This window comes from Pholcus phalangioides, unplaced genomic scaffold (assembly GCF_987345545.1).
Source record: "Pholcus phalangioides strain wild (caught in Gottingen) unplaced genomic scaffold, Ppha-v1.0 ptg000172l_1, whole genome shotgun sequence".
In the NCBI taxonomy this organism is placed as follows: domain Eukaryota; kingdom Metazoa; phylum Arthropoda; class Arachnida; order Araneae; family Pholcidae; genus Pholcus; species Pholcus phalangioides.
Window position 1 is genome coordinate 8972017 of NW_028301637.1, and position 144179 is coordinate 9116195.

Here is a 144179-nt window from a genome sequence, read left to right on the forward strand (position 1 = left end):
CAAAATTTTATCTAATAACAATAACAGATGAGTTTGAATTATAATAAATTATTATACAAATAATTATTTCAAATATTAAAAATAACATTAAATATTTTGAACTGGCACACTTACTTTTTGTAGCAGTACGTTCTATTTTTTACGTTCAGAACACATAAGTGTTTCGTATAGTAGTATAGAAACTGAATTCTGAATGTAACTAGAACTTATGCATCAGAGTTTTTCAACTAGTGTGCTACGTGAGAATTGTAGTTATGCCATAAACATTTTTTAAGGAAATTATCAGATTAATTTTTAAAAGAAGTCTGAAGCCGCAGATATTGATTATACAATATCTGAGTACTATACACCCATCCTCCGGGAACACTTCGATATATCTATGAGATGGGAAGCGGGGTGTGTCCGGTCTTCAAAGGTCAAAGTATCTGAGTACTTAAGTGCGAGGAATTTAATTCTTTTTTTCAAATTAGATGTATGTGTAAGAGGGGAAACTGAGCAATTTTGAGAGAAAAAAAGCAATAGTTTTTTTTTAAAATATTGGCCATGGTTCATTTCTGTTATTACTTAATGGAAGAATTTTCAAGAATTGCACAAAAAAAAAGGCATATAGAAATACCTCTGTTCTTGTTATCATACGTTATCATATTTATGGAAAGCAACCTTTTTTGCATTTCATTTGATACTATGGAACGCAGAAATCTATTACAAATAATAAGTCTTACAAGAAGATATTTAAACCTATCCCTGCTCAAAATTCAACCTAGAAAAAGCAGACATTGTAAACTGTATTAACTTGGATTTAACATTAAATTAACGGCAGATTGAGTTTTTGAATTTGAATTTATTTTTTGTGACCGATTATAGTAAATAGTTATTTAAAACATATTTTGTGACAATCATAACAAAAAATTATTTTTCTATTTTATTTGAATTTAAGTGTGCCACAGGATGAAGAAAGGGCCGACTTCTCGAAATAGAAATGTGGCGACATGTTTTATAGTAATAACAAATCATAGCTAACGTAATCGTAAACGTCAAACTACGTCGACAAATGCATGACATTTTTATATCGACGTCGGATTCGCTACATCGAACTGTACAGACAAATATATGCCATTTTTACGTAGAACGACATCGGTAAACGACGTCGAACGTTCTCGGGAGAGATGTAGCTCGACGTCGGAATCGCTACGTCGAACTATACAGACAAATATATGCCATTTTTACGTAGAACGACATCGGTAAACGACGTCGAACGGTATCGAAATCTCTACGTCGTTCTATATTGATGTGCTACTGGGGAACGTTTGACGACACCAATCATGCGTTCCCACCATCCTCCCCACCAAGCCGCTCGAGGGGCTATGAATTCCCAAGTGATTCCGTAGGAGGCGTAGTATTGGTGAGCAGAAGGTGAAGTCATGGCACCCCAAAGGACGGAAAGCTCACGATTTGCGGCGTGAAAAGTCTGAGCATTATCCGAATATACAGTGTTGGGAACACCTCGACGAGCAACAAAACGTGAAAATGTCAGCAAAAACTTATCTGTAGATCAATCCGTGACAAGCTCGAGATGAATCGCTCGAGTGACAGCACATGTAAACAACAAGATATACGCTTTCACTGAGATAGAGCTTCTACGAACGTATAGTGGGCCAGCGAAGTCTATCCCCACGACACTGAATGGTTTCGACTGTGTGACTCTATCCGAAGGAAGTGGTGCTTCAATTTGAGCCGGTGGCGTGTTTCTAAAAATTTTACAGGGAAGACACTGGCGTAGGACACTTTTAATAATCTGTCGACCTCGAAGAATCCAGTAATCATTTCGCAGTTACCACTCTCGTGCTCAGATGATGGAGACGAATATGTACGTGGCGAATGAGCAATTTCACAAATGGGTGTGAACCATCGAGTACCAAAGGATGTTTTGAAGCAACTGGAAGTGATGCAAACTGCAAGCGACCACCAACTCGTATCAGATTGTCACTAAGAAATGGATGGAATTGTGCAATTTTCGAGTCTTTCGGAAGTTGTTTACCATGTCGAAGAGCATCATAGTCAGACGGAAAACAATCTATTTGAACTTGACGAATCCAATAACATTTCGCTTTTTCGAGTTCTTTTGCTGTTAATTCGCCATGAAGTTTGCAAGACGTGCGACAGTTGTATATGAATCGTTGCATCCACGAGGTAACCCGAATAAGTTTCGCGTAAGAACTGAAACGAGAAATGTCAATCACTGGGAGAGACGTAGATACCAACATTGAACTTTTCACAGTTTGACGAATTTCTGTCGAAGGTAGATTTGGACAGTCTCAAGAGCATCATTCGCAGATGGGTGTTCGTTGACATGAAACGATGAATCAAATACGTTACGACACTTTTCCGACTCAAGAGTGGTCTTCTTCACTGCGTGGTGAGGGAGATAATAAATTGTAGGACTTGATGATTCTGGCGCGATTTCGACGTGGCCGTTCTGGATATAACGTTCCATTTGCTGAATGTACATTTCCCGAAAAGGGCGATCCTTATCCAGACGTCTACGAAGAATGTCAAAGCGGCGTGAGGCAATAGGTCGATTGTCCGACGTGAGGCATACGTTTTCTTTCCACGGCAGTGAAACAACACGACGATGGTTTGGCAGGCTGTAAGATTCGTGGAAATCTTGCAATATTTTTGTTTCACCAGTCGAGAGTGATTTTTCATTTACATCGGTGATTCCCATGGCTTCGAGTTCCCAGAAGCGTTTTAACGAGTCATTTATTTCTTCAGCACAAGTAGTAGCCATGCAATGAACAGTAGTGTCGTTCGAAGCAGGAGTGTGTTGGACAAGCACGTTGGAACGGGTACCGCTCAAGATATGTCCGAGATGAGACGGAACAAGAACGAAAGTGTCTGACAACTTGACCGGTGAATCAGTTTTCACTATTTTCCAGTAATAATCGCTACCGATGAGAATTTGAATCGGGATGTCGTCAGAAGAGTGAGGGTCCGCAAGCTGAATTCTGCGTGATGTAGCAAATGCACCAATGTCTACCGGAGCCGTGGGATGTGAGGCGTAGGAATTATTGCTTTCGAAAGCAGCTATCGGAATCGATCTGTTATCCCAAATGCTAGATAAGAAAAATTGCACTTGACGTCGATACATCGATTGTTTTGGCACAGCTTCGAATGCACTAATAGACAAATTGACCGATTGCAGCACATGCAATTGCAGTTCATTCACTAAACTGCTGTGAATGAAGGAGGTTTGACTTCCGGCGTCTAACACGCATCGAGACAATTTGCAATTTCCGTTGGGACCGAATACCCAAATACGCGCAGTTTGCAAATACGTAAAACGGGGCGATACATCAATTTTAACAACAGCACAGCAGTAGAGGCAGGAAGTGAAGGACAAATGGATACGTGATGCTTCCTTTTACAGTTAGAACAGAAAGCTCTAGCACGGCGTGGGCAAGTTTTAGCATTATGCGAACGGTTAGTACACAAAAAACAACGACGAGTTTCTTTTAGCTTCTGCACTCGTAATTGAACATCACCGAGCAATTTTGAGGCCAATGATCATACGATTCACAAAATGGGCAGAAGGGTGACGGATTTTTCTCGTTACGTCGAGTGCGAACATGAAATGCTTCCGTAGTCGGGCGGAAATTCGAAGGTGGCAAAGGAAACTCACCTTGCACTTTGCTTGAAAATCGAAATCCGTCGATTTCTTCACCGAGGAACTGCATCAGCTTTGATATGTCCATATCCGATATATCTTGCCGTTTAGAGTGGATAATCCACCGTTGACGAATGTCCGTAGGAAATGTGCGAAGAATCTTCGGTGTCAAAATCCGACTGTAGTTATCGACATCTACGCCGAGTGATCGGAGAGCTTGAATATGGGCGTTAATTTCCAAGTAGGTGTCGTCGAGAAATTCGGGCGATGAAGCTGTCGCTGGGCGTAGGCTGTCGAAGAAATCGATGTGGGTCTGTATGATGGTATCCTTGTTGCCGTACCTGTCGATCAGCATCTTCTTTACCGTCTCGTAGGCTTCCGATGTGACACCGATTCCCTCGACGAGCTTCTTGGGTTCGTTTTGGAGATACCCCCGTAGAAAAACGTGTTTGTCGATGGTTGACAGTTGAGGATTCTCGTCGATCGAAGAGCTGAATTGTTGCCAGAATGTCGGCCAGTCTTCAACACAACCACGGAAGGGCTCTAGGCGTATTGTAGGCAGCTTGAGAGCACATGGTGATGAAGTCGATGTAGGTTGAGCTGAAGCGGGAATCGAAGTAGCAACCAGAGGAGTCACCGTCGTTGGAGACTTGTTGCGTTTCCGTAGCACGAGGGAAGCATTGAACAAGGCACGTTTCGCTTTCTCAGTGTATTCCTCGCATTTTTCGATATCGATAGCGTAGTCCTCGTCCGATAGTAGAGCGTGAATACCGTCGTCCAATTCCTCCGTCAAACGAGAAACCATGAAGTCGATTTCCGAGTCGGTTTCCTTCCCGGCACTGTCCAACGTTGAAACGAATCTAGTCACCTTGGCGCGCAACGTTGTCCGTTTCCGATGGAGCGTCGTTATTTTCTCCTGATCCATATTAAGACGAGTTTCGTTGGTCAAAATGTTCATCCGACGGGTTTCATTCGTCAAAATATTCGTTCCGGCACCAAAATATGTCGGGGCCGAAATAGCTTACATTGGGAGAGCAAATGCGTAGAAGAAACGATTTTATTTTTACGTAATACAAGACGAGACATGCGTACACGTAGGCGTCGAACGAACATATACATACTAGGGGAAAAAGATACAAGGGAAAAGAAGACACAAGCGAAAAGTCACGTAACGGATCAGTTTCGCCATCTGGAGGTGACCAGAGGGATTACAAACGTAAGCTCGTACTATTTCCAACAGTCTAGGTCAATTCGGCGCGCTCAACTTGTCGCGTGAAAATTTGTCGCTGCGTCCATTCGTCGTGCTACAAACTCGTCGCGGAACAAATTTTTCGCCGACTCATTTCGCCGCTGTACAAAGTTGTAGCGAAGCCATTTCGTAGCGACAAATTTGAATTGCTTCAAATTCAAATGTTTGTTGTGATCTCATAAATAGGATAGTTGCTTCAGGCGTAAAAAATGGAACTAATTTTTTTCCTCGTTTACTGGAAATGCCCCCCCCCCCTTCCCTATCTCCATTATAATTTTTAACAAATGAAGGAAAGTATTCATTGAAGTCATCGAGGGACAATGAAACGTACACCAAGATAAATTGGGAACAAATAAATTTTAAAATTTAATTTCCACAGTATAAGCCGCATTTCCCGCTTCCTGTAGGGATTTCCATTTCTTGCAGCGAGGGGCGTCGGGGGTGCACATCGAGATAATAAATTGCGATGAATATGCCTTCCCTCCGGCACAATTTCCATAATTCACTATTAAATGTATCCATGCAGAGAATATATATATTCTTATCGCACAGAAGTAATATTCAAACACTTCGACTATAGGCGCCAGAAACTGGGGCTGATGCCATTTGAGCCCCTCCCACTCCAATAACTCGTGTATATACAATGCAGCGCACCATTCCGCCTCCTGAGTACGGGTTTGAGTCCCTTATAAACGTAATGAATGGCGATTTTCAGCCCCCTCCTCCCTCAATGTCTCCTTCAGGTCGGCACCTTTGACTGGCCAAGGGTGCCGGAAGTGTTTGGAACTTGTGGGTTCTTGTCTTCACCTTCAAGTAAGAAATTTTGATTTCTGAATCATTTCTCTGGGTGCTCATACCCATTCCATAAAGTATCGTGGACACTCACAGCATCCGTCTCTGACACCACTGCAAATGTCAATCGATTTTTGATTGTTTTTTTTTTTTAAATCTAAAGTAAAAAGAATTAAATCAGACTTTTAATTAGTTAATTAGCCCATTGTATGTAACTTCATGTACATGACACTCATACGGCTCCAGTCAACGATTAGTAAAAATTTCTCCTTACAACACAAGTGAATTAACATTAACAGACAATAAACGATTATATTCAGAGGTATTTAATGGGTGGGGAGGGGGGGTATGGGGGCTTTATCCCAAGATGACAAGTTTAAGTGAAAGGACGTAACCAAAATTGAGTAACTGGTGATCAAGAACATGAATTAGAAAGGGAGAAGGGAGTCAAGGTTTGAATAGCCCACAGGTGGCAAAGCTATAAATGATTATAGCCTCTGATTATAGCCTATATTCATCACAATAATTTAAATTTAAAAAAAAAATTCATATCTTACATATAAACACTTCACAATATCTAAACCTTTATTTATTTTCAGAGCCTTTGAGTAATATTTTATTTAAATACTTATCTAAAGGCGCGTATACACTAGCGCGCGGATCATGCAATGAAAGCATTCGCAACTGGTTGTTCAGTAATTTGTACGGTGTTGCGAACGATTCTTGAGCTGTTTTCAACTGGACCCACCTGGAATCGGTTTTTTCAACGAACACAAAGGAAAGAAAGGAACACGAAGGAAGTTTGTGTACCCACGAGCGGATTAGAACCGCTGTAGGGGGTCGTGCGTTGCAAGATCGGAGCGCTAGTGTATACGCGCCTTAACGTGAATATCGCAATAAAAAGTGTGAATGATGATTAATAGAATAACAAGTGATGCTATTGTAAACTATTATAATTTTTTTTTCTTTTTGTAACGATACGTAGGAGATTTCAGTTTATTGCAATTTAAATTGATATAAAATACAATTAAATTGTACATCATTATTTTTTGTCATCCGTATAATATGGAATTTCTACTTTATGATAAAACAAAAAACTCAAATAAAGAAAATTAATTATAGGCTAATTCAATTCAATTGCATTAAAATTTTTTATAATTTCGGAACATGAATTATGGGGGAAAAACTTTTAAACACACACGCAAAACAACATATCATTTCCACGTTCGGTTTTGCAATATTCCATGTTTTTGCCAGCAGAAAAATGTAGACCAAACACACCAACCTTGTACCAAAAACTTAGACGCTAATGAAAACTATGTGAAAATATTCAAACAAGCCAGCCAAAGATATGCGACTGACCATAAACACAAGATCAATGGTTATATTATATCTATGCGACTGACCCATATTGGTGATAATATAGCCTTTTCGGTGCTCATCTTGGGGGCATTATGAAAGCTTCATCGAATCGTCATTCATAAGCACTGTACATTTCTACTCTTGATCTGCGCCGAACTCCCTTCGCTGCAAGAAATAGAAATCCTGACAGGAAGCGGGAAGTGCGGCTTATACGGTGAAAATTAGATATTAATTTAATTGAATTATTAATTAAATATTTCTGGTTCTTATGGAGATACTGTAATGGTAAATGTTGGTGACTCTCGGAGGGGAGGGGGAAAAACTCTCGAGCCTATGGGGTAGATAGAAGTTTACCGTTAAAGAGAGGCTAACTGTAATTTGGGAAATATACAAACCGAAATTTTTCCGCATGATATTGAAATTTTATCACATCAAAAATCAATTATTTAACATTTCAAATTTTTATAACAGAATTTTTAAATGTAATTGATATTGTAATTTTAATTTCGATGACCTTTCCGCAATGACAAAAAATAATTATTTTCAGTGTCTGTAAAAACTGCGTAGGTGTGTAAAAAGTGCCTATACACTTTTGTTCATGTTTCTTATTTCACGTGTAAGACAAAAACCTACATACAAGCTCGCGACGAACATGTACAGTGAAGAATCGACGTTTGACGAATTGATTCTGCGATAAATTGACGTCACGACTAATTGACACTCGTACAGCTACGAATTGGAGCTGCGACCAGTGCGACAAATTGACCTGCTACGCACGCAGGTGTACTCCTTTCTCAGTCGTCCAATTTCCTAACCCTAGCCACGAACAGAAAAAAATAGGCCTGATGCTGCTATCTATTATTTCAAAAGCGAACGAATAACCATCAACCAGTACTATAGTAGAGTTTGGAATATAAGAAGTGGCTCCAGCGCCATAAGCGGAGATTGACTTGGAAGTCTGGGGCCACGATGATGATGTCAATTCATATATATCAGTGGAATCCACCTTTGACGCTGGAGGGAAATGCGAAAAAGTGGAATCAAAGCATACAATGGTTCAGGGATAGCGCGAAGACGATGCTCCGGCCCCTCTGTGTGACGTCATCGAAACGCACAAGCAGGCCCGGTTGGATAGAGACGGAGGACGGTGTCACCCTCTCCCCAAAGTGATCAAAAGTTTAAAAAAAATTATTATTTTTTTAAAGACTCAAAATATATTGGGAGAAAACATCTTTACATGCGATCTAAATGAATTTCAATTGATTTAAAATTTAGTTTTCAAAGGTTCAAAAATTTCTAGAAGCAATTCCAAAGGTTTTAAAATATCTAGAAGCAATTCCAAAGGTTCAAAAATTTCTAGAAGCAATTCCAAAGGTTTTAAAATTTCTAGAAGCAATTCCAAAGGTTCAAAAATTTCTAGAAGCAATTCCAAAGGTCAATTCTGAGTACTGAATTGGATTGCTGCTGTCACTGGATGCTAAATTTGAAGATTCGTGTCTATTCTAACCAAGAGAATGAACAGGACAGGTGGTATATATTATGATATGTGTAACTGTGTGTGTGTGTGTGGAGTAGGAATTAGTCTGAACTAGTGTGAACTGAAAGAAAAAATTTCTATTCGAATTTCGATCCTCAGAGTTCGGACGTTTAGCTTGGAATGGCGCTGCGTGGACTCAGGGAAGATTGTGCGTGCGCATTCCAATAGGTAGTGGAGGGGGTAAAGAACTAAAGAACGATAGTTCAGTAAAACGAAGACCGCTACAAATTCGAATCCCGACAGGTCACCATAAAAAGTTGTTTTTCTAAATAAATAGAATTGGTCGGTACCAACCGGCATTTTGAAAATATATCGATAAGACGCCCATTTCCCAGGCGACAGCAAGTCTGGCTCGAAAGGTGCGAAAAAGTCACTGAACTGTAAAGTTTATTTATATATAGCTCAGTGGAAAAAGCGCGGGAAGAGAAGTATATCTCATTTCTGGTGGCACCATCTAGAGGTGGAACTGTGAACTATCCCGGTGAAGTGGGTGGGTGGGGGGGGGGGAACACACTACTGATGCCTATTTCAAGAATACGCAGTTTAATTGATGTTTCGCGATGTTTTTAAATGGAACAGAAACTCTCGGTTCAGCCAGAGCTGTCAACAAATGGGTCATACCGATGACGGCCTCGAGAACATCTTTTCCACAATACTGTATATATACGGGGTGGTAATAAAAAAACTATCCCGACATATGGGCCCCTAACTATCATACCATTCACAGAAACTGAATGAAATTTTGGCATAAAGTATTTTGAGGTATGCGCTCAAGAATGATATGGAAAACAACAGTGTCACTCTAACAGTTACAGTGAGAAAATTTCGAAAATATCAAATGGCAACACCAAGTTTTTTGTATTGGAATGCGATCTTCATACTGAAAAACACTAAATAGCGGTGGAATGGCACATGTAGCACGAAAATCCCCGGAGCTAGGCAAGGAAAAAGTAAAAAGGACTTTGCCGTGTACCAGAGCATTAATGTTCGTTTCATTCGTCACACCGTTTCTTCGGTGAGATCCCAGCCTGATTAGTCCTCCACAAGGTCATGCGGACAATTTGTGAAACACAATCAAATGCTTTATTTTATGCTGCTTCTCTGTCCTTATTGGTTGTCCTCACTTTTAGCCTATCTACCGCCGGTGATTTTCATGCTACAGTTGCCGTTCGAACGCTATTTAGGGTTTTTCACAATGGAGATCACATTCCAATACGAAAAACTTGGTGTTGCCATTTGATATTTTCTCACTGTAACCGTAACTGTTAGAGTGACACTGTTGTTTTCCATATCATTCTTGAGCGCATACCTCAAAATACTTTATGCCAAAATTTCATTCAGTTTCTGTGAATGGTATGATAGTTAGGGGCCCGTATGTCGGGATAGTTTTTTTATAATCACCCTGTATATTTCCTTTCACTCTCTCCCTTTTTCTTTCTAATATGTATTTCAAAAGAAAAAGTTGCACTTTATTGTTGTTGATTCCTTTTTTATTTTTCTCACTATTATTTATGCACTCCTAGTGTGTGTTCTCAAACGAATAAATTATATATACTGTATACGTGTCATTTTAATTTGCTTTATTTTAATATTTTATTACTTATTGCAGTGGTTCCCAAACTCTTTTTGAAGCAGTAGCTCCCACTTTTCAAGAAGAATTAAATTGAACACCCTCTCCTTGCTCCACCTTGCCGCAATCATCTTCATTCAAAATAAAACAGTGATTGCACTACAATCTGCTATCAAATAGTTTTTCAACTTATTGATTAATTATGAATATATATGATTACTATAGATATAGAACTTTAATATATTATATGATACGAATGTGAGAAAAGTCCGGTAAAATCATTAAATTGGTTTGATAATAACTCCTCTTTTGAGGTCACTAGCGAGCAAAAAACTCGTCCGTAATATAGGGGTGACTGTAAAAAAGGGGAATTTTTACTAAAGCTCTTAAAGTAAAATTCAATAATTTGGCCATATAAGAGGGGTGACCGTTGGAAGGGGTTTCGCTGCCTTTTTATTTACATCACGAAAGGTGAACTTGAAATCCTTATCAAGACGTTTATATCTCGCGAACCCCTTGTGGGGGACGACCTATGCTTTGGGAACCATTTATAGTATTGAAGAAATAAACTCTTTCCAGACATTCACATAATGAGGGTAGCAAAATATTGTTTGCCTGAGGCGGTAAAATTTTTAGGACTGGTCCTGCCTGTTCAATCACTTATTACCAGTTTCCTCCTGTACCAATTGTAACCGCCCCCCCCCCTTCTCTTCAATGCAGTCTTAATGCATGGGCCCACCTGAGCTTGGACCAGGACCTCAAGAGAAAAGGGGGCTCCTCACAAACGAGATTTGATTGGAATTTTCGAAAGTAGGCATGTAAATTTGCCAGATAGGGCCTCAGAAAAATCACATGGCCCTGATGGATGGGGGCTATGATGTTCTTCAGATGGCCCTGCCTCCACAAGGTCGGGGCTGATAGGGCACGGAACGATTCTCATCATTTTTTGGCTTTTTCACGCTATAAATTAACTATAGAAGAGCCCATGGAAAGTCTAACTGGGGGGGGGGGGACGCAAAAGATCCCAGCCTAGGGGTTTTGCTCTACGATGTGGGAGGCCATTCCAGCCCCTCTTGAGCCTAGATTATGGTATATTTTTACTGTAAAGAACATGACCAGGGACGCTGGTAGTCAAAAATGATTGGTTTTTTACCTAATGCCTTTTTTTCACCTAATTAACTGCGTTCACCTAATATTATTTTGGTTTCGATGTTCGGCGTGACCATTTTCTCATGTGGGAATCACGCTCTTAGTTCCATGGTCTCAAAATAATCAGGAATCATATGATAATCGCAAAGCTTGTAGGTCAACCATTTCTCAGTAAGAAAGTAATAAATAACGCCCCCTCCTGAGTATGCTACTGTATATACATAAAAATTACGTTATGTCCTAAAAAAGTTCATGGAATCTTGTTTTTTTGGTATAACTTTTGTGGGACATGGTGTAATGTGAAACACAATTTTTTCACCGAAAAGGAAAAGCATTTTTTCAATAATATAAAGAGCATTTTTCGCAAAATAATAAAAACTGTATTTAATAATCGTTAATTTATTAAAATCACGTGTCTCAAAAGTTTGTGGAACAATCAAATCCATTATAATTTATCATAAACACGAATTAATTAAGAACTGATAATTTTTCTATATTATTTTGAGTGACATCAAATAAGTGATCTTCCATTGAAAGAACTAAAGTTTCAATTCTTATATTTTTAACATTACATGTTCACAAGAAAGAGTTTGAAGTTTTCATTTTTAATAAGAGTCTCATCTGATCATTTTTTTAGAAAAATAATTTAAACAAAGACTCACCTACGTCCTATCACCCAGCTTATGTTTGTTTGGAATCCCAGCGCTGCCGGTCGTGACGTCCCACTAATGCGCCCTATAGCAACACCAGCTAAGCAGAGCACCAGCTAAAACTCCGCTTTAGCTGGTGTTGCCTATAGCCTGCCATTGAGATGCGGACCAGAGAGTAAAATTATTCCAAGGGATCACAAAAGGCTGGAATCATATCCTGCTATATGCTTTCTAGGAGAGTATATATACCACACTCTTTCTGCTTAACCCTTTCGCGTACAAGCTGTTAGAAAAAGTTTGAATGATCTGTATTAGACGCATAGGCGATAAATGTGGTAGCCTTGTTCCACGTTAAAAAAAAGGAAGAAAAAAAAATAAATGTGGGGGAGGAACAATACAGAGATACACTACAACCTGTCTAAGACGGGCAGTATGACCCGGAAACCTGTCTTCAACAGAACAAATAGTCTTGCGAATAATTAATGCTTTTTCAATCATAGGAATCCTCTTGAAGATGGAAACTGTCTAATGCGGAAATGGAAGGCATATTTAGTCTAGATACAAAACTTGCTAAAACAGAAAGAATTTTGGCCAAGTGCAAGCTTTTGTCCTTTAGATGGGAGGAAATTTGTTCTGATCCCTCTTTTGTTAAGCAAACTCTTTCACTTCTTGGAAAAACGATGAATGCTTATTATCTATCTGAACTGGTTCGGGCTTGAGAGGAAGGATATTTACGGCCATGAATTTGAACACAAAAATGGAGTTTGTAGAGGTGGAGAAAAAGCAAAATTTAAATGTTACAAATATTTAGAATCTTTCTTTCACAAGAGCGATTGGTTCTTGATCTCATTGTCACTGTTTTTTCAAAAAGGTATGCAATTTCTCAATTTTTATTAAATACAGTGAAACTTCACTACAACGGTACTTGATATAATGGTATCCTTAACTACAACAAATCCCTCTGTAATGATAACTTCAGGAAATTTTTGAAACCGCTATAAAAAAGTTTTTTTTAATATTTTGCTTAAAATCGTTTTCAATTTAATTTTAACTTCATTTGTTTTCCTTCTTACGGCATCTGATAACATCAATATTTTGTGCCAAGGAAAACCACCATCGTTTTCTCAGTTGCTCGCTATCTCATTGAGATATCACAATGGTGGTAGGAGAAGGGGGGGGGGGGTATGCACAACTTTTTGTTTCGCAGGGTTACAATTAACCTTCATGATGAGGGAAAAAAGTTGAAGAAAAACAGTCAGCTGGATTGAATTTATTCCACTGGCATTAAGTTGCAATATTACATCCCTGATCGTAAAGACGGGTTCTTTTCAGCTGTTATCTCTTGTGTTCATCTGTCCTGTTTCCCAAACAGGGTCATAAAACTACAGTGGTACCTCGACTAACGAAGATGATTTGATCCAAAATTATGTTCGTTAGCTGAAACATAATTTCCCACAGGTTTTATGTAAAAGAGTTTAATTCGTTCCAAATTCAGCCCAAAATTTGAAGATAATGTTTATAAAATAGTAAAAAAAATGCTATAAAAATATATAAACTTACCAAAGGCTGTGCCTGACAGCTTCACACCTCAATGAAGAAAGATTTAAAAAAGGATAAAAAAACTGAAAGTAGTTTTTTGCACTATTTACACAACTTCTATTATCCAACTATTCATACTTCTTCCAGAACGTCGAAGTCTATTCAGGATAAGCTTTTCATTTTTTCTTTTTCGCTGCTTTCTTCCTCTAAACACTCATCTCTTTAATGCTCCTTTCTTGATCTCTCCCTTCTTAATTCTTCAGCATCTTCATCATTCACCTCCAAATGTAAAGCTTTGAACAAGGGGACTACCTTATCTACAATGCCAAGGCTTTCAGCAAAACAAGTTCCGAGAAATATCTTAAAACCAGAGTGATATCATTCAATTTGTCTTAATGAGATCTATCCGTAGACATCAAAACACTAAAATATTCTGAATAGTTCTTGAGATACAAGTGTTCAAAGCATTTCCGTACAAAATTTTTTGAAGATGCATCCAGTATTGTCAGATGATTTAAAAGACATAGTATTCATGCATGTGAAAATATAGGTACTTTTTATAATGATTTTCAGTTAGACATAAATTAATGAGACATGAGGGACATCGAAGAAATCGACAAAAAATTTCTGGTCACGCTTCTCCACTGAAATGAATCTGAAAATTCAGTGAGAAACATCTTTGTTAGCCAAATCCATATTGATTAGCCAAGGCGATAAGAAACCCGACAAAATCCTCGTTAGCCAAGGTGTCACTGCAGTTTCATAAAAGGAGGAAAGATAAACTTTTTTTGCTTCCGGCTCTTCATATAGTTCTCTCAGTATTAGAATTTTATAGTAGGCAAGGCTGCTTGTGCAGTTTTCAGAATTGTGAACTGGAAGCTTCCTCCCTTACACCTTTCTTTCCCCTATTTTTTTCCCAAGCAACGCTAGAGAAAAAGAATTTTTCCCATTGATTTAAAAAAAAAATTGTTTTCCATTGTAACTATTGTGTGCAACAATATTTCCCCAATTTTCTGGGATTAACAAAGGTTTTCTAGGAATGGAAAATCATGAGAAATTCTCGACAATGAGCAGGCGGCAATTCCCACCCAGACACTCTAGCCTAGAGTCTCACTCTCAACTTACGAGGGGTCTGCAACTTTAAACATGTCTGACAGCCCAGGTTCGTAAAATGAATTACTACTCTTTAATCGCACATATGCATCTCATACACATTCCCCAGCGGAATTACTAACGAAGTGGTACATGCCAGAACGTGTGTTGTATGTGTTACCCAAACATATTTATGTTGTCCAATTTGCATGAGTTTTGGTGCTGTCATCTGTCGTCCTTATTTTGAAGTGAAAATGGCATGGCCCTGAAATTTCATGTTATGTAAGTATCATGTTGAAGGTCTGTCTACCTGCTCTTCGAGGAAAGATTTTTCCAAATGGGAGAACGGCTTGCAGTTGTGTCTCAAAGCTGGAAAATTTCAGAAAACCAACCATCACTGTGCTGCCAAACGGGTTCAAACGTGGCTCCTCACAATGAGAGTTCAACATGATGCCCACACAGACGATCGTTAAGTAAATTGGAATTGGATGTGTTGTATATCCCGCCAAGCTGCAGATGCTTGGCAAGATTTGATCTTGCTTGACGAGAAAAACACACTTCCGCTGGTAGTAATCACGGAATGATAATTTGCAATGATAACCGTCCTGAATTTGTTAAGTTTATAAATTATATAGTAATAAATATTATATTTTAACTAGCATAACCATGATTTTTTTCAACTCCTGCATCACTCACCAGCAGGATATTGGTGACCCAGACGTGATTTGAACACGCAACCGGCTGATTTGAAAAATGCTTACACTTACTTGGACATTAGCCTTTTCTGTTATGATGGGTGAGCATTCATGATCCAACGAGTGGGCAGAGTTTATAACATGGAAGGACACTGAACATAACCCTCTGTAGCGACCTCTACTTGAACTTTCACAGATGACGGAAAATGAAGATGTCGCGCTTCGCAATTTTCTGGTGCGAATGATTGTTACCTAGCAACGCAAGTTGCGATAAAAAATCGAATGTGTTTCTTCGCAGTCGGCAAGTAGCCATTGTTATGTGATGTCCTATATTTTTATGTGTCCGTGCCAAATTAAACATGTATTTATTTAAAACCTTCTGATTGTTATCATCATTAATGATGGAGCTCAACAATCGGTCCTACAGATAGGCACCTACACACTGTAACGTTACCAATTGGGCACCCGTGGAAATCGTCTTCATTCTAGTCATTGTTTTACCTTTGTCTCCGGGATCGACTGGTAGGATCGTGTGTCCACCGATCGGCCGCCAATTTGTTATGTTTGGTTGCCAGATTCAATATTATAATGTTTACAATATTTCCTTTCCTCATGAAATTATGTAAATCAGATACAAGCTAATGCCGCACCTTCAATGTTGTGATTGGTTCTTCCGTGAGGCATTATGGGAATGCTGCTATATAAAAGCCAGCTAGAGATGTGCTGATTTAAGACTTCCTTGCTTACGACTTACGACCGACTCAACGATTTAATCAGTAAGGCGTCATGCCCTGTCATGGTGTGAGCTAGATCGTCTCATAAATACAATGAAGTTACAATAGTAGAAGTGTGCCTTGGCACTTATCCCGTCTCATCGCACGTAAGGTTTCAACGTTGTCGTGATCCAGTGATCGGTTAGTGGCCAGACCGGCCACCCGTGGACCTTCATCTCCAGTTCCATGTGCAGTGGCTGAGCTTTCATCTCAACGTGTGTGTTTACACCAAAACCGTCTGAAGCTGGTGCAGACGAGTCTTTGGCTGTGCGGCAGACACCTGGGAGTATCTACCGGACAATGTGATAACACGTGAAAACCTGGACACGGCGGTGAGATAGATTCATATTTCTGTTTCATAGTGACAATGAGAGAAAAGCCTAACTGTGATAATTGTGATGAAACGTTAATTAATAGTTTAACATATAAAAAGCCTGTGATAATTGTGATGACGTTGATTTAATGGTTTAACAATATAATTGAATAAATGTTATAGTTCTATCTAAACTTTGTCTATTTCATTGTTGTCATCCACTCAATGGTTACTGGGGGGGAAAAATATTAAAGAACCGGGAGGTAACGACAACGATACGTTACAACACCAGTGCCCTAGATTGGTGCACTACACTGGTCTCCAAACCCTCCTCTGGAAGGACACTGAATCCTTTGTTAGAATTTTTTAATTTTGGTTTGTACAGAGCACGTGGATTTTGAGCAGAAATGACACACACAAAAAAAAAGATCTTAAATATAATAAAAAATGGAAATTTTATTTACAAGTGAATCAATATTTTATTGCTACAAGCCGAAGAACTATGTTTGATTGTATATTAGCTAAAGAAATACACAGAATTCAGCACGTTTTCTAAGTCGAAAGAACCTAGGACAACAGAATGAAAAGTTAGTTGGTGAAAGACAACAATGCACTCAATTTGATTAGTACAACAAAATAATATAACATTTTGCTCAAGCATTCAGCAACTTGGAAAATTTATTGTTACATCTTAATGGTAAACTAATTAATGTAGCAATGTGATTAGTAAGCATGGTGGTCAATGGGCTTCACTGAAAGTTTTTCACTGTGAAAGATTAAGCATCTGGAGGCCAATTTCATTATGACCTGCTGCTGAGTTAGGAGGCGGTCTATTGTGCAGTCCTGTTCACCCCAAAAGAACACAGTATTCTTATGAAAGAAAATGTCTATCCTCTGAAGTTTAATGGTAGAACACGGGCCCAGAAAGTGCAATGTTGGTGGTTCGATTCCCAACAGATGAATGTGACTTTTCTTCCCAATTATTTTCTATTGGCATCCAGTCATCTGTACTTCGTACCTTGCATATTTTCAGAAATGTACAGGATTTTATGCTCCTATGATGTCAAGCAAGTTCTATAGCTTTGAACACCTTAATGCTTTTTTTGTAAGTGATTTGCAAGTAATAAAAAAATTTTCCTCTTTCAACTCTTACATGTTAATCTTTTGGTTTTGTCCTACATCTAAACTTAGAATATGAATACAGCATTTCCCAACCATTTATTGTCATACCTCATTCTGTGCTTTACCTTTCTATAACCAACCCCTATCAAAAGTTTTTGAACACATGGTTGAAACATGCTGTATAAAGGATGAAGTGGAAAGTTTAAGTTCCCAGCCCCTTAAAAATGCCCCACAAAAATGTTAATAAGTAACTTAAGAATGCTTGTACAAATACCTTTCTGAGGGACCCTGCTCAGAACTGCACACAACTTTGCGACTTGCTTTTCATTCTTCTTATCATTTTCTAAGCTGAAATGAAAAAGAGCACATCAAGTAATATTTCTTCAAGTGCACAGTATAGTACTGTGAATAAATGCTTTGGTGATGCAAGTTCACTTCCTCTGCCAGGAAGTATTTACCACATACCCAAGGAAAATTTGGTGACTTTTCTAGGTTACTCGAAACAGCAACTCCAAAATGAGAATGCACATTTGTGTCCCCTTAGTAACAACTTTACTATCTATGTTAATAACAGGTGGCACCACCATACATAAATGAAAACTAAACAGTTTCTCAACCAAACACAACTGTTATTTTTCAATTTTTTCAACCTTTGACCAGTTACCAGATTTCAAAACTTATACAAACACATACTTACAAACTCTTGACAATGTCACTTATATATTGTTACAGCAGATGGCCCCCTCTAATGAAAGAAAAACAATTGTTTTCTAACCAAAACACTGAGAAGCTTTTGGTATGTATACAGTACTTTTTTCTTTTCGTAAGAGGGCAGGACGAGGGGGTACTTTTAATGGAGGATATTTATTGAAAAATCTGTCACAGTGTTTTTCATACATTTTGTTTGCTTATGAATGGAAGAAAGAAGATATAATCCTAGGACAGTTCTAATGCATGGAGCCCACTTGGACATATCTAGGGGCGCATGGGTCCACAGGAAAGATCATGATACGGGACCGTTCAAGTATTAAGTCAGCAAATTTTTAGCCATTTTTGACCCCTCTTGTCAGCAAAAGTCAGTAAAACTCTGACCCCCCCTCCCGCCCTTGACAGTAAAATTTCGTCAGCACTGCCCCTACCTCCTAACGCATATTGGTGGGATCAGAAACGTAGGCGGGAGAGGGCTCATGTGCCTCCTCCCCAGACGAAAAAAAAAATGTTAATGTAAAAAACATTTAAAAAAAATTAAAATTTTGAAAGAAAATTCTTTTATATGTTATTATAATCGATTTCTGTTAATTTCAATACTATTTAAAGGGTAACATCTCAAAATTTCTCTTCAAGAAATTCATTTCGACCCACCCTTTAAGCCATATATGGTAAACCCTTGACCCGCGGACCAAATGTGGCCCTGAAAGTTATTTGATGTGGCTTGCTCTCTCAAAGCCTATTTTGTAAAAATGGACTAAGCAGCACATTTACAGATCGCTTAAATGACCCGTGGCACAATTCCAGAGCATTTAAGTGGCATATTTCAGATCACTGAAGTAGGCCCCATGGCACATTCAAAAATCACCTACGTAACCCACGACACAGTTCCAGAACACTTCAGCATCTCTAGCACATTTAGAGATCCCTTGAGTGATATGTGGCACAATTTCAGAGCACTTAAGCAGCCTCCCAGTGCGATTCTTCATCACTCGAGTTACTCGCAGAACATTCCCAGATTACTTAAGTGATCCGTGGCACAATTACAGATCATTTGAGTGATATGTTGCACAGTTTCAGAGCACTAAAGAGGCCCAGAAACATTTCCATAGCACTTAAGCAGCCCAGACACATTTCCTGACACTTGAAGGATCCCTGAAACATTTAGAGATTGCTGAAGTGGCTCTGTAAGGGATTTATCATTAGGGAGAATGTTACTTCAAATGCCCACAAACTAGCGAAAAAATTTTTCTTGTTTTTGGCGCACAGAGTAAGATGTCAATAAAAATATTTCATATTTTCATAAAGGGTGGTTGATGACGTAAGCATCATACAAACCCCTCTCCCCCCTTTGTCATCAAAAGTCAGCAAATTGGGAACCCCCCCCCCCTCTCCCATCGATGCTGACATAATACTTGAATGACCCCTAATGAGATCTGGTGCTATGATTCTGAAATATGTAAATTTTTAGGTTCACATTTCCAACCAAGTAGAAGGCGCTCATGATACTGTTGAGACAGCAATGGGTTTCCCTAAAAAGTGTAAATATGTTGAAAGGAAAAAATTTTTGAAAATAAGGACAAAAGGGAGAAATTTGAAAACATAAGGACACTTAAAATGGCATAAAATATGAGGATTTGGTAACCTTAGACTTTTTTCACCTTATTTGCATTGGCAATCGAACACCCAGTATTTGGCAGTTTGACAATTTAATACTCATTATTTGGCAATATTAAGAATTAAATAGTCCTTATTTGGTAAATTTGATGATTCAACACTCATTATTTGGCAGGATAGCTCTTTTTGCTTGCAAAATGAAACATTTCATTGAGACTTGGCACATTGGCGACTTTCATTTTAAAATGGAAAGACTTGCATTTGTGTTTAAAGTTAAAAAATCAGATAAAAATAACCTCAGCCGACCTCAACTGCACAATCACAGGTATTGCACAGGTATGCATTGTTTAACAATTTGATACCCGATAAGAGGCCATGATTTTTTGGAAATAAAACGCACAACCAGAACTTGCCAGGGTAAAATCTGAAAATTTTTTGGTAAAATAATACATGACCTATTTTTATTTCATGACCTTTTCTCATTTTGTGACTTTTCAACAGACTTTTCCATGATGTTACACACCCTGTTTAAATACAAATAAATATAACATGTAGTCGATGCAATTCTATAAGCAAGTCGAAAATGTGAGCTGCTTCCCTCAACCCCCACTTTGAAAAAATCCTGCCAAAGCAAAAAACAGACATTGCAGTATTTAGAGTTTTGGGATTCGTGGCACCCTCAGTGAAAGAAGAAGACTTCTAACCATCTCACGGTATCACTAGCCTTTTCATGACACTCCATTTGATAACTTTCAATACAATTTTATCCTCGAGGAATACCCCATAGCCCAATATTCATGAAACCATTGGCATATATACTTACTTCAAGTCACAGTTCGCATACTTTTGGAGGAAGAATTCTGACAAGTTTTCTAAAATAGGTTGGCTGTGAAGGGAAACAAACTGCTCTCGACAGATCTGCAATGGAAACAAATATCCCTTATTAATGTGAGACATATGAAAAAGATACACAGTGTCAAAGAATTTTTAAAACTGGTGCTAGATCTCAGCCTACAGTGGCGCCATCAGTGGAATTGCACATGCGTGATTAATCTTGACCATCTGCTGGTGCAATGTCAAAAGTTCTGTGCATTGTTAAACTAATTCAAATGATACTGATGGTCATTAGAAAAGTAAAATTTTTTCATGTTGAACTATTATGATGGAACAAAGAACTACAGTAAATTTAATGCAAGACTTGGTAAATGTGCTTTGGGAACACACCAACTGATGAAACAAATTCACAGCGAGTTTGTTTTGGAAACCATGCCGGAAAGGAATAAGTAGATCAAAATGTTTTTCTGTGATATAAACGTTTTTTGGACAGAAGAGATATGCTAGAAGATAAGCATACCGGAAGACCAAGTTCACCTAGGATACCTGAAATTCTTTAAAAAATGTATGATGTCATGGCAAACAATCACTGTGTATCACTAAGAATGATGGAAGAATAACAGTCATTAAACAAAGAAACAATTTGAATCATCCTTCCTGCATGAAGATTAGGGCAAAACAAAAGTCTGCACTAAATTTGCTCCACAAACTTCAACCAACGAACAAAATTCCATGAGAAGTGCACATTGCAGAGACATCATTTCAGTTGCTGAAAATTATCCAAATTTCTTGAAATCAATTGTTACTGGTGATGAAATATGGTTTTTTCAGTATGATCCTAAAACAAAGTTACAAAGTGTAGAATGGGAGTCGAAAAACTCCCCAACAAGTAAAAAAAACAAGCTTCAGCTGTTGAGCCACAAAGTGAACTGAGACAGGCATTTGAATTTCTCTAACAAGTGTATTGAAGCCGGAGGGGCTTATTTTGGATAAAAAAATCAAACAATAATGTTTTGTTTTTATTTATATAATTTTACAGACCCAGTCTTGAAAATTCTTTGACACACTGTGTATACAGTCAAACCTCATGAATGGGTCATTATCAGAACCAAAATATGACACTCTAAGTGGAGTGACCCGTTAAACAGAGTAAGTTATGTGAGGACTGGCATACACATAACATATATTTATTAAAGATTTTAGCACACATTTTTAACCAAGATACAAATATAAAGACAAAACCGTCAAATTAAACATGTTTCTATGTGTGGTGTGGGAGTCACAGCGAGTGTAATACAGTATGAGAAATTTCTTCCCCAAGAGTTGTGGGGGGGGGGGGGAGGAGAGTTTAGTTTCAGCTTGAGTTTCAGACCAAAACAGAAGATGTCCTCCTTTTGTAGTTTAATGTGTCTACCTCCAACACAGTCTTAAAAATTCTTTGGCACACTGTGTATTGCATACAGTCAAACCTAATGAATGGGTCACTCTTGGGAGAACAAAACTATGACCCTGTAAGCAGAGTTATTCGACGAACAGAGTAAGCTATGCCTTGCTACTTCCCACACATATACTATTGATATATTCATTCAAATAAAAGCACCTTTTTGTCATTTAAATATGTTCAGTCTTGGAAGTTTATTAATCAAGTTTAATATATTCATTTATAATATTTGTTTTAATTTTCTCTTCTACCCCAAGATCACGAAATTTTGCACAATCCCAAAATAGTCATTTTGACTGCAGTAGACATTTTATAGATTTTATGACAAAAACTACCCCAACATTAATAAGAAAAAATAGTTCATGCCCATCAAAATATATTGAAAAGAATAAAAGTCACATTTATTTGATCAGTAATTACTGATTAAAATTTAAACAATTATCTACATTAACTAAGAAACCGAGTTTATAAAAACTAATTTGCATTAATTTTTCAAAGGTTTTGAACAAATATGATTTAGTAATACATTTTTATGGATAAAATGGTTATACATGGTGAACTGCTGCGAATAATTGGCCAAACAAAAATAGGTGATAGACAAGCCCAAGTGAAACATGGAACATCCTATCAACCCTTTTCGAATTATGGAAATTTGTGGAAAATGGATTATGGGAGCAAAATGTGTCATCTGAAAAAAACACAAGTTTGTACATTTTCTGAAAGACCCACACATGAACTGAGCACATATTTGAAAAGAGCAGAAAAATCCCATAAGGTGTCACTATTTTTAATTAAAATATCTGGATCTAATGGTGAGCTACTAGCACTGAAAGATTAGAAAAGTTCAAAATCAAATTACAGTATCACCAAAATTTTTGATCACCTATGCTGCAAACTAGCTTCTAGCTATAATCAGACAAATTTACCAAAAACTTGTCCATTGCATCAGTTTTTGAAAGAGCCTAAAACAGTTCAGGAGAAATTTATGTTTCCAATACATCACTGAAATTGATGTTTATCAAAGTAGATATTGACAAAAGTTTGGAATTGGCTGTTACAGATTTTGGTGACAATTTGATTTTGAAGAAAAAATCCTATATGAGGTAATCCCACCTCCATCAGGATATCTGGATTTTCCAGTGGAAAAGCTGAGATTGAATTGAAAAAATTGGGGAAAAACAGCATAAATGTAAAACGCATTTATGCTGTTTTTTCCTCAACTTTCTCCAATTTTTGAATTCATATATTGCACTGGGAAACATAGAATTTTTTTTGGCCTCATGAGAGACAGGGCAAAAACTTTCTCTACTTCGGTTTTGTCCATATAAAAAGTTTTTTTTTTAATTTTAATAACTATACAACCCCCCATGATTTATCTGATGTCCCACATTATTTTCATACTTTTCTAATTGGAAGTATGCCTCTAAGATCAATGGTTTGCCAGTAATTTGCGGTGCATGCTGTTCGCTATGCATCCTGCTTATGGTAGTTCAGTGATGTCTGAAACATTGGAGACTATTTAGATAACGTCCCAACTAAGAATCATGATTGAAAGTAGTGAGAGAGAGAGGGGAAAAACTTTGACTCACTCTATTCATGATCTCCACTGTCGCTGGATGAGTCCAATAGCAGTCATGCACAGATACAAATGATATTCCTTTCCTGTGCAAGAACATTAAAACATTTTTATTTCTCTTTGTATTATACAGATAACATTGTTCCTGCAATTATGTAATTCATTTTGGTTATTAGCGCTGGTCAAAAACTCAGAATTAAAAATCAGATGTTTTGTTTGCAGCTAAAATCTTTAGTTGGTGGTAAATCAACAGAAATACAGTAGAATTCTTTTATAACGACAACTCACAATTACTGAAATCACTGCCGTAATAACAAACTTTGTTACCCTCATTTTTTCCCCCTGTGCATAAGGTAATCAATTACAGAAAATTCTTTCTTTACCTGCATTATAATTGTCTTTTAGATCATTTTGTTCTATTGTTAACGAATAAACAGGACTTTAGTTGTGAAATTGATTCTTTGGCTCACTGAAGTTCATTCTGTAGAAAATTTTTGCATAGAATTTAGTATCCCCAAAACCATTTAGCCAACTGACCAAACAATTAAACTTTCACTGCTCAATTATATGGCTGCACAGAATCAACATTTTCCTGCCAATCAGAAGGATTTCCAAAGCATGATTTGTTCAACCGTTTGGAAATTGCTTTAAACAGTAAATTTTGGTCAAATAAACCCTTGATGTGAAAGATGACATGTCTGTCAGTCATTGGAAGTGAAAAAAAGTTGAATGTACCATAGTTTAATTCTTGAACAGATAGAAAAGGAAAAACTGGAGTTATCAAGAGTTTTGTTACACAAAGACAAATAAAAAGGCCACAACAAGCAAAAAAGCCGAACGAGGTGGCTGAAAAAATATGCCAATAAAAAATATGGCTGTCTGGATATAAAAATATAGGATGCTATAGTAAATGCTTTCTGATTTTCAACTCATTGTAAACTTGTCTCTTTAAAACTTTGACAATGATCTGCAAATTACTTAGAGCAGCAAAGGATTTTTGTTGCAAACTGTGATTGTTATATAAGAATTTTACTGCAGTCAAGAATATTTTTTTCCTTTTTTAATTGAAATGAAGATTTTTTGCTGCAGCAGCAAAGGAAGCATCTGATTTAAATCGGAGATCTTGACAATAGCTTAACAACCGCGACTATAAGTGACGGATAATGTTATTGGTACCTTTTATTTCTTCTGTCCTTAAAAAAAAAAAAACAAAAACATTAGTGCAGAGTTAAAGTAATTGTCTAAAAACAGATGATTAATTACCTCTGGCAAAACAAAGAAGTCAGCATCATGTGACTGGAATCTAAAGAATGGATGAAATTTGGAGCAAAAGCATTCTTCTGTTTTCGCACATTAGGTGACCTATCGGAAGAAAAGATTGAAATTCATTGAACTGAAATAACAGAAAGACACCATGACTAATTTCTCTGCAAACACTGTCTTGTAAGTGCAATGAAACACCGTGTAAGACAACTATTACTATACAAATACAACCCAAAGGTCACAACAAGCAAACTGCCCAATGAGGTGGCTGAAGAAAGATGCTCATAAAAAATATGGATGTCAGATATAACTAAAATATAGCAATACAATGGTTAAATAATAACAGCATATATCCTGAAAAAAAAAAACCATATATATATATATACATGCCCATAAAAATATTGTGGCTGTCTCGTCTAAGGGTGGGTAGTTTCTCGATTTATTCCAATATGCTTTATATTTTTTAAATATTTCAATTGTGTTAAAATTCATGCCCCCATCCCACTTATTGACAACCCTGTAAGAGAAAAAACTCCCTGCAACCCCACAACCTAGAGTTATCCCTTAATAAACAATACTGGTGTCCCCTTGTCTAAGAAGTTGACTGACGGTGTATTAACTGATGGCCCATCCTATCCATCCAGTTGAAAATTTTAAACACTTCGTTCATATCCCCCCCCCCCCAACACTGGTATTCCTCCAACATGAACATATTCAAGAAATCAAGTCTCTCTTAATAGTTCAAGCTTTTTGTACCAACAAGAGCATGCGTAGCTTTTCTCTGCACCCCCTGAACCAAGGTCCCTCTGTAGGTATGGTCTCCAAAAACTCATGGCATACTTCAGTCCAGGACGAACTAAGCCTCAGAAAAGCGGAAGAACAACTTAAAAAGGTCTTGTTGCATTCTTTTAAAAGATGAAACTGAGCATTCTATTTTCTTTTTGATGGATGATTACTTAAATAAAAACTCTCTATACAGTGAGTTCTATTCATTGTAAATGCAATAAAGTCTTGAAAGTTCTTATAATTCAGAAAAATTAAAATTTTCAAATTATCTTTTCTTCTTTCCCAATCGCAACAATTTTACATTTTTTAGGTGACCCAGGTCCCAATAAATTTCACAATTAAATTAAGAACAAAACTGATAAGATTAAATATAAAGGTCCAAAGAAAACTCTGAACAATTGTTTTCATCAAATAAGGTACTTTTTATATCAAATTTCCCAGTATACGAGCATTTTAATTTTTTTTCTGATTGTCTTTTCATGAAACATCTTGTAATTCTCATAGTAAAACTAATATCTTGCATATTTATCCATTCATTTTTTTCTTCTTCTTTGAATAATCAGAGTTTTCAATTACATTCCTGGAGTTGCAGCTGGAGATATATGGAGTGCTGCAGAATTTTTTAAAATATTTCTTCAGCATTTGGGCTAAATTTAAGTTTTCTTCCTCTGTGGGCACTTTTTCGTCGATACATTGTCTTAAAAGCATCATCATCCTATACTCTCTCATAATCCTACACCATCATTATAACTATCCAATGCAGGTCCTCAATATGACCAAGTGCAATGATTCCATTCAAGCATGTGGTTCTGAGTTATAACAATCCATTTTCTTCCTTTGCCATTTCCACTGAAAAAGGGGCCAGATTAGACTCAATCCAGCTGTATGGTGATTTGATTTCTGTATTTTGAGCTTTCCTATATCAAGTATTTCATTGTACATCTGCTGAAAAAAATATTTGTTTTCCATAACATATGCAGTATTTCAGAATTAAACTAGGACTCGTATTACTTCTATGGCGAATGCATTTTCCCCCCCATGAATGAACATGACACATAGTAGATAACTTACTGGTAAATTTCGTGTGTGCTAACATATCCAGAATCCCCTCCAGGTGCACAGAAAACACGCCTTCCCTATAAATAATTAAAAAAAAACAAAAAACAAAGTAAGAAATATTCATACTACATGGAATTTGGAAGCAAACAACTCAGCAGTTTATTTTTTGACTGTTTGTATTATTCTAGAATTTTAAATTTTTGTAGATTGCTCTCTGCGTACAGACAGCTTAAAGCTGCAAGCTACTGAGTGCTTATGATTATAGAGAGATGAAAGGGCCTCCTGAAAAAGATGATTTAGGGCCTCCAAAAAATGGCTCGGGGTTCCATGATGTTCTTAAGTCAGCCACCTCGTTGGGCAATTTGCCTGTTGTGGCGTTGTATTTGTATTTGTATGTCCTAGCTGCTTTCTTGAGTCTCAAAATTTTCATGATCTATGTACTTACTCTTACTGATCTGTGTACTTATGAGACAAGAACAAATAAAAATTTATTTCTGAATCAGATAGTTCTTCAACTGAAATAAACCTACCTTAGCAATGAAATCACTGAGTGTTCTGACAGTTGCTTTTCTGTGATATGGCTGGATCACTGGAAGACCTAACGGTGTCACCCACTCCACAGGCTTGCCAGATATTCTTGTGATGAGCTCAGCACAATCTGTGAACCAGTTCTGTAATATTTGATATGATCAGTTAAATTTAAAATGGGTAATGTCTGATGCATATATATATATATATATGAACCATATAATAACTATAGACTAAATATATAACTATTATGGACCTTCCCACAAATATGACATGCAATTACAATGATACCTTGGATAACCAATGCCTCTGCTTATAAATTTTTGTGCTTTACCTCAGCTAACAAAGATTTCTGTTAATATGGACACACATATGGATGTAACACACCCATGTAATGAGTGGAATCACTTTTCAGACAGACATACACACTTCTGTTTTTCTCTGAGAAAATCTTTGAGCCATTCCATGTAAGCAAATTTCAGATTCATGGATAAAAGTTTTTCATCTTTTTTTTCTCAGCACAACACTAGCACGATATTGCTATCCTAAGGACAAGATCATTCTTGATCTTAGGCACACACTTATCGCTTTTGCTTTCTTTCATCAATTTAAATTAGACAGAAGAAGAGAAAGGAAAAAAAAAAAGATTCCAACACTCTTTTCTTTTCCTCTATTTTTAAAATGTAGCAGAGGATTTCACAATCAGCCAGAAAGCTAAAGAACAAGTTTTAAATTCCAATCAGATGAGGTTGGACTGAGATCTCAGTCGCTTGATTGTAATGTGTTAAACTAAGAGAAAATACATTAATAAAGAGACATAGATGAATGTTTTTAGTGAGTTTCTTAGTATTAAACTAAACAGCTCAGGCATTTTAAGAGCTTATCTTTTTCATCTGACAGAAATAAGTTGACCACACCACATAGAGAAACACCTATACATCTGCTGGGTGTAAACATGTAGAAAAAAAAAGAAAGATATGAGTAACATATACAATCAGTAAAAAATATCTTTCGTTTTTCATCTTCCTTTAAATTCACCTTCATCTAACTAAAGTTGTCCATTTCAGCCTTCAATCAGTTTTTGTCTTTTTACAGTGCTTTTAGTGTTTTATAAAAAAAATTATAAAATTTTAGGCTGTTACTAGGAACGAATTAAACAACTTCCCATAGAAATCTTTGGTAAATTGCATTTGGCCTAACAAAGGAGATTCTGGATAGCATTATACTTTTAAAAACAATAATGTGATCTCCACATATTCCCAAGAGATCCATATGATCTGTACAAGAAATTTTTCAGTATTAGTAGATATTTATGCCCGAACCAGTATTCGATCCCAGACCTGAACAACCAGTCAGAGGCTAGCTTCCTAATTACTCAACTGCTAGGCCAGTGGTTCCCAATGCAGTGCATACTCTCTTAGGAGTGGGTGAGAGTAATTTTGGGGGTGCAAGATAGAAAAAATATTATAACATGATGTTGTTTCAGAAAAATGATAAAAACTGAATTTTTCAAAAAAAATGGATCATACCAATATTGTGACGCCTCATCTTCTGACATCTGCTCACAGAAATGTGTCATAAATTTTGTGTTATTAAAGTTTCTTTTTCAATTAGCGATCGTAGCTGTTTTTCATTTCAGTAGAGAAAAAAACATTATTTATTTAAACCAGGAGTTCTCAAACTTTTTCCATTTGTGGTGCCACTTACCCTAATCAATGCTTATTCGCGGTCATGCCGCCACTCCATGACACCCCTGAAAAAGACTGATGGCGCACTGTTTCAGAAATCCTGACTTAAACTATTTTGTAGTTTGTTTACAATGGTACCTCATGCTATTAGTATGCTGTACTTAGATTTGATACTGTCGTGAACACGCAACACAGGAAAAACATTAAAAAATTCACTCCAGTGTCAAAGAAACATTAATTTATGTATAGAAATGTCCTCTCTACTTGTCAATACAAGATTAATCGAAAGACTGGTTATTTGTGAAGATGATTACAAGGAAGAAAATTCTTCATCACTGCCCCCACAGGAACCCGAACCCGGTCTCTCGCTTGCCGGATGAGTGCTCTACCATCTAAGCTATGGAAGCAGATAGAATATTTCAACCTTGGAGCTATATGTTGATTGTTGACGCCGTCCATGTACGGTGTCTTGCCACATATACATACACGCTCCAAGGTTGAAATGTTCTATCTGCTTCCATAGCTTAGATGGTAGAGCACTAATCCGGCAAGCAGAGTTCACGTCCCGGGGGGGGGGGGGGAGAGCAGTGATGAATTTTCTTCCTTGTAATCTTCATCTCCACAAATAGCCAGTCTTTCGATGAATCTTGTATTAATTTATAGTTGTTGCGGCTCAAAAGTGAAGAAATATTTAATAAATATTTTCTTCCAAATCTCAAAACAGGTTTAAAAAAATAGTAAGTTTTTTAGTTTCGTTTTTGAATCAAGTTTCAAAAATAAAGCCAAAATTTAATTATTGAATAATTAATGTAATCAATTACAGAAAAAAAACCTGAATTTCCAAATAGATAAAAAAGTATTAATATCCAAGTGGATGCGGAAACATAAGTCACATTGCTCTGGGAGTGCGGGAAGGATAAAAGGTTAGGAACCACACACTGTGCTAGGCGATTAAGCTTCATTAACCAAGGTATCACTGTATTCTGAACATTACACAGTGCCAGGCCCATACGTAGCATGGGGAAGGGGGATCTGGTGAGGTGAGGGAATGATGATTAGGTTTACTGTACAGTTGGCCATCAGTATTTGCTGATTTCATATTGAGGATCTTTTCCATTTTTTTGAGAACACTGTTGCTATGTCATTTCCAGTATAGAAACATATATAAACTGTATAATATTTCCCCCAAACATTTTTTTTTGGTGTTTCTGAAAATGTTTTTGAAGACAAAATTTCTAAAAGTGAGAACTTTGCAAGAACTTGACATAATGACCATGCATAGCAAAAATTATGCAACTCGGATGTTTAATGTTAAAACTGCCCTCTTACAAAATACATTACAGCAAAGAAAACTTGGGCGCAGATCTAGAGAAATGTATCGGGGAGGGGGGGTGTTGTAAAAAATAAATAAGTGACAGTTCATTACAAGAGAAACACAAAATTTGAATAGACAACCAAGGGGATTTGAGTCCTGTAATGATTGTTACAATAAAAATGTTTGTACAGCCGAATCGTGCTTTAATGAATACTATTATAGCAAAAATCTCTTTGAAAAAATCTTTTCTAATTCCCACAGATAAGTTTACATAGGAACAGTGCAAAAACATAGAACTTAACTTCTTTACAATGAAGCAATTTGTCCGGTCTCTTGAAGTACGTTATAATGGGATTGGCTGTATATATTAAAATTGTTTAAAAAAATTTACAATTCGTAACAAAAAATAAAATACAATAACTAATGGCAGAGAAGCATAATAACTTTATTTATTTTTAGGACAAGAGAAAAATAAAAGAAAGAGAGCAAAAGAAAAAAAAAACAGACAGGAAAAGGTAAATGAATTAGTATAATAGTAAGTGGTAGAGCAAGATATGTGCAATTAATGCGAATAATAAACATGCTGCAACGAGGATGAAGGTGCTGTAATGTTTATTAAATGTAAGAACATGAATCAATATATTCATAATATAATACATATATCCATGTCACTGCAGTACACATAAAATTTTCTGAACTTTATGTAAAAAAAAGTCATACATTATTGAGAACATTTTTTTCCCTATTTATTTTATAAATGGAGTTAATAATACGGAGCAAAAAATGCAAGTTTTGTTCAAAGTCTGAGGATGAAATAAAAAATAAATTTCCATATCTGGAATTTGAAATAGATTGAGCTTAAGATACCTTTTTAAATTTGAGGATGTAGTTGTTTTAGTAGTAGGTTCGCTGGATCCTCCTGTATTTCATGGGACAGACTAATTTTCCCTTATGTTGTTTGGCTTTTGGGATCCGCACCAGAGAAAACTTATTCCTCAAGAAAAAAGCACACCCATGGCTTTAAGATAAGTAAAGGATAGATTAAGTTGTTTTAATAATTACTATGGGTACATGATAAACCTACTGTCCTTCTGAAATCTGCATACCCACAAGCAACTGAAAGGAATGGTTACAGTTCCCAGTATTTTGAATGAATAATTTAAAAAAAACCTCGCAAAGTTGCTTTGCCCACTATAATGGAAAACTTGATAATGATACCCAAAGCGAAGTTATTTCAGATAAAGAGGTTTAACTCTACTTCAGGGGAAGAAATTACATAATACTCAGCAATAGTTTGTATAGAATTGTCTTTGATATCATAAATAATGAAACAAACCTGAATTTCTCGAGTGGCAGTGAACATTCTCTGAAGACTCAAAAATGTCAGTTTCATCAGATAGTGAGCAGCTTGATTTCTATATTGCTCTGGAAATTCTGGAATGTCCTGGAGCTGACGCAATATTTGTAGCTTAGCACCATATTCTGTGACACCATACACCACTGTCATTACAGTCTGCTTGACGACCTTTAAATTTAATCATCCCATTGGAATACGATTTCAACGTATAGGAACGAAAAAGAAAAAGCAAAATAAATTATTTTAGCAAAGAAAAATTATATACAATGACCAGCCGGGCTCAATAAATCTCAGTTGCCAGGTTGCACATGGCAACTAAAACATTGGTGACTAAAATTTTCTATGAAGATAAGGACGATACAAAGGTTCCAGAAGTCATGTCAGAGCATCTACTAATATTGAAAGTGGTCACTGGTCACAGAGTCCCCCCCAAAAAAGTACAAAAACAGACATTATTTAAAACCATTTTTCACAGAAAAAAAGATGATTGTTCCTAAGAAAATTTTTTTTTTGCATTTCTCAAGCTCTGATATTCTACAAAACCTCTTTACCAATAACTCTTCAAATAACAACTATCATAATAAAAAACACACCTTTCTCTTAACAAAACCCTCGAGTACTTTGGCAACTTCTATTCCTTCCGCAGCATCCTTCTTCCTCTCTTCTTCAACCTTAAAAAATATATATATGTATTCATAAGATAAGGTAGCAATAAAAAAACCAATGTCAAATTTAATAGCCACCTAACAGATAAGTTAGTGGCTCTAACTTTTGCCACTTACAGCTTCCCTGCACTAGCTATCATGTATTCCACACTCCACAGAACAGTCTTGAACATAACAACTTCAAAACACTGGATAGGCACACTTCAATATCTACAGCTCAACACAATGCCCCTGAAACAGAGTTTGTCGACACAGCTCAGAAGCAATGACAACCACTTTCAGAAGCACTAAGCTATGTGACAGTGCACTATCCTCTAATCTATACTCAACCATACTTCAAGTGGCATAAATGGATACAGTGTTATGATATGCAGTTGAGTCACACCAGTTGATATTCAGAATAATGGTTTTGCCCAGACTGCACAACTTTGAGGCATAAATTTTTTTCCAAATTTGAAGTGTGCATGCAAGCTGATTGCTGATTTAAAAAGTCTATCCATTGAGAGCAATTAGGCTAACAACATTTAGCAACATATATGGGGACAATGAATCAAAAGAGATTACCTTTTGCCAATCAAAAGAGGTTCGATTTTGATACTGCCATGTAAACCGAAACTGTTTCTGCCAGATTAATTTTGTTACCATGATTGCGGTGATAATTTTTTGACATTAATACACACCAAGGTTTACTATTTGTTTTAAACAGAAATTAGGTAGATTCCTAGGTCATTTAGACACTGAATTGTCAACTGCAGGGCATTATTTGGCTGCTTATGCATGTTTGCATCAGAAATTTGTCTCTCACATCAATGGCAGTTGGTGCTCAGCCTTTTCCACTTCAATTATTTATAAGTGTAACAATATGTTTAGCTATGGTCATGCCCCTCAAGGGCGGGGCCCCTGCTCCAGGATGGGAGGCCCCCACGGCTATGGTACACTTCAACAACAGTAGCATGCAAACCATAGCCTTCACAAGGATGGGGCTAACAGAGCTACAGTCCTAGGACCCGGGATAATTATCATTATTTTTCATTTTTTCATGCTACCAATTGACTTTAGAAGGAGCTCTTATAAAAAGTATGGTTTGGCGCCTGCCAAAGATCCCAGCCCTTGAAGATCCCTTTCCCCCTACAGGATGTGGAAACCATGCTATAAACATTTACTAACTACCCGGTATCAAAAATAATGATACTTAGCTAGAAAGCCAACAATAATCTCTTATAAAAAAATTTGGTAAACTGTTTGTTCAACTGGTGACAATAACGTGCATTGTCATAAAACTTCAGATTATGAAGTACCTATGTTTACAAGAAGTATCACTGTACATGTTTGAAAAATGCTCATGTCTCACTACATTTGCGAAAGTCTGCTTATGTCACATGCTTTGTTTCATCAGAAACACACAGTTGGCATCAAAAAAGACAGGTAGTCTCAGTAATGCAACTCGACTATGTATCATGTAATGAAGATCCCAACAAGGAAAAAATGTCTTGTGCTATCATGTCATCATAAAAATTTATAGATTTTCAAACACATAGAATGATAATTTTTAGCTAAAACTTTTATTTGTACATACCAATGCAGCGACACCGCTGTAAACATCTTGAGGTCGATCAGCTGGAAATAAATTGACTTCCCTGGCACCAAAATCATCTCTTCCCAAAGCTGCGTAATGTTGTAGGCCATTACAAGAACCATCTTGATGAATAGGAAAATGACTAATAAATTCTTCCGGGTTTGGAGATCTCACAGCTTTGGCTACCTCTTTGCAGCAAGCAAGAGTTTGCCAGGGTTCATCTGAAGACTTCCACCATTGGTTGCCCTATGAAAAAAGATATGTTTCTCTTTATCAAGATGAACACCACAAATTTGAAATCCTGAAATAAGGGGCCGTTCAAGTATTACATCAGCAAATTTTTAGCCATTTTTGACCTCCTCCTTGTCAGCACTGCCCCCTATCTCCTAACGAAAATTGGTGGGATCTGAAATGTACGCAGGAGGGAGGGGATAGAGGGCTCTTGCACCTCCTCCCTCCAGACGAAAAAAATTTTTTTTAATGCAAAAAATATTTTTAAAAAAATTAAAATTTTGAAAGAAAATACCTTTATATGTTATTATTAGAGCTCGGAAGTTTAGGAGAAATAGGCAGGCAAAAAGGCACTAAAAATGCCTAAAACGGGCCCTAAAAAAGGCATTTATAATTTCTGGAAGGAAGAAAATATAACTAAAAACAAAGGTATCAAGGGTCCACAAACTAGCTGAAAACTTGATTACATTTGAGCCATCTATTGTTTTAATTATAGTTTATGATAACTGCATTAATATCCAAGTTAAATTGATTTCACGTCCAAAATAAAATGTTAGTAGACCCACAGGATTAGGATAATTCCAAGACCACCATTACCAGATGTGGAGCCAGTAGAAAAAATTATTTGTAGGGCTTTGAGTTGCGAATAATTATTGTTTATTTGTTGTATTATTTGGGATAACCATTATCATTTCTATAGGTGAAACATGACTGCCTTGTTCTACTTTTGTAAAAAAAATTAACTTTTTTTATATTACTACATATGCGGGACTCTTTCAAATGCAGGGCCTTGTGTAGCCGCATCTGTCACACACTGCTTCAATTGAATACTAAATATGTATATTTAACAAATAGCCATGGTTATTTGCAGTGCTTTTATGGTGCAAAAAATAAAATCAAAACAACATGGGGGCCCACACAAGAGCCCTGTCTGCTCCTACCCCACCTTGTAGGAGCCATGATGTCAATTCAAGACCTCTTGGGAATATTATCGGTCTGATATACACATACAATGCTGTCCAATGCCTGAGCGAGACATAATATGTGAAAAATGTTGCAAACAAAAATTTCTAATTTTCTTCTGCTTTTCTTACATGGTCTGCGTTCATCTGAAACAAAATCATTCACGTCTAACACCATCTGGCTGAAGCAAAGTTAATGCATGGCAACATCAATCTCTCAGATCACATGTTTGCATTTAAATGGGGCTGGAAGGGGGGGGGGGTCAGGCTTTCTGATGGTAACTAATACTGAGAGTTGAAAAATTTTAAAAAGAGCAATTCTTTTGAAGTTTTCAATGAACAAAATATTAAAACTTTACAGATTATGGCCTCTGAAATTCACTAATAAACTTGAAACTATGTTAAAATGGGCATTTATGGCATGAAAATGTCTAAAAAGGAATTTTTACCAAAAAAAGTTTGAAAATAGGCAAAAAAGGCATTTTTACCAAAAAAAGTTTGAAAATAGGCAAAAAAAGGCATTTTTACCAAAAAAAAGTTTGAAAATAGGCAAAAAAGGCATTTATGACATTTTGCCTGAACTTCTGGGCTCTAGTTATTATGATCAATTTCTGTTAATTTCAATGATATTTGAAGGGTAAGAACTTAAAAAATTTCTCTTTAAGAAATTTATTGCAACCTACGCTTTAAGCCATATATGGTAAACCCTTGACCCACATACCAATTGTGGCCTTGAAGGTTATCTGATGTGGCTTCCCCACAAACCTAATTTTGTAAAAATGAACTAAGCGGCACATTCACAAATCGCTTAAATGACTCATGGCACAATTCCAGAGCATTTAAGTGGCCTGTGGCACATTTTTAGATCATTAAGTAGGCCTCAAAGATCACCTTCACATTCAAAGATCACTTAAGTAACCCGTGACACACTTCCAGAACACAAACGATCCATGGCACATTCAGAGATACCTTGAGTGGCATGTGGCACAGTTTTAGAGCATGTAAGCAGCCCTCAGTGCAGTTCTAAATTACTCAAGTTACCCGCAGAACACTCCCAGATTACTTTACTGATCTGTGGCATAAATATTGATCACCTGATTGATGCATGCCACAGTTCCAGAGCACTTAAGTGGCCCAGACACATTTCCAGAGCAATTAAGCGGCCGGAAACATTTCCATAGCACTTAATACAAATACAAATACAAATACAACGCCACAACAGGCAAAATGCCCAACGAGGTGGCTGATAAAAAGATGCCCATAAAAATATGGATGTCATATGTTTCAAAAATACAGCAACCCAATTAAAAATGCAATTAACACAAATTACAAACAATATATACACATGAAAAAATATTATACAATGCCCATAAAGAATACTTATGGTTGTCTTATTCTAAGAATGGATAGCTTCTCGATTTACCCCAACATGTTTATCGTATTTCTTTTTTAAACGTGTCAATTGTGTTACAATTTACTACCTCCGGGGGTAAGCTATTCCATTTATTAACAACCCTATTGGAGAAAAATTCCCTGCGACACCATAACCTTGCATTGTCCCTCACCAATCGATACTGGTGTCCCATTGTAAAAGGACGCAGTTCCATAGCACTAAAGCAGCCTGGATGCATTTCCTGAGCACTTGAAGGATCCATGAAACATTTAGAGATCACTAAAGTGACTCTGTAGGGGACTTATCAACAGGGAGAATGTTAGTTCCCAATAACTATCGAAAGGTTTTTTCCATTTTTGAACACAGAATAAGATACCTTTTTTTTAAGATACATTTTTGAATACAGAATAGGAATATTTCATACCTTCATAAAGGGTGGTTGATGCCATAAGCATTATCCAAACCCCACCTCCTCCCTTACAATCAAAAGTCAGCAAATTGGGAACTCCTTCCCCCCATCGATGCTGATATAATACTTGAATGACCCCTAAGTGGCACTGATGAGTGGGTTAGTTACATATACAACAGAAAAGGGGAAAAAAATCACCAAAAGTAAATGGCTGCATACGCCATATTACTTGATGCAAGGCAATTCTATTCTAAATCAATTAAAGAAACCAGTTTTCAACACATCTATGCAGTTCGATTCTCATTCGGCATCTTTCACACTAGTTTGGTAAGCTATCTTTTTTGTTCACTTACTTATGAACATAAAAGAAGTCACAACACGAGTTTTACTATTATAAATATTTCTTTTTAAAAGCAATACAGAAAACTTTCTGCCGAAAATGTTACCTTAACACTGGGTTTACAGAGTGCGTCATTTTGACCCATTTCAATATGATAAGAGATAGGTTATAAGAAATGTCGGTAAACCAAGTGTTAACAACATTATATAGGATCATTCAATTAAAATATTATAGTGACTTGTACAGTGTACACTATACAGACTTGTATAGTGTCTGCATAATATTACAGACTTTGGTACTATATGAGTAGTATCTCCTGATGTGGAACAGTTTTTTTTCCTGCATGTGTTCCATACAATAGTGAAATAGCTATTGCACTGAACATATTTGATATCAAAAATATGAAAAATTGGCATCCATAAATGAGAAATGCACAGTAGGATATCACTGATTTTCGCCAAAAAAAAAGCCAACTGATAAAAATTCCTAATTTATTGTAAAAAATTGCCAATGGGTGGGCTCAATCTGCACCCCAGATATGAAGATGGTTACAGCTCTTGCATTACATACTGCTATGCTTATCGTGTTTGAATCAATATTTTTTGAAAGAAAAATTTTCACGAGCCAGAGAGGACCACTTAGGGTGGGGGTTTATTTGGTCTACAGAATTCAGAGGTTGTGCATTCATGGTTAATGCAATTGGAGTATTGATACTAATTCTTGAAATTGAAAAAAAAAATATTTGTGAAACATACTTACAGTGAAAGGATTATCAGCTGAATCGAGTATTTCTGACAAAATTTCATTTGCATACCTCAAACGCTCGTGACTAGGTTCTCTGTAATTGAAAAAAAATGGAGTAAGTTGCACATAGTGCAAGGAGATTCTCAAGACGAAATATCTTAACATTCATTCTATTAATTAGCACATTGTTGAAAGTAAACAGGGAAATAAATTGATGCTCTAATACATATAGATCATAACTTTTGGTATATGGCAGAATCTTGACTATACAGAATAAATTGGATATATTGTGCATCATTCATCATGTCCTCTCATTAAATTTATGAAACAAATATTTTTTATTTACTTCTTGCTCTCACCTTCCAATTACAGGCAGCAGGGATGAAACACCATATGGATTCTGCTATTATTAAGGGGTCTCGTACCTTTTAACACTGTGAAAAACTATGCTCTAATAGAAATATAATTAAAAATACTATTTATAACCATTGATTTATTTCAAATTTTTTTACACAAGTTCTTGAATGTATGGGGCTGTCCTATGCCAGGATAAAGTTTCACACATCTCTGATACTTAATTTTTCGTAAATTTAAAAAAAAAAACAAACGTTAAAAGCGGCTCTTTCGCACATGATAATATAACAGACATCACTGTAATAGAATTGAAATATAAATTCAAAATAAAAGAAACTTCAGTTCATGAAATGAAGTTTGGACTCATTCATTGACTCAATCTTATTTAAATTTTAAATCAAAAAATTTTTAATTGAAACTTAATTTTTAAAATTAAAATTTAAATAAGATTTAGCCAATGAAATCTCAATCTTTTGCTTCATTTCATGAACTGAACAGTTTTCTGTATTTTGAATTGATTTTTATTAAATAACATTGATGTCATGGTATATTATCATGTGCGCAAGGGGAGTTTTTAATGCATTTTTTTGAAAATTTACAAAAAATTAAGAATCAGAGATGAGTGAAATTTTATATTTGGCATAAAATAGCACATGCAACCAAAACGATGAGTAAAATATTTGAAATAATGGTTAAATAGTATTTTTATTCATATTTCTATGAAGCATAGCTTAAAGTTAAAAAGTTAAAAGTTATGAGACCCCTTAAACCAGTGGTTCGCAAAGTGTGGGTTACGTCAATGAATTTGGGGGGAAGGGGGGTGTCGTGTAAGAGTTTCTCCAAAATAAAAACGCCTTAATAAGAAATTCATTTTTATTTTAAAAATATTTAGAAACTAAAAAATGCCTTTACTCAGCTGAGCTAATCACTATGTATCATATAATGCAATTAATTTTTTATAATTATACTTGTACAATAATCAATATATCAAGTTAATACTTATACAGGGTGAGTCAGAGAGAATCACCCGATTTCAAAATTACATATTTCTTAAAAATTAGAAACACAGAATGATAAGTAATATATGCTAATATGGGGGGAAGGCCTGCATTTAGATGAACATTTTTTGTTAATGGTCAATTTCAAGTGTAGAATCATTTTGAAACTGGATGATTTGTTCTTAATCACCCTGTATACAAAAACCAATACATCTCACTAAACTTCCATCTTGCATAAGAAACACTAAGTAGGCCAAAAAACAAAATAAATATTTATATAATATTAAAAAAAAAATCACATTATCTTTAAAAGTCAATATTGCCTGATTAAAGCCAAAAAAAAAAAAAAAAAAACACTTCGAAAAGTGTTTCCAGGACAGCACATTTACAAGCAAACAATTGAAATGTCCCAATTTTCTGGGACAGATGGTCAGCCTATATAGAGGGTTGCAGACAAATTTCTTTGATCCAAAAAAAAGGAGGGGTAACACTAAAACAAATTTGGGAACCATTGCCTTAAACCATTCATATAAATCATAAAAACATTACTCTGTGGAATTCCTAACAAAATGATGCATGTATGCATGGAAGTGTCCTGTGCGTCCCCAACTTATTTATGACGTCTCAGGCATGTTATGTGTTTGAAAAGCACTGTCATTTGTCTTCCAAACTGGAAGTGCAAGTGACAGGTGTTCTGGTTTTTGTGATTGTTACGTTGCAGATCTGCCTAATCTCTGTAAAGAGACTTCTTTCAAAATAGAAGAAAGTTCACATTTACACGTTTAGGACTAAAAACACACTTCTGCCTACACCACCTGCAGATACAGTCTTACTGAATCGCACATGTACCTTATAAATATTCCTCTGAGGAAATTCCAATGAATAGGTGCATGTTGGAATGTGCCACAAATGTACCTAATGTTACGTTTGTTTCTGAGGAATGACTGTTATGTGTTTTCCAGAAATGCTGCCATCTAACTTCCAAAATCACACACATGTGCAGTTTATTTTGCCTGCTTATATTATGGTCCATGATATTTAATGTGATCACCTCATGAAGAAATTCAACTGTGGAGTTCCTGATAACAATAACTGAATAATAACCATATTCGAAAAGTCCCATTCAAAAGTATAGTGACCATAGATTCTTTGGTTGAATGGGATGTAAGGTAAATGGGTAATTGATAAAATGGGACAACAGTGAATAACTAAAATTTGGTTTTTCTGCATGAATGCATCAATAGGGAGACAAGAATAAATGCGGCCATGACTTGTTTTAACGAGTCACTCCACTTATGAGGTATATATTTTTTTGGTCTTCCAAGAGTGACTTATTAACGAGGTTTGACTGTACAAGTCTGAAAGGGTTCAGCCATTATAATACAGTGAAACAACTACATAACAATACTCAAGGGACCACCACCAGGGCAGTTTCTCACTTTAAGTTCTGCCCTGGATTTTAACTTGAATGAAAAAAACACTGTGTTTCAAAACAGTATGATAAGATACCAAAATTGAGCTGAATATTTTGGATCATTTGAATTCGGACATTCTGTAACCAGTTTCATGTAAACAAACAGAGCTGTATCTCATTTTAACACCAGCAGATGAATGATCATCTTATTTACATCTGACAGTTTTTTGGATATAGTTATCAATTGGTTATTTGTCATCAAAAACCCAGAGTTCCAATGTGATTACATTAAGTGTAATGCATTGTATTAATCCTCTTAGCGGTATATAATGATGAGATATTTCGCCTCCTTAAAAGCTTCTTATATTAACATTAAGAAGCCCAGATATTTTGTAAAAATGATTTCTCAATGGAAACCTTTTCCCTGTGCCCCTTTTTTGCACCCACTAAAAACTGGAAAAAACCTACTTCATTAAAAAAGACATGACACTTTTATAGGGGAGTGTAGGGACTCTGTCAAAGCCAACCACAGAGTCAAGGTTGCCAGCAATATGGAGCTGGTTTTCAAATGCGCTTAGGAATGGTCGCAATTGTTGTTGCCAGAAGAACATTTTTATAGTTTTTTATTTTACAGTATAATATTTTGATAAATATATTTTATGAAAGCTATGTTACTCCTTCCTTCAACTTACCCATAGGGGTTTAGTGATTTTCACTACGTAGCAGAAAGGGCTAATAAATATTTGCAATGACTTATCTATATTAATTACAATCCTACCTTTTTTTTAAGCCAGTCAGGTTAATCAGATGCATTTTCAGCCAGTCCAAACCATTCTTTCCCAATGGCTTTCCTTCAGCAAAATATAATATACTTCTGACCATATCACTTCCTGAAAAATAGATTTTGAAATTCCTAAAAAGGCTTTAATTTAGACATTTCATTGTTTTTCTCAATGAAATGAGAAAATGTTTAAATTTTCATATTCAGTGGTCTTATACAAATACAATGCCACAACAGGCAAAATTCCCAACGAGGTGGCTGAGAAAAAGATGCCCATAACAAATATGGTTGTCATATATTTCAAAAAAACAGCAACCCAATTAAAAACACAATCACAAAAATTATAAACGATATATACACATGATAAAATATTATATAATGCCCATAAAGAATATTATGGTTGTCTTATTTTAAGTATGGATAGCTTCTCCATTTACCCCACCATATCTATTGTATTTCTTTTTAAACATGTCAATTGTGTTACAATTTACTACCTCCGGGGGTAAGCTATTCCATTTATTAACAACCCAATTAGAGAAAAATTCCCTGCGACACTATAACCTCGCATTGTCCCTTGTTAAACGATACTGGTGTCCCCTTGTAAAAGCAGACAATTGGCGGTGTACTAAAAGTTCAAAAGACAATAAACAAATTCAATAAAACAAGTATCTTCTTACCTAAGTGATTGAAATGAGGAGGCGTTGGATAAACTCGACCTCTGAAGTCAAGATTATGAGGAAACCAGAAAACTTCATTACGAAACTAAAAAGGGGATAAACAAAAAACAAAAAAAAAGATCATGTCAGAAAGTCTGCTTGAAGATAATTTTGTCTGCTTATTTTTGAAAAAAAAACAGAGAAGATTAGGTTCCAGATGGAATATAAAATGGAAATACTTTTTGAGCACATTGTAAATGAAATCTAGCAGTATTTGCTCAAAAGACAAAAACTACAACAGACAGCTGTTTTTCAAGGTGTATATAACTCCTTCCCCAGTGGTGAATGGCCTGTTATAGTGCAGACTGCTCGGCAAAATAAAAGCATGTGGTCGGATCGAAAGCCGACGTGCAATAGTGATGATCACTGGTGTTTTATTTTTTGTATTTTGAATGACTATTGGTGAAATTCATCTTTCTATAACATTTATACCTTTGCCTGAATTTATTTATTTAACCAGGATCGCATTATTCACAATAAGCATAAATGTATTTTAAAGTTGAAGACTTACATGATTAGCAATACTGAGCTTATAAAGGCAGTCAAACCAAAGACTTGCAGTTTCTAACTTTTTTTTCTTAAGTATGGCTTTCTGACGTCGAATTTTTCTTTTTTCTTCATCTGACATGAATCTGAAAAAAAAAAGTATTTTACAACAAAGGGAAAAACCACAGAATATTTCAATCCGAGCTACAGTATTTCAATAATTATTTACCACAAAATATGACTTACAATATTTGAACTTAACAGCATATGTGTATACAATTCAATTTTAAAAAAGTTTATAAATCAGCAAAAATTTTGCAAAAGATTAGAAAGAATGAAAAACCAAACTCACGATTTCAGTTTTGGTGGATCAGGAAAAGTTTCAGGATTAAGAGGAACATCTAACTCCTCACAGCCATTATTTTTGAAAACATCAATAACAAGATCTAACATCTAAATAAAGATCGAAACTCACATTAATTCAAAATTTCATAGTTTTCGAAGCTTGCTTCATCCATAAATATTCACAGGAAATCAATAAAAAAAGCGAAAAAAAAAATTCATTTCATTTGCTTTTTTTGTGGATTTCCTTCTGTGATTATATCAGGCAAAGGATTATTTACTCTTCCATATAATAAATATACAGAAAACCTCTCTTCTCACTACCCCATATATTAAAGACTTAAAAAAACCTTACAAATTCAATCACGCTATAGATTACATTTGTAATAAACTAGTGTTTGTGTACACATGCACTTTATTGGGTGTTATAAATATGACTAAGCCTGTTTTCAAGTAAATAAAAGACATTTGTGTGTTTTAAAATGAAAGAAAGATTTTTTTAAAGTATTTTCAACAAGAAACTGAAACATCCATTCATCTGTCAGATAACAGATTCCATGAAAAAAAGAAGTCAGTTTTTTTTTGTTTTTTTTTACAATCCATTCATCAAGAAATATTTTGATATTGACTCTTCTTGGTGCAGACTCTTCCTTGATCTAGTATTGATCTACAAAATACAGAGAGGACTAACATTCTCTTAGAGGTCAATATCATTGCTTACACCAACTCAACAGCACAAGAGCCCATAAATTTACTATCAGAATTCCATTCTGCCGAAATAATACAAGATACCTCAGTTTTTGTATACGCACAGCCTGTACATGGAACTCATTTCTAAGTGAGATTGTGACGAAGCCTGCAATCCATCAGTTCAAGCCTGCCTTAAAAAAATCACAATCTGTCTCCAGATCTATGATGCTTTTTAATTTTCTTTTTCTATGAAGAATTTTCACTTTTTTCATCATTTCTGAGCAAGCTACTGCTATGTTGTTATGGTTGTAAAGCATTTTTGCCTCTGGTGTTTTAGTGGTTGAAAGAGATGGTACTGAGCTATATACAAAACCACAAGAACATTAATTTCGATTTTTTTTGGACTGAAACCGTTTTCCCCCACCTTTCATATGGTCCCCCCCCCCTGCACTATACTCGTCCTTTCATATGAGACTTAATTTCATAGCTTTTGGAACCAATACCACTGTATATAGACATTAAGAAATGCTTGGTTGGGTAACATTTAATGCAGTAGCAAATTCTGATTGTGTTTGAAAATGATCTTCATTCAGTGGAGCTTTTGTAATGGTTATAATCCTAATCGTTCCATGTGATATTATTTTTCTTCTCATTTATGAGAAGCTGTATGGCAATACTTTGATGTTCTTGCTTACTGTGTGTAAATATGAAATTTTTTTTTTTTTTGGTCTCTGATTTAACTAGAATTAAACCACTTTAAACTTCTAAACAATTGGCTAAAATAAATTGTTCAGGTTATGGGCCAAGCAGTCGCAAAATTCCAGTTGCGTCGGCATCTTCTTTAAAATTTTTGCAGGATAATTGCGCTGTGGTGAACCGCCATCCTCACGTGGTGTTTCCCTATTCTAGCGTGATTAGGCTTAACCATCTTATGTACTGTGTGATTTATTAAGATAGAGTTCAAACCAAATATCGAAAAACTTGAAGGTTCCAAGAATAAGACAAAGTGGAAGAGACAAATAGAATTACTTTTGCGGCACAACAATGTTTTGGGTATCGTGAATAGCGATCGCCCTGAGCCGACCGATCCTGGTGCGGCTACCAATGCTGAGCAAAAGACTGCTTTTCAAACAAAAAGCAAAAGTATATGAAAAGTGACGCTTTAGCTCAATTGATATTGGTGGGTGCTATGGACGATGCCAATGCAGAGTTGACGTCAATGTGCGATTATCCGAAATCAATCTGGGAAAAGCTAATTTCAATTTATGAGCAAAGTTCCAGGCAGTGCGTCAACCATCTTATGGAACTGTTTTTTCACCAGTGAGAAAGATCCCTCAGAGGATATTGTAACTTTAATTTCGCGGCTTCAACGAAATTTCAGTGAACTCAATGATGAGTTAAAAAGACTAGTGAAAACAGAATTGCTAGATCTTTTACTGATGAGCAGGATCATGTCCACTCTTCCAGCAGAATACTTCGAGTTTAAGAGCGTCTGGGAGTCTGTTCCTATACAAGAAAGAAGAATTAATAATAATAAGTTGACAGAAGACTGCAGCTTATTGAGATGAGGCTGCCCGTCAAATCCGAAAGTACTGCCTTGGTGGCGTCAAAAAAGCCTTTCAAAAAGTTTGACAGAAAATGTTACATTTACGGGAAAGCTGGTCATCTGGCACAAAGAATTGTAGACAAAATGGCAAGAAAGATAAGCCAGATGGTGAACACATTATCTGAAGAACACATAAAGGCATCACCAGCTGGCTTATCTTTCTTGCCATTTTGTCTACAATTCTTTGTGCCAGATGACCAGCTTTCCCTTAAATGTAACATTTTCTGTCTTGCTGATAGTGGAGCATCAGCTCATATGAAAAGTCACAGTGAGTACTTTGTGTCATTTAATCCCTTCTTAACACCAAAAACGGTGTATGCATTGAAACGAGACAATCTTTGCCTATGGAGAAGGAACTGTTGAAGTTGAAATGCTCATTGCTGGGAGATGGATTAAGAATCACCTGGAATCTGTGGTATATTCCTAACATCAGCAAAAATATATTCTCAGTTGGTCAGACTCTGAATAAAGGATTTGAATTTCAAGCAACTAAGCAGGGGTGTGCTTTTACTAAAAATGGAATTGTGCGTTTGACTGAAGATAGAACTATACAAGGGCTGTATGCCTTGAAGATGAGGGTAGTGATTCCAGTAAAATCTGTGGAAGTATACATTGCTACAGCTCAAATACCTCTACAGATATGGCACGAGAGGCTGTGTCATCAGAATTCAAAACATCTGAAGGCAGTTTCGGACAAGTTTGGAATCAAAGTGCAGAGTTCTGATGGAGAGTTATGTGAGGAATGCAACTTTGGAAAGCAGTGCCGGAATCCCTTTGGAACCAGACCTAATTTTCCAGGAGGCCTTGTTCATGCTGATGTGTGTGGTCCTATGCATCAAAAGTCATTGGGTGGAGCTAAATACTTCCTATGTTTTAAAGATGACTTTTCAAAGTACTATCGTGCATTTTTTATGCAGTCAAAATGTGAAGCCTCCAAGTACCTTCAGATTTTCTTGAATGAAGTGAAAAATGCTGGACACACAATCAAGGAATTCCTTTGTAATGGAGGGACTGAATTCCAGAATGCAGAGGTTCATGCTATACTTGCAAAAGATGGAATAGTGTCTCGTATATCCATGCCGTACACTCCTGAGCAAAATGGAGCTGCAGAACGAGAGAACAGAACCCTTGTTGAAAGCGCAAGGAGCATGATAAATGGGCGAGAACTTCCATTGAAGTTGTGGGCAGAAGCTATCAATACTGCTGTCTGTGTGCTGAAGAGGACTGGTCCCACTACAGTGAAAGGAAAATGCCCTCATGAACTGTCGTTTGAGAAAGAAGTGTCTAGCATTGATCATTTGCGTGCCATTCGCACAAATTGTTTTGCACATGTGTCCAAGCAATGCAGGAAGAAATGGGACAAGAAGAGTGAGAAGGGTGTACTTGTGGGTTAGAGTGGGGCGAAAGATGGTTACCAAATCTGGATTAAACACCACAACAAAATTATTCTAAGTCGAGATGTTTTTCAACCCGAAAAAGTGAACTGTGTGGTTGATAATGTCCCTGTAACAGAAGAGAATTGATAGCCTTTGGAAGTCGTTATGAAACCAACCACTGTTACATGTTCAGATGTCTGGGAAAGTAGTCATGAAGGGGAAACTAGAGCTGATGCTTCAGCCGAAGATGAAATAAAATGTGGTCTGCGAGATATATATAGAAACACGCTGAAACCACCAGCACGATTGAATGATTATGTTCTTTTGGCAGAGCACTGTGAGCCTGAAACATGCAAAGAAGCTATCTCCTCTGAAAATTCAGATGAATGACTGAGTGCCATGAAAGAAGAAATTTATTCGCTACTAGCTTATGAAACATGGGAACTTATGAATCTCCCATCCAACAGAAAGACAATTTGGTTGTCGCTGGGTCTTTCGTCTAAAGCACAATGCAGATCGGTCTATTCAGCGCTATAAAGCTAGACTTGTTGCCAAGGGCTTTAGTCAGAAAGCTGGTATCGATTTTTCAGAAACCTTCAGTCCAGTTGTGAGGTGGGATACAATAAGGACTGTTTTGAGCATTGCTCCCAGTAAGAATCTTAAACTCACTCAGTTTGATGACAAGAGAGCCTTCCTGTATGGAGAACTTCCTGAAGAAATTTTCATGGATCAACCTGAAGGATTCACTGATTGCACGAAACAAGTTTGTAAACTCCTCAAAAGCATTTATGGTCTAAAACAAGCACCCAGATATTGGAACGAGAGGTTTAAGAAGTTTACGGCAGAGGCCGGGTTTCAACAATCATCATTTGATCCATGTCTATTTGTCAATGATGAAAAATCGATCCTTCTGTTTTTGTACGTCAATGCTGACATAATAGCTGCCAATGAAGCAAATTCATGTGAAGAGTTTCTTATGAAACTGAAATCAGAATTCTCTGTGGTTGTAGAGATACCTGGTTGTTTCCTGGGGATGCAAATTAATACCCTTGAAAATGGAGACATATTTATACACCAAGCTGCTTATTGCAGAAAAATTTTGGATAGATTCAAAATGTCTGAATCAAAATCAAAACCAGTTAGTGTCCCAATGGAGAAAGGCTCTATGGTGACAGATTCTGTTTCACTTTCAGCAGATACACCCTATTGTGAAGCCGTTGGGAGTTTGATGTTTCTGGCAATTGTCTCAAGGCCTGACATCTGCTTTACAGTTGGAGTTTTTACAGGTGTTGGATAAACCTCAGGAAATACATTGGAGCATCGTAAAAAGAACATTGAGGTATCTGAAGGGTACTGTGGACTGTGGGATAATGTACAAACATAAGGCAAAGTGTGACCTAGAGTCATATAGTGATGCAGATTATGCTGGAGATCCTCTCACAAGGAGGTCAACCACTGGAATGATATTCATGTGCAGTAGAGGAGCAGTGTCCTGGAAGAGCCAGTGTCAAAAGTGTGTAGCCTTGTTAACAACAGAAGCAGAATTTGTGGCTGCCAGCCAAGTGGGTAAAGAAGCAATTTGGCTACATTCTTTGCTTCGAGAAATGATTGGTTCCACAGAGCCACCTGTGTTACAGATCGATAACCAGAGTGCTATTCGTCTCATAAAAAGCCCTGAGTTCCATAAGGGGCTATTCAAGTATTACGTAAGCAGATTTTTAGCCATTTTTGACCCCCTCCCCCCCCCCCTTGTCAGCAAAATTTCGTCTGGTTTTATAGAGCACATTTTTGGTTTTTTTAGGAATAATTTTTAGTTTTTATAGAGCATGAATGCATTTCTATAGAGCATTTTCTGCCAGTTTTTAGGTTATCAAAACTGGTAGAAAATACCATTTGTTACACATCCTAGCCCTAGTCAAGTGCAACAAAATCATTATTTTTAAACTGTCAAGATCCCTCTTCACAAGATGTATTTGATAAAGCAATTTACCGCAAGTTCCCAACAGTAAATGATGTATGTCTATTGTGTAAAAAAAAAAAATTAAATGAGGCAAAACTTCCTGCAAAGGCTGTTTTCCAGGAAGGCAAAACAGCATTAACTGGCACAAAGCTTGGCATTTTTGATGAGGTAATTCTTGATTTTTTTATACTTTGCACAGCTGCCACACACATATTAACATAAACTGTCAAAACTTTCAAATACAAAAGTTTCCAGATTATTAGGTATGTAAGCAGTGTGAGTAATGCCACCAATAAGACATAAAATGGTTCTCATCTGCAAAAACGATTGGAACCAGATACAATGGTTTCACACATTAGCACATACATATTCAGTCAAATTATTTAGACTGATTTTCTTCCCCGTCTCATTAATTTGATATACAAAATTATAATGAAAATTACGAAATTGAAAATATTTTTTAAGCTAACCATGCAATGAAACATCAACTTACTGGCTTGTTAATTATCCAGGGACACATAGAAAGGCTGTTCAAGGAATCATAACATGGATATAACTGATCATTAGGAACTTGGTTGTAGTAGGAGTTTTGCTGGTATGAATGAGGCGGCAGTCGAATGATTGGAGCTGAATAAAAATAAATGACATATGTTATGATAGAGTGCCAATGGTATTCAAGCCATGAAATATAATAAGTAACATTCTTAACAAAAATTCAATCTAGTCATATTTTGGCTAACAAATAGATAATTTGTTCCAGAATCACATTCATACATTTAAAATTCAATTCCTTGGTTTCTATGAAAAACGATTTAATTCATTCCAGGTACAGGAATTTAAAAATTAGTTTTACAAAACACTACAAAAAAAATACAAAAACTGATCGAAGGCTGAGACAAACAATCTCACAATAAGATAAAAGAGAATTTAAAGGAAGATACTGAAGACATTTTCATTTTACACTATGAACACAACCCAGTTGGGTTTGTAAGTATTCTCTAATGTGATATGCAGTCAACTCATTTCTGTCTCTCATACATTGCTCTTCTCTGAACCCTTTTTGGCACATTTATAAGTGGTGTAGAATGAATGTACCATGGTTCTTTACACAGGAATATAAATTGTACATAAAAAGAAATTTAATAAGAGATTAGACTATAAAAAAATGATCTATAATATCCAGACCATTAAGATTCATACTAAGTGTCTCACCCTAAAAAGCTGTGCACACTGATATTATTCAAGTATAGGCTTTTTTTTATGCACCTTAAGCTTCGCTTAATCAATAATTTTATTTAAAAAAATGACTCAAAAGCTTTCTGTATGGGAAATGGAGGTGTAACTGGAAAGTGATTCTGAGGCAGATATAAACTAATCAGGCTCAAAAGACAATAATTCTGATAATGACTGTGAAAATTCAGCCCACAATGCTGCTGTGTCATGTGAGCACATGCATCTATGTCAACCAAAAACATTTATTAGCCGATGTAGAGCTATTGCAAAAACAGCTTTGTTATCCGAAAAATTTGTAAGTCAATGTATCACTGTAATACAGAAATGAAAATTCAATGAAAGGAAATAAATCTTTTGAAAATTTAATTTATGAAAAGCAGTTTTTTTTAAAGTATTGTTATGATTTGTGAATGGCGTATAGATGCCAATATAGAAAAGTATAATTTTTTTTTCTACAAAAACTTCTTCCATTCCTCAAGATTTCTTTATCATGAATAAAGTTGGAACATATTATATGTAGCAAAATATGGTAATTGAAGTGAAAAATTCAATCAACATAAGATTAAAAGTGACAGTCATTTTTTTCACATCTCAAAAACATCAGACAGAACAAGATTGTGGAACCTTACTTGAAGTCATTAACAAGCCTCCTGCATCAATACGAGTCCATGGACGAGGTGGGCAGACCATTGGTACCATGCTTACATCAAATTCTAAATGATCCAATCTGGCATCATGATACATCTTACATATTTTAGGATGGGCCTAAAACAACAAAGTAAAAACGAAGTAAGCATACATGGATCTGGATAAAAATAGAGGCACATTTAAATATCTCAACAATAAAATCATGGAAATTCATAAGAAATATTTGCGAAGATTTTGCTTGAATGCCTACCCTCATCTGAAGAGATGTCTTTACATTGCTCTTCTCTGAACCTTTTTTGGCACGTTCATAAGTGGTGTAGAATGGACGTACCATGGTTCTTCACACACGAATATGAATTGTACATAAAAAAGAAATTTAATAAAGGGTTAGACTATAAAAAAATTGCATCAGACAATTTACACAACTGCCAAAAAATTATGCCCCTTATAAACATTGTTCTGAGGGAATTCTAACGAAAATTTACATGCCAGAAAGTGTTTGTTATGGGGCAATTCAAGTATTACGTCAGCATTGGGGAGGGGGGGGGGGATTCAGATTTGCTGACTTCTGATGAGAGAAGGGTGTTTGAATGATGATTATGTCATCAACCACACTTTATGAAAATATGAAATATTCTTCATGAAATGACATCATCAATTTGTATTCTTTGTGCATATTTATTTACTATTCCCCTCAAAAACTTGACCATATGTAGTGTGGGCCCACCCTGTGCTACAGTCAAGACCAGACACATCTGCAATGATTCCATCTAATCGCATTGACAGCTATACAGGCTTCCCTCACTTTATGCGATTAATTGGCTCCATAAAATAGTAGAGCAAGACAAAATTGTATAAAGTGAGTTGAATTTAACCCTACAATGCATGATTTTTTATTTTTATTTTTCCATAATTATTGAAGCCTTTAGGAAGCTGGGAAAAATATTAAAAAAAAATCTATTGTGAATTGTACTTATACAGGGTCTTAAAGAGGACGTAAAATCACATATAAAATTAACGTATTGAAATATTATTACTTTCCAAATATATAACTACCTACTTTATGATTCAAACTATAGAAATAAAACAAAATTGAATTGCTAACTTCAACGTAAAAAAAAATGCAAATAAGTCATTTCGACCCTACAGTGCATGATTTTCTTTTTTGACAGGTGACAGAAGATTTATATTTCTTTTTTTAATTGAGGAGTTTTACTGCTACCTATGAATGGGTTTCGAAAGGAAATTAAAAATGGGAATAATGAATGTCTCAAACACGAAGTTGCCAAGTGTAGTTGGCAATGGGGAAAGAAACATATTTAAAGTAGATATTGCCGATTGGCAACAGTATGCACTGTAGGGTTAACATGGGAAAGATAGGGATAGCAAGTTGGTTTCATCAGAAGAATTAAAAAAATTGAACCCAACAGCAGAGGAACTTTTTAATGAGTTATTCAAACTTATGAATGAATTTATTTTTTATTTTATTTATTGGACTGAGAGCATAAAGCATACAATCAAAACAACCGAGAAAGAAAGATACAAAAAAAAACAAAAAAACAAATCCCATGAATATAGGCAATATACAAATACAAATACAACGCCACAACAGGCAAATTGCCCAACGAGGTGGCTGACTTAAGATATCATGGATTCCTGAGCCATTTTTTGGAGGCCCTACCTACTACTGCTTCACCACACATGCACCCCCCACACCCCCTCCTCCTCCTCCTCCTCGAAACCCCCAACCAATGTGCGTGTACGTGTAGTGCAACCTGACGTAAAGTTTGTTTCTGTGTAATGCTTGTTATGTGTAGTGCTGCCATCTGCCACCAGTTTTTTTTTCTAACTATGAGTGAAGTGTTATGATTGAATGATTTATCGTTGTAGGACTGTTGCTCTCTGTGGCGAGACTTTTTAACGGGGAGATCGGCTCGCATTTGCGCCTTGAAGTTGGGAACCACAGAAAACCAACTTCAGCCGACCACCACTGTGGGGTTCGAACCCGGATCCTCGCATCGCGAGTCCGTCACTATAACCACTCGACCACCACAGCGGCAAACAATTCATTCAATATGAATGAATTAAATTAATGGTTTTGCTGTCTTTACTGCTTCTGATTGATTTTAATGAGTGGGCATGTTTTCTTTCCTGAGGAGCCTGGTATGATAGGCTGATAACTCTTTTTAATGAAACAGTTGAGATTTCACTGACAAGCAACATTTTTCATCTCGTTACAAAAACCAGAGAATTCTGCATATTTCTTAAAAATATAAAAATTATAGTTTCATTGAAACCATTTTTTTATTAAATTTTTTATAGCATTGTCAATGTGTTGCCAAATGTTGTTCACCAGTGAGATCTAGTGAGTTCTATCTGAGAATTTCTCTCAATCTGGAAATTTTGCTGATAAGGGGAAGGGATGATTATAAACAAACACCCTACACTCTTAGCTACATTATAGAAAATTAGAGCATCGCAATTGGCCAAAATGAATGATGAACCATTACATCACTCATCATCAAATTTTTGCTGGCAATGTTTACAATATACTTAATTGTACTTGAATCCGACATCTGCAACTGTGACAATTGTTAGAGCACAGGACACACGTATCGACGATTGAGTGTTCGATTCTCTTTCAAACCTATCTGAGATTTCTCCCCCATCCTTCCATCCATCTTCGTTTTTATTTATTGATTCATTAAAAATGCTTTCATTTTTTTATAATTTAATCAAATGCAGTTAAGGTGCATCAGGATGAAAATAGTAACAGCTCACAAAGTGAGCCGAGTGAAGCTGGATCCTGCTATCATTTATTGATTCACTAAAAATGCTTTAATTTTTCATTAATGAACTTCGAAATTTAGTTTTGGCAAAAGCTCCGCCCTGTGACGTTTTGTTATCTTTCTTGTTCATAGTAACCAATCACTGGTGTGCTAATGCTTCCTGTGTTACTAAGAATGTAGGGATTGTAATTATATGGGAGTGGGTCAAACATGCTAAAAATCTAATGACATAATATTTGAATGTCCTCTACATGTGTTCCTAATGTCAGGTGTATGTGTCATGTGTTCAAGAAGTGCTGCCATCTACTTTTGAAGTGAAAGATGCTTGAATTTTAGTGTCTCCAGCAACCCGTGCAGTATGTATCACATATATTTCTGAGCTCAACGTATAGATAAGACCAGCTCACATTTGCGCCAATTTAAATTAGCAGTAGGAATCAAATTAAAACCTACTTTGTCTTTGATCTTTTCTGCATTTTACTAACATCAAATGAAGCACTCTCCAAAAGAATTTCATACAAGAACTTTCCAACCTACAAGAAAAAATAAATAAAATTATTATTCAGACCAGGTTCCAGAATCTTTCCTATTCATGAACTGGATATGGCAAGCTCTAAAAATATAAACAACTCCACTACATAAAGTTATTGTTTTATAAGGCTCTCTGTCATTCATTTACAGTGCAAAAACAAAAACCAAACTTTACCAATTACATCATGTTTTGAATATCCAACAAGTGTGGTTTTGACAAAGATTTAAAAATATTTCATTTTATTTAGAATATTCATATTATTTGAATTTAAGTTAGTTGTTCTTGAACCAAAGAAAAAACAGACCTGATAAGTTAACATTCCAACTTTTCTTTCAGATGAAGAATTGAAGGATGTTTAGTACAATAAAACCCTCATTTTACAGGCACCGACAAGACAAAAAAAATTGTAAAAGAGAGTTTATTGTTAATAAGGGGTTTGAAATGCATACCTTTATTATATGGGGGGGGGGGGCTGCTGAATAGTCTTTACTTGTTAACTAGGAGAAGATCCTTCAATTGCTTCATTATGAGGACTTGAAGGAATCGACTAGGAGTAGAGGCTTAAGGTCCAATCTACACCTTCTCCTGGTGCAGTCCATAAGAAGCCATGTTTAACACGTGGTGAACAGACACAGATGGGCTCTCTCCAACCCTCACTGGCCAGCATGGAAGATTATGGCAAAAAACCTCTCAAAAGAAACATGAACTCTGTTTCTAAACTAAGGCCCTCCATCCCCAGCAGTCTGAGTGTCCCTGGTTACGGCTGCAATCATCAAGACATGAAGACAGAGGGTGTTAAGAATCTCTGGGTTGGACTAGGTTGCCATAAGATGATGACCTTGGCCACATATAATGGACGATCTCATCAAAAAATCATTTACAGGAGTTGGAAGAACAGGAAAGAATAAATTGCGACATCTTAGGCATCCGTGAAGTAAGAAGAAAAAAAGAGGAGGAAATCGAACTTGCCAGTGGACATGTATTTTATTACAGAGGAACAGATAATGGAAGAACTAGTGGAGAAGGATTTTTCATTCATCAAAAGTGGAAAAATCACATCATTGAGTTAGATAGCACATCTGATAGAATTGCAAAGTTGGTAATGCAAATATCAAGCACATACAGGATAGAGATTATTCAAGTCTATGCACCAACAACAAGCTATTCTGAGGATGAAGTAGAGGACTTTTATAATGAATTAGAATGATAAAAGAAACCATCATATCAAAACAGTAATGGGTGATTTCAATGCTAGAGTTGGAGACAGATGAAATGGTGAAAGCTCAGTCAGAAGTCATGGTTATGGTGCACAAAACAACAGAGGAAATAGACATTGATTTTGCAGAGAGTGAACATCATGAATTCATTTTTTTAAGAAACCCCAAAGAAAGTGGACGTGGAGAAGCCTAACTGGAACAAACAGCAAGATCGACTACATCCTATCTAATAAGAAGCAATTTTATCTAATATGAAACATATGATTCAAGACTGCAGTTCTCTCAACATTTCGAAAAGGGAAAAAAAAAAACAGATTGTGAGGAAAAACGAAAAAGACGTTTTTCCTCACAAGAGATTATTTAGGGATTGTTTTCAGAAGTGGAGATGCTTTTTAAATAAAGTAGGGAATGTTTAGGGACAATTAGGGATTTTTTGTAATTTTCGTAAAAGTTCAGGAGATTTAAGAATTTATCGGAAGGTCGAGAGATGAAGCGAAAATTTGGGAGACTTGGCAGCTATGCAATGGATCACATCCAAACAGCCAGGGAACTTATGGAGAGACATAAGAGACCCCGTTTACATGTGCAATATTGCCTTAGCATTGGGAGTTCCAGCACTTGCTCGATGACTTTTTCCTTCGTAAGGAAATAAATGGAGATCAACATTGGTGAAAATTCTTGAAGCAGGTTTAAAACCTGCTTTTTCTATTTCCCATGTAAACAAGGCCAAGGAATAGAAATTACCATTGTGTATGGCTTTCATTGATTTTGAGAAAGTATTTGCTTCTCTCTTCACATCTGCTGTTGTTAAAGCTCTATAGTCTGTTTCAGGTTAACTTTGCAGTGAAGAGGAAGCTACGAGGGAACCGAATCACTTGTTATGACAACGAAAGCCTCTTAACCTATGTATCGATGCGCGGCCTCGGTAAGGTATGGCTGATTCTCGCCAATCTCGCAGAAAAAAATATTTTTTACATATAATGTAATGCTTGTAGAAAAAAATTGCAGTCAGTTAGTAACAATTAGCTAATGAAAAAAAAAAACCATCGTAGATTACTTTCAGAAATGAAAGTGCGGTTTTTGAAATCTTTTTTTTTTATTTTTATTGAAAAGTATCTTAGTAACTCCTATTAACCCGGTTTTCACGTTTGAATTTGGGAATAGCCCCAAATAATAATAATAAAAATGATACGGAAAAATTTAGAATTCTTTAACTCACTTTTCTTGCCGAAATTTCCGTCTCTCACCCACCCGAACGCATCGATACGTCGATGCCACTTGTTATCACTGCAGTTTCAGTCATTTTTTACGGATTCCCATTCTATGGAATCCTCACTTGAAGTTGTAGAACTATCGGATTCTCTATTATTAATTAATTGGTATTGCTCCAACATGTGTTCCATCAGGCCATCTGCAATCCAAAATTCCTCTTCGTTTTCAATTATTGCCAAAAAGAACGGAGAATGTTTTAGCGTGTCTATCTCTGGTGAAAAGAAAGATACAACTGTCACAGAAGGAAAAAATACACTGCAAGCCTAAACCATTGTGGGTCTCTCTCTCTCTTGCTTATTTATATTTATCTGGAGAGACACTGAAGGGGGGAGGGGGGAGGGAGAAGATGGCATTGGTGAAAAAGAGACATTACTTATGTCAACACCCTCCGCTATCGGCTATTGGAATTCAGAAACCACCCCTATCCTACGAACACGGCAAGAAATAGATTTAAAAAAAGGGGGGGGGGTGCCTGGAACCGTAACCTACACCCATATAGAGAGCCTCTCACAACGGTATTGGTGCTGTCGTGAAAGAGGGACACTTCCTGTAATCTGTGAGTGAATATCTGAATTCGTTGGAGGTTATTTTCGGGAGAAACAAATACTAATTGAATATTCGTCTGGGTGAGTAGGCCTTTAACTACACGCAAAACTGAATGAAAAATTGTATCGGAAAATTCAAAAAAATGACGATATAATATATATATAACTGTAATATTGGCGGAGAAAATTTCTTGGAAATCGCACCAAAATGTTCTTGAACTCGCCATGGATTTTTGATAATGGTAACCAATATTTTTTCTAATTTAAAAATTTTAAACGAACATACATTGGTTCAAAACGGCATTTTTCAGTATCTTTTTCAAAATCATAAAAAATTTTGAAATATTCTATATAAATGATCATCATAAACCTCCGATTGTATGGGAACTATATTTTGCGGCGAAGGAATACACTCTCTACCTTTCTCTTCACTGCAAAGTTAACCTTAAAACTAACTATAGATGCAATTGGGGTAGAGAAGACTTACATAATGGCAAGTTCATAAAGAAAATATAGGACAAAGCAACTTGAACCATTTGTTTGGATAAAAGAAAAGCGAAGATTAAACTTGGAAAAGGAATCCGACAGGGTGATACATTTCACCAAAGCTCTTTACTGCTGTTTTAAAGGAAATATTCAGGAAACTGGATTGGGATGAAAAAAGGTATTAAAATAAATGGAGAATTTCTCAACCATTTGCGTTTTGCAGACGACATCGTTATTATCAGCAATAATCTAGATGAACTACAAAAACTGCCGAAGGCAAGTATTCAGGTGGTCTTGAAAATGAGTCTGCAAAAGACTAAAGTTATGTTTAACCCCTTTGCGTTGAAGAGGACAATCTTGCTCAACAACACAGGGATAGAAGTAGAAAGCTATGTATACCTGGGACAAGAAATTACCATGGACAACGGAATCATTAATGAAATAAACAGGAGGATCAGGATTGAATGGAGCACTTTTGGCAAAAACTGTGTAATTCTGCAGAGCCACACGCCATTATGCCTGAAAAGAAAAGTGTTTAACCAGTGTGTGCTACCAGCACTGACTTATGGAGATGAAACATGGACACTCACAAGGAAGATGATACAAAGGCTACAGACAACACAAAGGAGCATGGAGAGATGTACACTAGGCATCACAAGGAGAGACAGAAAACGATTCATTTGGATAAGGAACCAAACAAAAGTATATGATAACATGGAAAGAATTAAACGTTTGAAATGGAAATGGGCTGGACATATTGCAAGAAGACTGGACAACAGATGGACCACAAGTATTCTGGGTTGGTACCCCGGTTGTGTCCAACATCTGAGAAAGCATCCCCAAACAAGATCGATCGATGAGATCAGAAAAGCGGCTGGTGTCAACTTGATGGCAAAAGCATCAGACAGAGTAAAATGGAAACATTTAGAGCAGACCTACATCCAAGATCAGATTGGTGATGGTGATTATATAAAGGAAATTATTATTCTGCTTAAAAAAAAGGTAACCACATTTGAGGGTTGACCGTGAAGAGAGGTTATACTTGTATATGTTGAGGATTGAGTCAGTAATAAAATCTAAACTTAGTGAGCAATCACTGCAAAGACTGAATTGCTTACAACTTACTACCTACTTTTACTTCATTACTACCCATACAACCTCTTTAGCACTAAACTTGAATGACCGTTTGAATTAAAAAAAAAAGATTGAGGAAATGTTTGATATGCTGCCAGCCCTTAGCAGAACATTAACCAATAAACCACTGAACTGTCAACAAATTTACTTACTATTCCGAAATTTGGTATTCAGAGTCCTTTTGCATGCCTTTTCACAGATTCATTTAAAAATTCGAGGGAAAACATTTTCTTTGTTTTTTTGCAATTTTCCATAAATGGAACAATACGTCAAAAATAGACCTCGTCAGGTAATTTTCATAGGTCAGTTCCATTTTTGGATTATTGTTAAAATAAGCAATTTTCCACTTTATATTGCAAATTCAAAATGCACACTGTTTTATTCAGCCGAAAAAAATTTTTCAGAAAATTTGTGTTTTCTAATTTCTGTTACAGGATGGAAAACACCTTTGATTGAATAGTTTTCACATCGTTAACATTTATATTAGTGTGTAGCATGTTTTTTATTGTGGCAAACAGCATACTGTCTGTGTGTGGGTCTGTTCAGTTTGCTTAAAAACCTGTTGTGAAAAATGATACATAATTTTTTGAAATGTGGGGAGCAGAAGAATGAAAATTTCGCACAAAGAAATGAAATTAAAAATTTATGGTTTCATTAAGTTCTACAATTATTTTATGAAGGGTCAGTTTTTCCAGACTCAAAATGTTGTAAATTGTCCAAAAAACAGGCACGAAATTCAACTGGACAGATGCCTGGTGGTAGACACAATATAATGCCCGTTAGATGATCTTACTTTCGCAGAAGAATATGCCAAGTAGAAATAGATAAATGGAAATGAGTAGATGATCTGACTTATTTTCAGTAAATAAATGGTTTTTGATGAATATTCACTTCCTCCTTCATTCATAGAACATTTGTCATTTTTTTGGAGGTCCTAATTGGTTTCTGGTAATTTTGCATGTATTATCCCACATGATAAAACTAGTATATTCAAAGCATTGCTGAACAAGTTCTACCATTATTGTTTTGCTAGTTGTTATGACCATTACTTTTGAGATGTTTATGCATTGCGTAACACAACACTACCCAGAACTTCATTATATTATTTCATTATATGAGGCTGCAATATGATACCTACTCTAGTTTTCTCTTTTGTAAGCATACAAACACTTTTTTACTGAGGCCAACGGTCCATGAATTTAACAGTTCTATGCATCTGCCATCACAGCATTACCATTTTAAAAATAACGTGCAACCATTTACACCATATTTTAATGTGTATAAAAACCCTCATGTATAACGAACCCCCTGATTTTTCGGGCTCAAAATTTAAAAAAAAGTTGAAAAGATATATTTTAATACTATCCATGTATAAGAAACCCATCCTATTTTTGGGACCTAATGTTTGGCAATAAAGGGTTCATTATACATGTTGAAATATAATATGTCATGAAAATGAAATATCAATAAAATGCTTATGAACATAAAGCATGTGATAAATAATATCTAATGTTATAAACCAAATCTTCTGGGAGAAAAAAAGGTAATAAGCACATATATATGACTAAAAAATCAATAATCAAATGCTTTCTCACCTCATATTGCACATGGTGAGGCCAACTGACGTCAGCAACATCCTAGACACAGAAACACAAATTGTACTAATATTTATAATGAAAATCAAGGAATAATCAACAAAAATTAATAAAATCTATGTATATAAAATTGATTGTGTGTGTGTGTGTGTGTGTATGTTCTCTATACAAATCTACAATTTTAGATAGATCGTCACCAAGTATACTAAATGGGACCCGACTTGAACGATAGGCTACTTTAAAATTTCGTCAGAGCAGGGGAAATGCCCCAAATGGGCAAAAAACTATCGGGCAACAAGGGTTTTCGGGCCTCAACGATCACTTTCCGAACATTTACTTTGGTTACCGTGGTTCCCTAGCAATGAGTTTCAGACGTGTATATGCCATTACACAATGGTTTGTCACTTCTCTAATCCCATTACTATATGTATAATAGTTTATGCCTTTGTAATGGTTTGCCACTTTTTTAATCTTCCCAGTAATGAGTACTTTTTGAATAGTCCTCATAATCATCATCAGCATCGCTTTGAGGTTCAGGCAAAGGGTGATAATCATAGAAATCAGCGTTAAAATTGCCGATTTTACTGTAGAAATGCGGAAATTTGGCGGGGTTTTCCGTCACATCAATAATTTTAAAAATTGTATTGAATTTTCCATTTTTGAAATATATATATATATATATATATCAAGTTTACTTAGAGATACGAAATCCAGGAAATTAAATATGAAGTAATTATAGCCGGACCCCCCCAAAGCAGAATGTTAAGCACTGTTCTGAGACGAGATCTCAGCTGTCGAAATGTTCTGCGGTAAAAATCCCCATACATGTAACAGTGCATTTTCGCAATTTTTCTTAAAATTCTTCCAAACTGTTCTGGAGCAGCACTAATTGTTCTGCAACGTACGTCACAGATTTTGGCACATTCTGCTTTGGGGACCGGACCTACTTTTGAGTTGGATATTCATGCAATAACATTGATTTCAACTTTTTGTTTACATCTTCTCAAGCATGAAAATGAATGCCTCCGTATATTGTCTTTTGATATATTCAACTGCATAAATTCATATAGTTTAGGATGTTTTAAAATTAATTATGGGCCCATAAAAAGTACATCAAAGAAATTCCACACCTTTAATTAAGCATTTTTGAAAGCTGAAACAGGCAGATGGATAACTTAAAGTTTGGGGGGGGGGGGGAAATCGAAACACTTAGCGCCCCTTAAAAAAAGGGGGGGGGGGAGTAAATATATTAATTTCTACGTTTCTTTAAATCTAGATTTGTTTATTTCATGAGTCGCGCAGGAAGTCACCATATTGGTTAACTTAGACATGGTTTGCATGTCCCTCAAAGAATCAGGGAGATAGCACGTGATCCAAAAAGCCTCATTAAAGAAAACCCGGGCAGTGCCGGGTATTATAGCTAATTACACTATACTAGTTGAATCAAAACAGACGAAGACATTACACAAACAAAAAATTTATAAGGAAAAAAACTCACAATTGTGGGTCCTTTGTAATACAAGCTTTTCAAATATTGCCAATATTCTCTTGGTGTATAAATAACTGTCAGCTCAGGGCTCATCAAATACTCCATGTATTTCTTGTATATTAATGAAATCTGTAATTAAATTAACAGCAAACATGCATTTGATATATTAAATACAAAATGGCTTTTTTTAATCTTGGCATAATTATCAACCCATTATTCTTATTCTGCAGTTCATTTTCACAGGACATGAATAGTGTGGTACCCCTAGAATATTGCGATTACATATTTGATGACAACCAATTTTATTAGACACACACGTTTACTTATTCAAAGGATGTTAGTGAAATAACATCTAAGTAATTATAAAGGCAAAATATATATATAGCAAATGCATAATACATTCTAAAACTTCTGAAGGTGTCCAGGTTCATTGGAGAGTAGTAATAAATGAACACATGTAGCTATTACTTTTCTTCTGTTATCTTTTCAACCCACATGAAAACTGGTTGCAACCTCATTGCCACAGCTTTGTGCTATACAAGACTGAAGAGGCAATGGGCAAGTCTCGTTTAATGTACTGACGATTTGGCTTGCCTTGCAAATCAGTGTAATCAATTACAATTTTATGATATACAAAGGATGTCAAATTCTGATATATTTACACAAGATGCAACATCGAACAATGGGATTTTGATTATATAAAAAGTCAGTGGCATTATGTTATTTGACACACAGCCTGTTGGTTCTTATTTTAACATCACTGAATATGAATTGTTATTTTTATTTCATTTCTTCTTTTCAAGGTTTCTATTAATAAAATTTTCAGATACATCATTCAAATACAAATACAATGCCACAACAGGCAAAATACCCAATGAGGTGGCTCAGAAAAAAGATGCCCATAACAAATATGGATGTCATTATATTTCAAAAATACAGCAAGCCAATTAAAAATGCAATTACAAACAATGTCCATAAAGAACACCTATGGTTGTCTTATACTTATTTTTCGGAAACACTATGATATTTCTCTGAAATATGAAGTGGGGTGTGTCTGGTCTTTCAATGTAATCAATTATTTCTCATCCACATCATAGACATAATGAATCACTAAAGAAAAACACATAGCATCACATAGAAGAAACTTTAAAAGAGCAAAAAATGTACTGCACCAGATTTTTGGACAGATATAGTCATGTTTATTAACCATTGTTCCCAAAGAGGAAAGATAATTTTAACCTCTTAACAATCAGGGACAAGATATCTCACCCAAACGTAAATATAAAAATTCATTTCAGCTCTCCTGGTTTTTTTCCTCCCTCATTTGATTAATCAGACAAAACAAATTGTAGCCAAATGTAAGAAAAGTGCAGTCAAAACGAGTTGCTGTTTGGCAATATTCACTGAAAAATACTTGTTATTTCAGAAAATTCCACCTTTCATATGATGCAACATTTTCATTGTGAAATTTGGAGCAAGAACCAGGGCCTACAGTCTGATACCCAATTCTGAACACCTGGTGTCCAATGCTTGCATCAATGTCATCAAGAGTTTGGTGTGCTAACCATTGAGAATTTAAATATTCATTGACCCCTCTCCTTATTCTTTTGACACAATCTTTTACAAACTCATAAAACTACAGAATGTTTTTTTTTTCGCAGCCGGCTGGTCTTACTGAATGGGGTTACCATATAAAAACAGCACTCATTCAAAATTCTCAATTTGAGACTCAAGTTTCCAAACTGGTACCGTTATTTTACTAATTCAAATTTAAAACATGCCTGGACCAATGAAGAGAAGTTGGTATAATACTGCTCTTACACTCGTTTAGATTCACATTTACTGAACTGATTCATAAAGAAAATAATAAAAAAGGCAGAATTTGGACATGTACCTGTTCTTTTCTTCACTGATTCAAGTGAATTGTTTCAACAAGCAGACTTACGAATACAGAGTGAGAATATCAATTTGAACAAAGAATTGAATAAAGTGATAAGCTTATCAAATGTGTGAAACAAGTAAACCAAGAATTTATTTGATTCAAATTTTTTCACTGCAAGAATAATATCAGATTGCTGATCAAGTTTCAACTCCTATGACTAACAGCATAAAAAAAAAATCTTTTATGCATATGCATTGCAATTCTTAAAATTCACAAAATACTTTTGTGAATGATGATAAAACATATTTTTCACAAAATAATATGCAGTCAAACCTCATATAACAAACTTCAAGTGACTGAATATTTGGTTCATTATATTTAGGAATTTCTCTATGTATGATCTAATAAGAAAACATGTCATCATACTAAAAATTTTGTTCAATATATTTGGAAGTTTCCTGTAGTCGAGTTTAAAGGGGGTTCACTCCTACCTTGTCTGTAACCTTGTTACGTTTCCGCAGCCAAATGAAATAATGATGCATAGCTTTGACGCCTAAATTTCTACAAAGAACTTTGATGTTAGGACTGAAATATTCCGCTGATTCTGCTAAACTCCTTATCTCCTGGAAAAACAGAAAGAAAGGAATTACCAAATGGATATTAGGTTTGCAAAACCCATTCATGAAAGCAAAAATTTAATAATTTGTGAAACCAGCTGCTTACAGCAAATATACTAAATAATGCAATAAAATTGAATATTATATGGTTCTCCATAATAGGTGGCATTCCGGCATTTAGTCAGGAAAAGATCTAACAGGCATTTCAACAAAACTTAGACTTCTGAACAACTTAGCCATACATGCATTTCATACACATTCCTCTGCGGAACTCCCAATAAATTGATACATGCAGGGCATGGGGGGGGGGGGGGTGTAACCCCCCCCCCCCCCAGCATCAAAGGTGAAGTCGACTGATCTAATGCATATATGTATAGATGAATCAACATCATCTTGCCCCCCCCCCCCAGACTTCCAAGTCTATCTCTGCCTGTGATGCAGGGATGTGTGGTGTATGTATATGCAGGGCCCTTATATACACAACTTACATATTTATGTCGTCAGAGCTATGTGTGTTGTATGTTCAACTCAACTAATGCTGCTATCTGTTTCCCATATTTTGAAATGAAAATGGCAAATGCTTGAATTTTCATGTTATGTAAGAACATTGATGAAGGTCTGCATTCTCTCTGTGGAATGGGTTTTCAAATTTGAGACTGGCTCACATTTGTGCCTCGAATGTAGTGGAATGCAACTATTTGTAGCAGACTTTAGAATTATGTGGTCGATACAAAATGGTACTTTATATTACAAGATTAAAACATTTCTAAAGGTTACTTGTCACACAAAATTATGGCAATTCATTTACCATTCTCAAAATATCAAACAATTAGCAATGCACAATACCATATCCAGTAGTCTACACTACGGCACATCATTAACAATGCTTAGAACTATTGAACTTTTGTATGGTTAATGAGCATATTACAACATTTGGGTGATACATTTCATGCTTTTCAGTTTAACTTTACTGTCAAATGGGTGAGTTTTTAGAGGATATTTTTTATTCTAACATGGTTCATAGATACAGGTACAAGTGTTTATAAAAACAATAGCCATCACTGGTTAACAGAACATTAGAGAAAAAAAAGTAATCTTTGAAAAGCTTTGCCAAATCAGACACTTAGCACTTAAAATATTTTTACCTGGACTAAAATGTTTGTCAATAGATCTTTGTTCATCACATACAAATATGGATACAGTGTCATAGACTTCTTGGCTGAAAAATAACACAAAAGGGAAAAACCAGTTTCTTATTAATCAGCAAACCCGAAATTTATAGTAGAAAGCGCATAAAAAAATAAACATGATATTTATAGTGAAATTTTAACATATAATAGTTAACAAACTAATGGATTTCACCCTCAGAAATCATAGCAGAGATTTTTAACATTTTTAATCTCTTTTTTTTGTAACACATTGAATAAAACTCTTTGGCACACCTAGAAATGTACTATAGACACAAACTTCTCATGTAAAGTGCTTAATAAAGTGCATATACAGTATAGGCCATTGGAAAGATATGCAACTCGAAAAAATAGCTAGACAAAGGTTGATAGTTTCGAAGAGAAAGAATATCTATGAAAGATTCATAGATATGAATAAATGTGTGGTTCCGGCCTACAACATATTAAAGAAAGATTTTCTGGATATCATTGCCAAGATGAACTTCGGATAGACAAGTTGTTTGCCTCCACTGGGAAATGAACCTGGATGCTCTTGTATCAGATAGCAAGCCTGCCCAGACTGCAAGAAGGCCAAAGTTTCATTTCCAGAGAAGAATAACAACCTTTCTTCCCAAAGTTCTTCTTAGCACTGATATCCAGAAAATCTTTCTTTGATAGTTGACAGTTTCATTTTGACAGTAATTACATCAATAATGAATCTTTATAATCGTAAGCAATAGGTGATTCACGGGTGTGAACAGTCGTTCTGTCAAGGAAATTCAAAAGATCTGGTGAATGAAAATGGAGTATTGGAAAATTTTGCATAGTAACTTTACAAATGGATTGAGCACAGTTGATTTTTTGGCAGAAATTTCTCCTACCTTAGAAAATGACTACCCATATCGAGTTATCATTTTTAGATGATACAAGCTATTTCTGTCATTCAACCTAGAATGGCCTGAACCTTGAAATAGTGACATTCAACATGGATCACAAGCAGCAACTTGGTATGAAAACTCAGGCAGGCGAACCTCTGTTTATGAACTATTATGTTTCTATAGTCTCTCAACTAAGTAGCTGAGTGTAATCTATGCAGAATGGCAGTAGGTTTCAAAATTAAAAAAAAAACAGAACTGTTAATTAGTAAGACATGCAAGCAATGAAGCTGTGTGTGGACATACACACTGAATTTTTTTCTAATGAAAAATTTACCATATTCTATGTACACTGCTCAAAGCAATTAGAGGGGAGCAAGCAAAAAAGGGAAGAAAACCGTGCGAGACAGCCACGTATTGGCATACAATGGATAGTACACGCGTATCAATGCGTAATACAGAAAAAAGACGAAAAAAATTTGGAATTAAGCTTTAATTCTTTGAAAATATAGAAAAAACATGAAAAGATGATTTAGGGCAACAATTTGGTTACATGTAAACGATAAAAAAAAGTACTGTTTAGACATGATGCATGAGTTTTAATAGGGCGTGTGGTCTCCTCGAACAGCTAAGACTGCTGCACACCTGTTTGCCATGGATGCGATGAGGTTATCGATCAGACTTTGGGGAATACTGTTCCACTCCTCAAGAAGTGCAATCTGCAAGTCTCGGACAGTAACAGGCGGCCTTGGTCGCGCAGCAATGCGTCATCCGAGCATGTCCCAAACATGCTCGATTGGATTCAGGTCAGGAGAGCACGCTGGCCATTCCATACGCTGTATTGTTTCAGCTTCAAGCATGTTCTCCACCAGACGAGCTCTATGCGGTCGGGCATTATCATCCTGGAAAACAAAGGAATCTCCAATGGCTCCAGTGTAAGGGATGACATGAGGTCGCAGTATCTCGTCTGCATACCTTCGGGCCGTCAAAGTGCCATTCCGAATGATATGCAGGTCCATACGTCCACCTATGCTGATTCCACCCCATACCATCCAACCAGCTCGTCTGTATTGTGACCTTTCACGAACGAATGCGGGGTTATTTCGAGTGCCCCTGTCCCTCCATACCAGAACACATCGGGTGTCACACTCCAGACTGAATTAGGACTCGTCTGTAAACAGCACTTGGCTCCAATCATGTTGCTCCCAATCTCGATGTTCAGCAGCCCATCTTCTTCGGGCCGCACGGTGGCGTGGGGTCAACGGAATGCAGACCATTGGCCTACGTGCATAGAGCCCTCCCTCATGAAGCAGATTACGTACTATTTGGCTGGACACCCTTCGTCCTGTTGCCAAGAGCAACCGTCTTTGCAGCTGCATAGCATTCTCTGTTCTGTTTCGACGGGCTGTTAACCGTACATACCGGTCATCAGTTGCTGTAGTGGCGCATGGGCGACCTTGCCCTGGTCGACGTCTAACATTTCCTGTTTCTTGGAATTGATTCCACAGCCTTGCAACAACACTTCTGGCGACTCCAACAGCGTCCGCGACACTACGTTGTGTTTGCCCGGATTCCAGTCTGCCTATAACACGCCATGCCATGGATTCCGGTAAATCATGTTGTTGAGACATCCTCAAGTCACCTTGTCTCAAAAAAAAATACTGCGAAATGGAATTTCACAGTTACAGCAGTAAAACAGACGTTTCTGCAACATCCCGATTTCTACCCTTATCTCCTTTTTCTGGTTTTTGACGTCATGAACTTTGATTTGCATATGAAATTTTCTTCTTCCGTTTCCTGCTAGGCTTTAAATTATGGATGATTCATTTTATGTTACTTATTGGTATACATCTTTGCGTAATTTGGTTAAAACCATGTACTCCCCTAATTGTTTTGAGCAGTGTAGATGCATGTTGTTTTGTCATTCTGCACATATATCAAAATTCTGCACATAGCATAACAGGTCTGAACAAGAGAAAAAACGTACATGCAAGTAGTATCATTTCATTCTTCTCACAGAAAGCAAAACTGTTGCTTGAAATATCATGTACAATAATTTCATAACTACTCATTAAAAACATTTAATTATTCTCTAAGGCAAATAAATCATAATTGGAATAAATGAAATAATTTTTAAGAAATTGAATTACTTTTGACATCTTCATAGAGATTATCGAGCTTCACTTCTAAAGCTTCAGACAACTCTTTTCTAAATCGATCAGTGCAGTCTTCAACACATTTTCTCTTTAGAAGGAAAAAAAAGCAATACACAGTAATAATGAATGTGACACATAGTTTGTAAAACTTGAGAAAATATGTGAGAGTTGACAAAACAGTGATTGGTATATAAATCACACTAAAAAAACTTTCTCAGCAGTTCATAGAAAATCATAATGATAAAAGAAAAATCCTACATAGATTTAATGCAAATTGTAAGCCTTAAAATGTTCTCACACATGTAACTTATAGACATCTTACTTCAATTTGAAAATTGAATGTCATACATCATATGTCATTTTAATAGTCTTCTGCAAAAACTGTGGCTTTTGTCAGAACATGCAAAATGAAATACAATACAATACAAATACAAATACAACGCCACAACAGGCAAATTGCCCAACGAGGTGGCTGACTTAAGACATCATGGATCCCCGAGCCCCTACCTACTACTGCTACACCCACACATGCACCCCCCCCCCCACGGAACCCCCCAATGAATCGGTACATGCGGGAATGTGCGTGTACGTGTAGTGCAACCTGATGTAAAGTTTTTGTTTCTTGTGTAATGCTTGTTATGTGTAGTGCTGTCATCTGCCCCCAGTTTTACTAACTATGAGTGAAGTGCTATGGTTGAATGATTTACCGTTGTAGGACTGTTGCTCTCTGTGGCGAGACTTTTTAACGGGGAGATCGGCTCGCATTTGCGCCTTGAAGTTGGGAACCACAGAAAACCAACTTCAGCCGACCACCACTGTGGGGTTCGAACCCGGATCCTCGCATCACAAGTCCGGCACTATAACCACTCGACCACCACAGCGTGCCAACACTTCAATTTACTCAATATCTGGGAAATGGAAATTTCAATTGCTGTTTCAATTTTACAAGGTTGATAATTATGCTTTGATATTCGGTTGCTGTCATTAGTAGGTGACAGTAAACTAACTGAAACCATCCATATCAAAAGAAAGAAATAGCACTACATTTAAAGTAGGGCTTTACAAATCAAAAAAGGAATTAGGCGCCAACTAATTTTTTTAGGAAAACTGAACTTTTTTTTCACTTTTTCCGGGACTTGACTTTATCGCAATGGTGGAAATAGTTACACGAATTCCAAGAATTCTTCATTCCAATTCAGTCATCCTACATGGAAAATCTCAGATGCCCATGCTGATCTTTTAGTTTCCGTGGTGACCTGGTGTCTCAGATTTATCAAGACATGATTTAGAGCACTTATTTGCACAGGAAAAATACTTCTCACCAACATCTTCTCTCAATACATTTGTATGCTCCAGTTCTCCTTTAGATGACAATTAAGAAGACATAAGATGTGACATGACATAAATTTTCAGGTTTGGGTATGCAACCATTTATGACCTAAAAACTTGAAAATAAAATTCAAATGCATGACCTAAGAAATATCAAAGGAAGCTGCTTCGCAAAACTTTTTTTAAATTCTATAAAAATTATCAGATAAAGCAATATTTGAAGAAGGCTAGATGCAATCTTGTTGATTGTTTTTAAGCTGAATCACAATGTTGTCGCACATTAAACCATCGATCATTCTTCTTTTAAACTGAGCACAACTCTGGTCTACCTTCATCAGGCAATTTCCTTACATTTATCTGCTTTCAGATGTGAGTTGTGTCTAAAGTGTGTACTGATACCTGATAAACAGTCTAAATGCATATCCAGTGTTGTGCTGACATCTGTATTTCAAATTGTCAGTGAAGCGCAATGCTTGACTATTTATACAGCTGTAGGGAGGGTCACAACTAGGGGAAAGCAAGGGTGTATGGTGGCATGAGGTAGGGGAGGGTGATACAAAACTCAAGAAAGTCACAATTTTAGAGAAAAAAATAGGAAAAAAAGATTTTTTTACTTCAAAACATAAAGCAAAAACATTGCTACAGAGATTTGGAGTTTTATAGTGATAAGGAGTGGTAGCAGAACTATGTTTGCACCTCTTGACAAAAATTCCTGTGTTTAGGCATGATAAAAATGCATTGATTTTGAGTGTCTGAATGGATAACATCTTTCATAATTGCTGGGCATGCCATTCAGAAACATAGCAAGATCTTCCGAGAACAAAAACGCGGCCACTGGGCATGCAAAAGTTTTCTTTTATTTTTTATAAAAGAAAAGACTGGAATTTTTTGTAAGTGCATACTACATCTCCCACCAAAAATCCCTACAGATTAAAATTTTTGATCATGAAAAAAAAATCAAAAACAAAGATCTGTTGCTTTAAAATCTCTAAAGCATGAACGATCACTCAAAAATGCTTAAAATATGACCAATAGCTTGAAAATGGCCAAAATATGGCTTATAAAAAATATATGACATGCCATAAAAATCTAAGTGCTAGTTATTACTGTGACAGATTTTTAGAGTAATGAAAACCAAATGAATATAATGCCTGAGTTTTCTTTCTCTAAATTAAAAGAAAGTGTCTTGGGGCAAAAAAGACTGTCATAGGTACAAACGTGTTTTCTTCTCAATGTTCCTACAACACTAGTGGTTGGTTGGCATCATCAGGGAAGTGTGTAAGTTACACTAATGGATGTTGAATTAGCCTGATAATGCCATATACTAGCATTGGGGAAATGTTGGGAAGAAAATGAACTTGTACTAACAGTTTTTTGCCTGAAGAAACTCTTTCAATTGATAGCAGCCGCAGCCGCAAGAATCTCATCAATTACTTTTTTCCAATGTTTATACTCAGGTTCACATAAATAAAAGACTATTTTTCATTTCACATCGCTCTTAAAACATCAGCAGTAAAACATAAAAAAGAAAATTATAGCATAGAGACTGATTCAAACACTCACCATCTTCAGCACCTTTTGATCAGCTGGTTCAGACCCTCTGACCGATTTGACTTTGATGAAATAATCAGCTTCCAACTGTAACTGCTTTTTAGTCACATGAGCGACATCCATTCTATTGATACCCTTTAAGTAATAAGGTCTATTCTCTGGGTCCTAATAAAATACAATTCCTGCTGTATGTTTTTATGCATATTTATAATCAAACTTGGACGCTTTTTTTTAAATTTAATCACAACAGATCAATGTGGAAAATTTGATCAAGTAGATGAAAATTATGACTGAAATTTAAACGGAAGATTAATACATTATCACTCATGTTATGACCAACGCCCAAGTGCATCAAGTGAGTAAGAATCTGATATTTGGCAACATGTTTCGAGAAATAAATCTTTAAGAACACATGGGAATATTTTTAAGCAGCAAAAAAAAAAAAAATCTAAAAAATTTCAATGAAAATTAATAGTTTTTTAAACCTTCATTATAAAAAAAATTAAATCATGTTTATTACAGTAAAACCTCAAAATAACGGACACTAATGGGCCCATGAAAATGTGTGTGTGTGTGTGTGTGGCCGCTATTTGGAAGTGCTCGTTTTTATTCTGAAGAAAAAACAACTAAAATTTGTGATCTATATAACATGTAAAACAATAATCTGTTCTGTAATTGATTATGATAATTATACAACTGATTACATTAGAATATATGACTATATTGACAATATTATTATAATTTATTAATCAATCCATACAGAGCTGTTTTGGCACCCTAAAATTTTGGTCTGCAATGCTGAGAAAGAACAAAACAGAAAGAACTTGGCGAAAGAAAACTAATATGGACCAAGACAGTGTACCATCAACCAAAAATAATTCTTTGTTCTTACACACGCTCAACTAGACCATAGTGTTTCCCAAACTTTTTGTTCCATCACCCCCTTCTTCAAAATTTGCTGTCCCTCATCACCACCACCCCCATAATTGAAGATAACCTCTAGGATCCTATGTTATATCCATAGCTTCTATTGCCCCCCCCCCCCCAGACCATTCCATTGTCCACTTTGGGAAACGCTGAACTAGATCATACATACTAACCCTTTGATGCATGGGCCAAATGTGGCCCTCTGGGTCATCTGATGTGATCTGCAATCTCAAACCTGATTTTGTAAGAATGAACTGAGCGGCCCATTCTCAGATCATTTGAGTGGCCTGCAGCACAACAAGAGATTGCATAAGTGGCCCTTTTTCCCCCTCCACTGCCTTCAATAAACCCATCTAGAATTTGTACCCAGGAAAAGAAAGCATACATATTTTCCCCCCATAGAGTTGGGGGGGGGGGAGAGAAAACTTCCTTGAAAGTTATATTTATATTTTTTATAGATAACGACATGCTAACATATTTCGTTTTCGGACTGTATGTCCAAAGTGGCCATAGTTCAGAGTCTATTTATAATGAAAAGTCTATGGGATGCATTCAGTTCGAACAAAATGTGGCCACCGTTTGGAGATTACTGTTGTTAGGAGGTGGCCATTAGAGGAGGTTTTACTGTACTTAAAATTTAAATAAATTATTGAATACTGAAAGTGTGGTATGTAAAGTTTTTGTTTTAACAATTTTTAAAAAAAAAAGTGTCTCAAACCAATTTAGCGCATTACACTGTATTTAAGCAAACTTAATCTTCAAATTAATATTTTTTTTTTAAAGGAATCAGCAAAATTAATTTAGTTCTACAAATCAATTTCACTTCTTTTCATTGACATAACATGTTATGTATCTTGACATGAATAATAAGAAATTACTTACTCGCTCATCTCTTTCATTCAACTTTTGAAGAAGATTGCACGTGTATTGAGTTTGGGGATTCACAGAATTCATTGTAAAATCATCTCTCATAATAGAATTTATTAGCTGTTTGAGTACAACAAAAAACACAGGTACAAATAAAATTTTTAAAAAAGGAAACACAAAGCTAATGTCAGAATTTACAGTACTTTAACGTGTATAAGGAAACCCTTTTCGCCAAAAATTTCATTCTAAAATAAGGGGAGGGTTTTTTATACATGGATAGTAAGCAACAACATGGATGGTACTGAGCATGATGCAATTAACGATGATAGCGACTCTGATGATGATAATGAAGCAGCTGATGTAGCTGATTGTGATGTATCAGATGATAGCGATGCGGAATTTAATGGTTTCTATGATGTTAACAAAAAATAACTTTTTTTAAATATTAAAATAAAAAATATTTTTGATGAAAATTTTTTCCAAATTTTAAGCCCAAAAAATCAGGGGGTTTTTTATACACATTAAAATACAGTAATTTTTAATTTAAAAAAAATGATCACTCACAATACAGTCAAATCCCATTTTAACAAACTCCATGAGACCGGAGACGTCACTTCATAATAATGAAATTTTGTTATAAAGGAATTCCAGATTTCTACATTGTTTCTCTATAAACTTTTTGGGGGAATTAAAATTTTTTTTGTTAAAATGAGATTTTTGATATAACCGTTTTCATTAAAACCGGAATCGACTGTATTGCTAATATCAAAGTAATGTTATTTATTTCCTTGTATAAAATAAACAAGGAGCTAATTAACTAATCATGTGATGGCTTGGTCCATATCCTATGGGATTTCTAACCATAAAGCCATCATCGGGAAACATATTTTCAATATATTTAAAATGCAAAATGAAATAGTACATATGTGCATCCCATATACATTCAACTTCCAAACATTTCAGAGATAGTAATATATAGAAGCAAAATAAAGTAGTATCTATTTTATTTTGCTTCTATACAGGGAACTGATTGGTTTTTTTTGGGGCCTCATGATCAGAAAAAAAAGATGGTTTTTGAGGGACTCTCAAACAGTTTTTGATGAAAGATCTCGTGTGTACGTAAATTGTCATTTCTTCTAATAATGACTGGACTTTATCTCATTCAACAGCTGCAGAAAGTCTCTGAAAGTAGCAACTATCCTTTGCTCACTTCTCATTTTGAAAATAAGTAAAAATAGACAGTGTGTTTGATGTTTTGTTTTCTACCCTCCCTACATTTAATTTAAGTTACTAAAACTTGAATACCATACTTACTGTATCCTATACATAAATGGTGTCCTAGAACTCTAACACAAAAATTGGAGGGGTACACATCAAGACAAATAATTTTTGCAATGGAACCTAGTGTTTCAAATCAATCATTTGGTCAGGATATGATTAATATCATGCAATAGCATACCATGCAATAGCATACGTATGAAACAACAGAAACACCTGATCCTAACCAGAAATATTATGCATCATAGTGTCATGAATACTGTGTAATAAGAGAAAATAATTACCTCTTCTATTTCATCAATCTGATTTCTTGTAAATTCACATTCACCAAATATATCCAGAATGCTTTTACCCTGTGAAAACAGATAAAATATACATTGTTTGGATGAAAATTTTTGGGATCAATGAAAAAATACAAATTTTTTGACAATCACATTGGATTTTTTTTAAACAGATGTTTCATATAACATTTTTCGCTATTAAAATAAAGACTCATGTACCAATGACAAAATCTCCATGAAATTTTTTTGTAGAATATCAGGCTGCTGGCACTCAGTCTAGTGGCTTCCCGCAAGGTTGGCAAGTTTTTGCCATAGGTGGGAAAAACCCTGGTAAAAATTTGTTCGGGCAAAGATAGATTTTCATCGTTTCTTTTACTAAGTGGCAAAAAACTGATTCTTTCTCCATTTATACACACGAGGAACTATTACGCATTTATTTATTTTTATAAATGCAAATGAGATAATTTTTAACATAAAGTTTAGTTAGAGAATTGATAAATTTTTTGGGTTGATAAGTTTTTGCAACTGTAGTAAAAAAATCCTTAAAAAAGAAAAAAAAAAAAGGTACTTATAAAACATCAAAAATTGATATTTCCCACATTTATTAGATTGGATTTTGGCTTCATTGGCACAAGGACCAATTATGTAAAACTGCATCAAAACAAATGACCCCACATTCATTTATATCTAGTATCATAAAAAAATGCAATGTAAAAAACTGTTTTAGAAACGTAATTATGGCCACCCTGTACAGCAGTGATTCTCAAACTTTTGTAACCCACAGTTCCCTTGCATTAGTCACAGCCTATCCAGAGCTTCTTATAATATTTTAACAAAGAACTGCTTCAACCAATGAGAAGGCAGACATCAATATCAGCAACTCACTATGATGCCTCTAAGAGCAGCGACACAAAATTAGAGAAACTGCTCTACAGTGAACAAAAATTGTCAAAAATAAAAAATTTCAGACATTAAAAATAATAAAGACGACCTACCTCTATTTCTAGCGTTTCACATATATTCTGTACTTCAGACCGAATTACTGAAGATTCAAGATCTTTGCATTTGGAGAGACATTCTAAAAATGATGCAAATGATTGCAAATTTGGTTTCACCCCATCATCATTCATAAAAGCAAATATTTCTTTCACTTTTTCTATATTGCCCTATAGAAAAATAATAAGACTAAGTCGTTAAGTATGGACAGTATCTTTGCACATTAAATAGAATAATTTGAGGGAAACTATACTATACTTTTTTTCTATAAAAAAAGTAAAATAAAACTGATATATTGGAAACAAACAATTCAATAGCAAAAGTAATAACTTCCTTAGGTACTCAAATTAGAAACAAAGTGCACTTTCATTATAATTTAGGTGAATTTTCTTTGATTAATGATTAAAAAATGATGAGACAGGACAAATGCTGATTTGGCCGATTACCAAATACAGTCGACACTTGACATAATGACCTCCCCTTTGTCTTGTCAAAAATCGACATTATATTGGGAAGGTCGTTCTATTGAAAATAAAATATATGCAACAGTTGTTCTGTGAAAACATTAAGGACTTACCCTACCAATCATTATAATGGAACGGTTGCTATAATGTGGGGTTGTTATAACAAGCATTGACTGTATTCGGTTAATGTTTTGGCCAAATACCAAATATTCGTTAACTAAAATGACAATTTTCTTAAAATTCATCACAATAATAAATAAAATTGATGTTTTTCATTGAAAATAAAATGATTGATCATTTTAAATGATTGAAATTGAATTTTAATTATGAAATTTATTATTTGAATAAATATTAAAAAACTGGTAATTGAGAGACTTTTATTGCCCTGACAAAACTAGGTTTTAGCTACAGCTCTCTTCCCTGTCCCAGCTTTCTTCATCACATTATGAATTAACTGTCCTACCGTGTTCACTCAAACTTTTTTCTTTCTCTTTGCATTTTTTTTCCAAATATTGTAAAATATGTAATTTAATTGTAAACTCTAATTTGTATAGTATTATCGTAATTGACTGGGGACAAATAAATTGTTATGTTATGACAATTATATTTAACAATGTCATGTTGTATTTTAACATTATTATGTACAGAACCCATTTTTTTACCTTTTTTTTTTTTTTACCCATTTTTACATGTAAGTAAGAATATTTCAACCATTATTTACTCTCAATAGTCTTACATTGTAAAATTTATACTATGTACATAATCAATTTTTTTTCAACACTGCTTACATTTTTACATGTAACTAAAAAAAATTCAACCATTATTTACTCTCAATAGTCTCGCATCATAAAATTTATGACTCATTTTCATGTTTTTCCATTTTAGATGTTCTTTACCTCTTTCAGTAGCTGAACATAGATACCTCAAATAAGGTAAATATTTTCATTCCAGAATCACATTAGTTAGCTGAAACACAATTTTATGGAAAATAGAATATGAAAAATATTCAATCTAGGAACTGCCCAAAATTTCAAAGCTACTTTCATAAAAAAACCAAGAATTACTGTGAAAAAGATAAATATTTGATCGAAGGCTGAAATGAACAACTTCACTATCAGATTAAGAAGAATTTAAATAAAGATGAAAATCTGAAAATTTTTTACTTTACACTATGTATGCTATGCATTCAGGTTGGTGAGTCAGAGTCTAAAAAATGTGGATGAGGTGGTGTGCTACGTGATATAATCAGTTCTTTTCTCTCTCAATCACATGCAGATAGATAAGATCAGTTTCTAGAATGCCCAGACTCTTCAGTTCAGTATTAAGAGTCTTACCGTATTCACTGAAACCATCCAAGTCCAAAGCACTTTTTTTTATAATTTATTTGCTTTTAGCTGAATCATTCATTTTCTATGAAATAGCTCAAAATTTTTCTGAAACACAGGTGTATCTGGATTTTGGAAAGCAATTTTGAGGTGGAAATAAATTATTCTGGCTTGAGTACTCATTGGGCTCATTTTTATTGGCACAAAAATTTAGCTGACATGGTTGTTTATATTAGGGCTTACATTCATATCAGGTAGAATGTCTGTTAGCTATATCTGCATCAAATAGTTGAAGCAAAAAATCTTCATTAGCCAAAAAATTTGTTGCCCAGGTATCACTGCATTTTGTCCAGATACATCCTTTAGTAATAAATTTGACATGTATAATTCATGCTTACTTTCATCTTATTGCAGCAGGATTCTATTTTCAGTTTCATGTTTTTCCTACCCTAGAAATTCATAATGACATAACCTCTTTCACGGGGAGTGAATTTTACTTTAACAATAACAGTAAATTGGCTAATTCAATAACTATTAAAAATGTTATTAAATTCACGGGTAACAATAATAATCAGTAAATAATAGCAAATTACTGATTAAATTAATAATTGATTTATGCAAAAGTTCGAATTAATATATGATTTTTTAAAATTACTTAGATTTACACAGATATTTGGATGAATACCTGAGCAACATTAGGCCAAACCGAATATTCAGCACATGGACTGAATAGGTGAAATTCTGAATAGTAACAGAATATTTGTCTCATCTCTAACTGACAGTATTTTCACACAACAGATAGAATAACTTGAAGAAACTATATTTTACACATTTACTTTTTTTTCCACAAAAAGGAAAAATAAAAGTGATAACTTAGAGACAGACAATTCAATCGCACAAACAATAACTTCCTGAGATATTCAAATTAGAAAGAAAGTGTACTTTCACTATAATTCTGTAGCAAAATGTCACAAGCCACTTTTTCCCAAATAACCGAGTTTGTATTCTGGTGTCTCATTCATCAAAATTTTGGAAGGTGACAAAATTCCTTCCATCTCTTTCGGTTTATGAGGAACCAACAGAGGCAAACTGTAATAATTCCAAAAGCCACACTATCCCATTTTTACAAAATTGCCCTCATGAAATTTTGAAAAAGTGACTTATTACATTTTGCCATCTGAGCACAGAATGTATGTGAATTCATTTTATTAGTGATTAAAAAAATGATGGTCATAGCAAATTTTCCCATCAAATAAATTTCATTTTACATAAGTTTCATTTTCGACCGGGTGAGTGTCAGTTATTTTTGACCATGGCATCATTGTAAGCTAATTTTGAAAAAGTAAATTGCATCGTCCTGATTTGTTATAATATAAATAAGGTGTCCCCAACCCATGGCCAAACGCTGCCCTCCAAGCTTTTGCCATGTCCTGCCAACCATTTTGAGAAAATAGATATTTAACACAGAAAAACTACACTGCTCAAAACAATTAGGGGAGCAAGCAAAAAAGTGAAGAAAACCGTGCGAGACAGCCACGTATTGGCATACAATGGATAGTACACGCGTATCAATGCGCAATACAGAAAAAAGACGAAAAAAAATTTGGAATTAAGCTTTAATTCTTTGAAAATATAGAAAAAACATGAAAAGATGATTTGGGGCAACAATTTGGTTACATGTAAACGATAAAAAAAAGTACTGTTTAGACATGATGCATGAGTTTTAATAGGGCGTGTGGTGTCCTCGAACAGCTAAGACTGCTGCACACCTGTGTGCTATGGATGCGATGAGGTTATCGATCAGACTTTGGGGAATAATGTTCCACTCATCAATCTGCAAGTCTCGGACAGTAACAGGCGGCCTTGGTCGCGCAGCAATGCGTCATCCGAGCATGTCCCAAACATGCTCGATTGGATTCAGGTCAGGAGAGCACGCTGGCCATTCCATACGCTGTATTGTTTCAGCTTCAAGCATGTTCTCCACCAGACGAGCTCTATGCGGTCGGGCATTATCATCCTGGAAAACAAAGGAATCTCCAATGGCTCCAGCGTAATGGATGACATGAGGTCGCAGTATCTCATCTGCATACCTTCGGGCCGTCAAAGTGCCATTCCGAATGATATGTAGGTCCGTACGTCCACCTATGCTGATTCCACCCCATACCATCCAATTAGCTCATCTGTATTGTGACCTTTCACGAACGAATGCGGGGTTATTTCGAGTGCCTCTGTCCCTCCATACCAGAACACGTCGGGTGTCACACTCCAGACTGAATCGGGCTCGTCTGTAAACAGCACTTGGCTCCAATCATGTTGCTCCCAATCTCGATGTTCAGCAGCCCATCTTCTTCGGGCCGCACGGTGCGCGGGGTCAACGGAATGCAGACCATTGGCCTACATGCATAGAGCCCTCCCTCATGAAGCCGATTATGTACTATTTGGCTGGACACCCTTCGTCCTGTTGCCAAGAGCAACCGTCTTTGCAGCTGCGTAGCATTCTCTGTTCTGTTTCGACGGGCTGTTAACCGTATATACCGGTCATCAGTTGCTGTAATGGCGCGTGGCCGACCTTGCCCTGGTCGACGTCTAACATTTCCTGTTTCTTGGAATAGATTCCACAGCCTTGCAACAACACTTCTGGCGACTCCAACAGCGTCCGCGACACTACGTTGTGTTTGCCCGGATTCCAGTCTACCTATAACACGCCATGCCATGGATTCCGGTAAATCACGTTGTTGAGACATCCTCAAGTCACCTTGTCTCAAAAAAAAAATACGTTGCAATCGAATTTCACAGTTACGGCAGTAAAACAGACGTTTCTGCAACATCCCGATTTCTGCCCTTATCTCCTTTTTCTGGTTTTTGACGTCATGAACTTTGATTTGCATATGAAGTTTTCTTCTTCCGTTTCCTGCTAGGCTTTAAATTATGGATGATTCATTTTATGTTACTTATCGGTATACATCTTTGCGTAATTTTGTTAAAACCATGTGCTCCCCTAATTGTTTTGAGCAGTGTATTAAATTACGAAGGAAAAAAAAAAAGAGAGCTGGCCCTTGAAATTGGTGCTGCTGTATTTAAAACTAAGAGAACTTTCTGGATTCAATAGTAATGCTGTTCAGTGCATTTGATACATTAAAAGGGCCGATTTGATCATTTTTGTCACACCACGGTAATTTTCTGCACACGAGGGCTAATCAGACCTCGACCTACAATTTATTGCTGATTCCGAACGGCAGGCTTTTTTCTTATACTCGTCGAGGGGTTGGTGCACTAACACCTCGATGGGGGACTCCTTGAGGTAGCAATTTTTTTCTTGTCACCGTTTTTGTTGCACCCCTGTGTCAGGAAATTTTTCTGACAAGGACGAACCGGGTATCAAACTTGCGACACCTCTAAACATCCTTTGGTACTTAAAGCGATTATCTTATCGACCTGGGCTATCGCGCCCCCTAAAAGGGCCGATGTAACAAATTTGGGGGAACAATAGAGCAAAAACACTTTTTGGGATACAATTTCATTTACAGTATTTTGAGAGGCAAAATTTGGCATCCTAAAGATATATATAATTTCAGAATTTACAAAAATGCTGAAAAAGTGAAAAAAATTTAGAATTATTGAAAAACTAATTTCATAATTGATGAAAATTTATAATTCATGAAAAAATAACTTTGGAATTATCAGGACAAATTTCAGATTAAACAAAAGAAATAAATAATTAAAAAAAATCAGAATAGGTGAAAAAAAATTTATTTCAAAATAAATAAAAATTCAAATTTCATGAAAGAAATAATTTCAGAGTAAATGAAAACGTTCAATAATTTGAGGAGGAACACCGTCTAATAATAAAGAATACAGTAGAACATCAATTATCCGAACACATCGGGACGGAAAAAATGTTCAGAAAATCAATTTCGAAACTAATTCGATAACAAAGGAATGGATTGAAATCCAGCGACAAAAACCTTAAAATAATTAAAATTAACTGACTTATTCTGAAAAGTAAATAAAAAAAAAGCATCACAAAAGAAAAAAATGAATCCATCTTTAATTGCTTCAAAATTTGCTTTGACATTTTGCTGTCCCATCCTGTTAATAGTTTCAAAATTAAAAATTGAAGTGGATCAGTTAGCCACGATTAGGCAGCGATTCTAACCACGCGAGACATTTTGTGAAACACTATTCTGCCTCACTGTGCATTACTACATCTGCCGTTGGTTCATCTTCATCACTTTCACAGTCCTGATCAACTTGATTGTTCACTTTCGTAATTATTTCTCCGTCATCCAAAAAAATGATATCTCGGATCATTACTATTAATTTTCAACCACTGCGACACATCCTTTCATAACAGGACTGGAATACAGGGAATTCCTGAAGCATATCTAAGCATTCTTTTGAATCTGGAAGATTTAGTCGTCTTCAGTGGTTACGCTAAAACCATGAAAATATGGGCATAACTTTCTAAACCTTTGCGAGACGTTAGTCTATCTGCTGTTTTCAAACTGGCTGCAAAATTTTCTATTTTATTGCAATTTTTTTTAAATCACTGAGGGTTCCACACCTAGTCTGTATTCAGCTGCAAATTTTCACCATCACCCACTTTTAATCTTTTTTTCACTATTCCCCCTTTTTTTTTTCGATGTTTAAAACAACACGTTTTTGTTTTGTCACCATTCTTAACTTGAGAGAGACAAAAAGTATTGACACTGACAAAGCTAAAGAAAGATTGAAAAATATCTGTTTTAAGAAAGCTAGGAAAGATACTCCCCCTGACAAAACAGTGATAAGAACTGTTATGTTGTCAAGAAGACCCTTGCCTCCCTTTCATCAAGGCACACCCACAGGATTAAGATGAATTCGTACACGAGAAAAAAAGATGACAGCCAAATCTGCTCCTATTCACGCGTTTGTTTGCTTGTCAATTGTTTGTAACTGTATACACTGTACCCAGGTCCACCATTGTTTACATCTATACCTCACAGGTACGGTATGTACAATTGTTTGGAAGTGGATTATTGTACAGTAGAACAAGGCTATCGAGTTGGGAGGTAAGAGAATTCAAGTTCCAAGAAAATACCAACTGTGTTCAGCATCGTTGACTATAGAAAACTGAAAATGAGTTAGGTTGAAAAGGTGTTCCACTGACCGAGTTGTTCGGAAAATTGATGTTCTACTGTACCAAGATATGATTTGGTGGGCTTCATGAAAAAATCTAATTAGACCTGAATTGTCTGAAAGGTTGAAGACCCCCGCTAAATAGCAAAATTTGTTTTTCTTAAATCCAGTGTCTTTGACTGCATAGAGTATTCGATCAAAAATTAACACGACCACATTTTAGAATATGTTGTAAGTCCTTGTCACAAGTGGTCTTCAATGCATGGCCCGCCAAAAGTTTTTAAATGAATGTCTAAAAAGATTGAAAGAAGACTGAATAAAAAAATATTTTGATACAAACAGCATGCCACTGAACAAGTTGGGGGATCCCGAAGCCCAAACAATTTTTCTGGGTCCCCGATTTAAAATATTTTTGGGCAGAAATGTCAACATCCAAAAGGCCTACCTAATTACAGAATTACTGAAAAAATGCCTACCTCAATGAAGAAAAACAATTCAGAATTTTTTTTAAAGAAATAGTTTCGAAATTAATGAAAGAAATAATTTTAGAACTGTTTAATTATTTCATAAAAATTTTGAATTAATGGAATTACTATTCCAAATTACTCACATGAATAATTTTTGAATCAAATAATTGCAGAATTAGTAGAAAAAATAACTTAAGAATCAATAAAAAAAATAATCTTTAAATTAGTGCCAGAAATAATTTCATAATTGATAAAAAACAACTGCAAAATTACTGAAAGAAATAATTTCAAGAGCTATGGAAAGAAGTAATTTTAAGATATATTGAGGGAAATAATTTAAGAATTATCAAAATAAATCATTACAGAACCTGAGTTATTTCAGAATTATTAAAACAAGTAATGAATTGTAACCTTTTTCAGAATGGGAAAAACATTTGATTTTAAAACCAATCATAATGAGTAGAGATAGGATTTTTAAGCTCTAAAAACTTCTAAAATATGCTCTATAAAAAAATTCATTTATGCTCTTAAAAACTAAATATGCCCTATAAAACGAAAAACATGTCTTAAAAAATTTTACATTCCTATCTCAAATAACATTAGTTTTAGCAAAATATGATAATGAGAAGTGTTAATATGCAATCTGAATTATATTGAACCATTACTTATTACATACATATAAATATATATTTGTTTTATAGTTGCCTATGTTGTTCGGGCTGAACAGGTATTGGGTAGAGTCGATATATCTACAGCTGATCTATTGAAAGGTACTGAATGAAAGTCTTTAACGTAAGTGCACATCTCAGTCGGTGATTGAATTTTGATTTACGGGATCAGAGAAGTATGAACAAAACTATTCGTTTTACCAAATAATTTTTAAATCTTCCCAGTAATGAGGCATTTTGAATAGACATCAGAATCATCATCAGCATCACTTTGAGGGTCAATCAAGAATTATCCCCATAGAAACAAACAAGCATGCACGCACACACACGGGGGGGGGGGAGAATCAAAATACTTAGCAGATACTTAGCTAAAAACCCGGGCAGCGCTAGGTATTATAACTAGTAAAAGAAATAATTTTAGAACAAATAACGCCATAAGTTAGTTTGGGCTCACTGCTTAACTCGGGGCCTTTTGGCTCATCTGTCAATATATAACTATATATTACATAAAGCCCTTGTAAATCTGGCTTCCATCTTGCCATTTCAAACACCTCAGTATGAGTTGGTGGCCCACAGACTTCGTAGAAAGTTTCAATGTCTAGACTCAAAAGTCTGGGGGGGGGGGGGGCATGATGATGATGGCAATTCATATATACACATATACACTGGATCAGTCGGCTCCACCTTTGATGCAATGCTCCCCTCTGCATCTCTGCCCATGGCTGAAAGAGACTTTTAAAAATTGACATTATAGGAGGTAATTAAATACATGACAGATGAATGTGTATCACAATTACCTTTTCAGCCCAGCAATTTAATAACTCATTGTATACTTCAATGTCTAAAGGTCCATATTTAGTTTTTGACATGCCATTTTTGTACCTGTAGTAGACTAGAGTTTCATGAGCTTTCTTTACCTGGAAAAATAAAACCAAAAAATGAATAAATTAAAAAAAAAAATTTACATTTTAACGCAAATTAACTCTTACTCAAAACTTTACAAGACCCCCTTCTTTCGACTGCAAAACTGTTCATCAAAAAACTGGATAAGTATGTTCCCAATAGCTCATAAAATTAACCCTGGAACAGGAAGGTAAAAAAGTGCAGAAATAAGGGAAGGCAAATTTTAAGAGGGAACAAAAACACCATCATCAAATTTTACAGTGGCGAAATCAAATCCATATCTAGAGGATGGGTGGCATTTCATGATTCAGGTCACTACAACTTAACCATACACGCACATCGTAAATATTCCTCTGGAAAATTTCAAATGGATTAGAACATACCAGAATGTATAGTCTGAATGTGTGTAACTTTAAAGTATTTATGTTGCTGGAGTTACACACATTTCAAGCCATCTGTCTTCTATCGACCTATTTTGAAGTGAAAATGACAAACAATCAATTTATGTCATGTAGGGGAAGGTCGGGTAATACCAGACGGCTGCTAGTATCGGACAAGCATTGTTTCTAACATTTGCTGGAGAAGGGACCATCTGTCAAAACACCAGCGTGTTGGGTGAAGGAAGAAAGCTCAGATGCCGCCATATTTAATCAAGCTACAATGTTGTTGGCACGGCATGTGGCAGTTGTTTTTTTAAATAGTATTTTGAATGAATGAAGATAACTTCTGGTTGCCCTAGCTTGCCTGAAAGTGAGTATAGGTTGTTTTAATGTTTATTATTTAAAACAACATTTATTGTCCTTTAAGTTGTAGGCACTAAATCTCCTTAAACTTACTGATGATATGCATGTGGTAATTGATGTTTTGTTCCATGATGTTGCGGGTTGTATCAGACAAATTTTAAGGTTGATAAGAATTATATTCTTTTGTTTGAAGGAAAATATGGGTAAAACTATGTCAATAGTACATTTTCCACTATTTGTACGTACTACGTTTTTGATGATTTGGATTACACCCCTTTGCTTTCTAAGGCCGAGCAATCGCAAAATAGTAGCAAGCCCACAATAACTATGGAAGACAATGGTCCTGCCACATCTACCAAGGCTTTTGAGCTTGCCCATCCTTCAAAACCAGTAGCAGACGAGCAGATGGAGGAAGTTCCAGCAGTCTTGGAAAATGATAGTGCAACTTCCTCTCTTATTGAAGATTTCCCCAAAGCAATTGCATCTCAAAATATTTTAGAGGAGATATCATCCCTTCCTAGCAGTTCATAAACAAAATTCATATCAAGACAAAGTCATTGGGCAAAAAAGTGAAATTTTAACCTCGACTCCATGCAAAGTCGAACTTGAAAGATGAAAAAGAAAGAATCTATGCAGCTAAGAAGAAACTGCTAGGGGAAAATTGTCTAAATAAGAGAGAGAGAAAAAAAGTATATAAATCAGTTCAAGCGATCAAAACTAACTACACCTAAGACTGAAAAAGATGGGGGGGGGGGAACAAACCAGAACATCCAAAGACTTGTTGAAAATAGAGATAAATCTGACGAGGAAAAACAAGGAGGCCAAGAGACAACTGCATCATCTGTGGTGAAACCTTTGAAGAAGACTGGATTCTTTCTCTCTGTGTGTAGGATTTGTGAAGGTTGGGCTTGCCAAGCATCAATATATATCAGGGCTCATGAAAATTGTGCCGATCTTGAAGGAAACAATCTTTTTTATGAATGTGATGTTTGTTTTACCAAAAAAATGCAAACACAGAATGCATTTGTCTTTAAAATACAAATACAATGCCACAACAGGCAAAATGCCCAACGAGGTGGCTGAAAAAAATATGCCCATAAGAATATGGATGTCATATATTTCAAAAGTACAGCAACCAAAAGTACAAAAATGCAACTAACAGAAATTGTAAACAATATATACACAATGATTTATAAAATTTTCAAAGCCTGATAATTTTTTAATTTTTCTCATTTATATCACTTTCTTATCATGCATTAACTTAGTTTAAGATCTGTAATTTGTACTTTTATAAATTCCTCAAAAATAACTCTGCCTAATAAAAAGTTGTTTGCGACACCAAAAAGTAATTTTCTTCTCGAACATTTTTTTATGTCCGATACAACCCTCCACAAGTAAAATTGTTAAAAATGTAATGACTGTAAAAAGTGTAAAAAAAAATTGATATTCTTATTTTAGAAAAATGTGTTTTAAGAGATGTTTTTATAGAACAATAAAATTTTGTATGGAATGTAATCTGGTAGAACTGAGCTGTAAAAGTATTTTATAATATAGAAGAAACTTAGGTGTTAGTACTACTCGACCTTCCTATAAGTACAGGGCTGGAACTAAAATGGGGAGGGGGACAAATGAGCAACTGCCCCAGGCGATAAAATTTAGGGAGGTGCAAATTTTAAGTGGGAGCAAAAACACTGTTATGAAGTCATTAAATTTTACAGTGGTGGGGATGGCAAAATCATGTCTCTCTCTATACCCCTATCCACAAAAATCCTATAAGTATTGTGATTAAGGCCTGTCTGCTCTCTGCAGAGACTTCTTCAAATGGAAAACCAGCTCTCACACATAAAAAAAAAATTAAAGCCACTGCATAATTAGGTAATACCAGGACCTGTCAAATCCCAGGCACCAGGTTGCTATGGTGACTGTAAAATCACCATGGGTGTATAAAATTTTTGGTATGTGATAACTAAATTGGAGTACAGTCGTCCCTCGTATTTGCTGGGGTTATGTTCCGGGGGGGGGGGGGGGGGAGAGACTGCAAATACAGAAAATCTGTGAATAACACAAACCATAAACTTTTGTCTTTTAGACATCTCATTTTTTTCTGATTTTTGCGGCACAAGTAGAAGAGAACGTCCTGTGATTCTCTGTGATATTTTCTGAAAGAATATTACAATGTCTGTTAGCCGTTTCATCTTTATTTCAGTTAATTTGTTAGGGTATGGTAACAAGGCTTTCTCTACCAATTTTTCTGCACGTCAAAAATGTACTAAAGATGGGTCTGTCATGGAAGCAATCTAATGTTGATTTATTCTCATGATTTCCAGAATGAAACATAATTTAAACCAGTGTTTCCCAACCTATTGTCCGCAAACCAGAAGTAGTCTGTGAAGCTCGGAGAGGTGGTTTGCAGGCAGACTTGAAAATTTAATTTCCAGAAAATAAAAACTATTCAATAGTATGTAACTTACCTTAATTATATTCAGATAAGTTCAAATGAAAAATTAGGCCCAGATACTGTAAATTAGTGATCCATTGGGCTATTTTAGAAATTTTAATGGTCCTTGGATTCAGAAAAGTCGAGAAACACTGGTTTAAATCAAACCAAGAAAAGTGTTTTCTTAGTCCAAGCTTTTCTATTGTTTATGTAAAATATTGGAAGATGTGACTAATTTTTAATTTTTTCTCTTCAATGTGCACAGATTTGCAGATGGTTTAATAATGATGGTTATAGTATGTATAGGCCTCGGCCAACCAATATTGAATAAATAAATAAGTAAATAGTATGCAAGTTAAGTGATATATATAACTTGCATAACTTTTATTCCACCCACAGAAAATAGCACTTTCTATGTGAGAGATCCAGAACTACCTAGAGTAGCAGATGTAGTTACAGTAACGGTCGATCAAATTTCAAGTTCTTTTTCCTTGATATATCCGATTGTTCATTGATGGCAATAATAACGGGAAACAGCAGCAATGAAGCTAATCATTGTCAATATTTTGAACTTTTCTTTCAAGCATTTTCTTTCACTTTAAGAAGTATTTAAAATACAGACTTTTAAAGAGGAACTAGAAAAACCTTTAGGAGGGGGTTTTAAAAAGTTTATTTAACACATACAATTCGTATTTTGTTCCATATGAGAATTAACACAGCAACAGTGTTTTCCAGAAAACTGGGAAAAAAGACAACAAATACAAAAACCGCAAAGACAGAAAGAAAACTGCATACTTTTATATTATTCCCAATACGCAGTATACCTTATTTTGTTGCCAAGTTTTAGACAATGCCAAAACAGAAATGTGTTGCCAACACCATCCTCGCCGACACATTTTCAAATGTTGTTGAGTGCTTCTATTGTTTTGAAAGTAACCCTAGCAAATAGCAGAAAATCTGGTCTGGCAATAAAAAAATGGTCGCTAGATGGCTGTATACCATATATTGAGAATTTACAGAAAAAACTTTATTTAAGACCATTTTTTTTAAAGATAAAAATCATCCTTAAGAAATTTGGCTGCTGCTTCACTTTTTCTGATTTGTCACACAAGCCCTAGCTAATACATATACAGTTTCATTACCAATGGACTCTCTTGTTGCATGAGAGTCTTCAGATGACCTGGCATTGCAATTGTCATAGATAGTGCCTAGCTTGTAGGAGGTCAGTGCATTGTTTGACCAGAAAATTCAATGATAATGCAAAGATGGCTGTGTTGTCAGGGTTCTGGTGGAATACGCTTCGAGGGCTGGAATTAATGTGCACTTCTATAGAGAAAGGGCATGATCCACATATTCCTGGAGCAGGAACCCCAGGCTGGGACATTTGGCAGGTCAGACAAGACTTTTCATGAGCCCCCTCTGTATTTAATTTATAGCACAAAAAATTACAATCATCCCACGACCCAGGGCTTGAGCCCTGTCAGCCTCCCCCTTGTGAGGGGGCATTTCTTTTTTGGTAAAACTCAGGATGAATATTTCTCTTTATTAAAAAATTGCGCTCCCCCCATATAGGAACAAATTTTTTACCAAAAAAACTCGGCCTTACACAAGTATGCACATCATATTGATTGAATGAATTCCTTCAAATCTTCAATTCCTAGGATTGACAAAAACCTTGGAAAAAAAGGTAAATGCTAGTTATATCCAGGCTTCACTGTCTATTTAATTGCCTCCACTGAACATTAACATTCTTTAAATAGTTATTTCTGGTTATAAAAATAAGGATAAAGGGAGTTTGTCCAGACTTTCTTTGCAGCGTCATATTTGTGAAAATTGTCATAAACCTTTTGGAAAGCAATATAAACTAGTCAAATCTTAAAAAAATGAAATTTATGCATATACATTTATTTATAAATATTTATGGTTTCGTTAATCTGTATTTTGTGAAGGGTACCCTTTTCAGATCTGGAATTTGTGGTCAAATTTAAATTTTGGTTGGACAGCTAGGATAACAAAGCACATGAATAAAGATAGTTTGAAGTTGTTCCTTATTTGGAAGCGATCTTTTTGACTGCAAAACTACTTTGACATGCGATTACACCCAAACAGTTTATCTCAGGTTGTTGAAGCTTCCATGATTTTTCTCATCTCTTGTTGAAGCTCTTAAATTCTTAAAATGTAAGTGTTCTAGATTTCTCTCTTAGACTGGTAGGCACCTAGAATGATGGTAGTGGCCATTTTGACAGCTATAGAGATATTTAACTAATATGATTGCAAAAAATGCTGAAATAAAAAGTCTTATGCGAACATTAATATTAAGGAAAATCACAGTGCTTAGTTTTCTTCAGCATCCAGTTTGTATACTTTTGAAAAAGCCTGTTATCGTACATTTTTCAATTCATTTACCATTTCTATGGATCTTTACATTTTTACTCTGCATTGTATTCACTGTTACAACGTCACACGTCAAAAAGGAATCTAAATTTATCACAATTTTATCTATACACAGGGATCCAGCCCAGAGCAGAGACAATTCTTATAATTTGTTGTTTCTTCTCACTATAAATTCCCTATAGAGGGTCCACGGGGATCCACTAAAGATCCCAGTCTAGGAGTCTTGATGGACAATGTGGGGGAGCCATTATTTGACAACATATCAGTCTTTCAACTGAGCAAAAAAAAATATTATACAGCTGGTAACCAGAGAAAATCTAGGTCTTAAGTAGCATCCCCAAAGAATGTATTGCATTGTTCTGCAATGAACCCTCGGCTGACTGGAAATGTTCTGCAGTAAAAATTCCCATAATAACGTTTTCTACACTTTTTCCTTATATTCTTCCAGATTTTTCTGTAGTAGCACTGATTGTTTTACAACATACAACACAGATTTCGGCATATTCTGCTTTGGGAGATACCATGCACAAAAAATTGGAACCAAGGACAAAGAAAATTTCTGATAGAAATATGAAATTTTATTGCTCTACTAAAAAGTAAATAGAATAAGTAAAATTCTACTCATAAGTCAAACCTCTTTCTAAAGTAACAGAACAAGGTCTTCCATTTGAGTGGTCATCCCTTTATCATAACAAGAGCCTTTTGCCAAAATTAAAAAAAAAAATTGGAGCATGAGGAAAGGTTTATTGCAAAAGTTAAATAGACTGAATAGATACTGTTTGAAGAAAATAAACGAAAGAAATATTTATATCAGTTTTTTCCTATAGCAGTCAAAATGACAGCTACCGTCGTTCTTAGCACTTCGAAATTCCAGTCATTCGAATGTTAATGAAAAATTATGCATAGGGTAGCCATTTTTCCACTTACCATATCTGCGCTTCCACATATTTGTATGTAAGATTTTAAGCTTCGATGGAAATAGCTTTTTTTTTCGGCTTTTTCTGTCACCTCACACTTTTTAGAAGACTTCTTTTTCTTTCCCTTTTTATCTGCTAATGAACTTCTGATGTTCGAAGAAACAGGTTTCGTGGAATTGTCATCAGTTCTTACTTTAACATCAGCTTCTTCTCGAGACACAGAACCGTATAAATTTTCATTCAGGCTTGATGGGTCATACGATGCCATGAATTTATTTAAGTCGTTAGATTCACTTTTTTTCACCGGTCGGACATTCTCATGATCATCTAATAATGGATCGCATGACTCAGGTAAAATTCCAAAAAGCTTATGGGGATGTTTAGTTCTTTTCAAGTAAGTAATTTCTAAATCGGAAACACTATGTATAGAATCTAATGATGAGAAATTTGTTAGATCAAACGTCCGAGATGAATTAGTTAAAGGTAAATTATTGTTTATGTAAGGCAGTGATATAGTTCTGCATTTCTCGCTGAAGGAAGAGTCTTGCATCGCTCGGTCATGATTATGACTCAATGAAGAGATATTTCGAATTTGCTGCGACTCATACTGATCACCATGGAGAAGGTCTTTGTATGTTTCAAGAACTAGAAAACAATTAAATCATATGATTATCAATAAAACAAGAAACAATGAAAAATAGGTAGGCTATATAACACAAAAGGTCATTGGGATCTCATGATTATTATAAGTTATATAATAATCACTGTCTTATTTTATTGTTAACACTATGTAACAAGAAAAAAACATTTTATTTGTTCTTATAGGTAGAAGTTATCTATGTAGAGAAAGATGACCTTGTGAATGACATAGGCCACCAGATGGCGACATATATGTAGAGGAAGACATCCTCTCTACTTGTTAATACAAGATTCCGAGAAAGATATATTTAGAGATGATGATTTTAGAAAGAAAATTCATCTCTGCCTCCATGGGAACTTGAACCCTGCTCTCCTGTTTGCCGGACAACCCATTCAACATATATATATGTACGCTCCAAGGAAGAAATATTTTATTTGTTTTTATAGCTTGGGGGTAGAGCAGCCGTCTAGCAAACAAGGGACCACGGTTCGAGTCCCTGTGGAAGCAGAGATTACTTTTCTTCCTAAAGTCATCTCTAAATATAACCAGTCTTTTGAGGAATCTTGAGTCATTTTTATGTTTTTTTAGTATGAATAATTATGAAAATAGCGATTATTCTCCTCAAACTTTGCTTTTGTGGCAAGGGGATAGATATTTGTGAATTGGTCATTTACGGCTGATCGAGTGGTTGGAATTCTGAAATTGTCAAAAAAAATTCACCCTGATAGTCATTTTAAAAACTGCAAATAACTTTCAGAATATGTCACGCATATGGATGTTTCACTGAAAATAACATTTCAAAAATGATAGGACTTTCTCCATATTTATTTTTATGTACCACTTCATTTTCAGTTCAACGTTTTTCGCTTTAGCCCCCAAAAGTAATCTCTGATATTTTCGATGTGTTTCCCCGATAAAGATGCTCTAAGTCAAGAATTCCTCTGTGAAGGTGCTCTTTTCAAAAAGCACCCATGCCTTCTTTGAATTTGTGAAGATGAGAATGGAGGATGGGATGTGCTCCTGGGAGAGACATTGGCAGGGCTCAGCACGACTCATGGCCTCAAAACCAGTGAAAATAGTGACCAAAATGTTTAAAAAAGTGACCAAATAGTGACCTAAATAGCTGTAAAAAGTGTCCAAATTTTGACAATCTGCAATCGTATGAACCGTTTTCACTAAACTTTGCATTTCAATGGAACTCTTATAAAGTGATTATTTTTACATAAATAATTAAATCAAACTAACCATTTCGTTAAACAGGAAAGTTTTGAATAACATAGCAAATTTATCAACAGCTATGCGAGAGAGAGAATTACATTACGCCAACTATAGGCAGCAGTTGTAATGCCTTTCCTCGTGCTGCTTTCCACAACTCATCTCAAAATTAATTTAAGCAGGAAAAATTTCAAAACAGTAGAAAGTTTTCACATTTAAAGAAACAAAACAAAAAAAATAACACAAAGTTTGAAGGAGAGAATTTTTTTCCATCCACACACACACTAGTGGATTTTTTTATTCATGTTATGTGCTATGAATGTGTGGCAGCACACAAAATACAATCAAATTTTCTTTTACCTAGTATGAATTTTATTTACATATGATACCTAAATCTGTATAATCTGTTCAGATGTGTTTTTTCAACTCGTCTGAGTCATTACAGCACGCACAATTAAAAGAAGCAAGAGCAGCAAATAATTCAAGTCCAATATTCACTGTTTGCTGTAGAAAATGGTGCAGCCTGAATTTTTCTAGAGAGCACGCGTGATCGGGATTCGCTATTTTTTCTTCTAATGTATTTGCTGAGGGACATTTCCAATTCTACATCTCAAATTGACAATACATTCAACAATAAAATTAGAATCTTGTGATGAATTCTTCAGACATGATTTACAAAAAATATTTCATGATTTAAGGTGTTTCAATTTAGACTATCGCTACTAAACAATCTTTAGAAATGTGTAGTTTTCAAGACAAAGTGGTAGAAATACTTCGCTGCTTAACCATCTTTAAAAAATGCAGCATTTTCAAGACAGAGTTGTAGAAATACATTGATTTTGTTAAGAAAAGTTTATTGTATCTATGTTACGCATTCCAAAAGTAACAAAGCTTGAAATTCTCAGCACAACAGATGTTTTCAATACTTATTAGGCATCTCCTGTTTAACATCAAGAATATTTTCTTAAGACCTACATGAATGACAACAATCCCCTTTTTTTTTCTTATTGACCCACATACAAATTTACTCTATAATATAAAATCACAAACTCGAAAACGGCCTGTTTTCTAAGCAACCGAAATTAGTGATGATTTTATGTAACATAAGTCAGTGACGTTTTTGTGTTACGGAAATTGGTCGTGATTTTGGGTCAAGTTTTCATGTAACTCTTGTTGATTCATTTAACTCTCTTGATGTTTGATAAAACTTACATCCACTTCTAAGAACCTAAAAATTAGTCATAATCCAAGCTGGGCGTAAAAAAAAAGTAAAAGTTTACAAATCAAACAAATAAGCATACATTAAAAAAAAACTTCATGACATTTTGCTGACTCTGTTTCTGTTGATTCATGATGCTGTTTTCCTGTAATTTCTCAAAAACCCTACACATTTTTTCTTTCAGTGTTTTCAGGCGAACTTGCCCACTTCCAATGTCTACAAAGTGTTTTCTATTTATCCCTATTTCTATCATTTTTCCTGCAGTGTTCAGCATAATTTCCAACTCCCATTCTTCTGCTTTTAGTCTTTGATTCTCATCTGGTCGTGAAACTTCCTTATCAAAAGTTTTTGGTGCTGAATTCTGTCTTGGTACCCTTCTGATGCGAGCTGCAAACAGCTTTCAGAAGATTGTCATAAAAATCAATATCTTTAGCATTTTGAGAATGACTCCACTCCTTACTTCTGAATCAATGCTGAATTATCTCTTTCATTAATTCTGGAATTTTTCTTCATTAATGCTGAAATTATTTCTTTTATTAATGCTGGAATCATCGCTTTCATTTATTTTGGAACTAAAATTATCTCTTTCATTAAACTAGAATTTTTCTTTCATTAAACTAGAATTTTTCTTTCATTAATTATGGAATTCTTTCTTTCATCAATGTTGAATTCTCTTTCATCAATGCTGAATTGATGCAAGATAATTCAGCATTGTCATTCATCTTTCATTAAAATTAGAATTTTTCTTTCATTAATTCTGGAATTCTTTTTTTCATCAGTGTTGAATTACCTCTTTCATTTATTTTGGAACTGAAATTATCTATTTTATTAATTCTAGAATTTTTCCTTCATTAATTCTGGAATTGTCTTTCGTTAATGCTAAAATTAGCACTTTCATTAATTTTGGAATTTTAGTAAAGCTGGAATTATCTTCCATTAATACTGAAATTATTTCATTAATTTTGGAATTATCTCATCGATGCTGAAATTATTTCTTTCATTTATTGTTTTAAACTACTATTTATACCATAAGAAGATAACGCGGATTGTATGTGTTTTCACCATGTCACGTGATCTTCAGACAAATGATGTTGGGGACGACGTTCTCAGCACTGCCAAGGCAAAGACTGCTGATGTCATACTCCCTCCAGCTCGATGGTGCAAACAGTGCGTCCGTATTTCAAGATTCCGAAAACCCGCGTCCTCTCCGATTGGTTAAAAAACCAGAACTTTCTTTAGCTCGAAATTCGGTTTTTTAATCAATCGGAGACGACGCTGATTTTCGGAATCTGAAATATGGATGCACCATGTTTACATCCAAATGCAGGAAACCTTGGCAGAACCGGCATCTTGATGAATTCTACAAAAAAGAACTGGAACACACACAAAGGTGTTCTATAAGTTACAGTAGCAACGCCGAGGTTGACGTCACAGCATGCCTTAAATGACGTCATCGAAAGCTAAAGTTACAATACAATACAAATACAAATACAACGCCACAACAGGCAAATTGCCCAACGAGGTGGCTGACTTAAGAACATCATGGATCCCCGAGCCCCTACCTACTACTGCTGCTACACCCCACATGCACCCCCCCGCGGAACCCCCCAACGAATCGGTAAATGCGGGAATGTGCGTGTACGTGTAGTGCAACCTGACGTATAGTTTGTTTCTGTGTAATGCTTGTTATGTGTAGTGCTGTCATCTGTCCCCAGTTTTACTAACTATGAGTGAAGTGTTATGGTTGAATGATTTACCGTTGTAGGACTGTTGCTCTCTGTGGCGAGACTTTTTAACGGGGAGATCGGCTCGCATTTGCGCCTTGAAGTTGGGAACCACAGAAAACCAACTTCAGCCGACCACCACTGTGGGGTTCGAACCCGGATCCTCGCATCACGAGTCCGGCACTATAACCACTCGACCACCACAGCGGCTTGAAGAGGGAAATTTCAGAGAACCCTGATTGGCGCAGAAGCACCAAATTTTCTCGGAAAATCAACGTTATGGCGCAGTATGTAGCAGGAAATTGCTAATGGCACAGCAATCCCATCCCTGTTTATAGCTTCTGTTGCCCCTCTCCCCCGGACCATTAAATCAACTCACGGAGGAGGGGTGATATTGGCCACATGCTACAGGTGGGAAACACTAACCTACAGCTGTTTGGAAATAGTGGAGGTGTACACACTGTGTTTTGGGGGAGGCGAGGCAAACACATTGTGGTTGAATGTTCTGACTTTTCATTGGTGGGTGAGATGCCCCCCACTTCCGCCTTGTTAAAAAAAAAAAATGAGGTGGGGACTGAAGTGAAAAAGTAAAACGTCTTTGCTCACAAGCAAAGAAAAAGAAAGAAAAATAGGGCGAAATTTGCCATGAACACAAACTTGGAAAAACCACAAACCGCCAGACAAAAATTTCCTGCTGAACCATTTTCCAACCAGCCAAATTTGGCGGGAAAACTGCCAATCTGGCAACTCTGATAGGGGATGTTGCTTTAGCTGTATGAAGAGAGGAAAAAAAATAGGTGACCTTGAACCCATAATCTTCCAAGAAGAAAAGAAAAATGTAGCTACCAGAAAAGCACGAGAGACAGAGGTTGCATTTTCTATTCGCTAAAAAAATGGAAAAAAGTGATCTGGGCCCGAAAATACGTAATAAAAGTGACCAGCTTCTAAAAAAGTGACCCATGCCGAGCCCTGCATTGGGCATTCAAATTTTGTACACATTTTATGTTTTTCCACATGCTCAAGATGGTTTTTAGCCCTGGGATTGACCTAGAAATCTATTAAGAATGCAAGCAAAGATATCCCAAGCTTCTTTATTTTTGTCTTTAAGGTTTTAGGAACTCTCTTGTATTGCACATTCTTTACTGTAGTCAGATGAATACCCTCATTTAATCATTGTCACAGAAAATGTAAGGAACATGTAGGTGTTATATAGCTTCTACTTACTCATCTAAGGCTATGATAAATTATTTAACATGATAAATTTTTATGTATAAATAGTGGCATTAGTACTTTTCAGAGATCAGTTATCTGAAGTAATCAAATTAAAAATAAATTAACATTGCGTGACACAATGCTGAATAAGAAGAGGCTGTGACTGCGATTTTACCCTTGGATATGTATCTGTAGTTTTTGTTCCAAATCAGCTATTTTTTATTTGAACCAACTTTAGTTTTGGTAAAGGAAAGCGATTTGACCTTTTGTTGATTGATTGGCTGTATGTCCTACATTAGTCATAATTACATATGGTCACCCTGTACATCCATGATTTCTGAGATCAATAACTGACATCTCTAGGAAAAAAACTGCCATTAATGACATAATATTTTTGAAATACCGCCTTACAACTCACGTGATCCAGCTCTTTTCAGATATTTAACCTCCAAGGTAACAAAAATTTACTCTCCCGATTGCAAAAACAAGGTATAAAATTGCTATTTTCTGCTCTTTTTAGTTGTAAGTCATTAGGAAATGAGGCTTGTTTCCCCAGGAACAAAAATCGTGTTATTAGTGTAATGTATCACAAGAAAATGAAAAAAATTGAACTTTAAAATTAATACCTTTAAGTAAATCCTCATAAGCATAAACAGCTGAGGTATAGAAAAAATTTCTCACACAGATTGGTTTCATCAATGAATATTTTACATTATCACAGATACCGGAACAATCTGGAAATAAAGACAATGATAATAAGACAACGATGATGAAATAGTTTCATTGGCTTATGATTTTCATTTAATTATTTGACTTAAATCAATGGACTTTCTATATCTCATGGGAATGAAATGTTGGTAATATGGGAGAATATAGTGAATAAAACAGAAGAGAGACAAATTTGTCTTGAAAAGAGAATTTTTTGGCCAATGAGAATAAAAGAAAAACAATTTAGATATGCCAAAAATGTGGTGAGAAAAACAGAGTGACAACACTGCTCTACCATGGAGAAGTGTGTATCAGTGGGGGGATTAATAAGTTAAAGTCGTAGATAAGAGTGTTGCATAGCAAGGGAGCAGAACAACGGTCAACCTCTAACACTGGATGAGAAGATTTAGCACCTTAACCAGCATGTTTTATATTGTCCTGCGACAAGCCCTCAGCTGACTGAAAAGTTTATGAGGTAAAAATTTCCATAATAGCAGGTGTTGACAAATCAAAAAAAAATTAGGTGCCTGCCAAGTTTCTTAGGAGCCAAACATGTTTTTTACTCAAGGAAAACGGTCCTAAATAAAAATTTTTTGACTTTCCTGGAACTTGATGACCCAATCCTATTATAAAAAACAGTCATGAAATCAGAAAATTTTGCGTAGTTCATAGACTTCAATTCATTAATCACAATTTATCAAGCCCTGCATAATAGTGTTTCCTACACTTCCCTCTTTCCTGAAAATCCTTCCCAACACTGTTCTGCATCAGCCTTATTTTTCTGTGACGTACCACATCATAATTTTTAATAGGTTTGGGAGATTCTGTGAACTCATAAAGGATACCTACTGCCCAACTGGCAAGTTACCATCGACAATGTGGCATGTTCTCTGCAGATTAGTCACAATTCCTTCTATCAGTTAATAATATAAAGTGCAGATAATTTCTGACATTTGCTTGTACATCCTCAACTCCAGGTTTACTAGCTAAATGTGCCTCGCAACGTCATCTGATATGATCTACGAGCTTGTGATTATAAATTGATACGAGCTTGAATTAGGTTGAGTGGTAGGTATCATGATTGAAAACTACAATGGGAGGTCCCACCCAATGTGGATGCCAAATAGCCACTGATAAATTAATAGCCTATTTCATCAATATCAAACAAGAAATGGCAAAAATGTTGGGTTTTTATTTCAAAATTCTCATTAGACCATCAAAAAAAAGGAGGAAAACAATTAAAATTATAATTTTTTTCATTTCATCATGGCCATACCATACTACTACTTAACTGTACATGTATCTTGCACACATTCCTCAGTGGAATTTAACCTTTACCTAACCATACCCTTCAAGATGGAGAAAAAATAAAATATCATTAAAAAAAACTATTTATATAACAATTGATTTATTAGAAATTTTTTTCACATATTTTTGATTAAATATGCTACTCTATGTCAGTATAAAAAATTTTACGTATCTCTAATACTCAATTTTTTAAAATGTTTTAAACAAATACAATAAAAACCGCTTGCGTGCACAATAAAATGACATGACATCAATGTAACCATACAATATTGAAATTAAAATGAAGAAAACAGTTTATTTCACAAAATGGACTAAAAGATTGAAATTTCATTGAATCGTTCTTATTTAAAATTTAAATTTTCAAAAATTGAAAAAGATATTTTTCTCTCTTTTATAAATTAAATATTTATGTATGGATCTGAAATATTTTAGTTCGTTTTATGAAATGATCTGTTTTTTCCATTTTAACCTCAATATTGTAAGGTTACATTGATAGCATGTCATTTTACCGTGCATGCAAGTTGTTTTTAATGTACTTTTTTGAAAATTAAAAAAAAGAAAAAATTAAGTATTAGAGATATGTAAAATTCATCCCTTTAAGATCATTATAATATAGTAAAAAACTTCTGTCCCATAAAAATACGGGACCATCTCAGGGAAACACAATTATTCACTCCTCTCGCGTAGGCATAGAGTTATTGGACATATTGGGAGGGCTCAAACCCAATATTTCTATAGGTACCATGGAGATAGGGGGTCCTATGCTTTCCTGAAGTATCATCCTGGGATCCTGTGTAAAGAGCTCCACCCATTTTACATTTGTGATATAAAGTTACCAGAGTAGTAGAATTGTATGCGATACTCATATATGGATGACAAAATTAATGAAATAAAATTGGTGTATCATTTCTTTTCGAGATTGCTTACCACCATTGGTCTTGAACACTCTTGGATTCCCACGGATGCCGTATAGCACAGCGATTTTTGTTGAGGATGCCATGGGATTTTGACACGATAGGCGTCGCAGAAGCATGTTGTCACTGTAACATGTCATCACAGCACATGTTGCTCACTGCATCACACCCACGACACAGTTAACACGCCGAGACCTAACCCAAGTCCTCAAAAGCACATGTTTTTCGGGCCATGTTTGTTTTCATTTGAGCTTGAGGGCAGAGTTGCCACAGTTCCTTAAAAAAATTCCAGCCCAAAATAATAGAAACCAAATATTTGAACTTTATATGGTCAGCTACCTGCTAAAGCAATATGAAGTCCATGATGGCTTTTGCTGCTATCTATGTAATAATTAGAGAACTTCACTGATAAATCCCAGACAGAGACAGTAGGCACGGTATTATTCAAAAACCCAACAAAAACTATCAACTAGTACTATTTCCGAACCATAGATGACAGCAAATTCTGTATGTAAAATGTTTTTAACCACTGTAATCAAAGCCGTCCGAATTTTTAAGTCAAAACATGATGGCCTCATCGAGCCACTGAGCTAGCTCAGTGCATCGAGCTTATACATCCGGCATTGAGCTTATATTACTTGAGGAAGCATCCAGTTGCCACGACGGCGTAAGCCGGGTTTACCTAGAAATAGGTTTCTTTCGCCACGTGAACCGAATTAGACCATTTCGCGCCGGCAGAAACGTGTCACATAATTACGCTACGCGTGTGTGTTTTCCTAGCGTGGCGCATCAGATCAGGGCGGCTATATTATAGTATAGTATATGGCCTTATCATCAGCTCTGTCGTCTGCATGCTCCGGTTTGAGGGGAAGGGAAAGAAAACACAAGAGTGAAGAGAACATAGGCAAAATGCGCGGTTCACGACGCATTTGACTCCTCCAGAAGCAGTTAGTCAATCAAGCCCTACGTAAAGCGCTGTCATGAGGCGTATTGATAGAGGCTGTCATTGAGGCGTCATACTGATTTTCTTATGGGTGACTTGCACCTAAGCAACCACCTGAGAGTGCGATCGTCATAGCCATGGGTTTTCTGGTAGTAAAAAAACTTTCCAGTACAGCCCACTGATCATAAAAGAAGATTCCGGATTCTTCTCTTTTTCTTCCCATATCGGCAGTGTGCATTACTTATAGAATGACTTACCTCATCGATTCTACTACGTCACCAGATGCTCCATTTCCATGGAGGAAAGAATAACAGGAGGTGACATCAGGAACGAAAATTGAAGCCGTTGTGGCAACCCTATGGGCTGACAAGTAAGCCCAAACAAACCGCTCTTTTCCCTATACTTAACATGTGTTTTGCCGGATCGAATTCTCTTAAAATATTAATAACTAAATAAATTTAAGCATCATGACCATTTAATGCGTCTTCAGGTAATCTACATGATCCAATAAAGGGGAAATATAAAATCTTATCCTTATATAAGGGGTTGTTATATTTTTAATTTATTTCTGAAAAAGGGGAAGATCACTTTTCACTCTCGACTCGTCATAAGTTTTTAGTTCAGTGCTTCAATTTATTTTTAAAATTTGATGCATCACATTAATGTCTATGGGAATATGATTAATTAAAATAATATGAAGCTCCAATAAAATGCAATTTTCATAGTTTTTTTTCTTTTAACTTTTTATCTTGCTTTTTTGTTTCGTTCATCAATATGATCGATCTGGGACATTTCGAAAGTGTTTCAGGCCCGTGGACGCTCGTCTTAAGCTTTACATGAGGAATTTTGATTTCTGAATCAGTTCTGAGGTGCTTCTGACAGGGCCGTAGCTAGGATTTTTGCCACCCGGGACAAACATGATTCAGCCGTCCGGGGCAAACAGCATTTTGCCGCCCCCGTGCCTCAAAGTACTGGAAGTGCTCGAGCGTCCTCCGCTACTGTGTATTTATGGTTTTGCTGCCTGTAGGCTGTACAAATTTCGCCACCCTTCCTCCGTTCCACTCTCATATTCTTGAATACGTATTACTGGAAATATATGCCGCCCATCCGAACTTTCCGCTATGTAGATGTATTGAGAAAAAAATATTAAAAAATGAAAAACTATTTTTACGAGCCGCGATAAGTCATCTCTCTGGCCTATAGTATTTAGAAAAATAATCTGGGCTGTTTTTTTCTCTTCATTTTGTACCAATTACTTTGCTTTTAAAATGGTATGCGTACGAAAATTTGACAAAAAAGTTTCGAATTGAATTTGAAATCTAAAATTGTGTCTGTGTTCGAGTTTTTGCCTGGAATGGAGAAATATTTCTACAATATTTAAATATAAACAGCTGAAAGGCATTATATATGCTAATGTTTTGCATATATAATGTTTTTCCCAAATAAGTCAGATTTTTTCAAACATCGCTTGTTCAAGTGTCTTTAAACATTGTATTTCTGTCAGCACTGAGGTGTTACATACTTTGGCATAATTTTTTTAAAATTAAAATGCCGAGAAGAAATTTTGTGGCACAAGATATGGGTCAATTTTAGTTATTTTTGTAAAAGGTTCCATGTTGTTGAAGCTAATATTCGAAAACAAATAACAACTAAAATTGTGAAAGCTTTCGTTCAATTCTATAAATATATCCAAAGAATTTGAGAAAAAAAAATCGAGTTCCTAAAGTGAATAGTAAATTTTTAAATGATTTTTAAAAACGGGGATGTTTCTCATAGGAAAGCATGGGAAGCCACGGTTTGTTTGGGCTTACTTGGTCCCTTTAATAGAGAGATCACTGGCTTCATCTGGCAACCCAGATTCCCCATGCTTTCTCAAGGGAGGCGCTGGTCGCGTCACCTCCTGTTATTCTTTCCTCCATGCTCCATTTCACCGCATGCTTTATTAAATTAAAAAATCAGGAAAATTCCAAAAGGTGTCCAATTAACCTCCAGACCCAGACACCAGCACCAAACATTGAATTTCAGTTTGCGTGTCAAAGTGTCGTAACCTGGGGGTAGCGGCTGCCAACAAAACTGTGGCGCTGCGATCGTCACTAGAAAGCGCGCGCGTCCGTGGAAGAAGAAAAGAAATTATTGGTTCTTCTTCCCGCTCTCGACAAGGTTGTAACACCTCTGTGTGAATAAATTTCTTTTTATCTATTTTGTTGTTTTGTGAAGCAACAGTTTGGTGACCCGGCATTGACGATAACGATGTCCAATCCATCGGAGCAACTAACGATGTCCAATCCATCGGAGCAACTAACGATATTCAATCCATCGGAGCAACCAACGATGCCCAATCCATCAGAGCAACCACCTGCAATGTTCCGGGTCGCTGTCAAAGCCCCACCGTTTTGGGCCAAACAACCCCATCTATGGTTCAAGCAATTGGATTCTCAGTTCCTGGCGAGTGGAATTACCTCCGATGCCACTAAATACCACACAGCCGTTGCAGCCATGGATACGAGTGTTTTGGCACATGTGAGTGACCTCATCATGAATCCACCGGCGGTAAACATGTACGACGCACTAAAAAGACGCCTCCAAGCTGAATTTTCTGAACCAGATGAGCGACGCTTACAACGTTTGATGTATGAAGTCGAGCTGGGCGATCGTCGACCTTCGGCGTTACTCCGAGAAATGTGGGATCTATCCAGTGGCCGTTTCAGCGATGAAATACTTCGAAGTCTATGGATACAACGGTTACCATATCAAGTTCAAGCAATCCTCTCCACAAGTTCAGAAACGTTGGAAAAGTTATCGGAGATGGCAGACAAGATCATCAGCGTCAGCGGGAAAGCAGAAGTACAGAATATTTCACCAAATCTCGACCACCCACAACAACTTGACGTGCAGCAGCTGACAGAAAAAATAGAGACATTGACATTGCAAGTTATCACGTCGATCTCGGGAACAACGTGGAAACCCTCAACATCCTCCCAATCGAAACCGCCACGAAGGTGCTAAATCCATGAGGTTTCGAAACGATCTCTGCTGGTATCAACGCCCGTAAGTGTGTGCAACCATGTAGTTTCTATTCGGGAAACGACCAAACCGACAACTAATGGCGACGAGGGAGTCGGTTTCATTCAGCAGTCGCCTTTTCATCGCGAACCCACTAAGCAAGCTTTCGTTTCTCATCGACACTGGTGCGGATATTTTCGTAATACCCCCTTCGGCAGCTGATAGAAATAAACCACAGTCACTACTCACGCTTACCGCGGCAAACGGTTCTACAGTAAAAACATACGGAAAGAAAATGATAAAACTAAGTCTCGGATTAGCAAAAACTTTTTCATGGGTTTTTACCATTGCTGATGTATCCCGACCAATAATCGGCGCCGATTTTCTCAAAAGATTCCGACTCACGGTGGATTTGGGAAACCGAGTTTTGGTCAACAACGGAAGTGAACGGTCTACAACCGGAATAACTGTTTCTCTAACTGTTTCCCCTGCAGTAACTGTGATATGTGGACATGAGATTTTCCACAATCTATTACAAGAATATAAAGAGCTCATGGAAGAAACATCAAGTCCAGTGCAAGCAACACACGAAACGGTGCATTACATCGAAACTACAGGAGTACCGGTTTACGCGAGAGCCCGTCGATTAGGCCCGGAGATGCTGCGAGCTGCCAAAGCTGAGTTCGATAAAATGATTACCATGGGTATATGTCGCTCTTCAAATAGTCAGTGGTCCAGTCCCCTCCACATGGTGAAAAAATCCGACGGTTCGTGGAGATGCTGAGGCGATTATAGAGCTCTCAATGCGAAGATGGTTCCTGACAGAAGTAGCATTCGGAATATTATGGATTTCACTATGGATCTGCATGGTAAGTGCATCTTCTCTACCATAGACTTGAAACGCGCTTATCATCAAATACAATTGTCTGCTTCCGATGTACCAAAAACTGCTATTGACACCCCTTTCGACTCTTTGAATTTAACGTCCTCAGTTTTGGGTTGCGAAACGCAGCGCAAACGTTTCAGCGCTATATAGACGAAATATTGCGAGGACTTCCATTCTGTTTCCCTTATCTAGACGACGTGTTAATTGCATCTTCAAACCTTGAAGAGCACGTCGGTCATGTGCGTGAGGTCTTGAAACGTCTGTGTAAACACGAATTAAAAATAAATATCGACAAATGTGTGTTCGCATGCAGCTCAATCAAGTTTCTAGGACATTTAGTCAACTCTCAGGGCATTAAACCGCTAACAGCCAAAGTCGACGCCATTGACTCTTACCCAAGACCCAAAAACAAGGCAGAACTTCGCCGATTTGTCAGTATGGTTAATTTTTACCGTCGCTTTTTACCGAAAGCGGCTGCGATACAATTGCCACTGCATTTAGTACTTCGAAATTGTACACGTTATGACAAAACACTTAATACCTGGACACCAGAGCTCATTAAAGCTTTCGATGACACAAAACTCGCTGTTGGAGAAGCAGTTCTTTTGACACATCCGAGGCCCTATTCCCCAATCGCACTCATGACAGATGCCAGCAACATAGCTATCGGCTCAGTGGTACAGCAACGAGTCAATGATAGCTGGCAGCCGCTAGGGTTTCTTCCCCGCAAACTGAGTGATACTGAAAAGCGATACAGTGCTTATGACCGCGAACTTTTGGCAATTTTTGCATCGATCATTCACTTCCGATATTTACTGGAAGGTAAACCTTTCACGGTTTTCACAGATCATAGGCCGTTAGTGTTCGTTTTCAATCAGAAAGCCGACAAGCTTTCTCCTCGACAAATTAATCGATTAAATCTAATTTCTCAATTTACAACTGATATTCGTCATATCCAGGGAAAAAGCAATGTGGTAGCGGATGCTCTCTCGCGAGCAGGAGTTGACCTACTTTTTCCTTCTTCCATGAATTACGACCTCATCGCTGAAGCACAGAAGAATGACCTTGAACTGAAGCAGTTGCTTGACGGAAATATACCATCTTCACTCGCTCTTCAACAGCTCTCTTCCCCAAAATAAAAAAAAACACAACTTTTTTTCGATACCTCGACATCTAAACCAAGGCCTTATATCCCTAAACAATACCGTTGGGAAGTGTTCAAAATTATTCATCAACCTTCGCATCCGGGTGTTAAATCCACTGTTAAAATGATCATCGACAGATATGTATGGCCGAACATGAAGAAAAACATCCGAAATTGGGCTCAAGCGTGCATCGCCTGTCAGAGGTCAAAAATTCATCGTCATACCAGCCCTCATATTGGACAGTTCGTATCTCCATCTCGACGATTTAGTCACGTGCACATCGACATAGTGGGCCCGCTTCCATTATCAGAAGGTTTTCGCTACTGCCTCACTTGCGTAGATCGCTTTTCAAGATGGCCCGAAGCCATTCCTATAGCAGATATTACTGCTGAGACTGCTGCTAAGGCTTTCATACATACTTGGGTTGCACTGTTTGGAGTACCAGAAGTGGTTTGGAGTACCAGAAGTGATCATTACTGATCAAGGTCGACAAGTTCAGAGTGATCTATTCCAATCTCTCTACAAACTACTGGGGATCAAACAAAATCGTACCACTCCATACCATCCGGAAGCGAATGGTGCCGTTGAAAGGTGGCATCGCGTCCTTAAAGCAGCGATCAAGTGCCATTCATCAACAGATTGGGAGGCAGTATTGCCAATCGTCCTTCTAGGACTAAGAGCGGCATACAAGCCGGAACTGGAATGCTCCACATCTGAACTAGTATATGGTGAACCTATCAAACTCCCTGGCGAGTTCTTCTCAGCTTCCACCACAGACGTCAATGAGAAACAGTTGCTCACTGAATTACGACAACACTTATCGAAAATTCGACCTGTCCCAGCGTTTCACCATAATAAATCCAAAACATTCATCCATATAGAACTCGATCATTCCACTCATGTTTTCCTTCGCAATGACGCTGTCAAGAAGCCATTGCAGTGCCCATATGATGGCCCCTATGAAGTGGTCGCAAGGCGCAATAACACTATCACCATCAAATGCAAAGGAAGAAACGTATGTGTGAATATGGCACGAGTGAAACCAGCGCACATTGCCACTAACAGTGACAGCACAAACAGTGAATCCATTGTCACCCGTAACGGCAGAAAAAGTCGTCCCCCGAATTTATTGTATAAGTGCATTCATAATCCCGTCCTTATATGTGTATATATATATATTTTCTTTCTTTTGTTGTCAATAATTAGTTCGTGCGATCCGCACTGGAGGGGAGGGGGTACTGTGGCGCTGCGATCGTCACGAGAAAGCGCGCGCGTCCGTGGAAGAAGAAAATAAATTATTGGTTCTTCTTCCTGTGTTCGACAAGGTTGTAACACCTCTGTGTGAAAAAATTTCTCTCTATCTATTTTGTTGTTTTGTGAAGCAACAAAACATTTAGAGAAGGGCAGCCGTACCAAAAAAAAAGAAAAAATAGGAGAAGCGAAACCGCAGTTTCGCCCCCCGTCAACGCCCAAGAAAGTTTTATTTTGCTTTGGCAAGTTAAAAGTAAATATTAGAAAAACTCGAAAAACTCAAGAAAACATTTTTTTTGTTTTTTTTAAACTTTTAAAACTTTTTTTTTAAGTTTTTAAGTTTTTTTGGTTTTTTTTTTGTTTTTTTTATTTTTTATTTTTTTTGGGGGTTTTTTGTTTTTTTTTTAGCCTTCTGCAGCTGGCATAGTCGTGTGAGCAGTTTATTCAATGATGCTCACAGTTCTTTGCAGCTATATCCATTTAGCTTTCTTCCTTAGGAAGGAAGCACATGATCATTCCCAATATTGCGCCGAACCACAAGTGAACGGTGTTCAGGATGAGCAGGCCTGGCACATCGGCGTCAGTTGGAACTTCGGGGCCCACAGAGCGATATATGACACCCGAGAGGCCCTGGAACCAGCGAGCCAGATTGAGAGTGTTGCTCATGTTTTTGGCGCCGTGATTGTAAGACAGCACCAAAGGAATAGAAATGTTCATCACTCCAGCGGCGAAAGAGCCGAAGAAAGAGAGAACAGCCAGCTGCCAGAAGGCATTGCAGAAGATAGCCAAGATAGCGCACAATGCACATGTTGCCAGGACAAAAGTGTACTCGGAAGTACGCCTGAGCGGAGACTTGGAGGCTAACATTCCATAGACCAGTCGAGCTAGCAGATCAGCCAACTGTACGAGGAGTGTAAGCAGAGAGATCTTGTCCGCACTCGCACCAAGTCTCTTGGCCTGACCACTGATCTGTCCCAAGAAGTGAGGACTTCCCATGCTCACCGCAAAGACAGAAAATGCCATAGTGAGGAACAGTGGGTGACGAAGGTATCGCAGAGCCATCAATTCCATAACAGCAGTGCGTACCTTCTCGCGGAGTGTTTTTTCTGCGGCAGGATTAGTTGCATCCTTTCCTTCCTCGGCAGGAACCTCTTTTTCCTCCAGAGGGAAGTGACTTTCCGGATTGGCATAAATCAGTCCACTCAAAGAGAGAAGAGCGAAAATTCCAGCCAGTGCCAGGAAGCCGTAGTGCATGCCCGCCGCATTGAAAAGTGGTCTCAGTATGTAGGGCATAATGATTGCACCTAAACATCCACCTGAGAGTGCGATCGTCATAGCCATGGGTTTTCTGGTAGTAAAAAACTTTCCAGTACAGCCCACTGATGCAGTGATCATAAAAGAAGAACCCACTCCAACGCACACCCCAAGGCTTCCGATTAGATATACTGCCGAAGTAGCAAAACAGCTGATCGAGAAGCCTAGTGCGCAAATGATACAGCCAGCGGACACGACTGGACCATTACCGTAACGAGCCAACAGTCCGCTGGTGAGGGGAGAAGTCATGAGGGAGAGTGTCCCAATGCATCCAGAAATCCAAGCGGCGTCAGTCGTAGTGGTGTCCGGAAACTCCGCCACGACAAAAGCCCTCCAAACGGAGAAGGATTTCAAAAAGCCAGTCAGCAGAAAAGTGACCACAAAGGTCATGGCGGATACCAACCACCCGTATCCGCCATCAGGAGCGACACGTTCGCTCACAAGAACCATTGGTTCCTTCATATCGATAGCTACAGAAGTGTTGGGCACATCCGTAGCAACCGATCTGCTCGCCTCCAGCGAGATTGACATGCCAGAAAGATGGACGTTCTTGGCATCACCGGTCGAAACAGTCTTATCACCAACGCAAGACATGATTATCAATTCGAATCCGTTAAAACGAATCCACCGGTAACGTGATGGAAAATTAAAAGGGTCGACTCCCGGCCGCAAAAACGAGTAAACGATAAATCGAGTAAACGAAAAAACAGCGAGGAGCCGAGGACGCGCGCGCGAAGAACACTTCCTTATATACCCCCCGAGATGAAAAATTTCCTAGAAAATTTTGGAAAATTCCGAGAATTACTCGAAAATTTCGTATAACATTCTTATGTAAGCCTTTGGTACAACCAGTCGAATTATTTCCTGGAAATTCTAGAGAATTCCGAGAAAATATTGGAACTTCCCTTCCGCGACTACGGATGGTTCCAGCTTATTTCGATGGTTCAACAACGCAATCTAGCTTCCCGTTAATTATTTTACATCAAAGAACACTTCTCCCCCAAATTAAATGAAATTATTTACTTCTAAAATAAAATACAACAACAACAGCAGCACATGCATACATCGGATTCTTCTCTTTCCCATCCCATATCGGCAGTGTGCATCACTTATAGAATGTCCTCATCGATTCTACTACGTCACCAGATGCTTCATTTCACCGCATGCTTTATTAAGTTAAAAAAATCAGGAAAATTCCAAAAGGTGTCCAATTAACCTCCAGACCCAAACACCAGCACCAAACATTGAATTTCAGTTTGCGTGTCAAAGTGTCGTAACCTGGGGGTAGCGGCTGCCAACAAAACCTTTAGAGAAGGGCAGCCGTACCAAAAAAAAAAGAAAAAATAGGAGAAGCGAAACCGCAGTTTCGCCCCCCGTCAACGCCCAAGAAAGTTTTACTTTGCTTTGGCAAGTTAGAAGTGAATATTAGAAAAACTCGAAAAACTCAAGAAAACATTTTTTTTGTTTTTTTTAAACTTTTAAAACTTTTTTTTTAAGTTTTTAAGTTTTTTTGGTTTTTTTTTTGTTTTTTTTATTTTTTATTTTTTTTGGGTTTTTTTTTGTTTTTTTTTTTAGCCTTCTGCAGCTGGCATAGTCGTGTGAGCAGTTTATTCAATGATGCTCACAGTTCTTTGCAGCTATATCCATTTAGCTTTCTTCCTTAGGAAGGAAGCACATGATCATTCCCAATATTGCGCCGAACCACAAGTGAACGGTGTTCAGGATGAGCAGGCCTGGCACATCGGCGTCAGTTGGAACTTCGGGGCCCACAGAGCGATATATGACACCCGAGAGGCCCTGGAACCAGCGAGCCAGATTGAGAGTGTTGCTCATGTTTTTGGCGCCGTGATTGTAAGACAGCACCAAAGGAATAGAAATGTTCATCACTCCAGCGGCGAAAGAGCCGAAGAAAGAGAGAACAGCCAGCTGCCAGAAGGCATTGCAGAAGATAGCCAAGATAGCGCACAATGCACATGTTGCCAGGACAAAAGTGTACTCGGAAGTACGCCTGAGCGGAGACTTGGAGGCTAACATTCCATAGACCAGTCGAGCTAGCAGATCAGCCAACTGTACGAGGAGTGTAAGCAGAGAGATCTTGTCCGCACTCGCACCAAGTCTCTTGGCCTGACCACTGATCTGTCCCAAGAAGTGAGGACTTCCCATGCTCACCGCAAAGACAGAAAATGCCATAGTAAGGAACAGTGGGTGACGAAGGTATCGCAGAGCCATCAATTCCATAACAGCAGTGCGTACCTTCTCGCGGAGTGTTTTTTCTGCGGCAGGATTAGTTGCATCCTTTCCTTCCTCGGCAGGAACCTCTTTTTCCTCCAGAGGGAAGTGACTTTCCGGATTGGCATAAATCAGTCCACTCAAAGAGAGAAGAGCGAAAATTCCAGCCAGTGCCAGGAAGCCGTAGTGCATGCCCGCCGCATTGAAAAGTGGTCTCAGTATGTAGGGCATAATGATTGCACCTAAACATCCACCTGAGAGTGCGATCGTCATAGCCATGGGTTTTCTGGTAGTAAAAAACTTTCCAGTACAGCCCACTGATGCAGTGATCATAAAAGAAGAACCCACTCCAACGCACACCCCAAGGCTTCCGATTAGATATACTGCCGAAGTAGCAAAACAGCTGATCGAGAAGCCTAGTGCGCAAATGATACAGCCAGCGGACACGACTGGACCATTACCGTAACGAGCCAACAGTCCGCTGGTGAGGGGAGAAGTCATGAGGGAGAGTGTCCCAATGCATCCAGAAATCCAAGCGGCGACAGTCGTAGTGGTGTCCGGAAACTCCGCCACGACAAAAGCCCTCCAAACGGAGAAGGATTTCAAAAAGCCAGTCAGCAGAAAAGTGACCACAAAGGTCATGGCGGATACCAACCACCCGTATCCGCCATCAGGAGCGACACGTTCGCTCACAAGAACCATTGGTTCCTTCATATCGATAGCTACAGAAGTGTTGGGCACATCCGTAGCAACCGATCTGCTCGCCTCCAGCGAGATTGACATGCCAGAAAGATGGACGTTCTTGGCATCACCGGTCGAAACAGTCTTATCACCAACGCAAGACATGATTATCAATTCGAATTCGTTAAAACGAATCCACCGGTAACGTGATGGAAAATTAAAAGGGTCGACTCCCGGCCGCAAAAACGAGTAAACGATAAATCGAGTAAACGAAAAAACAGCGAGGAGCCGAGGACGCGCGCGCGAAGAACACTTCCTTATATACCCCCCGAGATGAAAAATTTCCTAGAAAATTTTGGAAAATTCCGAGAATTACTCGAAAATTTCGTATAACATTCTTATGTAAGCCTTTGGTACAACCAGTCGAATTATTTCCTGGAAATTCTAGAGAATTCCGAGAAAATAGTGGAACTTCCCTTCCGCGACTACGGATGGTTCCAGCTTATTTCGATGGTTCAACAACGCAATCTAGCTTCCCGTTAATTATTTTACATCAAAGAACACTTCTCCCCCAAATTAAATGAAATTATTTACTTCTAAAATAAAATACAACAACAACAGCAGCACATGCATACATCGGATTCTTCTCTTTCCCATCCCATATCGGCAGTGTGCATCACTTATAGAATGTCCTCATCGATTCTACTACGTCACCAGATGCTTCATTTCACCGCATGCTTTATTAAGTTAAAAAAATCAGGAAAATTCCAAAAGGTGTCCAATTAACCTCCAGACCCAAACACCAGCACCAAACATTGAATTTCAGTTTGCGTGTCAAAGTGTCGTAACCTGGGGGTAGCGGCTGCCAACAAAACCTTTAGAGAAGGGCAGCCGTACCAAAAAAAAAAGAAAAAATAGGAGAAGCGAAACCGCAGTTTCGCCCCCCGTCAACGCCCAAGAAAGTTTTACTTTGCTTTGGCAAGTTAGAAGTGAATATTAGAAAAACTCGAAAAACTCAAGAAAACATTTTTTTTGTTTTTTTTAAACTTTTAAAACTTTTTTTTTAAGTTTTTAAGTTTTTTTGGTTTTTTTTTTGTTTTTTTTATTTTTTATTTTTTTTGGGGGTTTTTTGGTGTTTTTTTTAGCCTTCTGCAGCTGGCATAGTCGTGTGAGCAGTTTATTCAATGATGCTCACAGTTCTTTGCAGCTATATCCATTTAGCTTTCTTCCTTAGGAAGGAAGCACATGATCATTCCCAATATTGCGCCGAACCACAAGTGAACGGTGTTCAGGATGAGCAGGCCTGGCACATCGGCGTCAGTTGGAACTTCGGGGCCCACAGAGCGATATATGACACCCGAGAGGCCCTGGAACCAGCGAGCCAGATTGAGAGTGTTGCTCATGTTTTTGGCGCCGTGATTGTAAGACAGCACCAAAGGAATAGAAATGTTCATCACTCCAGCGGCGAAAGAGCCGAAGAAAGAGAGAACAGCCAGCTGCCAGAAGGCATTGCAGAAGATAGCCAAGATAGCGCACAATGCACATGTTGCCAGGACAAAAGTGTACTCGGAAGTACGCCTGAGCGGAGACTTGGAGGCTAACATTCCATAGACCAGTCGAGCTAGCAGATCAGCCAACTGTACGAGGAGTGTAAGCAGAGAGATCTTGTCCGCACTCGCACCAAGTCTCTTGGCCTGACCACTGATCTGTCCCAAGAAGTGAGGACTTCCCATGCTCACCGCAAAGACAGAAAATGCCATAGTGAGGAACAGTGGGTGACGAAGGTATCGCAGAGCCATCAATTCCATAACAGCAGTGCGTACCTTCTCGCGGAGTGTTTTTTCTGCGGCAGGATTAGTTGCATCCTTTCCTTCCTCGGCAGGAACCTCTTTTTCCTCCAGAGGGAAGTGACTTTCCGGATTGGCATAAATCAGTCCACTCAAAGAGAGAAGAGCGAAAATTCCAGCCAGTGCCAGGAAGCCGTAGTGCATGCCCGCCGCATTGAAAAGTGGTCTCAGTATGTAGGGCATAATGATTGCACCTAAACATCCACCTGAGAGTGCGATCGTCATAGCCATGGGTTTTCTGGTAGTAAAAAACTTTCCAGTACAGCCCACTGATGCAGTGATCATAAAAGAAGAACCCACTCCAACGCACACCCCAAGGCTTCCGATTAGATATACTGCCGAAGTAGCAAAACAGCTGATCGAGAAGCCTAGTGCGCAAATGATACAGCCAGCGGACACGACTGGACCATTACCGTAACGAGCCAACAGTCCGCTGGTGAGGGGAGAAGTCATGAGGGAGAGTGTCCCAATGCATCCAGAAATCCAAGCGGCGACAGTCGTAGTGGTGTCCGGAAACTCCGCCACGACAAAAGCCCTCCAAACGGAGAAGGATTTCAAAAAGCCAGTCAGCAGAAAAGTGACCACAAAGGTCATGGCGGATACCAACCACCCGTATCCGCCATCAGGAGCGACACGTTCGCTCACAAGAACCATTGGTTCCTTCATATCGATAGCTACAGAAGTGTTGGGCACATCCGTAGCAACCGATCTGCTCGCCTCCAGCGAGATTGACATGCCAGAAAGATGGACGTTCTTGGCATCACCGGTCGAAACAGTCTTATCACCAACGCAAGACATGATTATCAATTCGAATTCGTTAAAACGAATCCACCGGTAACGTGATGGAAAATTAAAAGGGTCGACTCCCGGCCGCAAAAACGAGTAAACGATAAATCGAGTAAACGAAAAAACAGCGAGGAGCCGAGGACGCGCGCGCGAAGAACACTTCCTTATATACCCCCCGAGATGAAAAATTTCCTAGAAAATTTTGGAAAATTCCGAGAATTACTCGAAAATTTCGTATAACATTCTTATGTAAGCCTTTGGTACAACCAGTCGAATTATTTCCTGGAAATTCTAGAGAATTCCGAGAAAATATTGGAACTTCCCTTCCGCGACTACGGATGGTTCCAGCTTATTTCGATGGTTCAACAACGCAATCTAGCTTCCCGTTAATTATTTTACATCAAAGAACACTTCTCCCCCAAATTAAATGAAATTATTTACTTCTAAAATAAAATACAACAACAACAGCAGCACATGCATACATCGGATTCTTCTCTTTCCCATCCCATATCGGCAGTGTGCATTACTTATAGAATGACTTACCTCATCGATTCTACTACGTCACCAGATGCTTCATTTCACCGCATGCTTTATTAAGTTAAAAAAATCAGGAAAATTCCAAAAGGTGTCCAATTAACCTCCAGACCCAAACACCAGCACCAAACATTGAATTTCAGTTTGCGTGTCAAAGTGTCGTAACCTGGGGGTAGCGGCTGCCAACAAAACGTTTAGAGAAGGGCAGCCGTACCAAAAAAAAAAGAAAAAATAGGAGAAGCGAAACCGCAGTTTCGCCCCCCGTCAACGCCCAAGAAAGTTTTACTTTGCTTTGGCAAGTTAGAAGTGAATATTAGAAAAACTCGAAAAACTCAAGAAAACATTTTTTTTGTTTTTTTTAAACTTTTAAAACTTTTTTTTTAAGTTTTTAAGTTTTTTTGGTTTTTTTTTTGTTTTTTTTATTTTTTATTTTTTTTGGGGGTTTTTTGGTGTTTTTTTTAGCCTTCTGCAGCTGGCATAGTCGTGTGAGCAGTTTATTCAATGATGCTCACAGTTCTTTGCAGCTATATCCATTTAGCTTTCTTCCTTAGGAAGGAAGCACATGATCATTCCCAATATTGCGCCGAACCACAAGTGAACGGTGTTCAGGATGAGCAGGCCTGGCACATCGGCGTCAGTTGGAACTTCGGGGCCCACAGAGCGATATATGACACCCGAGAGGCCCTGGAACCAGCGAGCCAGATTGAGAGTGTTGCTCATGTTTTTGGCGCCGTGATTGTAAGACAGCACCAAAGGAATAGAAATGTTCATCACTCCAGCGGCGAAAGAGCCGAAGAAAGAGAGAACAGCCAGCTGCCAGAAGGCATTGCAGAAGATAGCCAAGATAGCGCACAATGCACATGTTGCCAGGACAAAAGTGTACTCGGAAGTACGCCTGAGCGGAGACTTGGAGGCTAACATTCCATAGACCAGTCGAGCTAGCAGATCAGCCAACTGTACGAGGAGTGTAAGCAGAGAGATCTTGTCCGCACTCGCACCAAGTCTCTTGGCCTGACCACTGATCTGTCCCAAGAAGTGAGGACTTCCCATGCTCACCGCAAAGACAGAAAATGCCATAGTGAGGAACAGTGGGTGACGAAGGTATCGCAGAGCCATCAATTCCATAACAGCAGTGCGTACCTTCTCGCGGAGTGTTTTTTCTGCGGCAGGATTAGTTGCATCCTTTCCTTCCTCGGCAGGAACCTCTTTTTCCTCCAGAGGGAAGTGACTTTCCGGATTGGCATAAATCAGTCCACTCAAAGAGAGAAGAGCGAAAATTCCAGCCAGTGCCAGGAAGCCGTAGTGCATGCCCGCCGCATTGAAAAGTGGTCTCAGTATGTAGGGCATAATGATTGCACCTAAACATCCACCTGAGAGTGCGATCGTCATAGCCATGGGTTTTCTGGTAGTAAAAAACTTTCCAGTACAGCCCACTGATGCAGTGATCATAAAAGAAGAACCCACTCCAACGCACACCCCAAGGCTTCCGATTAGATATACTGCCGAAGTAGCAAAACAGCTGATCGAGAAGCCTAGTGCGCAAATGATACAGCCAGCGGACACGACTGGACCATTACCGTAACGAGCCAACAGTCCGCTGGTGAGGGGAGAAGTCATGAGGGAGAGTGTCCCAATGCATCCAGAAATCCAAGCGGCGTCAGTCGTAGTGGTGTCCGGAAACTCCGCCACGACAAAAGCCCTCCAAACGGAGAAGGATTTCAAAAAGCCAGTCAGCAGAAAAGTGACCACAAAGGTCATGGCGGATACCAACCACCCGTATCCGCCATCAGGAGCGACACGTTCGCTCACAAGAACCATTGGTTCCTTCATATCGATAGCTACAGAAGTGTTGGGCACATCCGTAGCAACCGATCTGCTCGCCTCCAGCGAGATTGACATGCCAGAAAGATGGACGTTCTTGGCATCACCGGTCGAAACAGTCTTATCACCAACGCAAGACATGATTATCAATTCGAATCCGTTAAAACGAATCCACCGGTAACGTGATGGAAAATTAAAAGGGTCGACTCCCGGCCGCAAAAACGAGTAAACGATAAATCGAGTAAACGAAAAAACAGCGAGGAGCCGAGGACGCGCGCGCGAAGAACACTTCCTTATATACCCCCCGAGATGAAAAATTTCCTAGAAAATTTTGGAAAATTCCGAGAATTACTCGAAAATTTCGTATAACATTCTTATGTAAGCCTTTGGTACAACCAGTCGAATTATTTCCTGGAAATTCTAGAGAATTCCGAGAAAATATTGGAACTTCCCTTCCGCGACTACGGATGGTTCCAGCTTATTTCGATGGTTCAACAACGCAATCTAGCTTCCCGTTAATTATTTTACATCAAAGAACACTTCTCCCCCAAATTAAATGAAATTATTTACTTCTAAAATAAAATACAACAACAACAGCAGCACATGCATACATCGGATTCTTCTCTTTCCCATCCCATATCGGCAGTGTGCATTACTTATAGAATGACTTACCTCATCGATTCTACTACGTCACCAGATGCTTCATTTCACCGCATGCTTTATTAAGTTAAAAAAATCAGGAAAATTCCAAAAGGTGTCCAATTAACCTCCAGACCCAAACACCAGCACCAAACATTGAATTTCAGTTTGCGTGTCAAAGTGTCGTAACCTGGGGGTAGCGGCTGCCAACAAAACCTTTAGAGAAGGGCAGCCGTACCAAAAAAAAAAGAAAAAATAGGAGAAGCGAAACCGCAGTTTCGCCCCCCGTCAACGCCCAAGAAAGTTTTACTTTGCTTTGGCAAGTTAGAAGTGAATATTAGAAAAACTCGAAAAACTCAAGAAAACATTTTTTTTGTTTTTTTTAAACTTTTAAAACTTTTTTTTTAAGTTTTTAAGTTTTTTTGGTTTTTTTTTTGTTTTTTTTATTTTTTATTTTTTTTGGGGGTTTTTTGGTGTTTTTTTTAGCCTTCTGCAGCTGGCATAGTCGTGTGAGCAGTTTATTCAATGATGCTCACAGTTCTTTGCAGCTATATCCATTTAGCTTTCTTCCTTAGGAAGGAAGCACATGATCATTCCCAATATTGCGCCGAACCACAAGTGAACGGTGTTCAGGATGAGCAGGCCTGGCACATCGGCGTCAGTTGGAACTTCGGGGCCCACAGAGCGATATATGACACCCGAGAGGCCCTGGAACCAGCGAGCCAGATTGAGAGTGTTGCTCATGTTTTTGGCGCCGTGATTGTAAGACAGCACCAAAGGAATAGAAATGTTCATCACTCCAGCGGCGAAAGAGCCGAAGAAAGAGAGAACAGCCAGCTGCCAGAAGGCATTGCAGAAGATAGCCAAGATAGCGCACAATGCACATGTTGCCAGGACAAAAGTGTACTCGGAAGTACGCCTGAGCGGAGACTTGGAGGCTAACATTCCATAGACCAGTCGAGCTAGCAGATCAGCCAACTGTACGAGGAGTGTAAGCAGAGAGATCTTGTCCGCACTCGCACCAAGTCTCTTGGCCTGACCACTGATCTGTCCCAAGAAGTGAGGACTTCCCATGCTCACCGCAAAGACAGAAAATGCCATAGTGAGGAACAGTGGGTGACGAAGGTATCGCAGAGCCATCAATTCCATAACAGCAGTGCGTACCTTCTCGCGGAGTGTTTTTTCTGCGGCAGGATTAGTTGCATCCTTTCCTTCCTCGGCAGGAACCTCTTTTTCCTCCAGAGGGAAGTGACTTTCCGGATTGGCATAAATCAGTCCACTCAAAGAGAGAAGAGCGAAAATTCCAGCCAGTGCCAGGAAGCCGTAGTGCATGCCCGCCGCATTGAAAAGTGGTCTCAGTATGTAGGGCATAATGATTGCACCTAAACATCCACCTGAGAGTGCGATCGTCATAGCCATGGGTTTTCTGGTAGTAAAAAACTTTCCAGTACAGCCCACTGATGCAGTGATCATAAAAGAAGAACCCACTCCAACGCACACCCCAAGGCTTCCGATTAGATATACTGCCGAAGTAGCAAAACAGCTGATCGAGAAGCCTAGTGCGCAAATGATACAGCCAGCGGACACGACTGGACCATTACCGTAACGAGCCAACAGTCCGCTGGTGAGGGGAGAAGTCATGAGGGAGAGTGTCCCAATGCATCCAGAAATCCAAGCGGCGTCAGTCGTAGTGGTGTCCGGAAACTCCGCCACGACAAAAGCCCTCCAAACGGAGAAGGATTTCAAAAAGCCAGTCAGCAGAAAAGTGACCACAAAGGTCATGGCGGATACCAACCACCCGTATCCGCCATCAGGAGCGACACGTTCGCTCACAAGAACCATTGGTTCCTTCATATCGATAGCTACAGAAGTGTTGGGCACATCCGTAGCAACCGATCTGCTCGCCTCCAGCGAGATTGACATGCCAGAAAGATGGACGTTCTTGGCATCACCGGTCGAAACAGTCTTATCACCAACGCAAGACATGATTATCAATTCGAATCCGTTAAAACGAATCCACCGGTAACGTGATGGAAAATTAAAAGGGTCGACTCCCGGCCGCAAAAACGAGTAAACGATAAATCGAGTAAACGAAAAAACAGCGAGGAGCCGAGGACGCGCGCGCGAAGAACACTTCCTTATATACCCCCCGAGATGAAAAATTTCCTAGAAAATTTTGGAAAATTCCGAGAATTACTCGAAAATTTCGTATAACATTCTTATGTAAGCCTTTGGTACAACCAGTCGAATTATTTCCTGGAAATTCTAGAGAATTCCGAGAAAATATTGGAACTTCCCTTCCGCGACTACGGATGGTTCCAGCTTATTTCGATGGTTCAACAACGCAATCTAGCTTCCCGTTAATTATTTTACATCAAAGAACACTTCTCCCCCAAATTAAATGAAATTATTTACTTCTAAAATAAAATACAACAACAACAGCAGCACATGCATACATCGGATTCTTCTCTTTCCCATCCCATATCGGCAGTGTGCATTACTTATAGAATGACTTACCTCATCGATTCTACTACGTCACCAGATGCTTCATTTCACCGCATGCTTTATTAAGTTAAAAAAATCAGGAAAATTCCAAAAGGTGTCCAATTAACCTCCAGACCCAAACACCAGCACCAAACATTGAATTTCAGTTTGCGTGTCAAAGTGTCGTAACCTGGGGGTAGCGGCTGCCAACAAAACGTTTAGAGAAGGGCAGCCGTACCAAAAAAAAAAGAAAAAATAGGAGAAGCGAAACCGCAGTTTCGCCCCCCGTCAACGCCCAAGAAAGTTTTACTTTGCTTTGGCAAGTTAGAAGTGAATATTAGAAAAACTCGAAAAACTCAAGAAAACATTTTTTTTGTTTTTTTTAAACTTTTAAAACTTTTTTTTTAAGTTTTTAAGTTTTTTTGGTTTTTTTTTTGTTTTTTTTATTTTTTATTTTTTTTGGGGGTTTTTTGGTGTTTTTTTTAGCCTTCTGCAGCTGGCATAGTCGTGTGAGCAGTTTATTCAATGATGCTCACAGTTCTTTGCAGCTATATCCATTTAGCTTTCTTCCTTAGGAAGGAAGCACATGATCATTCCCAATATTGCGCCGAACCACAAGTGAACGGTGTTCAGGATGAGCAGGCCTGGCACATCGGCGTCAGTTGGAACTTCGGGGCCCACAGAGCGATATATGACACCCGAGAGGCCCTGGAACCAGCGAGCCAGATTGAGAGTGTTGCTCATGTTTTTGGCGCCGTGATTGTAAGACAGCACCAAAGGAATAGAAATGTTCATCACTCCAGCGGCGAAAGAGCCGAAGAAAGAGAGAACAGCCAGCTGCCAGAAGGCATTGCAGAAGATAGCCAAGATAGCGCACAATGCACATGTTGCCAGGACAAAAGTGTACTCGGAAGTACGCCTGAGCGGAGACTTGGAGGCTAACATTCCATAGACCAGTCGAGCTAGCAGATCAGCCAACTGTACGAGGAGTGTAAGCAGAGAGATCTTGTCCGCACTCGCACCAAGTCTCTTGGCCTGACCACTGATCTGTCCCAAGAAGTGAGGACTTCCCATGCTCACCGCAAAGACAGAAAATGCCATAGTGAGGAACAGTGGGTGACGAAGGTATCGCAGAGCCATCAATTCCATAACAGCAGTGCGTACCTTCTCGCGGAGTGTTTTTTCTGCGGCAGGATTAGTTGCATCCTTTCCTTCCTCGGCAGGAACCTCTTTTTCCTCCAGAGGGAAGTGACTTTCCGGATTGGCATAAATCAGTCCACTCAAAGAGAGAAGAGCGAAAATTCCAGCCAGTGCCAGGAAGCCGTAGTGCATGCCCGCCGCATTGAAAAGTGGTCTCAGTATGTAGGGCATAATGATTGCACCTAAACATCCACCTGAGAGTGCGATCGTCATAGCCATGGGTTTTCTGGTAGTAAAAAACTTTCCAGTACAGCCCACTGATGCAGTGATCATAAAAGAAGAACCCACTCCAACGCACACCCCAAGGCTTCCGATTAGATATACTGCCGAAGTAGCAAAACAGCTGATCGAGAAGCCTAGTGCGCAAATGATACAGCCAGCGGACACGACTGGACCATTACCGTAACGAGCCAACAGTCCGCTGGTGAGGGGAGAAATCATGAGGGAGAGTGTCCCAATGCATCCAGAAATCCAAGCGGCGACAGTCGTAGTGGTGTCCGGAAACTCCGCCACGACAAAAGCCCTCCAAACGGAGAAGGATTTCAAAAAGCCAGTCAGCAGAAAAGTGACCACAAAGGTCATGGCGGATACCAACCACCCGTATCCGCCATCAGGAGCGACACGTTCGCTCACAAGAACCATTGGTTCCTTCATATCGATAGCTACAGAAGTGTTGGGCACATCCGTAGCAACCGATCTGCTCGCCTCCAGCGAGATTGACATGCCAGAAAGATGGACGTTCTTGGCATCACCGGTCGAAACAGTCTTATCACCAACGCAAGACATGATTATCAATTCGAATTCGTTAAAACGAATCCACCGGTAACGTGATGGAAAATTAAAAGGGTCGACTCCCGGCCGCAAAAACGAGTAAACGATAAATCGAGTAAACGAAAAAACAGCGAGGAGCCGAGGACGCGCGCGCGAAGAACACTTCCTTATATACCCCCCGAGATGAAAAATTTCCTAGAAAATTTTGGAAAATTCCGAGAATTACTCGAAAATTTCGTATAACATTCTTATGTAAGCCTTTGGTACAACCAGTCGAATTATTTCCTGGAAATTCTAGAGAATTCCGAGAAAATATTGGAACTTCCCTTCCGCGACTACGGATGGTTCCAGCTTATTTCGATGGTTCAACAACGCAATCTAGCTTCCCGTTAATTATTTTACATCAAAGAACACTTCTCCCCCAAATTAAATGAAATTATTTACTTCTAAAATAAAATACAACAACAACAGCAGCACATGCATACATCGGATTCTTCTCTTTCCCATCCCATATCGGCAGTGTGCATCACTTATAGAATGTCCTCATCGATTCTACTACGTCACCAGATGCTTCATTTCACCGCATGCTTTATTAAGTTAAAAAAATCAGGAAAATTCCAAAAGGTGTCCAATTAACCTCCAGACCCAAACACCAGCACCAAACATTGAATTTCAGTTTGCGTGTCAAAGTGTCGTAACCTGGGGGTAGCGGCTGCCAACAAAACCTTTAGAGAAGGGCAGCCGTACCAAAAAAAAAAGAAAAAATAGGAGAAGCGAAACCGCAGTTTCGCCCCCCGTCAACGCCCAAGAAAGTTTTACTTTGCTTTGGCAAGTTAGAAGTGAATATTAGAAAAACTCGAAAAACTCAAGAAAACATTTTTTTTGTTTTTTTTAAACTTTTAAAACTTTTTTTTTAAGTTTTTAAGTTTTTTTGGTTTTTTTTTTGTTTTTTTTATTTTTTATTTTTTTTGGGGTTTTTTTTGTTTTTTTTTTTAGCCTTCTGCAGCTGGCATAGTCGTGTGAGCAGTTTATTCAATGATGCTCACAGTTCTTTGCAGCTATATCCATTTAGCTTTCTTCCTTAGGAAGGAAGCACATGATCATTCCCAATATTGCGCCGAACCACAAGTGAACGGTGTTCAGGATGAGCAGGCCTGGCACATCGGCGTCAGTTGGAACTTCGGGGCCCACAGAGCGATATATGACACCCGAGAGGCCCTGGAACCAGCGAGCCAGATTGAGAGTGTTGCTCATGTTTTTGGCGCCGTGATTGTAAGACAGCACCAAAGGAATAGAAATGTTCATCACTCCAGCGGCGAAAGAGCCGAAGAAAGAGAGAACAGCCAGCTGCCAGAAGGCATTGCAGAAGATAGCCAAGATAGCGCACAATGCACATGTTGCCAGGACAAAAGTGTACTCGGAAGTACGCCTGAGCGGAGACTTGGAGGCTAACATTCCATAGACCAGTCGAGCTAGCAGATCAGCCAACTGTACGAGGAGTGTAAGCAGAGAGATCTTGTCCGCACTCGCACCAAGTCTCTTGGCCTGACCACTGATCTGTCCCAAGAAGTGAGGACTTCCCATGCTCACCGCAAAGACAGAAAATGCCATAGTGAGGAACAGTGGGTGACGAAGGTATCGCAGAGCCATCAATTCCATAACAGCAGTGCGTACCTTCTCGCGGAGTGTTTTTTCTGCGGCAGGATTAGTTGCATCCTTTCCTTCCTCGGCAGGAACCTCTTTTTCCTCCAGAGGGAAGTGACTTTCCGGATTGGCATAAATCAGTCCACTCAAAGAGAGAAGAGCGAAAATTCCAGCCAGTGCCAGGAAGCCGTAGTGCATGCCCGCCGCATTGAAAAGTGGTCTCAGTATGTAGGGCATAATGATTGCACCTAAACATCCACCTGAGAGTGCGATCGTCATAGCCATGGGTTTTCTGGTAGTAAAAAACTTTCCAGTACAGCCCACTGATGCAGTGATCATAAAAGAAGAACCCACTCCAACGCACACCCCAAGGCTTCCGATTAGATATACTGCCGAAGTAGCAAAACAGCTGATCGAGAAGCCTAGTGCGCAAATGATACAGCCAGCGGACACGACTGGACCATTACCGTAACGAGCCAACAGTCCGCTGGTGAGGGGAGAAGTCATGAGGGAGAGTGTCCCAATGCATCCAGAAATCCAAGCGGCGTCAGTCGTAGTGGTGTCCGGAAACTCCGCCACGACAAAAGCCCTCCAAACGGAGAAGGATTTCAAAAAGCCAGTCAGCAGAAAAGTGACCACAAAGGTCATGGCGGATACCAACCACCCGTATCCGCCATCAGGAGCGACACGTTCGCTCACAAGAACCATTGGTTCCTTCATATCGATAGCTACAGAAGTGTTGGGCACATCCGTAGCAACCGATCTGCTCGCCTCCAGCGAGATTGACATGCCAGAAAGATGGACGTTCTTGGCATCACCGGTCGAAACAGTCTTATCACCAACGCAAGACATGATTATCAATTCGAATCCGTTAAAACGAATCCACCGGTAACGTGATGGAAAATTAAAAGGGTCGACTCCCGGCCGCAAAAACGAGTAAACGATAAATCGAGTAAACGAAAAAACAGCGAGGAGCCGAGGACGCGCGCGCGAAGAACACTTCCTTATATACCCCCCGAGATGAAAAATTTCCTAGAAAATTTTGGAAAATTCCGAGAATTACTCGAAAATTTCGTATAACATTCTTATGTAAGCCTTTGGTACAACCAGTCGAATTATTTCCTGGAAATTCTAGAGAATTCCGAGAAAATATTGGAACTTCCCTTCCGCGACTACGGATGGTTCCAGCTTATTTCGATGGTTCAACAACGCAATCTAGCTTCCCGTTAATTATTTTACATCAAAGAACACTTCTCCCCCAAATTAAATGAAATTATTTACTTCTAAAATAAAATACAACAACAACAGCAGCACATGCATACATCGGATTCTTCTCTTTCCCATCCCATATCGGCAGTGTGCATCACTTATAGAATGTCCTCATCGATTCTACTACGTCACCAGATGCTTCATTTCACCGCATGCTTTATTAAGTTAAAAAAATCAGGAAAATTCCAAAAGGTGTCCAATTAACCTCCAGACCCAAACACCAGCACCAAACATTGAATTTCAGTTTGCGTGTCAAAGTGTCGTAACCTGGGGGTAGCGGCTGCCAACAAAACCTTTAGAGAAGGGCAGCCGTACCAAAAAAAAAAGAAAAAATAGGAGAAGCGAAACCGCAGTTTCGCCCCCCGTCAACGCCCAAGAAAGTTTTACTTTGCTTTGGCAAGTTAGAAGTGAATATTAGAAAAACTCGAAAAACTCAAGAAAACATTTTTTTTGTTTTTTTTAAACTTTTAAAACTTTTTTTTTAAGTTTTTAAGTTTTTTTGGTTTTTTTTTTGTTTTTTTTATTTTTTATTTTTTTTGGGGGTTTTTTGGTGTTTTTTTTAGCCTTCTGCAGCTGGCATAGTCGTGTGAGCAGTTTATTCAATGATGCTCACAGTTCTTTGCAGCTATATCCATTTAGCTTTCTTCCTTAGGAAGGAAGCACATGATCATTCCCAATATTGCGCCGAACCACAAGTGAACGGTGTTCAGGATGAGCAGGCCTGGCACATCGGCGTCAGTTGGAACTTCGGGGCCCACAGAGCGATATATGACACCCGAGAGGCCCTGGAACCAGCGAGCCAGATTGAGAGTGTTGCTCATGTTTATGGCGCCGTGATTGTAAGACAGCACCAAAGGAATAGAAATGTTCATCACTCCAGCGGCGAAAGAGCCGAAGAAAGAGAGAACAGCCAGCTGCCAGAAGGCATTGCAGAAGATAGCCAAGATAGCGCACAATGCACATGTTGCCAGGACAAAAGTGTACTCGGAAGTACGCCTGAGCGGAGACTTGGAGGCTAACATTCCATAGACCAGTCGAGCTAGCAGATCAGCCAACTGTACGAGGAGTGTAAGCAGAGAGATCTTGTCCGCACTCGCACCAAGTCTCTTGGCCTGACCACTGATCTGTCCCAAGAAGTGAGGACTTCCCATGCTCACCGCAAAGACAGAAAATGCCATAGTGAGGAACAGTGGGTGACGAAGGTATCGCAGAGCCATCAATTCCATAACAGCAGTGCGTACCTTCTCGCGGAGTGTTTTTTCTGCGGCAGGATTAGTTGCATCCTTTCCTTCCTCGGCAGGAACCTCTTTTTCCTCCAGAGGGAAGTGACTTTCCGGATTGGCATAAATCAGTCCACTCAAAGAGAGAAGAGCGAAAATTCCAGCCAGTGCCAGGAAGCCGTAGTGCATGCCCGCCGCATTGAAAAGTGGTCTCAGTATGTAGGGCATAATGATTGGACCTAAACATCCACCTGAGAGTGCGATCGTCATAGCCATGGGTTTTCTGGTAGTAAAAAACTTTCCAGTACAGCCCACTGATGCAGTGATCATAAAAGAAGAACCCACTCCAACGCACACCCCAAGGCTTCCGATTAGATATACTGCCGAAGTAGCAAAACAGCTGATCGAGAAGCCTAGTGCGCAAATGATACAGCCAGCGGACACGACTGGACCATTACCGTAACGAGCCAACAGTCCGCTGGTGAGGGGAGAAGTCATGAGGGAGAGTGTCCCAATGCATCCAGAAATCCAAGCGGCGTCAGTCGTAGTGGTGTCCGGAAACTCCGCCACGACAAAAGCCCTCCAAACGGAGAAGGATTTCAAAAAGCCAGTCAGCAGAAAAGTGACCACAAAGGTCATGGCGGATACCAACCACCCGTATCCGCCATCAGGAGCGACACGTTCGCTCACAAGAACCATTGGTTCCTTCATATCGATAGCTACAGAAGTGTTGGGCACATCCGTAGCAACCGATCTGCTCGCCTCCAGCGAGATTGACATGCCAGAAAGATGGACGTTCTTGGCATCACCGGTCGAAACAGTCTTATCACCAACGCAAGACATGATTATCAATTCGAATCCGTTAAAACGAATCCACCGGTAACGTGATGGAAAATTAAAAGGGTCGACTCCCGGCCGCAAAAACGAGTAAACGATAAATCGAGTAAACGAAAAAACAGCGAGGAGCCGAGGACGCGCGCGCGAAGAACACTTCCTTATATACCCCCCGAGATGAAAAATTTCCTAGAAAATTTTGGAAAATTCCGAGAATTACTCGAAAATTTCGTATAACATTCTTATGTAAGCCTTTGGTACAACCAGTCGAATTATTTCCTGGAAATTCTAGAGAATTCCGAGAAAATATTGGAACTTCCCTTCCGCGACTACGGATGGTTCCAGCTTATTTCGATGGTTCAACAACGCAATCTAGCTTCCCGTTAATTATTTTACATCAAAGAACACTTCTCCCCCAAATTAAATGAAATTATTTACTTCTAAAATAAAATACAACAACAACAGCAGCACATGCATACATCGGATTCTTCTCTTTCCCATCCCATATCGGCAGTGTGCATCACTTATAGAATGTCCTCATCGATTCTACTACGTCACCAGATGCTTCATTTCACCGCATGCTTTATTAAGTTAAAAAAATCAGGAAAATTCCAAAAGGTGTCCAATTAACCTCCAGACCCAAACACCAGCACCAAACATTGAATTTCAGTTTGCGTGTCAAAGTGTCGTAACCTGGGGGTAGCGGCTGCCAACAAAACCTTTAGAGAAGGGCAGCCGTACCAAAAAAAAAAGAAAAAATAGGAGAAGCGAAACCGCAGTTTCGCCCCCCGTCAACGCCCAAGAAAGTTTTACTTTGCTTTGGCAAGTTAGAAGTGAATATTAGAAAAACTCGAAAAACTCAAGAAAACATTTTTTTTGTTTTTTTTAAACTTTTAAAACTTTTTTTTTAAGTTTTTAAGTTTTTTTGGTTTTTTTTTTGTTTTTTTTATTTTTTATTTTTTTTGGGGTTTTTTTTGTTTTTTTTTTTAGCCTTCTGCAGCTGGCATAGTCGTGTGAGCAGTTTATTCAATGATGCTCACAGTTCTTTGCAGCTATATCCATTTAGCTTTCTTCCTTAGGAAGGAAGCACATGATCATTCCCAATATTGCGCCGAACCACAAGTGAACGGTGTTCAGGATGAGCAGGCCTGGCACATCGGCGTCAGTTGGAACTTCGGGGCCCACAGAGCGATATATGACACCCGAGAGGCCCTGGAACCAGCGAGCCAGATTGAGAGTGTTGCTCATGTTTTTGGCGCCGTGATTGTAAGACAGCACCAAAGGAATAGAAATGTTCATCACTCCAGCGGCGAAAGAGCCGAAGAAAGAGAGAACAGCCAGCTGCCAGAAGGCATTGCAGAAGATAGCCAAGATAGCGCACAATGCACATGTTGCCAGGACAAAAGTGTACTCGGAAGTACGCCTGAGCGGAGACTTGGAGGCTAACATTCCATAGACCAGTCGAGCTAGCAGATCAGCCAACTGTACGAGGAGTGTAAGCAGAGAGATCTTGTCCGCACTCGCACCAAGTCTCTTGGCCTGACCACTGATCTGTCCCAAGAAGTGAGGACTTCCCATGCTCACCGCAAAGACAGAAAATGCCATAGTGAGGAACAGTGGGTGACGAAGGTATCGCAGAGCCATCAATTCCATAACAGCAGTGCGTACCTTCTCGCGGAGTGTTTTTTCTGCGGCAGGATTAGTTGCATCCTTTCCTTCCTCGGCAGGAACCTCTTTTTCCTCCAGAGGGAAGTGACTTTCCGGATTGGCATAAATCAGTCCACTCAAAGAGAGAAGAGCGAAAATTCCAGCCAGTGCCAGGAAGCCGTAGTGCATGCCCGCCGCATTGAAAAGTGGTCTCAGTATGTAGGGCATAATGATTGCACCTAAACATCCACCTGAGAGTGCGATCGTCATAGCCATGGGTTTTCTGGTAGTAAAAAACTTTCCAGTACAGCCCACTGATGCAGTGATCATAAAAGAAGAACCCACTCCAACGCACACCCCAAGGCTTCCGATTAGATATACTGCCGAAGTAGCAAAACAGCTGATCGAGAAGCCTAGTGCGCAAATGATACAGCCAGCGGACACGACTGGACCATTACCGTAACGAGCCAACAGTCCGCTGGTGAGGGGAGAAGTCATGAGGGAGAGTGTCCCAATGCATCCAGAAATCCAAGCGGCGACAGTCGTAGTGGTGTCCGGAAACTCCGCCACGACAAAAGCCCTCCAAACGGAGAAGGATTTCAAAAAGCCAGTCAGCAGAAAAGTGACCACAAAGGTCATGGCGGATACCAACCACCCGTATCCGCCATCAGGAGCGACACGTTCGCTCACAAGAACCATTGGTTCCTTCATATCGATAGCTACAGAAGTGTTGGGCACATCCGTAGCAACCGATCTGCTCGCCTCCAGCGAGATTGACATGCCAGAAAGATGGACGTTCTTGGCATCACCGGTCGAAACAGTCTTATCACCAACGCAAGACATGATTATCAATTCGAATCCGTTAAAACGAATCCACCGGTAACGTGATGGAAAATTAAAAGGGTCGACTCCCGGCCGCAAAAACGAGTAAACGATAAATCGAGTAAACGAAAAAACAGCGAGGAGCCGAGGACGCGCGCGCGAAGAACACTTCCTTATATACCCCCCGAGATGAAAAATTTCCTAGAAAATTTTGGAAAATTCCGAGAATTACTCGAAAATTTCGTATAACATTCTTATGTAAGCCTTTGGTACAACCAGTCGAATTATTTCCTGGAAATTCTAGAGAATTCCGAGAAAATATTGGAACTTCCCTTCCGCGACTACGGATGGTTCCAGCTTATTTCGATGGTTCAACAACGCAATCTAGCTTCCCGTTAATTATTTTACATCAAAGAACACTTCTCCCCCAAATTAAATGAAATTATTTACTTCTAAAATAAAATACAACAACAACAGCAGCACATGCATACATCGGATTCTTCTCTTTCCCATCCCATATCGGCAGTGTGCATCACTTATAGAATGTCCTCATCGATTCTACTACGTCACCAGATGCTTCATTTCACCGCATGCTTTATTAAGTTAAAAAAATCAGGAAAATTCCAAAAGGTGTCCAATTAACCTCCAGACCCAAACACCAGCACCAAACATTGAATTTCAGTTTGCGTGTCAAAGTGTCGTAACCTGGGGGTAGCGGCTGCCAACAAAACCTTTAGAGAAGGGCAGCCGTACCAAAAAAAAAAGAAAAAATAGGAGAAGCGAAACCGCAGTTTCGCCCCCCGTCAACGCCCAAGAAAGTTTTACTTTGCTTTGGCAAGTTAGAAGTGAATATTAGAAAAACTCGAAAAACTCAAGAAAACATTTTTTTTGTTTTTTTTAAACTTTTAAAACTTTTTTTTTAAGTTTTTAAGTTTTTTTGGTTTTTTTTTTGTTTTTTTTATTTTTTATTTTTTTTGGGGGTTTTTTGGTGTTTTTTTTAGCCTTCTGCAGCTGGCATAGTCGTGTGAGCAGTTTATTCAATGATGCTCACAGTTCTTTGCAGCTATATCCATTTAGCTTTCTTCCTTAGGAAGGAAGCACATGATCATTCCCAATATTGCGCCGAACCACAAGTGAACGGTGTTCAGGATGAGCAGGCCTGGCACATCGGCGTCAGTTGGAACTTCGGGGCCCACAGAGCGATATATGACACCCGAGAGGCCCTGGAACCAGCGAGCCAGATTGAGAGTGTTGCTCATGTTTTTGGCGCCGTGATTGTAAGACAGCACCAAAGGAATAGAAATGTTCATCACTCCAGCGGCGAAAGAGCCGAAGAAAGAGAGAACAGCCAGCTGCCAGAAGGCATTGCAGAAGATAGCCAAGATAGCGCACAATGCACATGTTGCCAGGACAAAAGTGTACTCGGAAGTACGCCTGAGCGGAGACTTGGAGGCTAACATTCCATAGACCAGTCGAGCTAGCAGATCAGCCAACTGTACGAGGAGTGTAAGCAGAGAGATCTTGTCCGCACTCGCACCAAGTCTCTTGGCCTGACCACTGATCTGTCCCAAGAAGTGAGGACTTCCCATGCTCACCGCAAAGACAGAAAATGCCATAGTGAGGAACAGTGGGTGACGAAGGTATCGCAGAGCCATCAATTCCATAACAGCAGTGCGTACCTTCTCGCGGAGTGTTTTTTCTGCGGCAGGATTAGTTGCATCCTTTCCTTCCTCGGCAGGAACCTCTTTTTCCTCCAGAGGGAAGTGACTTTCCGGATTGGCATAAATCAGTCCACTCAAAGAGAGAAGAGCGAAAATTCCAGCCAGTGCCAGGAAGCCGTAGTGCATGCCCGCCGCATTGAAAAGTGGTCTCAGTATGTAGGGCATAATGATTGCACCTAAACATCCACCTGAGAGTGCGATCGTCATAGCCATGGGTTTTCTGGTAGTAAAAAACTTTCCAGTACAGCCCACTGATGCAGTGATCATAAAAGAAGAACCCACTCCAACGCACACCCCAAGGCTTCCGATTAGATATACTGCCGAAGTAGCAAAACAGCTGATCGAGAAGCCTAGTGCGCAAATGATACAGCCAGCGGACACGACTGGACCATTACCGTAACGAGCCAACAGTCCGCTGGTGAGGGGAGAAGTCATGAGGGAGAGTGTCCCAATGCATCCAGAAATCCAAGCGGCGTCAGTCGTAGTGGTGTCCGGAAACTCCGCCACGACAAAAGCCCTCCAAACGGAGAAGGATTTCAAAAAGCCAGTCAGCAGAAAAGTGACCACAAAGGTCATGGCGGATACCAACCACCCGTATCCGCCATCAGGAGCGACACGTTCGCTCACAAGAACCATTGGTTCCTTCATATCGATAGCTACAGAAGTGTTGGGCACATCCGTAGCAACCGATCTGCTCGCCTCCAGCGAGATTGACATGCCAGAAAGATGGACGTTCTTGGCATCACCGGTCGAAACAGTCTTATCACCAACGCAAGACATGATTATCAATTCGAATCCGTTAAAACGAATCCACCGGTAACGTGATGGAAAATTAAAAGGGTCGACTCCCGGCCGCAAAAACGAGTAAACGATAAATCGAGTAAACGAAAAAACAGCGAGGAGCCGAGGACGCGCGCGCGAAGAACACTTCCTTATATACCCCCCGAGATGAAAAATTTCCTAGAAAATTTTGGAAAATTCCGAGAATTACTCGAAAATTTCGTATAACATTCTTATGTAAGCCTTTGGTACAACCAGTCGAATTATTTCCTGGAAATTCTAGAGAATTCCGAGAAAATATTGGAACTTCCCTTCCGCGACTACGGATGGTTCCAGCTTATTTCGATGGTTCAACAACGCAATCTAGCTTCCCGTTAATTATTTTACATCAAAGAACACTTCTCCCCCAAATTAAATGAAATTATTTACTTCTAAAATAAAATACAACAACAACAGCAGCACATGCATACATCGGATTCTTCTCTTTCCCATCCCATATCGGCAGTGTGCATCACTTATAGAATGTCCTCATCGATTCTACTACGTCACCAGATGCTTCATTTCACCGCATGCTTTATTAAGTTAAAAAAATCAGGAAAATTCCAAAAGGTGTCCAATTAACCTCCAGACCCAAACACCAGCACCAAACATTGAATTTCAGTTTGCGTGTCAAAGTGTCGTAACCTGGGGGTAGCGGCTGCCAACAAAACGTTTAGAGAAGGGCAGCCGTACCAAAAAAAAAAGAAAAAATAGGAGAAGCGAAACCGCAGTTTCGCCCCCCGTCAACGCCCAAGAAAGTTTTACTTTGCTTTGGCAAGTTAGAAGTGAATATTAGAAAAACTCGAAAAACTCAAGAAAACATTTTTTTTGTTTTTTTTAAACTTTTAAAACTTTTTTTTTAAGTTTTTAAGTTTTTTTGGTTTTTTTTTTGTTTTTTTTATTTTTTATTTTTTTTGGGGGTTTTTTGGTGTTTTTTTTAGCCTTCTGCAGCTGGCATAGTCGTGTGAGCAGTTTATTCAATGATGCTCACAGTTCTTTGCAGCTATATCCATTTAGCTTTCTTCCTTAGGAAGGAAGCACATGATCATTCCCAATATTGCGCCGAACCACAAGTGAACGGTGTTCAGGATGAGCAGGCCTGGCACATCGGCGTCAGTTGGAACTTCGGGGCCCACAGAGCGATATATGACACCCGAGAGGCCCTGGAACCAGCGAGCCAGATTGAGAGTGTTGCTCATGTTTATGGCGCCGTGATTGTAAGACAGCACCAAAGGAATAGAAATGTTCATCACTCCAGCGGCGAAAGAGCCGAAGAAAGAGAGAACAGCCAGCTGCCAGAAGGCATTGCAGAAGATAGCCAAGATAGCGCACAATGCACATGTTGCCAGGACAAAAGTGTACTCGGAAGTACGCCTGAGCGGAGACTTGGAGGCTAACATTCCATAGACCAGTCGAGCTAGCAGATCAGCCAACTGTACGAGGAGTGTAAGCAGAGAGATCTTGTCCGCACTCGCACCAAGTCTCTTGGCCTGACCACTGATCTGTCCCAAGAAGTGAGGACTTCCCATGCTCACCGCAAAGACAGAAAATGCCATAGTGAGGAACAGTGGGTGACGAAGGTATCGCAGAGCCATCAATTCCATAACAGCAGTGCGTACCTTCTCGCGGAGTGTTTTTTCTGCGGCAGGATTAGTTGCATCCTTTCCTTCCTCGGCAGGAACCTCTTTTTCCTCCAGAGGGAAGTGACTTTCCGGATTGGCATAAATCAGTCCACTCAAAGAGAGAAGAGCGAAAATTCCAGCCAGTGCCAGGAAGCCGTAGTGCATGCCCGCCGCATTGAAAAGTGGTCTCAGTATGTAGGGCATAATGATTGCACCTAAACATCCACCTGAGAGTGCGATCGTCATAGCCATGGGTTTTCTGGTAGTAAAAAACTTTCCAGTACAGCCCACTGATGCAGTGATCATAAAAGAAGAACCCACTCCAACGCACACCCCAAGGCTTCCGATTAGATATACTGCCGAAGTAGCAAAACAGCTGATCGAGAAGCCTAGTGCGCAAATGATACAGCCAGCGGACACGACTGGACCATTACCGTAACGAGCCAACAGTCCGCTGGTGAGGGGAGAAGTCATGAGGGAGAGTGTCCCAATGCATCCAGAAATCCAAGCGGCGTCAGTCGTAGTGGTGTCCGGAAACTCCGCCACGACAAAAGCCCTCCAAACGGAGAAGGATTTCAAAAAGCCAGTCAGCAGAAAAGTGACCACAAAGGTCATGGCGGATACCAACCACCCGTATCCGCCATCAGGAGCGACACGTTCGCTCACAAGAACCATTGGTTCCTTCATATCGATAGCTACAGAAGTGTTGGGCACATCCGTAGCAACCGATCTGCTCGCCTCCAGCGAGATTGACATGCCAGAAAGATGGACGTTCTTGGCATCACCGGTCGAAACAGTCTTATCACCAACGCAAGACATGATTATCAATTCGAATCCGTTAAAACGAATCCACCGGTAACGTGATGGAAAATTAAAAGGGTCGACTCCCGGCCGCAAAAACGAGTAAACGATAAATCGAGTAAACGAAAAAACAGCGAGGAGCCGAGGACGCGCGCGCGAAGAACACTTCCTTATATACCCCCCGAGATGAAAAATTTCCTAGAAAATTTTGGAAAATTCCGAGAATTACTCGAAAATTTCGTATAACATTCTTATGTAAGCCTTTGGTACAACCAGTCGAATTATTTCCTGGAAATTCTAGAGAATTCCGAGAAAATATTGGAACTTCCCTTCCGCGACTACGGATGGTTCCAGCTTATTTCGATGGTTCAACAACGCAATCTAGCTTCCCGTTAATTATTTTACATCAAAGAACACTTCTCCCCCAAATTAAATGAAATTATTTACTTCTAAAATAAAATACAACAACAACAGCAGCACATGCATACATCGGATTCTTCTCTTTCCCATCCCATATCGGCAGTGTGCATCACTTATAGAATGTCCTCATCGATTCTACTACGTCACCAGATGCTTCATTTCACCGCATGCTTTATTAAGTTAAAAAAATCAGGAAAATTCCAAAAGGTGTCCAATTAACCTCCAGACCCAAACACCAGCACCAAACATTGAATTTCAGTTTGCGTGTCAAAGTGTCGTAACCTGGGGGTAGCGGCTGCCAACAAAACCTTTAGAGAAGGGCAGCCGTACCAAAAAAAAAAGAAAAAATAGGAGAAGCGAAACCGCAGTTTCGCCCCCCGTCAACGCCCAAGAAAGTTTTACTTTGCTTTGGCAAGTTAGAAGTGAATATTAGAAAAACTCGAAAAACTCAAGAAAACATTTTTTTTGTTTTTTTTAAACTTTTAAAACTTTTTTTTTAAGTTTTTAAGTTTTTTTGGTTTTTTTTTTGTTTTTTTTATTTTTTATTTTTTTTGGGGGTTTTTTGGTGTTTTTTTTAGCCTTCTGCAGCTGGCATAGTCGTGTGAGCAGTTTATTCAATGATGCTCACAGTTCTTTGCAGCTATATCCATTTAGCTTTCTTCCTTAGGAAGGAAGCACATGATCATTCCCAATATTGCGCCGAACCACAAGTGAACGGTGTTCAGGATGAGCAGGCCTGGCACATCGGCGTCAGTTGGAACTTCGGGGCCCACAGAGCGATATATGACACCCGAGAGGCCCTGGAACCAGCGAGCCAGATTGAGAGTGTTGCTCATGTTTATGGCGCCGTGATTGTAAGACAGCACCAAAGGAATAGAAATGTTCATCACTCCAGCGGCGAAAGAGCCGAAGAAAGAGAGAACAGCCAGCTGCCAGAAGGCATTGCAGAAGATAGCCAAGATAGCGCACAATGCACATGTTGCCAGGACAAAAGTGTACTCGGAAGTACGCCTGAGCGGAGACTTGGAGGCTAACATTCCATAGACCAGTCGAGCTAGCAGATCAGCCAACTGTACGAGGAGTGTAAGCAGAGAGATCTTGTCCGCACTCGCACCAAGTCTCTTGGCCTGACCACTGATCTGTCCCAAGAAGTGAGGACTTCCCATGCTCACCGCAAAGACAGAAAATGCCATAGTGAGGAACAGTGGGTGACGAAGGTATCGCAGAGCCATCAATTCCATAACAGCAGTGCGTACCTTCTCGCGGAGTGTTTTTTCTGCGGCAGGATTAGTTGCATCCTTTCCTTCCTCGGCAGGAACCTCTTTTTCCTCCAGAGGGAAGTGACTTTCCGGATTGGCATAAATCAGTCCACTCAAAGAGAGAAGAGCGAAAATTCCAGCCAGTGCCAGGAAGCCGTAGTGCATGCCCGCCGCATTGAAAAGTGGTCTCAGTATGTAGGGCATAATGATTGCACCTAAACATCCACCTGAGAGTGCGATCGTCATAGCCATGGGTTTTCTGGTAGTAAAAAACTTTCCAGTACAGCCCACTGATGCAGTGATCATAAAAGAAGAACCCACTCCAACGCACACCCCAAGGCTTCCGATTAGATATACTGCCGAAGTAGCAAAACAGCTGATCGAGAAGCCTAGTGCGCAAATGATACAGCCAGCGGACACGACTGGACCATTACCGTAACGAGCCAACAGTCCGCTGGTGAGGGGAGAAGTCATGAGGGAGAGTGTCCCAATGCATCCAGAAATCCAAGCGGCGTCAGTCGTAGTGGTGTCCGGAAACTCCGCCACGACAAAAGCCCTCCAAACGGAGAAGGATTTCAAAAAGCCAGTCAGCAGAAAAGTGACCACAAAGGTCATGGCGGATACCAACCACCCGTATCCGCCATCAGGAGCGACACGTTCGCTCACAAGAACCATTGGTTCCTTCATATCGATAGCTACAGAAGTGTTGGGCACATCCGTAGCAACCGATCTGCTCGCCTCCAGCGAGATTGACATGCCAGAAAGATGGACGTTCTTGGCATCACCGGTCGAAACAGTCTTATCACCAACGCAAGACATGATTATCAATTCGAATCCGTTAAAACGAATCCACCGGTAACGTGATGGAAAATTAAAAGGGTCGACTCCCGGCCGCAAAAACGAGTAAACGATAAATCGAGTAAACGAAAAAACAGCGAGGAGCCGAGGACGCGCGCGCGAAGAACACTTCCTTATATACCCCCCGAGATGAAAAATTTCCTAGAAAATTTTGGAAAATTCCGAGAATTACTCGAAAATTTCGTATAACATTCTTATGTAAGCCTTTGGTACAACCAGTCGAATTATTTCCTGGAAATTCTAGAGAATTCCGAGAAAATATTGGAACTTCCCTTCCGCGACTACGGATGGTTCCAGCTTATTTCGATGGTTCAACAACGCAATCTAGCTTCCCGTTAATTATTTTACATCAAAGAACACTTCTCCCCCAAATTAAATGAAATTATTTACTTCTAAAATAAAATACAACAACAACAGCAGCACATGCATACATCGGATTCTTCTCTTTCCCATCCCATATCGGCAGTGTGCATCACTTATAGAATGTCCTCATCGATTCTACTACGTCACCAGATGCTTCATTTCACCGCATGCTTTATTAAGTTAAAAAAATCAGGAAAATTCCAAAAGGTGTCCAATTAACCTCCAGACCCAAACACCAGCACCAAACATTGAATTTCAGTTTGCGTGTCAAAGTGTCGTAACCTGGGGGTAGCGGCTGCCAACAAAACCTTTAGAGAAGGGCAGCCGTACCAAAAAAAAAAGAAAAAATAGGAGAAGCGAAACCGCAGTTTCGCCCCCCGTCAACGCCCAAGAAAGTTTTACTTTGCTTTGGCAAGTTAGAAGTGAATATTAGAAAAACTCGAAAAACTCAAGAAAACATTTTTTTTGTTTTTTTTAAACTTTTAAAACTTTTTTTTTAAGTTTTTAAGTTTTTTTGGTTTTTTTTTTGTTTTTTTTATTTTTTATTTTTTTTGGGGGTTTTTTGGTGTTTTTTTTAGCCTTCTGCAGCTGGCATAGTCGTGTGAGCAGTTTATTCAATGATGCTCACAGTTCTTTGCAGCTATATCCATTTAGCTTTCTTCCTTAGGAAGGAAGCACATGATCATTCCCAATATTGCGCCGAACCACAAGTGAACGGTGTTCAGGATGAGCAGGCCTGGCACATCGGCGTCAGTTGGAACTTCGGGGCCCACAGAGCGATATATGACACCCGAGAGGCCCTGGAACCAGCGAGCCAGATTGAGAGTGTTGCTCATGTTTTTGGCGCCGTGATTGTAAGACAGCACCAAAGGAATAGAAATGTTCATCACTCCAGCGGCGAAAGAGCCGAAGAAAGAGAGAACAGCCAGCTGCCAGAAGGCATTGCAGAAGATAGCCAAGATAGCGCACAATGCACATGTTGCCAGGACAAAAGTGTACTCGGAAGTACGCCTGAGCGGAGACTTGGAGGCTAACATTCCATAGACCAGTCGAGCTAGCAGATCAGCCAACTGTACGAGGAGTGTAAGCAGAGAGATCTTGTCCGCACTCGCACCAAGTCTCTTGGCCTGACCACTGATCTGTCCCAAGAAGTGAGGACTTCCCATGCTCACCGCAAAGACAGAAAATGCCATAGTGAGGAACAGTGGGTGACGAAGGTATCGCAGAGCCATCAATTCCATAACAGCAGTGCGTACCTTCTCGCGGAGTGTTTTTTCTGCGGCAGGATTAGTTGCATCCTTTCCTTCCTCGGCAGGAACCTCTTTTTCCTCCAGAGGGAAGTGACTTTCCGGATTGGCATAAATCAGTCCACTCAAAGAGAGAAGAGCGAAAATTCCAGCCAGTGCCAGGAAGCCGTAGTGCATGCCCGCCGCATTGAAAAGTGGTCTCAGTATGTAGGGCATAATGATTGCACCTAAACATCCACCTGAGAGTGCGATCGTCATAGCCATGGGTTTTCTGGTAGTAAAAAACTTTCCAGTACAGCCCACTGATGCAGTGATCATAAAAGAAGAACCCACTCCAACGCACACCCCAAGGCTTCCGATTAGATATACTGCCGAAGTAGCAAAACAGCTGATCGAGAAGCCTAGTGCGCAAATGATACAGCCAGCGGACACGACTGGACCATTACCGTAACGAGCCAACAGTCCGCTGGTGAGGGGAGAAGTCATGAGGGAGAGTGTCCCAATGCATCCAGAAATCCAAGCGGCGTCAGTCGTAGTGGTGTCCGGAAACTCCGCCACGACAAAAGCCCTCCAAACGGAGAAGGATTTCAAAAAGCCAGTCAGCAGAAAAGTGACCACAAAGGTCATGGCGGATACCAACCACCCGTATCCGCCATCAGGAGCGACACGTTCGCTCACAAGAACCATTGGTTCCTTCATATCGATAGCTACAGAAGTGTTGGGCACATCCGTAGCAACCGATCTGCTCGCCTCCAGCGAGATTGACATGCCAGAAAGATGGACGTTCTTGGCATCACCGGTCGAAACAGTCTTATCACCAACGCAAGACATGATTATCAATTCGAATCCGTTAAAACGAATCCACCGGTAACGTGATGGAAAATTAAAAGGGTCGACTCCCGGCCGCAAAAACGAGTAAACGATAAATCGAGTAAACGAAAAAACAGCGAGGAGCCGAGGACGCGCGCGCGAAGAACACTTCCTTATATACCCCCCGAGATGAAAAATTTCCTAGAAAATTTTGGAAAATTCCGAGAATTACTCGAAAATTTCGTATAACATTCTTATGTAAGCCTTTGGTACAACCAGTCGAATTATTTCCTGGAAATTCTAGAGAATTCCGAGAAAATATTGGAACTTCCCTTCCGCGACTACGGATGGTTCCAGCTTATTTCGATGGTTCAACAACGCAATCTAGCTTCCCGTTAATTATTTTACATCAAAGAACACTTCTCCCCCAAATTAAATGAAATTATTTACTTCTAAAATAAAATACAACAACAACAGCAGCACATGCATACATCGGATTCTTCTCTTTCCCATCCCATATCGGCAGTGTGCATCACTTATAGAATGTCCTCATCGATTCTACTACGTCACCAGATGCTTCATTTCACCGCATGCTTTATTAAGTTAAAAAAATCAGGAAAATTCCAAAAGGTGTCCAATTAACCTCCAGACCCAAACACCAGCACCAAACATTGAATTTCAGTTTGCGTGTCAAAGTGTCGTAACCTGGGGGTAGCGGCTGCCAACAAAACCTTTAGAGAAGGGCAGCCGTACCAAAAAAAAAAGAAAAAATAGGAGAAGCGAAACCGCAGTTTCGCCCCCCGTCAACGCCCAAGAAAGTTTTACTTTGCTTTGGCAAGTTAGAAGTGAATATTAGAAAAACTCGAAAAACTCAAGAAAACATTTTTTTTGTTTTTTTTAAACTTTTAAAACTTTTTTTTTAAGTTTTTAAGTTTTTTTGGTTTTTTTTTTGTTTTTTTTATTTTTTATTTTTTTTGGGGGTTTTTTGGTGTTTTTTTTAGCCTTCTGCAGCTGGCATAGTCGTGTGAGCAGTTTATTCAATGATGCTCACAGTTCTTTGCAGCTATATCCATTTAGCTTTCTTCCTTAGGAAGGAAGCACATGATCATTCCCAATATTGCGCCGAACCACAAGTGAACGGTGTTCAGGATGAGCAGGCCTGGCACATCGGCGTCAGTTGGAACTTCGGGGCCCACAGAGCGATATATGACACCCGAGAGGCCCTGGAACCAGCGAGCCAGATTGAGAGTGTTGCTCATGTTTTTGGCGCCGTGATTGTAAGACAGCACCAAAGGAATAGAAATGTTCATCACTCCAGCGGCGAAAGAGCCGAAGAAAGAGAGAACAGCCAGCTGCCAGAAGGCATTGCAGAAGATAGCCAAGATAGCGCACAATGCACATGTTGCCAGGACAAAAGTGTACTCGGAAGTACGCCTGAGCGGAGACTTGGAGGCTAACATTCCATAGACCAGTCGAGCTAGCAGATCAGCCAACTGTACGAGGAGTGTAAGCAGAGAGATCTTGTCCGCACTCGCACCAAGTCTCTTGGCCTGACCACTGATCTGTCCCAAGAAGTGAGGACTTCCCATGCTCACCGCAAAGACAGAAAATGCCATAGTGAGGAACAGTGGGTGACGAAGGTATCGCAGAGCCATCAATTCCATAACAGCAGTGCGTACCTTCTCGCGGAGTGTTTTTTCTGCGGCAGGATTAGTTGCATCCTTTCCTTCCTCGGCAGGAACCTCTTTTTCCTCCAGAGGGAAGTGACTTTCCGGATTGGCATAAATCAGTCCACTCAAAGAGAGAAGAGCGAAAATTCCAGCCAGTGCCAGGAAGCCGTAGTGCATGCCCGCCGCATTGAAAAGTGGTCTCAGTATGTAGGGCATAATGATTGGACCTAAACATCCACCTGAGAGTGCGATCGTCATAGCCATGGGTTTTCTGGTAGTAAAAAACTTTCCAGTACAGCCCACTGATGCAGTGATCATAAAAGAAGAACCCACTCCAACGCACACCCCAAGGCTTCCGATTAGATATACTGCCGAAGTAGCAAAACAGCTGATCGAGAAGCCTAGTGCGCAAATGATACAGCCAGCGGACACGACTGGACCATTACCGTAACGAGCCAACAGTCCGCTGGTGAGGGGAGAAGTCATGAGGGAGAGTGTCCCAATGCATCCAGAAATCCAAGCGGCGTCAGTCGTAGTGGTGTCCGGAAACTCCGCCACGACAAAAGCCCTCCAAACGGAGAAGGATTTCAAAAAGCCAGTCAGCAGAAAAGTGACCACAAAGGTCATGGCGGATACCAACCACCCGTATCCGCCATCAGGAGCGACACGTTCGCTCACAAGAACCATTGGTTCCTTCATATCGATAGCTACAGAAGTGTTGGGCACATCCGTAGCAACCGATCTGCTCGCCTCCAGCGAGATTGACATGCCAGAAAGATGGACGTTCTTGGCATCACCGGTCGAAACAGTCTTATCACCAACGCAAGACATGATTATCAATTCGAATCCGTTAAAACGAATCCACCGGTAACGTGATGGAAAATTAAAAGGGTCGACTCCCGGCCGCAAAAACGAGTAAACGATAAATCGAGTAAACGAAAAAACAGCGAGGAGCCGAGGACGCGCGCGCGAAGAACACTTCCTTATATACCCCCCGAGATGAAAAATTTCCTAGAAAATTTTGGAAAATTCCGAGAATTACTCGAAAATTTCGTATAACATTCTTATGTAAGCCTTTGGTACAACCAGTCGAATTATTTCCTGGAAATTCTAGAGAATTCCGAGAAAATATTGGAACTTCCCTTCCGCGACTACGGATGGTTCCAGCTTATTTCGATTATTCAACAACGCAATCTAGCTTCCCGTTAATTATTTTACATCAAAGAACACTTCTCCCCCAAATTAAATGAAATTATTTACTTCTAAAATAAAATACAACAACAACAGCAGCACATGCATACATCGGATTCTTCTCTTTCCCATCCCATATCGGCAGTGTGCATCACTTATAGAATGTCCTCATCGATTCTACTACGTCACCAGATGCTTCATTTCACCGCATGCTTTATTAAGTTAAAAAAATCAGGAAAATTCCAAAAGGTGTCCAATTAACCTCCAGACCCAAACACCAGCACCAAACATTGAATTTCAGTTTGCGTGTCAAAGTGTCGTAACCTGGGGGTAGCGGCTGCCAACAAAACCTTTAGAGAAGGGCAGCCGTACCAAAAAAAAAAGAAAAAATAGGAGAAGCGAAACCGCAGTTTCGCCCCCCGTCAACGCCCAAGAAAGTTTTACTTTGCTTTGGCAAGTTAGAAGTGAATATTAGAAAAACTCGAAAAACTCAAGAAAACATTTTTTTTGTTTTTTTTAAACTTTTAAAACTTTTTTTTTAAGTTTTTAAGTTTTTTTGGTTTTTTTTTTGTTTTTTTTATTTTTTATTTTTTTTGGGGGTTTTTTGGTGTTTTTTTTAGCCTTCTGCAGCTGGCATAGTCGTGTGAGCAGTTTATTCAATGATGCTCACAGTTCTTTGCAGCTATATCCATTTAGCTTTCTTCCTTAGGAAGGAAGCACATGATCATTCCCAATATTGCGCCGAACCACAAGTGAACGGTGTTCAGGATGAGCAGGCCTGGCACATCGGCGTCAGTTGGAACTTCGGGGCCCACAGAGCGATATATGACACCCGAGAGGCCCTGGAACCAGCGAGCCAGATTGAGAGTGTTGCTCATGTTTTTGGCGCCGTGATTGTAAGACAGCACCAAAGGAATAGAAATGTTCATCACTCCAGCGGCGAAAGAGCCGAAGAAAGAGAGAACAGCCAGCTGCCAGAAGGCATTGCAGAAGATAGCCAAGATAGCGCACAATGCACATGTTGCCAGGACAAAAGTGTACTCGGAAGTACGCCTGAGCGGAGACTTGGAGGCTAACATTCCATAGACCAGTCGAGCTAGCAGATCAGCCAACTGTACGAGGAGTGTAAGCAGAGAGATCTTGTCCGCACTCGCACCAAGTCTCTTGGCCTGACCACTGATCTGTCCCAAGAAGTGAGGACTTCCCATGCTCACCGCAAAGACAGAAAATGCCATAGTGAGGAACAGTGGGTGACGAAGGTATCGCAGAGCCATCAATTCCATAACAGCAGTGCGTACCTTCTCGCGGAGTGTTTTTTCTGCGGCAGGATTAGTTGCATCCTTTCCTTCCTCGGCAGGAACCTCTTTTTCCTCCAGAGGGAAGTGACTTTCCGGATTGGCATAAATCAGTCCACTCAAAGAGAGAAGAGCGAAAATTCCAGCCAGTGCCAGGAAGCCGTAGTGCATGCCCGCCGCATTGAAAAGTGGTCTCAGTATGTAGGGCATAATGATTGCACCTAAACATCCACCTGAGAGTGCGATCGTCATAGCCATGGGTTTTCTGGTAGTAAAAAACTTTCCAGTACAGCCCACTGATGCAGTGATCATAAAAGAAGAACCCACTCCAACGCACACCCCAAGGCTTCCGATTAGATATACTGCCGAAGTAGCAAAACAGCTGATCGAGAAGCCTAGTGCGCAAATGATACAGCCAGCGGACACGACTGGACCATTACCGTAACGAGCCAACAGTCCGCTGGTGAGGGGAGAAGTCATGAGGGAGAGTGTCCCAATGCATCCAGAAATCCAAGCGGCGTCAGTCGTAGTGGTGTCCGGAAACTCCGCCACGACAAAAGCCCTCCAAACGGAGAAGGATTTCAAAAAGCCAGTCAGCAGAAAAGTGACCACAAAGGTCATGGCGGATACCAACCACCCGTATCCGCCATCAGGAGCGACACGTTCGCTCACAAGAACCATTGGTTCCTTCATATCGATAGCTACAGAAGTGTTGGGCACATCCGTAGCAACCGATCTGCTCGCCTCCAGCGAGATTGACATGCCAGAAAGATGGACGTTCTTGGCATCACCGGTCGAAACAGTCTTATCACCAACGCAAGACATGATTATCAATTCGAATCCGTTAAAACGAATCCACCGGTAACGTGATGGAAAATTAAAAGGGTCGACTCCCGGCCGCAAAAACGAGTAAACGATAAATCGAGTAAACGAAAAAACAGCGAGGAGCCGAGGACGCGCGCGCGAAGAACACTTCCTTATATACCCCCCGAGATGAAAAATTTCCTAGAAAATTTTGGAAAATTCCGAGAATTACTCGAAAATTTCGTATAACATTCTTATGTAAGCCTTTGGTACAACCAGTCGAATTATTTCCTGGAAATTCTAGAGAATTCCGAGAAAATATTGGAACTTCCCTTCCGCGACTACGGATGGTTCCAGCTTATTTCG

General features: G+C 38.4%; 1 protein-coding gene across 2 annotated transcripts; it reads right to left on the minus strand.

Annotated features, from left to right (window-relative positions):
* Nucleotides 1-16821: 16821 nt before the first annotated feature.
* Nucleotides 16822-100211, minus strand: PolrMT (mitochondrial RNA polymerase). 2 transcript variants are annotated; one of them, XM_089255823.1, is made up of 32 exons: nucleotides 99980-100211; nucleotides 97660-97767; nucleotides 91034-91668; nucleotides 84427-84546; nucleotides 75587-75757; nucleotides 74595-74663; nucleotides 73048-73152; nucleotides 71251-71403; nucleotides 68353-68446; nucleotides 65307-65380; nucleotides 64036-64167; nucleotides 61672-61791; nucleotides 60174-60215; nucleotides 53846-53925; nucleotides 50854-50941; nucleotides 50585-50720; nucleotides 49216-49349; nucleotides 43101-43201; nucleotides 42774-42894; nucleotides 42224-42308; nucleotides 41544-41655; nucleotides 38015-38093; nucleotides 33921-34166; nucleotides 32273-32350; nucleotides 31659-31847; nucleotides 27322-27462; nucleotides 26804-26868; nucleotides 24947-25045; nucleotides 23697-23769; nucleotides 20656-20750; nucleotides 17782-17855; nucleotides 16822-16952 (listed from the first exon to the last, which is right to left on the minus strand). In XM_089255823.1, exons 1-32 carry the CDS (start codon nucleotides 100101-100103, stop codon nucleotides 16903-16905), a joined length of 3993 nt encoding a protein of 1330 aa, XP_089111949.1. In that variant the 5' UTR covers nucleotides 100104-100211; the 3' UTR covers nucleotides 16822-16902. The 2 variants fall into 2 exon arrangements, with proteins under 2 accessions (XP_089111949.1, XP_089111948.1); XM_089255822.1 differs by having other exon boundaries at nucleotides 99977-100193.
* Nucleotides 100212-144179: the final 43968 nt, after the last annotated feature.

Coding starts and splice junctions, on each gene's coding strand:
- PolrMT (XM_089255822.1), bottom strand. CDS start 100,103: ATGACATGTTACAGTGACAACATGCTTCTGCGACGCCTATCGTGTCAA. Junction 60,216..61,671: donor ATTACAAAGGACCCACAATT/GTGAGTTTTTTT, acceptor TTCTGTGTCTAG/GATGTTGCTGACGTCAGTTG. Junction 20,751..23,696: donor CAGTGGAGATCATGAATAGA/GTGAGTCAAAGT, acceptor TTTCCATTGCAG/ATCTGTCGAGAGCAGTTTGT.